This window comes from Nicrophorus vespilloides, unplaced genomic scaffold (assembly GCF_001412225.1).
Source record: "Nicrophorus vespilloides isolate i.1.1-1 unplaced genomic scaffold, Nicve_v1.0, whole genome shotgun sequence".
Classification (NCBI taxonomy): Eukaryota; Metazoa; Arthropoda; class Insecta; order Coleoptera; family Silphidae; genus Nicrophorus; species Nicrophorus vespilloides.
In genome coordinates, this window is record NW_017100088.1 from 716,706 (window position 1) to 849,126 (window position 132,421).

The window sequence follows — 132,421 nt, forward strand, 5'->3', positions numbered from 1 at the left end:
TAAACCAATCAAAATTAGTGCATGTTACGTTTACCTTAAAACGAGACACCTGTCCTCCAGTCAAACTCAACAACAAAGTTATTCCAGCATCTTTAAGGGTGAGATACTTGGTAATGCATCTGGATACGAGACTGACTTGGAAGGACCATATCCAGGCAAAGCGTGAACAACTAGAAATAAAATTTAGAAAGATGTATTGGTTGCTGCACACAAATTCACAGTTGACTTTGGAGAACAAGTTGCTGGTGTACAAAGTCATATTAAAACCAGCTTGGACATACAGTATCCAATTATGGGAAACTAATATTAAAAAAATCCAAGTATTTCAATATAAATGTATTAGAAGAATCGCGGGTGCACCATGGTACACCATGGTACAATAAGAGACTGCACCAGGACTTTGAAATGAAAACAGTAGAAGAGGTTGCCAAAGATTTCTCCAAAAATAACATGAACAGGTTTGATTCACATACGAACCAGTCAAGCTCTTGGATCTCCAATTTAGATATAAGTAAGGAATAAATAAATAAATATTATATACTAACGTTATGGAATGGTGCCACTAGGCACCTAATGTTAACAACGAAGAGATTTGATAAATGTTCTATACAATAGATTGTAAATAAAAACTGACTGACTTTTCATATATTCTTTTAAATAAATTTCAAAATATTTTGAACAACAAAATTGTTATTTTTTGTCCATGCATTTGTATTTATTATAATTGATCATCCATTCGCTGATTATATAAAGCCTTGCATCAGTTCATCAATTAAATGAGAAAATGTGTATGTTTTAAATCATTAATGACATACAGTTAAAAGTGCACGTCCTGTGTCGTGCAACTCGTATATGAATGAATTTGCATTATACAGAGTGAACCATGATGCACATACAACCTGAAACCTTCAATTCAAATCATCTCCCATTCATAAAACACGCACATTTCAACACATAACATCCAAATAAATTTATTTCATCAGATTAGTTTATGATACACGTATTTTCTTTATTCATACTCGACCTTGCAATTAAACATCAAAGTGTTCTACAATTCATTTTGAAATAATTACGACACGGTAGCAAACAATTCAATTAAATATTAATCACACGGAATTGCTTTCAAAACACACATAAAAAAAAACTAAATAAAGCAAAAGTGCTTAGTTTATATAATTGTTCCGTTCACCTAAAACATCGAAATGAAAGAGAAATGAAAACGGTACAAAAAAAAAAATTGGCAAATTTTTATGAATGCGCAACAGACAATTTCACTTTTGGCACCGGAAATGTCTGTTGCAAAAGTGTAGCATGCGCGCAAATGTTAATTTGTTCAAATTAATCTATTATGAGCCGTAATTCGCTTTCACATTTGCAACCAAATAATGTATTCACATAAGTTCTCATTTAATTTTTGAACTTAATTTTGCATGGAATTAAATGCTCATTATTAATGAGAATCGTCGATTTAATTGACGCGATTTCTAAACATTCTAACCTTTTTGTCCTAATTTACATAATTATTTTGATTTTATATTGCAAATATACATTTTTTTGCTTTAAAAATTAATACTTATTTTTAAAGTAATTTTAGTTTAATTTATACAGATTACGTTATTCTAATTCATTTTAGGTTAATTTAGATTGGAACAGGTTATGTTGACGTAATACACTTACCCTAATCTGATATGACATGAAAAATAGGTTAGACTACGATATGAATGATATGTTAAAAGCGGTTAGATTATATTTTTTTTTGCTATAATATCTTAACCTAACCTTACCTAACCTTATGTTAGTTTAAACAATATAAATTTAAGTTCCATAAAGAATAGATTTTTTAAAATCAACAGTTTATATTATATAAGTTAAGTTAAGATACAATAGCATTCGAATCATATCCTATTGTAACTTAACCTAACCGTAGCTTAATATATCTTATAGCGTAGGTTACATTAAAAATTTAAATGTAGTTTTGCAAATATACGGTGATTTGCTGGTATATCTTTTTAAGATATCTGAAGTTAGGCTATGACAGATTTAAGTTATTTGTATTAATTTTAGGTTAAGTTAGATTAGAACAGTATATGGTAACATAATCCACTAACGATAATCTGATTTTACCTGAGGTTATGGTATGACATGTAAATAGGTTAGAATAGATTTTTATAAAGCAATCGTTAAGATTAGGCTAAGATACAAATGAAATTACAATCCTACGATATTATATCTTAACCTAACCTTACCAAACTTTAGTTTAGACATCTTATACCTTAGGTTTGTTTACACACACAAATTTAAGATGCAAGAGTTAAGTCAAGATACAATACCAATACCATTGTATCTTAAATCAATCTAACTTTAGTTTAATTGAGCTTATACCTTAGATTAGATTAGAATATAAATTTAGTTGCACTAAGAATAGATTTTTAAAAGCAAGTGTTTATATTAGGTTAGATTAATAGGATTAAAACCATCTCCAATTTGATCTTAACCTAATCTTAATATATTAGATCTTATATTGTAGGTTATATTCATTAATCCTATGAAATATTATTCACAATTACTCAAGTTTTAATTGCAAGTTGATTAAGTACAATTTATTTATTTCAATTTTTAATTAAATTCTTAATATGACGATACTGTCTCAAAAAATAGTAGCGGCTCACAATGAACTAAAATTTGATGGCTGCGCCTCCACATGGCGTATGCACAAACATAGTTTTCCTGTATACAAAATGGGGCGGATATATCCGCCGCTCGTCCATTTTCATTTCTAAAGCAAAGTAAATTGGAATCACCCAGTATATCAGTTTCCTGCATAAAAAAAAGTTGAGCGGATATATTTGCCGCTCGTCCGTTTGTCCGCATATCTAAAGCAAAATAAATTGGAATCACCCAGTATATAAAAAGATATCAGTTTCCATTCGCGTTCTTCATGATATGAATGAATATAAATTACCCGTTTAGGGTACTTGTTAAAAGATAACTATTAGTGTTTCATTAGGTATTTCCTTGAGCTCTTGCATAATTAAGGAAGAAATGAATATGAACGTATGCACACAAACACGCGTACACATGCCAGTTAATTACGTCTCCGTTGCTTTTTTTGTAATCATTATTTTTCCTTCGACGTTATAGAAGCCTATTGTGCACCACGAAAGCATGTGTGCGTATAATTTTTTTTTACATAAAACGAATGTTCCTCTCTTTGTCTGCTTTATAGTCGAGACTGATAATACAAACTCTTAATTGTTTTAATTACCGTATGGATTACATTTTAATCTTTTTTAAGTAGATTACGTTGGTTTACACTTGGAATGGGGGGGAAAGACCTATTAACGTTAAATATTCATTTTATGGTTAAGTTAAGTTCATTAAAATTACATTTGATTTAAAGTTTTTAATTATTTTTCTGTTATAGTTTATATTTTTAATATAATCATATAAAATGTAAATTTAATTGAATTAATTAATTATTGGCTTTTCTCTGATTTTCTTTAGTTACGATGAATTTAATTTTGATTTTTTTTAACATAAAAACAGTAATTTTGATTTTATTATTCATAGAAAATAATTTCTTATTATATTTTCAGTTTAAAACTATGTTGAAATTTAAATTTTTGAATGAAACTGACAAAATCTGTAAAAATTAAAAAAAACATAATTCTATTGATAATTTTGATTCTCGTTGTACACTATTATTATATAATTAAGAGTTATAAACAAATATTTTTTTAAATAAATCTAAATATCAATGTACATAATCTAATGGTAATTATTTATAACTCTCTTGTTTATCTGATCAAACTGCAAATAAATAGGTTGTTGAACTTTTGTTGCATAACGCATTCTTCATCGAGAATGTTGAGCCTAACACTCATAATACAATTATTGAAGTGTCTTCGTTGCATCCGAAGACTAATTGCAATGCTTTCGTAATGGCCCGTAATGCAACAATAAATATTATTATAAAATTGAACGGGGATTGCGCAACTCAATCGTAGCATGTAAAAGAAAAGTTAAAATGTGATTATATAAATTGCCCACTTACGTTTCCATCATAAAGAGAGCGAGTGAGTCAAAGTGTATCATGAATCAGAGAGAGTGAATGAATGAGTGAAACAGAAATGTTTCCTCCATTCAGAAATGAATTCATTAAGAAGGCAAAAATAGCGTAATTGTCAATTTTATAAGAATTTAATTAAGCCGCATTATTTATGCTCTAATAAAAAAAGTAGTGAAAAAAGAACAGAAGTATGTACAAAATAGGAACAATTTTCATTTCTACTGAATGCATAGATACTTTCACTGCTCCTCATGTGGATGTGCGTAATGAGTGCATGCAGATGAACAATGAGCATAACTCTTCCTCGTCCGATAATTACTCTCCATTTCTCCGGATTGGAACAGCATTAGAATCGTGACGCAACGTGAAATAAAAGCAGATACGAATACAAAAAAAAATTGTATAAAGACGATGATTATGATTGCGTCGTTCTCGGCATTTAATAACGATCCGAGCTGCTTTCATTTAATACCATTATTTAATTGTGATGGTAATTATTATTCCACGAGCTACGGTTGCGCAACGCGCTATAAGGCAACGTTAAAATCTAATTGATTTTTATGGGAAATAACGAATTACCACATGCGCGATTTCTTTTTAACAACGGCCTTTTATGTAATTAAAATAAACATTGAGAAATATGTGAGGCGAAGAAATGCGTGTGTGCAGGAAGAGTTTAACAGTCTCGGATTCCGAACATTTTTTTTAGGCAATTGCAACAATTCCCATTACCGTTCACATAGCCAATTAAGTTCTTTGCAATTGGAGCAAATTAAAATTATATTCACTCATATTTTATTTATTATGAATTATTTTTTAGAACGTTTAGTAAATTTGTATATAAGTCTTACAGTTTGAAGAAATCTTCTATTTTGTAATTCTTCGTTTTTGGTGTATCTCAATTTAATATAAATTTCAAAGAAATTTAGTACAAAAGTATTGTACTCTAAAATGAAACAAAATCAAAAAGATAATTTGTCATTAAAAAAAAATTATAATGAAGACAAGTATACAAGCTTTAATTTTAACGTATTGTCTAATTTGTAGCGGTTACCGTTTTTGTTTAATAACACTTACGAATAAAGATGTTATAGTATCAAAAAAAACTTAATGAAGCCAAATGTACAAACTTTCCAATATATTAATTTCCAGATTTGCAACTGTCTTTGTTTTAGTATAATAAGACTTAAGAATAAAGTTTCAATAGTAATTACAAAAAACTATAATGAAGCCAAACGTACAAATTTTTCAATACATTAATTGCCAGACTTGTAACTCTTTCTGTTTTTATATAATAACACTTAAGAATAAAGTTGTAATAATAACTACAAAAAACTATCATGAAACCAAATAGACAAGCTTCAATTTTAATGAATTGTCAGATTTGTAACTGTTTCTGTTTTTGCATAATAATACTTAAGAATAAAGTTGTAATAGTAACTAGAAAGTACTATTATGAAACTAACTATACAAGCTTCAATTTTAATGAATTTACAGATTTGTAACTGTTTCTGTTTTTGTATAATGATACTTAAGAATAAAGTTGTAATATTAACTACAAAAAAACTATCATGAAACCAAATATACTAGCTTTAATTTTAATGAATTGCCAGATTTGTAACTGTTTCTGTTTTTGTATAATAATAATTAAGAATAAAGTTGTAATAGTAACTACAAAGTACTATTTTGAAACGTACTATACTAGCTTCAATTTTAATGAATTTCCAGATTTGTAACTGTCCCTGTTTTTGTATAATGACACTTAAGAATAAAGTTGTAATATTAACTACAAAAAAACTATTATAAAACCAAATAGACAAGCTTCAATTTTAATGAATTTTCAGATTTGTAACTGTTTCTGTTTTTGCATAATAATACTTAAGAATAAAGTTGTAATAGTAACTATAAACTACTATTATGAAACAAACTATACAAGCTTCAATTTTAATGAATGTACAGATTTGTAACTGTTTCTGTTGTTGTATAATGACACTTAAGAATAAAGTTGTAACATTAACTATAAAAAAAACTATCATAAAACCAAATAGACAAGCTTCAATTTTAATGAATTTTCAGATTTGTAACTGTTTCTGGTTTCGAATAATAACACTTAAGAATAAAGTTGTAATTGTAACTAAAAGAAACTATAATGAAAACAAGTACACAAGCTTAAATTTTAATGAATTACCAGATTTGTAACTGTTTCTGTTTTTGTCACTTAAGTTTCAAGTTGTTATTGTAACTAAAAAATCACTAATTGATTCCAAATATACATTTAATGTATTTCTAAATTTGTATGTGTATAATAGCAATTATAATTAGTGAAGAAATATATAAATGAAATAGAAATATATATAGAATTTTGATTAAATCTGAAAAGAAATAGTTATGTCCAGTTATTTCAGCAACAACGAATTACGGTATTAATAAACATCGGTTGCCATTAGAAATAATAATTCGAAAGACGTGATCACGCGATGGCGGCTGTTGCCATATACACGGTCCGACTAATCTATATAATTATAATTAATGATTATTCCATTTCGATCAATTTCAATCTGTAAGTGTTCGGAGGGATAATAATAAATAAGTAGAAGAAGAAGAAAAAAAATATATGCTCGACGAGGAAGATGGAGAAGAAGAGGAACGATTGGTGGGATGGATGGAATATGTATGATGGTGGTAGAGTGAGAGATCGATTCCAGATTCCATTACCTTTTGCTCCACTGGATTCTAATTAAACGAGAGTTCGCCGCGAACGACCTTTTCCGGTCCTCGTCGTCCGCATCGAAAACACTTCAGAATAATATCTCTTACATCATTAGTCATTAAGATTTTGATTCGGTATAGGTAATTAAATATTGTTTTTTTTTTCAAATAATCAAAAGCATTCATTACTTTAAAACGTGGAGAATTGGAAATGAGAATTAACTGAATCTATTGAACTTGAAAATATTTGATCATAGTTTATAATAATTAATAAATTATTAAATATTTTTCATATAGTAATACCAAAAATTTCATCAAAATTAGAAGTATTTGCAAACGATTTAACATAATAAAAATCAACGCTATAATTTGAAAAAAGTAAATTTTACCAGAATTAAACATTAAAAAAAATGTTAAATTTTAAAATTTTATCAAAACTTAATGATAAATCTTTAAATACTTTTTTTTCAAATAGTAAAACTATTAATTACTTCAAAACTTGTACCAATGAGATTTACATGCGATTTATATCTGATATGGGAATTGATTCAATCTAAGAATATTGTAAATTTTGTGTAAAATACGAGAAAAAATCTGTTTAATTTGATAATTTTGTAAATTTAATCAATTAGTAAATTTTTCTTGTCGTTTTCATTTATAATCTAATTCATTTGAAAATAAAAAAAATTGAAAATTTGATCAAAATTTACAGTAATTTTCTCTCATCATATTAAATCTAGTTATAAAATACGTATGACTTTCTGTTGTTTTATGAAACAGTTATAATGTTAACATAAAGGTGAATACACACTTTCCTTATCCATGTACAAGAGATAAAAATTCTCAATAAGTTAATACAATGTGAGCTTAATTTATTAAATAAATAATACAATAGACTATAACATTCAAATTAACATAAAGGTGCGTACACACTACTCGCGTAAAAGTAAACAAATAAATATTCTGAATATTTTATTGCAATGTTAGCTCAAGTTATTAAATAAATCATACAAAAGATTAGATCATTCAAATTGACGGAGAAGTACACAAATTGAAAGGAGAGTACACACTACTCGCAATAATATCCGAGTAAACACATAAATATTCAGAATATTTCAATGCAACGTGACCGCAATTTATTAAATAAACATTGCAATAGATTATCAAATTAATATAAAGGTGCATACACACTACTCACAATTATCCGAGTAAACACATAAATATTCTTAATATTTCAATACAATGTGAGCTCAATTTTTTAATTAATACAATAGACTAGATCCGCGATTCTCATAGTGGGGGCGCAGAAATATTGATGGAAGTCCCGTCTATCATCAATTGTTCTACGTTTTTTCTACACATACCCATTCTTCGGAGGGTTCTTTAAAAAATGTAAGTGCAAAATTGGGTCGCTTACCTAAAGGTTTGAGAAACACTGATCTATATCATTTAAATTAAGATACAGGTGCGCATACACTACTAGCTTTATTAAACCATTTCTTTTGTTATGTTATATAATATTTATTTTACAATCTATTCCTGTGAACATTAATTCAATCTAATGACAGTAAATTTTTCTTTTATTAAGTAAACTTTCCATTGGAAGTTTTTACCATTGTTTTCTTTTTTTTGATTTGTTGGTTAGCTGTCGTCTTGTAGGTTAACTTCAGTAGTATATTGATACTTTACGATTCCACTATTCGCTTTGTCTGTGTATCTGCTGCTATCCTTAACACTGTCATTGTCCATTGACTTGGCTGGTGGAGGTCCATATGCTGAACCTCACTGTCCATTCATGATGAACGCTGGCCCTATTGCTGCAAGCACCGAGAGAGCTCATAAAGGGCCTGGCTTGACCAGGATTCAAACCATCTACACTAGATTAGATCATTCAAGATGTAAATAATTTACGACAACTTAATGGTATTCACCTATTTATTAATCCAATTGCATTAATTTATGATGTATTAAAATGTTTAAGAAGTTATGTTGGTATTTGTGATGGAATTGAATTACTATGATTAGATGATCAGAGATATGAATGACTTCCGATACAATTTACAACATTCATGTTTGTTCTATAGAAAAATAATGAATTATATGTAATAAAATGCAGGTACTTGTTTACTGTTTTTTTTTTGTTACTCGTCGGAATGCTACGAGAGCAGATGATGGAATTATCACCGTAAAACGGATGAAATTTATTGCAATCTCGTTCATACATCGTCATACCAGCTCATTCCAACTATATCCGCCTCATGCCTACTCATATCTACTCATTCCACCTTATAATACCTCATGTCTACTAGGTGGTGATGCTTGGGACGAGTGCGAAAGAGTCCAACGGTATAAAGGATGTGACGATGTCGCTCTTTCACTCTAATTACGGTTGACCGGTGTGAGTGTGCGGTTATCCGTAATGATCTGACCGGAAACCGGGCAGCCGGAAGTGGTGAGAAAAACGCCATTTTGTACGCTAGTTGACTTTGGTTTCGTGCGAGCCGCTTAAACCATTATTGTAAATAAACTCTACACGCCACGTTTGCTCAGATGAGTGCCTCCCGCCGCCACCGCCGCCTCCGCTGAGGCCCTTCTGCATGCGTTATATATCTCTCTTTTTTTCCACCGATCCACCATGCTCAGTCTCCGAAACGCATGCAGATTTATTCCGCACCTTATCAGACCATCCAACTGGCTAACTGATCTTTAACACCATTAAACTCGGGCTCGTAAATTCCATGCAAACAATGCCCACATTGTTCGCAACCACCAACAGTTTTAACAATGTAATTCTGCACTCTCTGAATGTTGTTGAACGCCGTTGATTCCAAAAATGTTTTCCTGCTCATTGTGCAACAACCATTATCATTCAAATAACACAGTTCCATCAAATGTTTTCATCATCAATATAGACTTTATTTTATCCATTTTATTAACTCATCCAATTTTATACCTATTTTATACATATACTTATTATTTATATATTTTCATCATTATTTCATGATCATTAATATTATATTCCTCATTTCATCATAGATTTTTTTATATTTACAATCTATACAGTAGATTTGAAGTAAATAAAAAATTGAACTTTCTTATAACCTCATAATCAAATTAAAATACACATTTTAAACTGAAAATACATGGAGCACTTATAATTTTTTAGCAAATATGATGAATAAAACTTACTAAAAATCTGTAAATTTTATTAAACCAAATATGATAAAATTTTACATTACTTAAATTTTCTTTTCTAAAACTTTTCCTTAAACTAATTGAAATTACAAAAGAAGTTACTTCTTAAAAATTATCAAAATATTACCAAAGAAAAAGAACGTCATAAATATCTAAATTGTACGAATGAAATAAACGTAGTTTAATTAATAAATGCCATAAAGCATAATAACAATAAATTTGAGCGATAGCATCTACACAAAACGGACGAACATTTCCCCAAAAAACGCACCATGCGAAACGCAATTCATTACTGTATTCGAGCGCATGTGTTTTTAATATTTCAGCAAAGATAACGCAAAGCATTTTTTATTTGTAGTTTTATGTATGTTGTTGTAAATTTCATAACGTAATTTATTTCTTTATTTAATTTTTCCCCTTATGAAGAATGCGAACAATTTAACAGGAACCGATCGTATCTCGTCGGCGTTCCGTAATTAAAAACCACAGAATAGTAATTTGAGCGAGGGGACATTTTACGTGATCTAGATTTCCATCATCAAACCCATGAAATTGCCGCTGTTTTTTTATTGTTTTGTATATTATTATTTTTTTTATATATACATTTTGTTTCTAAACAATTGTCCAGGAAGTGCTGACTGTCGGATTTGTAATCGACAACTGCAGGAAATTAATTGACTGTGTGAATATGATGAATTATAATAGCAATTGCTTGAATTATTCAAAAATTGCTCAGATTGTGCTGAATCTATTAAACTCCTGCACAAAAAATATTTTAATTGTCATTCAGATTTTTATTTGAAAGAAACAGGTAAATTTTAATTGATGGGTCCAAAAACTGTTTTTATCTTAAAAGTGCTAATGATTAATTGTGTAAGTCCTAGGAATCTTTTTTATTTAGAACAATTAGGAAAATTTAAATCTGAATTTAAGAAAGCTTTTCTTTTAGTAAGTGTGAAAAGTTAATGTGCTCTTTGATAGAATTTGTGGGCCCCATGTACATTTTAATTTGGAATCAGTTACTTGTTTATATGGGATAACATCAAATATAAATTTGAGGACCCCGGAAAAAGGTTTTTCTTAGTATACAAGCAAATGCGACATTTGATTGATTAATTGTGGGCCCCAAGTAAATTTTATTTGAAAGATTTAGACAAAATAGGAATCAGATCTGATCAGATTTGAATTTGGAACCATCAATTACTCAAAAAAAAAATGCAGCATTTATCAAAATTTTCTACAAAAAAGTTCGAATTGTAATTCAAATTTGTATTTAAAAGACACAGGCAAATCTTAATTTGGGAACCCAGGAATTGTTTTTAACTTAGTGTGCGAGCATTGTTAATGGTTCCATTGATTGAATTTGTGTTCTTGGTATTTTTTTATCAAATTTGAGGTCTCGTGATTTTTTTGTTTTAGTATTCGTCTTTTGATAGAGTGTGTGGGCCCCAGATAAATTTTATTTGGAATACTTGGACAAATTTGAATTTGGGATCCCGGAAAATATTCGTGTCTTAATTTTTAAGTCGTTATTTACATTATTTTACCCTTGTAAACTTAAAGATTCATGGGTACCTCAACTGGTGCAGTCCCAATTCACAGTGGCGTTTAAACATTTAAATTATAAACTGTTCATAAATGAATTTCTCAATATAAAATAATAAATGTAGTATATTTATTTGTATATAAACAGTGTATAATTAGTGTTAGAATTTTGCATTGTTAAGGATGTATAAGGATATTTTAATGGAATTGCAAAAGTTAAAGCAAGATGTTAGCTTCATGTTCCACGGTGAAGGGAGAGGAACAATGAAGAGATCTTACAGTACATAAACCTCGAGACGTATCTCACACAAGTGCATTCAGTAATCACCGGCGTCTTGTGTTCACGATAATTTATGGCCACAACAATGATAACAATTAAACGGGAATCCTTTACTACCGCAAGAATGTTATGTGTATTATGTCTGCATTCTAGCAGCAAAGCGGTCGACAAAGACGATGATGCTATAAGAGGAGTGTGGAAGTAAAAGGAGAAGGAGGATGATGGAACGAGAGTGGCGAGAAGACGCGACCCCATTGTAGTAGTTTACCACTAATGTCGTAATTAAGTTAACTAATTAAGAATGTGTTATAATTCATTGGAAGTGTATGGTATTATGATGAGAAACGAGGAAGTCGAAGCGATTCTCTCCGCAAAATCCTCGACGCATCATTGTGCAACCTCAGACTAAATACCCACATTGTGCGATGCGAACGTTCCAAGACAAATATCAATTATTATTATCGAAAGAATCATGTAAATCTTTTTTTGTTGCAATTCCCCTCCAATTACGAGATTAAGACCGTTGCCCAACGTTCCCAATTATCCGATAATTTTATTGCTATTTTACGTGATCCATATCTGACTCTCTCGCTAATGACTTACAAAATCACTGCAAGAAACAATAATAAAAAAATATATATAAGAATACCGGAATTCTAGTGCTCATACTGTTAATAACAATAATCACTTTGCAAGAAGAAAAAAATCTCTATCTTCGATGGAGACTTCCGCATTTTATATATCATATTCATTCACATGCTCATTGTTTATACTGTTTTCCTTTTAATGCTTTCAGCGCTTATATTCTCTTTGTTCTCTTTGCAACTTAAATACGTATAACAATTATTTACGTAATACACATTCGTATGTAATAAAGCTAAGAAATTATTACAGAAAAACGACTCAATTAGATGTAATTATTTACTTGTTTTTGTATTACACAAGATTTTGATTTATATCAAAGTTTATTATATATTATAAAGTACGCAATTCAATACTTATCTTAACAAACTTTAATATAATTTCATATTATTTACCATTTTATTTCATTTGATTCATATAAATTTAATCCGTGTTCATTATTTCAATGTTATTCAAGTTATGAAACTGATAGTATTTAATGAATTTAATTAATCTATGTTACATTAGGATTAATTAAGTAAGTGAAAGAAAAGGCAAAAGTTTTGGTATTTTTTTGGATACTTTTGCATATGTGGATGAGCCGGGTACCTTAATGTCTGTAACATTTACATTATATTTCTTAAATAATTTCAAAATTCAATAGTTTATAATTACCTGTGAATTAAAGCTTGTATATTTAGCTATAATTAGAATATTTATACTTGTAACTGAGATGTGTGGTTTACGAGAAATTCGATAAAACGTGAAGGAAAAAAAAATCTAATTTTGAAATTTATTATATAAAAACCTTAATAGCTAAATTTGATACTATACTCAATTTGTAGCCTGTGTATTTAGCTTTAATTGGTGTATTCATACATATAACTGACTTGAGTAGTTGTCGAGTAATACAATTATAAGTAAAGTCATTGCATCTTTGGAACATTCTACAAATATTTAACAGCTTATAACATGGAAATAGCTTTAGGCACAAATCTGTCGGTATACTTATATTAAAGCATATATATTTGGCTTTAATTGGAGTTTTCATACATATAACTAAGAAGACTAGTTGTCGAATACACAATACAATAAGTGAAATCAATGTATTTTTGGAGCAAGGAAGAAATTTTTTCTCAATTTTGACAATGGTAAAAGCTTCAAATCTAGAATTACACCATGTTTATTTTACTTTATTTATAGTATTAATTCAACTAAGTAACATGCATAATTGTCGATTAATGCGATTAGGTAGCAAGTGCGGGGCCCAGAGCAAAAAAATAATTTTGTGGCTCCTAAAACATTTTTTTTTATAATTCAAAATCGCAACTCTAGTGAAAACTTTGTTTTGCCACGTGTCCTTTGATTCGATCCTTAAAAAACATAAAAACGGAGCGCAGCAGTGCAGGCTCAAGTTCGTGCCTGCCGGTTTGCATAAGGCTGCGGGACCCTCAGAGCGCGGGGCCCAGGGCCAGCCCCGTCTAAGGACGGCTCTGAATGCGATTAAACGTGACGATAAAGCATTAAAACATGTTTAGTCAACTTTGACAGCATATTACACACAAATGGTAAGAGCTACAAATCTGGAAGTGGATTCACTTCAAAACCTATATATTTTACTTTATCTTGAGTTATACAATAATACGTACATTTGATTAGTATTAAAACAATATTTGGAGATATTCTCATGTTAATCTTGAAAACAATGCATTAATATATGTTTAGTCAACTTTACAAAAACAGTAAAAGATTCTAATCTTGAAGTTAATTCATTTCAAAGCATGTATTCGTTCTTATAATAACCATAGGAGTTGATGAGTAATATTTAATTCATATATTTTAATTTAAATTCTTGTTATACAAAAACTGTAAGAGCTAAAAATCTGACAATAATCGTTGAAATAATATACATAAAAATTGCATGTTAGTTTTTTTGGCCTTGATGTATAAAAAAGACGTTTATTTTTTACTCAAATCGTTTCCGTTCACAATAATGATACCCTTATGTCATCGCAGTTGCAATTAACACGTATTAATAGATTCTCAGTAAATATTTTAACCCATATCAATAAAATATATATTAACAATATGCACATTTTAATTGCATTGCATTACTCGGAATCGTTTACCGGAATACAGAATGACCGGTACAATTACAAAACTTTATAGTCTATGATTATATATTAATACATGTGTACTTTGAATTAATGACATTTTAATGAGTTTAAAAGTTTGTATAATCTTGTAATTGTGAAATAAAATGAAACGAAATATGTTATTTTTTTAAAATAATTCTGGCTTGATCTTCGAAGTAATTTGTGTCTTTAATAATTATTAGGAAAATAATGTGTAAAAGCAACAAGTACTGATTTTACTATAATTAAAATGATTTGATCTTCAAAAATTGAACAAGTTTAAGCAATGTATGTTTTGGCTAATAATCTGTAAAAGTAACATGTTTTAATATTATTAACTCGTAAGTACGAGGGATGGGTCAGAGAGACCCACCTAATATTTTTTTCATTAGTATTATCTAGTGCACTTTTCAGTAGGATCAGCCGCGACAAGAGGTACTTATTTCATTGTAGAGTCTATTTCGTGTCAAATTGACCTGTGAGTAGCAAATACGTTCTTAAAATATCATCAATATTTGGATTTCAAAGTGGAAGAAATTGGTTTTCCATATACCAAAACGTATAGACCACACTATTACTGTGAATGAAAATTTATATTTAATAGTCCGATCTGCGTAGTAGTTACGGGTTAATATTATTTATGGTTGAAGGATGTCTTGAATCGAAGTCAATTGGAAGAGAAACTTATCAACAAAAATATATAATTCCGGTTATTACAATAGAATAAAGGTCAGAATTACCATAAGATGTCTGTTTCGCAATTAAGCTTTATAAATCGGTTAATATTAAAGGAAAGATAAAAAATGTAAGTGGATAAGCACACATGAGCATCGCATTAAAAAAAAACGGTGCGATTTGCATACGCATTATTTATTCGAATATTTGAGCACAAAAGGAAAACTTGTGTGTGCGTAAATAGTCGGTGGAGCTGTTTATGTGCCAGTGGAGATTGTTTAGATAATGGACGGAGAGAAACGTCTTGCTCATCGGAGTATAAAATGTCTGTATTTAACGTAGCCTGACTAGTCATTGTCTTAGTGCCTTGAGAACTTCTCCTTCGCACCAAATTAACATCTAAATGCCTCGGCCAAAACGGCTTTAGTTTAAGCTTTGCATCTCCAACTCCAAAACTAGTCAAGTTTCTCAACAAACTAAACTCATATACATACATGAACAGTAGCATTAAAAAAAAACAAATTAGAAACAAATTTCTTTGAAGCAATTAAGCTTCATAACTGCACGATTTCTCCCAAAACATCTTAAAGTTTTTTTTTTGAGAAAGAAGAAACAGGAGATTGAAAAACGACATGCCTTTCCTGCTTTTTCTTCTTCTGTTGTTGTTTTTTTTTTGTTTTCTTTTATTGTTGATGCGCGTCTTTTGGTAAGCCCAAAAGTCAAGAAGGCTATCATTATGCATCGCCCTCTGGCGTTCTGTTTGTGTATAATTTATAATTATTAATGTATTAAGCGCGGGGACATTTATTAAAAGTGCCATTCAAGGAAATTGCCTCGGGAAGAGAACCCAACACGAGTCAAATTAGATTTCGATTTCCAGGTCCTTGCAGAAAGAAACGTATACGTATTCAATTAAATACCAATTTAATACAAAAAATACGATGAATATAAACTTACAAACATAACAACTTACAATAATTATTTATAATTATATAAGTGTTATCGTTTCTGCAAATTTGGAGATACAATTATAAATGTAATCAATTACATTTTTTTTTAAATTAATTACCTTATGTTAGTTTATTTATTTAAAATATTTTAGTCTTAAGCCAATTAATATTAGAATATTAGCATTGTAAGGTAGAAAATATTGAATTGGAACTTATTTATTAATTATTATTAAGAAAAGTAGAAAATATAAACTTATAATTAGTTTCAAACTAAATATTAACTTTAAATTAGCAGAAATACCTAAGAAAAGATGAAAATATGCAATTGGAAATAAGTTTAAAGCTTGAAATGTAGATATAAATATTAAAATGTTTACTTAGGAAAGTAGAAAATATTAATTCAGAATTTGTTCAAAAAAATCATATTTTGATGTAAATATTAGAATGTTTCTTTAGGAAAGTTGAAAATATTATATCGAAATTAGCTTTGAACTTCAAAATTTAGTATTAGAATATTTCATTAACAATTATATTTAAACTTAAAATTATCAAATTTTGTATGGTGAAAAATATTGTATTAAAATTCATTCCAAAGTGAAATAAATGGAAAAATATATAATTTCATACAAATATTTAATTTATTTAAAAATTTCTTCAAATCAAATAGAAATTAATTATATGTATTATATTGAATTGTGAGAATTGTGAGAATGATTTATATAAACTTTTTAAATATTATTTAATTCTTAAGAAAAACTGATGTAATATTAATATGTTATGTATCTGTTTTGACACGTAACGAAGATTGTTGATGTGAAGAAGGTAACGAATTTTCCCAACGAAAGGAACATTTATCAAACACTGAACGATTATTGCTCCATACCACAAACTACATGTTGATTAATGACGAGTGTTGACTACGTAACAATAAAGCTAATTAGATCATGGGTTCCGTATGTAAATCATCGGAAGAAGCCTTTGTAGCAAAAATGTAGTTCATTCCTACTAGTCTTCACATAAGATTCTTCTCGTCTCGTTCTTTTAACTCCAGACAAAAGCCTTTTGTTTTGCATAAACACGGTGCTAAGAATGAGAAGCAGGAGGAGGAGGAGGTGAAGAAGAAGAATAAGAAGCGCAAAACGTTTTCGGGCCGTAATTAAAACCAGAAGGAAGAAACGAAAGTCACACCGAGACTGATTCATAGCCTAGCTACGACTATACCCATAGTCTTCTCCGTTTCGCGCTTCTGACTGAGCCCACTAATGGCATCCAACTTGGTGCTCTAGCATTTGTCATTGTTAAACGAACCCTTTAACCGGCCTCGAAGGCCCCTATTTTCTCTTCGGAAGCTCCTGGAAAATGCACTTAACCGTCCAAGGATCGAGCGCGTTTCCACAATTTGCATGCGCATTACAGTGATTACGTCCAATTAATTAAACTGTAATATATTTCGCTGCGGTTTCCTTTCCTGTCCGGCCTCCTTTTCCAACCCCGCTTCGTGTGTGTTTGAGCGCTCGCTCTGCATGTGTATGGGTATGCATAAATTTGATGTAAAATCGAGTGGAACGAATGGAAAGGCAAACTGTTGGCTAATGGCTAAATAGCAGGTAGATTGTGTGTAGTTATAAAACATGTGAAACAATTAGAAGTGCGGGGATATCGGGCTAAACGGGCACGACAGTTGTTCACTTCTGATGGTATCTTCGGTTTTCCCAGCACGCAACGCTCTGCCCATTGTGTGGGGTGCAATTTCACCATCCACATAGACACACCACCACCACCTACCTCCAAGCTCCAAGCGCTGGTCTATACTTACATACACAAAACATATCCAATGCATTAAAACCGTCAAAATTTAATTGCACACGCAACGTGTTCACCATTAAATACATATTTTTACCCTCATACATAACCAGATTTACCTTTTAGAAGAAGCCATCGCATGCAAACGCCGTACAGTTTAAAATTTAATTGCCACGCAAAAAAAAGAGAGCTCAAAAATCGATATTTATGCAATGCATTACATCATGAAAATAATTAAACGTTTTATAATAGTTTACAAATTTTCTTTAAACTTCTAAACAAGTTTCTTTTCAAAAAACACAAGATTATTTCAATCCCAAGAATCGAGATTTCCCGGGACACCATCTTAATTTTTCGTTACTCGCAGGGCACCTGTGAGACTCCAGTCGGTGTAATACCAACCATAACTTTTAAAACCTTTTTCATACTAACTGACGATTTATAAAAGTACATCATGCCCTTTACGAGTAAAGCTAATCCTCCAATGCAATATTCTTAGCAGAGTGTATCAGACGCCATGCGAGTAGAGCATTTATAATAGTTTACAAATGTCTTTTAAACTTCTAAATAAGTTTATTCTAAAAAAACACAAGATTTTTGTTGAAAAAATCCACCTTAACCCCTCGTTGCTCGCACGACGTCTGTAAGACTCCAGTGGGTGTAATACCAACCATAACTTCTTCATACAGACTGATGATTTGTAAAAATAGACAAATCAACAACAAAATATACTTAGCAGAGTCTATCAGACGCCACGCCAGTAATGGTTTTATAATATTTTACCATTTCTGAAAAAGTTTTAGTGATTTAAAGATATATATAATAATACCTCGTTTATAGATATATGGAAATAAGAACATCTAATCAATATAAATTAATTACTAACGTTATATTTAACGGAGTTTCTCAAACGCCACGCGAGTAACGATGCTATGAAAAGTCGCGGAAGTAACGAATGGTTACGAATTTCATTATTCTTAGTAGCTCATGGACGCCAAATTTCTTAAAATAACCCTGAATAAATAATTAAGAACTATTTTTTTATGAATATACTTCTTTTTCATTTGAATATATTTCATGCTGCAAGTACTTAAGATGAGATAAAAAGAGAAGCAACTTCACGGAGTAATGCGGTGATTATGCAACAGATATAATTAAACTAACGAACGCATGCTCGACGGCAATTAAGCCATATTATCAATATTAATTAACAAAAGTGAACTTTATATATATAATAATAAGAGAACGAAACAGCACGAATATAGTTAATGTCTGATGCAAGGTGCATATAAAGTGTACTAGATTTAATGGAGGCGCGTTGCGTTTATTTCCCTTCCAATTAGCTAAATGAAAATGGATTTATGAATACGGTAACTATCAAGTTAGTTAAACTCTTACATAAAAAAAGAAAATATACAAAGCGAAGAGGAAGAAATGAAGACGCACAGACATGCTGAGTGGAGCTATTGTGTAACAAGCAAATGGCGAATAATGATGGTGGAAGAAGCACTTCCAGCATTTAATCTAAATTAGTAGCCATAAAGGATTATGAGGAATTACAGTGGAAAGAAAAGGAGATGATCAAGGAGAAGGATCATCTTGCTCTTGCACCGAAAACAAAAACAACTGAAAAAAATATATATAAAGAAATAAATAAATAAAAATAGACAATGGGTTCTCCTTTTCTCCTGCGGCAATTAAAATAATTATTACGAGGAAGAGCGATTTAAATATATTACATCATTATGCGCGGCTCGAGGAGGAAAAGAATGAAAGAAAGAAAGAAAGAAGTTCGAAGTGGTGATAGAGTAAGGAGATATCCACACGGTGGGCATTGTTTCAAAGCGTGAACACTGTGGAACGTAGCCTAATTGCGTTATTATTTAAACGGAGAAAGTCCGTTATGAGAGTGTTCAAATTACAAACGAGTCAGTTAACAAATAACACGCCATTCTGCTGATATGCATATTTATAAGTTAAGGGGAAAATGATCATCGTGATGCGACCTTTACATCCGAAACCATCAGACTTAATTTTATTTAATCTTAACAATTACATTTCTTTCAAATTATCATTACGTAACTTATTCAAAAGAAATTGGTAATGTTACACCCCTTTTCCTATCTTCACCTGTCAAGAATTAAAAATAATGTTGAACTTAATCCATTAATTATCTTTCTAATTCTATCTTAGAATAAAACACAAAAATAATATATTTGATTTAACTTTATTACTTGAATTATTCTTTATTGTGAAATTTATTTCAACTTTTTATTATTCTATATTTTCAAATTATTTTGTCATTAGATCTTATTTAATAATATGTCAAATTTTAAATAAATTTCTTATATATTTATATAAGTAAAAATTATAAACTTTCTTATTTTACAATCATTTTATTGCGTATTTCATTTGTGTCACAAGATTAGAACTAATAATCTAAGTTGCACCAAATACTGTCTTTAAATGAAGTGTAAACAATTAAAAATTATATTAGTTTCATATTTTTGCTTGTTTCTACAGAAATTACAACCTGGTACTCATTATTTTCTATGAGTAATTTCAGTATAAATTTTAAGACTTAATCATTCTTCAATTTCTTTCCAAAATAAGATTTTAATTATTTTTTTTTAAATTTTACCCTTATTTTCTCATCTTTTTGTATTACAATCAGATTTTATTACTAATATTAGAGCAAAAAATTGAAATCTTTGAATAGTAAACAAAAAAACTTATACAAATATTTCAAACTTTCAATCAGAAATTATATCATTATTCGAATTTTAGTATTGGTCTAATTAGATTTTTAATAAATTAATAATAATAGACTTTTTAATTGATTTTCTAATTTAATTATATATTTGTTTCAACCATTCAAAACATAAAAAAAATATTGAATTATTTATTTCATTTATTAATTGTTAATTAAGTAAATAATATTTTTATAAATAATTATTAAACTAATTTAACTAATTGCTAAATACTTTAAATATATATTAAAATATAATCCAAGTTTTTTCTATTATAATTTGTTTTAACAAATGCAAACTCAATTTTCCATTGAATTGAATTCCTTATGCATTCTCCACTGATCTAGCAAATTGTCAGTGTCTTATTATGCATTTTCTGGAAAACAATTTCATCGTCTATGCGTGCGCATTAGCAACACCTGCAATCAGCAGATGCAATTACCTGATTGGTTGCATAAATTATATGCTTGATATTTTACACTACCTGCACCACATTCGAATGGCCTTCACTTAAGTTCCCTTACAAAAAAAATCCCTCAGTTTTGCAGAAAACTGTAAAATAATTAGAACACTAATTAAAACAACAACTCAAGAAAAAACATTAAATTATTATTAAATCAATGTTTAAAACTTGTAATCACAGTAAAATGTCCTTTACTTAATTCCTTTAAAAAAAAACCTTTGTTTTGAAGAAAATAGTAAAATAATTAGAGCAATAATTAAAACAACAATACCAGAAATAATTATGTTATTAGACTAATGCTAAGAGTACAATAACTAATAGTCTGAGGTTAATTAACATGAGAATCATGGGAATGCTTTGCAGCTTTCCAAATGTTATTGGATACAGAATTGTGGATTTGCAGAAGCAATTATATCTGTATCAGTTTCAAAATACTTCCTTGTCCCATGTAATTAATATAATGTAATTTTATCTTAATTTTATCTAATTGACTTAATTTATCATCAATCAAGCAGTCCTTCAATGTCAAAGTTAACAAATTATCTTCATTCTGTTGGATCAATCACATGTACAAAACAATCATAGCAAATTTGTGCAAATTACAAGTATAAAATATAAAAAAAGCTATTCTTGCAATTACAATTAAAAAATTGTCTAATGAGACAACATTAAGCATCTTTTTTTTGTATACAAATATTAAATTATAGGAAAGATTAGATTAGTCAACGACAAATAAAACTCTGTATCTAATGCATTTCACACATGCATATTAATGGTATTAACTTAATGGATACAGATTTGTGTTTAGTGGTGTAAACAGAAAGAAGTTGTGTGTATACTACACACATCAAGAGTCGTCTCAATTATATGCTGATGTAATGTACATATTATTATTGATATAATGAACTCATACGCAATTATCATTACAAACATGATGCTGATGACAGACCTAATCCATCCAAAGCTACATTTCGTTCCTTTATGTGTTTCGTTTTTATTATATAAAAAAGACTTGTAGTACATTCCATACGAAATTACCTATTAAAATACTTTTCATAATATCTATCCAGAGAAAGCTGCACTTTATTACACAGTTTTTTGTTGTTCTAATATATTTACACAATCACATTCACTAATATTAAAATTATTATGAAATTATATGTTTTTCTTATGAAAACTATACAAATTTATTTGTATTGATGCATTTTTTTCAAAGTTCAATTTTTATTACCTTTCACCTGTTAAGTTCTGTAAAAGTTGCATGTAAGAAGTAGTGAAGTTGTTTTATTCTAAATAGATAAAGAATGTTTCAATCTTACTGCAGTATTAAATGTTAATTATTTGCAACTGTCACTTGTCAAAGAATGTGTTTCATTAATAATTGACAATCAGTACTGTATCTGTGATCTGTCTATTTGATGAAATTTTTGTTAATAAGTGTCATTCCCTACAGCTGTCACTTGTCAAATAATATGAACATTGCATATTAAAATTAGTGAGAATGCATCATCATAATAATTATCATTCAGTAAATCTGTCACCTGCCAAATATTGTTTCATATTGAAATTTGTAAGGTTGCAACGTCAAATACTACGAATGTTTCATATTGGAAACAATAAGGTTGCAACCATTATAAATGCAAAATGTATGTTTTAATATTACTGCAAGCATGAAATATTTATCATTTGAATTTGATAATATTTTTAGTAGTAATTGTCAATCAATCCACCTGTCACCTGTCAAATACTGCCAATGTTTGATATTTGAAATAGTAAGGTTGCAACCTTTATTAATAGAAAAAGTATGTTTTAAACTTACTGCAAGCATAAAATATTTTTCATTGAAATTTGATGATATTTTCTTTAATAATTATCAATCACTACATCTATCATCTGTCAAATACTACGAATATTTCATATTGGAAGTAGTAAGGTTGCAAACTTTATAAATAGAAAAGTTTGATTAAGTCTTACTGCACTAGAAAAACTATATTTAAATCTTACTGCAATCATGAAATATTTATCCTTTGAATTGGATGATATTTTCATTAGTAATTGTCAATCAATACACCTGTCACTTATCAAATACTGCTAATGTTTGATATTGTAAATAGTAAGGTTTAACATTTGTTAGTAGAAAAAGTATGTTTTAAACTTACTACTGCAAGCATAAAATATTTTGAAGTTCGATGATATTTACATTAATAATTGTCAATCACTACACCTGTCATCTGTCAAATACTACGAATATTTCATATTGGAAGTAGTAAGGTTACAACCTTTATAAATAGAAAAAGTATGATTTAGTCTTACTGCAAGCATAAAATATTTGTTATTGAAATGTGATGATGTTTTTATTAATAATTGTCAATCAGTACACCTGTCAAATTTTGCTATTGTTTCATATTAAAATTTGTAAGGTACCAACCTTTAAAAAAGAAAAAGTATGTTTAAATCTTACTGCAAGCATGAAATATTTATCATTTGAATTTGATGATATTTTAATTATGAATTGTCAATCAATACACCTGTCACCTGTCAAATACTGCTAATGTTTCATATTGGAAACAGTAAGTTTGCAACCTTTACAAATACAAAATGTATGTTTTAATCTTACTGCAAGCGTGAAGTATTTATCATTTGAATTTGATGATATTTTCAGTAGTAATTGTCAATCAATACACCTGTCACCTGTCAAATACTGATATTGTTTGATATTGGAGGTAACCTCTATAAATAGAAAAAGTATGTTTTAATCTTACTGCAAGCGTGAAATATTTTTCATTTTATTTGATAATATTGTTTATTAATAATTTACAATCAGTTCAACTGTCACCTGTGAAATAATTCGAAAATTTCATATTGGAAGTAGTAAGATTTAAACCTTTATAAAAATATTAATTATTTGAATTATATGAATTATATGAACATAATTGTCAATCCGTACATCTGTGTCCTGTCAAATACTGTGTTTTATTAATAATTGACAATCAGTGCTGTATCTGTCACCTGTCATATACGATTCTGCTTGATATTTTTTTTATTAATAAATGTCATTTGGTATAGCTGTTACTTGTCAAATACTCCAAATGTTTCATATTAAAATTTTTAAGGTTGCAAACTTTATAAGTATATTTTAATATTACTGCAGTCATAAAATGTGTATCATTTGAATTTGTTGATATCAAACCTGTCAAATACTGTGATGTTTCATATTGAATGTAGTAAGTTTGCTAAAAGCATGTTTTAATCATATTATAAGCATAAAATATTGATCATTTAAATTTGATGACATTTTTATTAATAAATTATCAATCGGTACACTTGTCATATACTGTGTATTTCACATATTGAAAGTAGTTTGCACCATTATAAGAAGAAAAAGTATATTTCAAACTAATTGCAAGTATACAATATTTATGATTTGAATCAAATGATGTAACTGTCATTGCTGTCATCAGACTCCATAATTACCAACTGCATTCTTATCGTTTAGATCTTGTAGTGCGCAGTTTGTACACCTGTCATTTGTCAAATTCAACGAACTTTGCATATCTCAATCTCATTGCAACCATTTAAAAATAATGATAATATATTTTTTTTTATAAATAATTTATAAACTTTAAAGCTTAGTTGATCGAGTATTTCTAATAGCATTCTAATTATTGTCGTTAGCCGTGTGTTTGTAGAGATAATTGTGTGTGTGTGTTGTATGATTGGATGATGCGTGGGCGTTAATTCGAATAATTTAAAAGCAATCAAGAACAGTGGCGTACAACGACATAAAATAATATTAATTCAATGCGATTCGGGTTAAGTCCTTCTGCTACGACCACTTTCCTCATTCTTTTATTTGTTATTGTATGTTTTATTTTTTTTGCCTTCGTGTGTGTTGCTTCCTCCATATACGTGTGTTTGTGTTTAATATTAAACCGATATCAATTAAAATGACATTAGTTGGAAAAACGCGCTCTCTAATGGACATTAAATCCATTCCATTTTTTGATTAATGGACGACCAATTACGAATCCTCCATCCATTATTTACACAATTTTTATTAAATTGTTTGTTCTCGTACATGTGTATGTGCATGCATGTGTACATGTGTATGTGCATAGGAAATAGTAAAAGAAAGAGCGATGAAGTAGGAGGGAATGAGTGAAATGGAGATGGAAGTAAATGGCGAGCGGAGCAGCGCTTTTGTTATAAACAGGATACAGAAAACTATATGTTTATGAAACATTACTCTACGGGTGTTTTCCAACTAAAATACTTCCGTCCATTTAGTCACAGTCCGTGCCGGCAACAATTTTCGAAAAAATTATCATCTCTTATATCTTACCTTTCGGTTGAAATGGGAAAAAAGAAAAATACACAACTGGATTTATCTTCTCGATTATCTCGTTCCACGTTCCAGGTTTCCAATTGGAAAATGCTCGTGGTGAAGGATTCCAAGTAATCATAAAGCTATTTTTTATGTATATATGCTTTTCATATGCAAGAAAGTATTTGCAATTTGCGTATTAACATATTATTACGAGTGCCTTTCTTATTTATTAAGGATTTCCTATTTCTATTAAACTAATCACATTTAAAACAGGCGATGTTAGTCAAGCAAATCGATGTAATTGAGTATAATTTCTTTAAATACTGTTTTGAATCGGTGATAATTAGTCCAACAACCGAAATACCGCCAATCAAATTCCCGACAACCATAATCCCTATATCAAAATCCCGACTATATTAAAATCCCGACAACCATAATCCCGACTGTATCAAAATTCCGACTATATCGAATATGTATATACAATAACATTTTTAAATTATTCCGGAGCTAATTTTGATACAATCGGAATTATGTTTGTCGGGATTTTTAAAATGATGTGAGAAAATCGTTGAATTTTAGATTGACTTCAACACTTTATTTCAATATTCTATGCGCTAAATTATCTTTTGCAATAATAATAATAAAAAAACAAAAATGTTTTATTGATTGAAATTATTGTATAAATTTTCTTTTATTTAACTATAAGTTTTATATATAAGTTTCTATAATAAAATAGAAATTGTTTAAGTATTCGGTATCAATTTTTAAATTTAAAAATAAATATATTAATAACAATTCCAGCTTCGGAAAATTTTATTATTTTATGATAAGGAGGATTTACCTATTTGAAACCTTCGAATAAATCTAAATATGATTTTTTTTATATAATTTTCATAAATAAAAACTGAAAGCATATTTATATCAAATCAAATTTAGAGACGTTTTGTTGAAAAAAATATTTCAATGTTATCTTTGGACCATAAGACGCAATTCTAAGTGTGAGCAGAATGTTTTCATGTCTTTACTTAGCAGTTTTAATTGTTCCTCTTGTTTTATCCAATCTCGAATCATTTTCTCTGTTAGCGGTGGACCAAAATGTTTTTCTGCTGCTCTGTTTCCATATTGTTTTTTCATAATTGATCACATTTGTATGTTCATACCTCACGTTATATGAAAGTCTTTTTTGTTTTATTTTCAAATTTATAGACGATTTTGTTGTGTCCAACCATTAAGTTTGGGTACCGCTGAGGACTATTATAGGTCATTACCAGAATCAATATGCAGAATAGACAAATCCCACGGAGAACAGTAATCTGAAGCGGAGCGTCTTCTGAAAACCGTGCCTTACTCCACAAACTCCCACCCCGTCCGTATTAATAAAAATTAACTTTGTAAGTACAATAAGTATTTAGAAGTAGTCTCAGTAAAACCTTTAAAGATAAACATAGTCTTACAAGAATCTTAATATGATGAGCATAGTCTCAGATGAATCTTAAGTCTATCAAGTAACAAATAAAGTTATGTAAAACCAAACGAATTTCATTAAATTCCCAACAACTGAGGCTTCACACGGACAACACCAGACAATATACCATTATGTCCAGAATTCCATCCCTGGGACATAACAATTTATTGAAAAAAAATATTTTAATGTTACATTCGGACAATTTTGGGTACTTCCCAAAATTTTTGACAATGTTTCTAAGTGCGAACGGAATGTTTTCTTGCCTTTACATAGCAGTTATAATTATTCCGCTTGATTCCTCCATTCTCGAACCATTTTCTCTATTAGTGGTGGACCAAAATGTATTTCTGCTGCTCTGTTTCCAACTGAAAACATATTTATATCAAATCAAATTTAAAGACGTTTTATTGAAAAAAATATGTTAATGTATCGTTTGGACCATAAGACGCACCCAAAATTTGAGTCAATTTTTCCAATTACGGTAATCAAAATAAAACATGATCAACTGTTTTAAATGTATAATATTCATTATTAACTTTAATTAAATTAAGTATTTTAATTTAATGGATTAGTTTATTTACTTTTCAACATAAAAATAATTTCAAATACAAAAAAATGTCATTTAAATCTTTGAAACCTTAAAATCAATTTAATAAAAATTCGAACAATGAGGTTGAGTCCATCATCAGGTTCAATTTATTTAATAATTTTATATTATTTCAGAAATTTCAATTGTTGTTTCATAAATTTAAAAAACTAATACCATTAAAATATTGTATTATTTTTCAACATAGAAATTAAATTAATTTCAAATGGAAAAAATGGAATTTAAATCATTTAAATTGTAAAATTAATTTAATAAAAATTCGAACAATGAGTATACTTCTAATTTTCATCATCAAGTTTTTATATCATTTCAGAAATTTTAATTGATTTTTCATAAATTAAAAAAAAAAGATTTAGCATTGACAATTTTTATAATTTTATAGAATTTTTAAAACATTTAAATTAAATGCAGTGAAACCTCGCGTAACGAGCGAGTAAAAATCCAGAAATTTTGGAACGGATAAAACTCGTTAAACGAGGTTCCACTATATGTAGTAAAAAAAATAAGTTAAGCAAAAATTTGAATTATGAGTTTTTTTATACAATTTGCATCATTATGTATTATTATTGTGAATCATACATTAGTAATACATCCAATTAACGTTTCTTTTTTTTATATATATACATATAGATAAATATGAATAGTTTGCTTTGATAAGGACAGCAGTTTTCATAATGCTTCCCACCGGAAATGGCTCATGCCATGCGAATTCATTAGGATAAAAGGCCGCAAGGTTATAACGTTTTTTTTTCTTCTCTATACACATTTAAACATAATTTCCTAGGAAATTATCTTTCGGGTAGAAAAAAAATTCCTAGAGAAACGAACGTTCCCATTGATGACGGGGTTTTATCAATGAAACTAGATAATTGGTCCCTGACCGCACAATGTTTTTTTTTGTTAAAGAACCTTTAAAAAATGCTCGATTTGGGGTAAACACCCTCAGGCATTTACACCACAAAACCCATTCACTCGTTCCCTCGTCATTCTTCTCAATGCCAAAAGCATTGTCGGCTTATTAAACCCGTTAATGGAATGATTAACATTGTGTCTAATTGTCCCCTTTAATAAATTAAATTAATCCGTAATTACTGCGTACGAGCGAATCTGCCCTTCGGGAAACCGACAGGAAAGAATGTAATCGCTGTTTGATTTTATTCATTTAAACGTAATTAGCTGTGTAATTACACACGTAAACATGCAGTAATGGCTGTGGAAACCTGGACGAAGCAAAGGAAGACAAAAAAATATATATCTACAACAACGCTAATTAAATATCATAGAACGCTGTATGAGCAAGGCACAATGAAAAAAATTAAATAAATAAATAAATGAGCGCGGGTAGTAATAATAACGAAAGAATCGGAATATAATAAAAGGTAATCAGAAATGTGAGCTCGAGCAATGCGACGACGATGATGTGCTTTTAAATATGCTTTCAGTAACAACAATTGACGTTTATTTTATATGGTTACATTATTTAATTATGGAAACGCTAATGAGATTTTCCACCGATCGAAATTATCCATGGTCTCTCCTTCTCTCTCTTCATCTATGATTCTCCTGTACGACTGCGACGACGATGATGATGATCTCATGGCGCGCAATTAAAAGTCCATTAAGATCGATTCCCCGCAGTGATTACAGGTGTTAAAATGAAGAAATCATTTTCATTACGTTACGAATCGAACGCGGCCAACGTGAATTACGCTCGACGGAATAATCTTGCGGCGGTAATTGAAATGGAAATTGTTTTCATCTCATCTTCTTCGTAATCATTCGACTTTAGATGAATAAAAAAAGAATGTCTTTGGTGTACAAATTTCGAGAAGATGAAAAGAATCAATCAAATCTAGTTGTCTCTAATGATAAATTGAATTTTACTTACATCAGTAAAAAAAAGATTACCTAATACTGACAAAAAAAAACTTTGACTGACTTTTTACTCCAAAACATTATCAATCAAAAGTAGCTATTTCCAATGATACATTACATTTTATATACACTTAGTACTCTTTTTATGCAGTAGATACGTTCCACAGGAAAACGCATAAAAATAAATCGCACAAAAAAAGACTAGACACACGTATAAAAATAAAGGATACGTTCCATAATTTTTTAAAACCGCATAAAACTAAATCAATGAGTTACAATATACCGAAAATCGCATAAAAAATGGTTTATTAAATTTCAGAAAAATAATTAGTCTTACTATATTCTTTCTGAAATGTTTATTCATAATTTTATAAAAACGTTAACAATCATAGAAAAGTTTATTAAATTTCAGAAAAATATTACATATTCCTTCTAAATTTATACAGAAAAAGTGTTCGGCATAATTTGCGAACTGGTTCGAAATCACTTTCATCACTAGAAGAGATAGTCAGCATATCAGATCTATGTCCTATGTCTTCACAAGTAAAATTAGTCTCAACTTCGCATGTTGATTTTTTCCCTTTGAAAATATAATCAGTGATTAAACTTTGCGATTGCTTTGCACAATTTGTCAAAACGTGTCAAAATGGCCTAAAATAGTTATTCAAAAAAAATGCTTCTGGAAATAAAAACCGCATAACTTCAAAATCGCATAAAAAGAAGACCGAGTGTACATAAATAAACAGACAATCCAATACCATAAATTAACCAATTCCAAGTAAGCATTACGATTTATAGAAAAACCGGTTTTAGAATATCAAATTTTCTACAAAACCGGTTTTTGAATTTTCACACACAAAAAAAATGGGAAAATGGATTTTTACAACTAATTTTCTATTGCTCACACAGTTTCTGTTTTTTTTTTCAGAAATATAAGAAATTTACTTGCTACCAAGCTGGGTTTAAAGCATTAAATAATCAACTAAATTATTCGTTCTTCTCTTTGAACTCCCTAATACTAAAAGTTACTTTTCTTGTAGATTGAGGCAGACCAAAGTCACATATTCAGGTTCTTGAAGATATTTATGAATTGTTTTTTTTTCACAGCAAAGCTATGACATCTTTCTCTATTTTAATAATTTGGATAGAATTTTGATAATCTTGATATTTGTCCAAAAAACTTAATGATCTCACTTTTTGAAGCTAGTAAAAGAAATTGTCTAATTCTGTGGATTTTCTAAATTAACTAAAAACCTTACTAAACTCAAACTGTAGAACTAATTTCAGTTTTCATTTTTTTTCAATTCATGTAAGAAGAAATATGATATTGTGTCAACATTTTTATTTTTTGAAATAAATAATTAAAATAATTAAAATAATTCATTAATTTTTATTTTTTAAGTCTACTCTCAAAAACCGGTATTTTAGTCGGAAAACCCGGTTTTCCAATTACATAAATTATCCCAATTATCACAAGTTAAGTAGTAATCCATAAGTAATATACACTTTATTCATATAAATCAAAACTTATAATTTAACTCTTTCACTTTTTTTTATTATAAACTTTATCAAAGCTGAAAATATCGTATTTCAACTGTGACGTTTACATTAAATTACTTTAAAAATTAATAAATACAAATACAAATTATTTTGTAATTTAGTAAAACCTTAACTCGTTTTGTACAACTTTTAACAATATTCACTTATGTAATACTATTTTGAATATAGTTAATTCCAGAGTAAATACATATAAAGATATTGAAAAGTAATGGCTTTCACTATATTTTAGACATACTCATTCCCAATCTTCGAATAAGAAATGTTTCTACAATTAAATAATTTGTCATTATTACTATATATTATTTGCAATTAAATAATTTATCATACTTCTTACAAAGTGAATACAAACATTTTACATTCCGACGTTAAAAAAATATGGTAAAAATAAATCTTCAATACATTATTGACCTTAAAGATCAATAATTAAATGTAAATACTGATTAAAAAACTGTTTAAATTAAAAATGTATGACCTATGAACAATATCCCATTGTAGCATTTGACTTTTTGTATCATTATTAATATTAGAAGGAAATGTTATTTTTTTGTATTGTTGCAATATATTTGACTACTTTAGTTTCAATAACCAAGATATGTCAAATAAGTACATTTGTAAACATTTCTTGATAGTGGTGATAGTGATAGTTTTTTAGCATTATATAATTTTATACAAGAAACATTCCATAATTTACAATTTCTTTATTATTATCATCAATAGATTTTACGCATTTATAAAGAAATAAGTATATACAAATAATAAAAGTATATAATAATAATAAAAAAAAATCAAGAAATTTACTTGAACTAAATTAATTTATTATACAAAATACATAAGACAAAGTGAATAAATAAAACTTTTAAATTTATTTAATTTATTTGAACTTTAATAGTGGAATAGAGAGTGAATATTCGTTATTATAATGTTTTACAAAGCATTAATGCATGTAAGTAAGATGAATGATTAGTGGTAAGCACTAAAGTGTTCTCTCTATGTGCAGAAAAGCCGTTAAGGCGCGCGCATTTTTATTTTTGCTTGTTTGTTCGCCTGTTGCAGTTGTTGTATGTAATGAAGTAGATGATTAAGCAATGAATTGGTATTTTGCGTACATTTCTGTAATGATAGATTGCATAATGCAGTTTGCGGAATGGGCTGTGGTGGCATTAGTATGATAAGTAGTGTGGGTTTTATGTGGATGGGATTTGCGGAGAGGAAAGTAAATCGAGTTTGTTCAATTATCCGTAATAGAAGTCCTGATATTGCAATATAATGCGCCATGCGGATGGATGGATGGAAATGGAATGGAATGGATGGACAAGTAAAAAAGAGGCTGCAGGTAATTGCATTAAAATATCAATATATATAGTGGCGAGTAATGATAGAGCTGTGCGCCCATTGTGGAGGATGGGTCACCACTCTTGGAAACCATCTGCAAGAGGCCGATTCGATGCAAACTGCCGCCGCCGCCGCCACCTCCCGATATCCATCTCTGAAAATCGAATACAACAAATTGGCTTGAAATATCACGTAAAAGAATTAAACACAGCATTCATCTATCCTTTTACTTATCTTATTTCAACTATAACTTTAATGTTCGTCTTCGTACAGTTGACCAGAAGTGCTGTGATCCTTCGCGTCGGTCCCTTTCGACCATTCCGAAATTCGACTGCTGCGACATTCGAGCCACTCATTTTGTCATTATTAGTCTATGACTGGTATTATGTAGTCGGTGTGATTATCCTGTACGGCGCACACCGACATGGCGATCCGGATTGGACGCTCGCTCCGCATTGGCCACTCCAAATCCACTGATGATTACTAAGTCGCAGGAACGAAGAAACGAAGAAGTACAAGAGGCCAACAGAGAAATACTACACCATCCTCTCTTCCCTTCCATACCCATCTCTTTCAACCCATCCAATTATTCCATAAAACCGCCGACGCGGCTCTATGTTTAAAAAGGATATTATGTCGTATCGTGAAAATATCATTCGGTTTTAGTTAGTCCCTTTCTTCTTCGGCTACTCCTCCTTCCTTCCAACTGCTGTGGGAATAAAGGTTACCCCTTTAAATGACATTTTAATTTCCAACCTATAATTTGACTCCATCATCATCCTCTCAACGATCAATTGCTTCACTCGATATTTTCGCCTCCCGCAATTTGCATTCCCATTATTCTCTGCAAATGCACTTCAAATATATCTAGATGCCATCAAAACTGCATCAGTATCATTACTCGATATAAATATATGTAATCTATATTGCTATTTATTATTTAATCACAACCCATATTATTTTAATGCTCATCTTTAATTCATCTTTTCTTTACAAATCTATAGAAAAAGTATAATATTTCTTAAAACAAAGCAATTATACAATTAATGAATTACATATTTCTCAAGTATATTTAATTGTTTAAATAATTACATCGTGTCCATATAAACATTTGTCAAATTTGGATTTAATTTGCGCAAATAATTTGTCTAGTTCCACTTACAAACTAATCGATACTACTACTCGTTACTTACTAATTTGCGTAAAATAAGCATTTAAAAGCATTGATGTAATTCGAAATAAATCGTCTAGACTCGAAATGAAATTTAATACACATGTTTTTATATGTTTTTACTGCGTTTCATTCGTAGATTGTGTGCATTTCCAAGAAAAGTCTACGTTTTTTGCTGTATCCCTTTGCACTCGTCGAATATAGTATTTTTTATCAATGAATGCATTCTTTATTTTAAATTTCAAATACAGTGGAACCTTAAGCTTAACAACTTTAATCCTTTCCAAAATTTCCGGATTTTTACTCGTATAATGAAATACACAAGCTTTAAAAATGACGTACGTGCACAATCAGAGACTTCTCACTCGTTATGCAAAACGTCGCTCGTTAAGCGAGTCATTTTTCTTACAATTCATTTTTCTCGTTAAGCGAAATGCTAGTTATGCGAAGTGCTCGTTAAGCGAGGTTCCACTGTACTTACACTTAGGTTTATAAAGCTTACATTATTTTAATTGAATGTAATTAATAATATTATATTTTCGATTTCGAACATAATTCGTTCCTAATGACTGTTCGAAAACCGAAACTATGATGACAATAAAAAACAATGTAAAATTAACAAATCCTTTTAGCTATTCTAATATTTTTTTATTACACTTTTCAGTAGGAGTAAAGCAGTTTTGACGAGAAGTACTTATTTTATTGTAAGTATATGTCGGGTCAAAATGACCCAATTATAGCAAATATGTTCTTAAAATATCATTAAGATTTGGAAAATCAAAGTTATTCCAACTTTGGTGGTCCATGTATCAAAATTGGGAAAATCAGTAATTCTTATGTCCTTTATACACCACACTAATACTGTGAATGAAACAAAATTCTATAATAAGACAAAAGCAGGTGTGGATGCACCCGAAGAAAATGTGACAATGGTTTTATATTATTGTAGAGTTATATATGAATCCACACCAGTAGGAAAGATATTTCTAGGTATTCTTTGATAAAACAAATTGGGTGTGCAATTGGGTGTGCAAATGATTGAATGTGCAACCAAAAATTTCTCCAAAATCTTAGAATTCTGATTGAAAATATCATGCAAATTAAGATGGCTGTTGGAACGCAACCTAATCAACGGATTCTTACTTCCAAAAGAAAGACTTTTTTGTACAAGTAAGAGACAAAAAATCAGCAACGTTTTGTGATATATACAAAAGACCAATTTGTTGCACTTGCTCAAAAAATGGCCATACTGTTTTGAACACTAAAAGCAGATATAAATGATGTTAACTTCATTAAATAATAAGAATTTATCTGTGTTTGTTGTAAAAATTAATAATGTGCACCATTTTTTTAATATCTAAAAACAGGTCAATTTGACCCATAGGTATTACTTGTGTTTCTTTTACGTGTCCGTAGTAGTCACAGGCTAAATAAAATATATGAAAACAGAAATTTCATTTTATAATTTGAATTTGAATATGAATTAATTTTGATATTTATATGAAACTTACTGAATAAGTTAAAGAAACCAAATATGTTTATTATACAAAACGCATTTAAGTGAATGGATTTTTGATTTTGATAGGACTATATATCGAATTGCACTCAGGAAGTAAAAAATGAAACCTCTATAATTTCACATCTCTTATTTCATCCGTATATGATGAAAATGACCCAATTTTATTTTTTTTTTCTAGAATCACTACAAATGCACAGAGATGCAAAGTAATAAATAAAAATAAAGTAAACAATTTAACAGGTATTTTCAAGCTATAATGATCCATTACGAAATGTTGTTGCCAGTCCCATTGTTGTTAAGATCATTACATTGAGCATTCGTTGAACAGCATTTACAGCCTATGCAATTGGCACGCAACGAACATGACAATTTTTATTTTGTTTGTACGCTAACGCTAATCTGTTGACTCACACAGTATGTAAACAGGATGGAAATCGTCGTAAATGCTACACAGTAATTGCGATTCTGATTGGGCCCAGTTCTTCGCTCTGCCAGATCCTTAAATTGCGCCAATTCCAAATCCAAATATCTAAACGTTCTGCCAAGAAATACAATTGTTAAACTCGTAGTAAATACTAGTACTTCTCATAGTCATTTTATTAACTGATAGTACAAAAAAATAAAAATTTAGTTGGAATTTCTGCAAATGCCAAATTAATTGTTAAACATTATTCTCACAGCAAATACTATTGTTTACATTTTTTTTGTGTTCGAGAATGGACGGAAAATACATAACGTGCAGACGGAAATTGAACGTAGTTGGCTTCATTCAATATTTGTAATTGAACGACATGCACAATTACACCCACATCATCAATAGTCCAGATAATAATACTATTTACTCGATGTGCAGTTTAGACTTTACCATTTTAATTTTTGAATTTGACAACAAAGAAATATTTCCATTTAAATAATATATATTAATATTACATAAAATGAATTCGATTATTTGAATTAATCAATAAAATACAATTAATTTCAATTATTTTGTGCTAATCTCAAGAAATTGTCGATTTTTCAAATTATTTTTTTTATATTTCATATTATCATATTTATATTATATTAAATTAGTAATTTCTAATTTTCGTAATTTCGTCATTTATTTTACAATTTACATTTTTTTAAAACGAAAGAATACATTAAAATTAATTAAAAGAAAAAGTAAATTTAATTAAAGAAATTTCTTTATAATACAACAATTGTAATTAGAATTAATTAAGAAAAAAAAAACATTTTTTTTTCTAATTATTTTGCAAATCAAATATAATTTAACGGTTTTCTATGAATGAGAAAGTATAGATTTTATTTTAACATCGCAAAAAAACCTACTTTCTTCCATATTTTTGTTGTCACTATATTATGATTTGATGTTAAAGTGTTATAAAATAACAAATTAAAATCTTTTACTTTCGTCATTTCTTTTACAATTTACATTTTTTTTAAACGAAAAAAAAAACTTAAATGAATTTAGCAAATTTAATTTTCAAATTATAATCAATTAAAATAAAAAAATCCGTTAATTTCATCAATTATTTAACAATTTACAGTTTTATTTTAAACGTATAAAAATTTAATGAATTTAGTAAATTTTATTAAGGAAAATTTCTTTATAATACAACAATTTAAATTATAATTAATTGAGATAAAAATTTCTAATTTGATTTATTTTTCTAATTATTTTGCAAATGAAATATAATTAACGATTATCTATGAATGAGAAAGTATAGATTGTTTTTAAAATCACAAAAAAATCTATTTTCTTGTTGTTGAAATAAACTCAATTTAAATATTAAACATAATTACTTAAACGATTTATTTTTTCCTGTTGTTGTAAATAATTGAATGTACTTTATGAATCATTTTATTTGTTTTTGTCTAAAATCTACATAATTTTGATGTAACATCATCCATTTGAATGCTTTATATATATTTTTTTTTTTTTAAAGAGATTATTTTAATATGTCGCTTCCTGCGGTTATTTTTATTTACACATGGAAGATTAACTGTAAAAAATATCCAATAATGAAACCCCTTAATAACCATCAGACAGACAGGTGGATATTATATATCGGTTTCACGAGATTCATCGGATTTCATAATCCTCCGATAATCTTAAATTTCAGCGACGAAATCTGTTTGTTTTCGTTTTTAGTAGTTGGAAAGTGTGATAACAAGTAGAAGAGAGAACAAATTTAAGACGTTTCATAAAGGAATGCCATAAATTAAAAGCACCTCAGGTACAAAGAGAAGTGTAAGTGAGTGGAGTTGGTTACCTGAGGAGGTGTCGACCACCCCGACGCAGAAGTAGTAGTTGTATTTGAAACGAATGAATGAATGAGTGCGTAGCGTAATGTAAAACAAAACAAAAAAAAGAGAGAAAACTGGAAGAGAAGAAGCCCTACGGTGGTGAAGACGGTGTCGGTCCAAAGGGCCTAATTTGTGAGTGTGCGAGGGCGGCAGACAGACGAAGGGCGGCTCCGTGGCGACGGGACCCCTGCGGGAGACTACCTCTTCTCCTTTCCTCTCCACAACCAAATTATATATGCACTGCGAAATGATAGTGTTTAAGGTCCACTCAGTGGAGATCCTTTACTTCTCTCTCTTTCGCCCTCCGCTGCAGCATCTTCCTACCTTCATCACTATTTATATTTTTATTTTTTTTTGTTATTGGGCCGAACAAAAGGACGGCCGAAAACCAAGGCGAATGCAATTTAAAAATTGTGCCGTGTCACTGCGAATTTGCTGCGGTTTTCTAGCTTTACAAATCTAATTATGGGCCCGACCTGCAGTTTATTTACTTTTCGGGTACGATTTTGCCTGCGCACATTTACAAAACCGCAAAACAACAACAGTCTGCTTCTTCATCCTCTAAAACCATCAAAATTATTTCCATATTAACGAAGATTATTTTGAGTTTTTTAAGAATCTGCTATAAAATTCTTAAGATATCATATGAGTCTATAAACTAGAAATTCTTGACAATTGGAAGATGTAAATTAAGAAAATTAAGTTAATAATAATAAAATAAATAACTAATATTTCTTAAATACTTACCATTAATACCAAATATTCTTTAAATAATCATCATTACTCATTTTCTGATTTTGACATTCAAATATCATATGTCAAACATTTGTCTTTTGACAATCAAATGTCATATGTCAAACATTTGACTTTTGACAATCAAATGTCATATGTGACATATGACGTTTCTAATTCTTTTTAAACGTTATGGAAATGCTAATATATTTCTCACCATCCTGCAAATCGTTGCAGGAAAGGTTACTTTTGTTGCAGTTTTTGTTTCCAATCAAATGCATAAATCAAATCATAATTAAAATATCATATGTCAAACATTTGACTTTTGACAATCAAATGTCATATGTCAATCATGTGACATATGACGTTTCTAATTCTTTTTAAACGTTATAGGAATGCTAATATATTTCTCACCATCCTGCAAATCGTTGCAGGAAAGGTTACTTTTGTTGCAGTTTTTGTTTCCAATCAAATGCACAAATCACGTTCCAACAATTGAACTTACTGAACATTCCCATGAAATGCAAATGGATAACAACTGGTAACAACATGATCATAGCTTTATCTAAGCACGAAGATGATCATCTACCTCAGTTGCAAAAGCGGTTATCATCTTCACGATGCAACCATCAACCTCTTGAAGAGGCGTAATCAATAATCGATCAATCAAATCTATAATGAACGGTCTACAAGCAAACATTCCGAATCATCGTTCTACACAAAGCTAATGAAGAAACGGTAACCCCGCGGAAAGCGCTAATTATATCAGCCTTAATTGTTTTCAATTAAAACGTATTAGAGGCATTGTGTAAGCAATTAATTGATAATTACGAAAAATCTCCGATGGAAGCGGCAATTAGTGATCGCATTGAGATTAAGTTAATAATTGTGTTTGATATATTCAAGGAATATCTTGCACACGGAACAATAAGAAATAAAAATAATAATAAAAGAAAATAAAATGCGATTCAGATGATTCCACCCTTTATGTTGATTACGATTCACGATTGTAATGCGATATGAAATTTTGAATAATTAGTAATAATTTTTTATGCACGGTTCGATGCTCAAATTGCTATGTTAATATACCTTTTGTTTAATCTTACAATGCTTCCATAATCTATGGATTCATGAGCAAACAACACCTTGAGTTACAGCAAATTGGATTTTGAACTTCTCTTTTTTTAATATTTAATGAGATTTACAACTTAAAAAACTTAAGCAAATTAAGCAAATAATGTTATTAAGATGGGTGTTCTACCTTAACCAAATAGAAAAACAAACTGTATTTGCTTCATATTATTGATGTTTACAGCTTGAAAAAGTTAATTAAAGTGAAATTCAAATTGTATTTGAAAGGGTGACAGACTGTAGTCAAATAGGTATGACTTGATTTGCTAAAGATAATTGATGTTTAACAACTCACAAAAGTTAAGCAAGTTAATCTAAGCATGTTATCTAGATGGGTGATTTATTTTAACCAATTTAAAACCTGTGAATTTGGTTTCAATTATTGTTGTTTTTCAGATTACAAAAATAAGCATTATAAAACAATTGATTGCTAGAAATAATTGATGTTTCACAATTTACAAAAGTTAAGCAAATACAGCCACACATTTTATTTACATAGGTGATCTAACTTAGACAAATAGAAAGAACTGCATTTGCTAGTACTTATTGATGTATCGCATCTTGCAAAAGTTAATCTAAGTGAGTTACGTATTTCTTTTGTAAAGGTGATTGATTTGATGTTTGACAGCTTACAAATAATGTTTGAAACGACTCAAGACAAACCGGTTGGGACATTATTTTCTAAAGATAGTTACCGTTAATTACCGTTTAACATATTACAAAATTTAAGCAAAATGAGAAATTGATAATATTCGAATTGGTGATTGATTTAAGGACAAATATAAGAATTAGATTTTTTTAATAATTTATTTTTGTCAGCTTACAAAAGTTAAGCAAATTGAGAAACTGATAATATTTGAATTGGTGATTGATTCAACAAATATAAGAATACGATTTTCCAAATATAATTAATTTTTTACAGCTTGTAAAAGTTAAGAAAATTGGGAAACTGATAATATTCTTCTAAAATAATTGATTTTTGACTGCTCATAAAAGTTAAGCGAATTGAGAAACTGATAGTAGTTTTCTAGGAATAATTTATTTTATGACAGCTTATAAACATTAAGCAAATTAAAAAACTGACAGTATTTTTTGACAACTTATAAACGTTAAGTAAAATGTGTAACTTATAATATTTTGATTTGTTTGAGGACAAATGTTTTTTTTATGACTTGTAATTTTATTTACAATCTGTTCATCAATGTGAACATTGAGCAAATTTAAGATCGCGGTTGACATTAGGTAGGTAATCTTTCCCGGTGGATAGTTACCATTATGATGATTTGCTCTTGTAGGTTAACTTCAGTAGTATATTGATGCTCTGCGATTCCGCTATTTCCTTTGACTGTGAATCTGCTGCTATCCTTAACACTGTCATTGTTCATCGACTTGGCTAAAAGGTCCATATGCTGAACCTCATTCATTTGACTCTGTTGCTGCAAGCTCACAAAGGGCCTGACTTGACCTGGATTTGAACCTGTGGACACTGGCACGTGGGTAGGGCGTCTTAACCATTCTGCTATTAGTCGCCCAAGGACAAATATAAAAAAAAAGATTTTTTAGACATAATTGATTTTTGCAAAAGTTATGTAAAATTTAAAACTGATTGGATTTAGATAGCTGATCGACTCGAAAACAAGAAAGGACTCGATTTGTAAAATACAAAAATTTTATGGAAATATTTTTTATTAATATGGATGATTTTATTGTTTGTTTATTTATTTATATATAAAAAAAATGACACTCCGTTACACATGGCAACGTGTGAAAGAGTTGCGCATTTTGTTGCTGTTCGTGGAGCAGCAACAGAATTGTAAACAGAATCGTTTAAAAAAGTATTTCCGCTGTATAAAGAGCGTCCATTTATCTTAAGTGCGTTCAGTGAACAGCTAATGTATGCACCAGTTTAAAATACAAAATTGCCGTAATGAGAACAATTTACTGCTAATCGTCAGATGGATCTTAATCAAGAATTATTATTAAACTTAATGAGCTCTCGTAGCCTTTTTAATCTAATTTGCATTTATTTGAATATTTTTTAATGCGCTTTACATACACGTTTCGTTTCGTTTCGGAACGAAGCGGATCACGATTTCAAGAAACCCCAAGAAGCCAATCAACACACACACACATACATACACATGCATATTAATACACGCAAACATACACGCACACGCATACACAAACACAATAGCAGCGAACTTCCGGTGGCCTGCTTCATTTCACGCTCCAATTATGCATGCTTCATAAATCATACCGAATATTCGATTAATTAATTGTTTCAACTCTTCCTTAACATTTAAATTTATTCCGCTTCTTTATTATTACACAACTCGGCAAGAAAATTGCAACATAGTTGCTTTGCATACTAATATAATTCAATAACCATTATTTTCTATCTTTTTTTCTTTTTCGATTAAAAAATGTCTTGAATTTTGATTACAATATTTTAAGAAATGTATACATTAAGAAAACAACAAAATTGTAATTACATTAATAAATAAATTTGATTTTACTTTATAATAACTATTAATTATTTTTATTACTTAAGCAAATTTTAAACAATATTTGTTACAAATTATATAATCTTTTTCAATTAAACAATATTTACATTTTTTATAGTAAATTTGCAAAACTTTCACAGAGAAAACAATAATAAATGTATAAATTATTAGTATAAAAATACGAATAATAAGACTTAACTTAATGAAACAAATGATCGAAAATAGGTTACAAACAAAAGAAAATCAAAGAATAAAAAGAAAAGATGTAGTCAAAATCTCACAAATTATTTGCAAATAAAAGCATTTAGTAATATAGATGTTAGCCGAATTAAAAATATGTTTGCATTTTTACATAACAATGTAGATTTTGTAACAAGTAACATTATCACTATTATCCTAATAATTAGTTATAATAATAGTAAAGAAGTACAATAATTATATTACAAAAGTTCAAAAAAATAGATTAATTTATATTTAAATTAATTATCAACATAAAATCAATAAAAAGTATACATATTTTATAAATATATAATTGTTTCTCCAGAAAAAAGTTAATTTTTAATATTCTACAATTATAAAAATATTCTAATCGCACTACAAAAATTTGATAAATTCACATTTTATTTGTTAAATTAATATAGATCAATTAATATTGAATCATTAAAATGAATTTGTTGATATTTTTGAATGCCGAATTAAAAATATGTTTGCTATAAAAATAGAACAAGGTAGATTTTGTAACAACAAGTAACATTATCACTAATATTCTAATAATTAGTGATAATAATACTATAATAATATAATAATTGTATAACAAAATCTCAAAAAATAGATTAATTTATATTTAATTTAATTATCAACATAAAATCAATAAAAAGTATACATATTTTATAAATTTCAGTTAATATTGTATAATTGTTTCTCCAGAAAAAATTTAATTTTTAATTAATTTTAATATTTTACAATTATAAAATTTTTCTCATTGCACTACAAAAATTTAATAATTTCATATTTTATTTGATTTTTTGTTAAACTAATATAGATCAATTAATATTGAATCATTAAAATGAATTTGTTGATATTTTTGAATGCCGAATTAAAAATATGTTTGCATTTTTACAGAACAATGTAGATTTAGTAACAACAATTATTATCACTAATATCCTAATAATTAGTGATAATAATTGTATAACAAAAAAATAATTTTATAACAAAATCTCAAAAAATAGATTAATATTGAATCATTAAAATGAATTTGTTGAATGTCAAATTAATAACACATCTGCATTGAGAAAAAAATAACAGGAAGTAAACAGAAGATGAAAATATTAAGTTAATGAACAGTACGTCAATTAAATTGTTTTCATAGACATTTGCAATTAAAATATATGTATGAATGAAAAAAAAATATACCATTAAATTCATTGAAAGTGTAGAACAAAGGCCTTATTCATAGAATCGTTCTGATAAATTGGACACGAACGTATTATGAGGAGAGAGAGAAAAATATATATAATATTGTCGATGGTGGTGGAGGTCAGCTGCTGCTAATATGCGTAATTTTCTTTACGTCTGCGAAGAGACGGAAAGACCTTTTTTTTCCTCTTGAATGACTATCATTTCTCCACTTGGTAGTGCAGGTGAGAAAGACAAAATGAAATGACCATCCATCCCTTGAAAAGCGGTTGTATTTTATTTTTTTTTAATTCAACTTTTGGTTCATCCTTTGGATTGTCTCTGTGTTTCGTTTCACCTACAATTATTTTATTGTGTAATGGGGCCTCCCTAATGGACACTTAGTTGTTCTGATTGCCGAATAAATATCAACGAGGATCGTTATTAGGGTACCTTTTTTGCTTTCTCTGAAGGTCCTCTCCTTAAGCATGTGGCTCAAATTAAGTGACATTATCGACTCTCGATAGGACAAACGTGTCATTTGCCACGAATTTAACTGAATTGCATGGCTTTTACTTTGCGCAAGGACGTGACGAGGCGTTCGTTGCATGACGACGATCCGACGAGGGATGGAATTCCATCTCCCAATGATCTCCCACGATCAGGACAATTTACGCATTCCATTCTTCGTGCTATAATCTTTTGTCATAGAGAGTTTTATACCTAAAGAAATAACTAGTATTAATACCAATAACACTGTTTTGTTACTACAAATTTAATTTTTAATTACTGCTTATAAAATGTAATAACATAATTACTATTAAATTTGGCAAACAGATTATGGTGCTTGATCTTCAGTAGTTACTTATCAAGTACAATGTATACCTACCTTTAAAATATATAATATAAATAATTTATAAAAAATACAAACTACTCGGTACTTGGCAAGTAGATCTCAACCTTTTCTGTTTACTTGGTTCTGGCCAAGTTTGTAACCACTTTTACAAGTTAGTATACATTAAGACTATGTGCGATGTTTAATCTTCTCTTTTTACTTATCAAGTAGAAAGAATGTGTACCCACATTTATAATAGTTTTAAGATAATTTCATTATCAAACATTGTTATTAATGCTTATAAAATACAATGCCATCAATATTCATAAAGAAGATACAAACTACGCGGAACTTGACAAGTAGATTATGGATTTGTACCATCTTCAAGTGATTTCCAAACATTTTGTTACTACGCCTCCTTTTCAAAAATAAATTAATATGATATTGGCGCCTTCCTGTTATGAAAATTACATTACAGTTAAACTTTTTGCGCCTACTTTGCACTAGTCCGGGCTTCTCCGAGGAGACGAACGTCCAAGTTTGGAAATCGCTGATCTAGTGTGTATCCAATTTTAGGATGAAATTACAACATAATCTGTCTCAAAGTATAAAAAACTATTCTTAACTTGACAAGTAGACTAATTATAACATATTTGTCAAATGTAGAAAACAATAGTTTTTTTTTTAATAAATTACATAAGAATCAATAACAAAGTTATTTGAAAAACTTATCGAAAATAAATTTCAAAGAACTGAATTAAACTGTCGGTTTTCATATTAAAGATAAATGAATAAACATTTGAAAAAAATCTCAAAAATTCTTTTAAAATTTTAAAAATTAATAAAGTTTTCAAGATATAAAAAATATTATAGCATTGTGCATTCATTAGGTTCCAAAGTGAAGAACCTCAACAAACCTTCTAAAGACATATCTTAATATAAACTTTTGAGTTTTTGTATATTTCTACAGAAAAATGTAGATTTTTTGCAACAAGAACCTCAACAAAATTTACTTTATATATCTTACTGATAGGAATTTCTATGTTTAAGTGAAGATTTTTAAGACAGGGTTTTTGGTTCCTTGTATATTTCTACTGAAAAATGTAGATTTTTACAACAACTATTAACAAGTTAAAATATTGCAAATTTGCTTATAAAAAAAACTAATCTAAACATGGCAAGTAAACGAAACTTGGGAAGTACAATATTAAATATTTTATTTAAATAATTATCATATCAATTTGAATGAAATGATAATTGTAAAACAATAATTTATGAACACGTTCGTAGACTGATTTCGACGTCTTATCGAATCACCACAATAATACTCACAAGAGATTCCGAGTTGCACTTTCGAAATAATTAATTATACATTGAAACCAATCCCGACATTATCTTTTCGGATGATTAATGCCGACCCAGAACGGCCAGAAAGCGTTTGCATTGTGGGACACTTTACGAAACAACGGACAGAGCGAAAGAAAAGAGAGAGAACTCGATCAAATTCGTGTTATTCAAATTAAATTTCACATTTTGTTGGCGATTTTGCCATTACTCACTGTCCACGACTCTCAGATCTTCCATCATTTCATCCAAAAGGAAAGAAGTAAATTGATTTAGATGTGATTATTCGATTCAAGATTGAAAATTCAACAATAACTTTTACAACTAAATCATTTTTGCATAAAAATTTCAGTTTGTCTTTATATGTTTATGAATATGTACTCAATATTCAACTTCAATCATGTTTTTTTACATGAAATATATAAATACCTCGCATAGTCCGGATAATTGGTTTCAATAACTCGCACTATTTGAATCCATACTAATCCGCATAAAATGCACAAAAAAAGACATAAATGTATAGGCAAGAAAAACAATATTTTTTGGATACAAAACTAATTTTTTGTACTAATTATTTGTATTTTACTTAATTAAAATGAATTGAAATGAAGTTAAAAACTATTTCCTAAAAGAAATCGAAAATTCATATTGTACCAAGTAAGTCAATTGTTTTCGAAGAGAAAACTGGATTATTGCAATGAATTTGAAAATAAGTAATGAACTTTTTTCTAATAAAAATAAACTGTTTTCAATAATTCATATTGTATAAAGAAGTCAATTGTATTTGATGAGAAAACTGGATTACATCAAATACAATTGATTTCGAACGTGTTAAATTACATTTATTAGGAATACATTAATACCATTGTGGAAAGATGAGCTACCGTTTCGATTCTGAAGAGAACGAAACAATCACGGTGGGATGTAACATATTATAACGAGATTATGTTTGTTTAGCGGTTTGAACGCAAACGAACGTGATATAATCTTGCGGTTTCGCACAAGATTACCACCACGTTTTCCATTACATACCAATATCGAGCGTCTTCATTCTACCACCCACTAGAGGATGAAAAAAACACCATTGTTCTTGTTTAATGCAGTCAAAGCAATGTTTATATAATAATTAACATTAATGCACATTCATACTTTGCTTAACGTTACCTCTGATACTGAAGCTAATATATAATAAAGTCCACAATTGTTCCAAAGTATTCATAGTTCTTGCAAATAAATTACTAAGACATTTCTTTTTTATGTCCTATAACTTTATTTCAAATCTGTTCATCTGTGATGAACGATGGCCCTATTGCTCCTAGCACCGAGAGAGCTCACAAAAGGCCTGGCTTGACCAGGATTCGAACAGGCGCTCACGAAATCGTGGGTAGGGCCACCATTAGGCTATTAGTCGCCCCAGAAATTATATTTGAAGAAGTTTTTTTTTGAGAAATTAGGAATGAAGTTAATTAGATGCCTCAATCAATAAATTTAAAAAATGACGATGAAGAAATTGTTAGAAATTTATAGATTTCTGAAGATGATATTTTTTTTAGTAGAAGACTTAGATAACCTTATTAGCAACGACAACAAAGAAAATAATGACAAAATAAAAAAAAGTTAATGGCAAAAAGACTACTATTATATGTAATAACTGCACATTCAACTTTAGACTAACATTTTAAAATATGATTTCACTTTCTATGTAAGTTGACTGAAAATTTCCATTATTTTTAAAAAGCAATATATTTGCATTCTTGCCATAGTATTGCCTCTAAAAAGAAGTTTCGTTCAACAAAGTCATTTCCTGAATCTATTCGTTAATCGAGGTATAAATATAATTTATTTGTCCATTATATGAGTATGACTGTGAAACAACAAGCAAGTACTTTCCTTTTAATTAAACACTTTTTTCCATCTTATTTATGAAGGAATGTAATGATATTCTGGTCATACTATTTCTTATCTCTAAAAACAAAGTTTCACTCCACAAAGTAAATTCGTAAATTTATTTATTAACGGAGGTGTAACTATAATTTATTAATCTATTATATGATTATGTCTATAAAACAACAAAGTTTTAGCTAAACTTTGGCAATAGTATTCTTACCTCTGAAAACGAAGTTTCGCTCTACAAAGTAATTTCGTGAATCTATTCGTTAATCGAGGTATAAATGTAATTTATTTGTCTATTATATGACTATGATTGTGAAACAACAATCAAATACTTTCCTTTTAGTTAAACACATTTTTTCCATAGTCTTTTGGAAGGCACGTACTCTCACCTCTAAAAAAGAAGTTTCGGTCAACAAAGAAATTTCGTCAATCTGTTTGTTAATCGAGGTATAACTGCAATTTATTTGTCCATTATATGAGTATGACTGTTAAACAATAAGCAAGTACTTTCCTTTTAACTAAACACTTTTTTATCTTCTTTACAAAGAAATGTATGACATTCTGGCAATAGTATTCTTACCTCTAAAAACAAAGTTTCACTCCACAAAGTAAATTTGTGAATTTATTTGTTAATGGAGGTGTAATTGTAATTTATTAATCTTTTATATGAGTCTGTCTGTGAAACAACAAAGTTTTAGCTAAACTTTGGCAATAGTATTCTTACCTCTAAAAACGAAGAAATTTTGTGAATTTATTCGTTAATCGAGGTATAAATGTAATTTATTTGTCTATTATATGACTATAATTGTAAAACAACAAGTAAGTACTTTTCTTTTAGCTAAACATTTTTTTCTATCTTCTTTACAAAGGAATGTATGACATTCTGGCAATAGTATTCTTACCTCTGAAAACGAAGTTTCGCTCAACAAAGTATTTTCATTAAGCTATTCGTTAATCGCGGTATAACTGTAATTTATTTGTCTATTATATGACTATGACTGTGAAACAACAAGCAAGTACTTTCCTTCTGCTAAACACTTTTTTCCATCTTCTTTACGAATGAATATATCGACATTCTGGCTATAGTAATTTCGTAAATCTATATAGTATGAGTAAGAATATGACTATGAAACAACAAACATTTACTTTCCTTTTAGTTAAATACTACCTGCTTTTATTGTATTATTTTCTGTTGTTGTTTTGTGTTGTGGGTTTTAATGTAAACTGTTGGATTTGTAAAGTTTGTCGAAAATTAAGACCGAAAAGGGTGGTGCAACGTCTCGGTTATCTGTTGAAAAGCGTGAGGGTTCGCGTTAAGTGAATTAGTGTGTGCAGATGATAGCATCCAGCAGATAAAGGTCCCTAGTCCGAGGATGATGTCTTGTACTAATCGGGGACGCACCTTTCGTGTTAAAGACTCCTAATTGTCGGCGACAAGTCGGCTCGAATGTCATGTCGGAGAGCTCGGCTTATCTCTACGTGTTCGGGATACCTTAATTTAACCAACCCACAGATGACTTTTACACACAACAAATGAACGAAAACCTGTCCTGCCCGAGAGTAACCGTGACTCCGTCGTCGGAATTAATTTAATCATCATCATCATCCTGCGACTAATGGCTAGAAAGTAAACTACAGTTTTGCACAGTTTTACTCGCCATTGTCTTCTGCTCCATTCCTCCTTCTTATCTCCTCCTGCGTCTCTCTCGCTGCGATGTCTCAATGCTACAATACTACTACTACCACCATTATATTCAAATCCAGACTTTCGCATTCCGCCTTATTATATGCCATTTATATCTGAAGCGCATTGTTTCCGGGTAAAACGTTACGTAATCCGTTTTAAATTGCACGATCTCTTCCCTCGATCCACTATTTTCCATCCGCTTAAACAGAATGCAAAAAAAATATATACTGCATATTATACTAAAACATTGTATATATCATATTTTTGCACAATTGAATTTATATAATAAATATTTCTGTACAGCCTTGCATTCTCCGGATTCATTATGAGTTCGAATTAAAAATTTTAAAATATATATTAATTTTAATTAAGCATAATAGTACTGTTTATTGGCGTAATCTATTATCCGCACTATGCGAGGTATTATTGTATTTATTATATTGAGTTTTATTAAAAAATAATGAGATTTAACATCGAAGAAACACAATTATTTCTATACCACTACGACGTATCCGACGGTTAACTTCATTTTTAGCATAAAATGATCATCAAATATAAATATAGCAACATTCATGTATATAACAACATCTAGAAATGATGAAAAATTGACCTAAAAATCACAAGAAGTTCCAAAATCAAAATGCAAATAATACAAGAAAATAAATGAAGACTATTTGCATTTTAGATAAGTTTTCACCACATTATTTAAGAGAATAATATTAATAATAATCAGTAGATTGAAAATTGTTATTAACATCGGAAAAGAAAAAAATACTACTGTTAATTAGAAATTCAGTAAAAATATTAAAAGATTGTCAAAACACAAGAAAAGAACAAAAATTCTACACTTTATTATTTATACATTTTGGAATAATTTTTAATTAAATCTTTTTATCTTGTTGAAATATAGAAAAAATCAGATTTATTAGTTGTAAATGTACCAAGGTAAAATTAATTTTTGGGCAATTTAGTTTTAAAATTAAACACAAGAAATAAATAGATTGTATTATGCGTTTTACAGTAAGTTTTCAGTTTTAATCCAGCACAAATATTGGAAATGATTTTTTTCTTCATTATATTTAGTTTTAAAATTATAAATAAAAGCATGAGACAAATACACTCTATTATGTATACAATTATAAGTAAGTTTTAATTAGATCCTTTAATTCAGTACAAACATTAGTTATTTACTAATTTCATACATTCAAAATTTACCAGTTGAAATAACTATAAATTTGCAATATATTACTTGAATTTTCATTTGAAACATAACTAATAAAAATATTGCTATATTTTATAACTAAATATAAATAAATTTAAGGGAAATTGCAAATTAATTCTAGCCTCAATTATATCAGTTAAAGTGAAATCTAAATTTGAAATATTTCAATGATTCTTGTCGGAAACTTTATAATTTTTGTTCATAAATTTGCTAGATATTACTTTAATTTTCATCTTAAACTAAACTAATGCAAATATTAATATTTATAGCAAAATTTATAAAAAAAATATACAAATTGTAAAGCGAAATTAAATTTGAAATATTTCAATGATTCTTGTCGGAAACTTTATATTTTTTTGTTCACAAATTTGCAAAATATTACTTGAATTTTCATCGTAAACTAAACTAATGCAAATATAAATATTTATAGCTAAATTTATTAAAAAAATAGAGAAATTGTAAAGCGAAATCCAAATTTGAAATATTTCATTGATTCTTATAGTAGTAGTATGTAGCGTACGGAAGGTAGTTTAATTTTCTCCAAACTAATTTCAGCCTTGAACGGTTCATTTCCTGATGGAATGCCGTGCAAGTGATTCCATTGTGATTGAGGCAATGGACTAACTTATCGAATTAAATTCCCATCAGAGAGGTGTGCTTACCACATACATACACAAACATATCAAAAAGCGCATGGTATTGCGCGAACGAAACGAACGATTGCCCCATTAATAAATCAGGAACGTAAAACTGTTGGTTAGTGTGTGAATAATGGATAGACGGAGCCGAAGGAACGGATATTAAATGTGAATTATTTAAGGTACGCACGTTACGTGGACAGGTGAACCAGATATACACATGCATAACCGAAGACAATTTTCTTCTTATTATTCTTCTTCTTTTTTTTTTGTTGTTCACTTGTTTTATAATAGTTCTTCTTTCGATTGCGTGGAATCGGACGGCAATTCCGGAGTCGTGTGCCTGCCTACTGCCGTCCGCTGATCGCTTTTTAAATGCAACTTTACTTCTGTTGATGAAATTACCGACTGCAATGTTTAAACAAAACAGAAGCAAATCAAGAAAAAAAAAATATACATGAGGAGTGCTCAGTAATTCGAGAAAAGAAACGCAGAGATAATCATAATGGTACAAACATTTTCCTGCTCCTGTATTGCCGTATTCCAAGGCATCATTAACATTTTTGATAGTCCCAACATAATGTAAAATACATACGAAAAAAATTAAGACTCAGTGTTTTAAGGAGGACGCACGATTTGGGTGTATTATCCAATTTAATGGTACTTCTTGTAATGTCGAAATGATGGAAGTAAAGAATGTTAAGTGCTTTTGTCATTTTTTGTCTGCAGTATGTAATTATTATTACCTGCAGTCTTCTGACTTTAAAATATTTAATGTTTACTCAGCAGTTATCAACATTTTTTTTTAATCAAATATGTAAACACTAACAATGGAAACAGTTAAAGTTATATAAATTTAAGGCAAATTACAAAGGAATTCTGGCTTCACATTATAGATCAGTTAAAGTGAATTTTACACAACAGTTATCAACATTTATTTCTTAACACAACTAATAGCGGAATCTATGAAGCAAATGAATTGCATCAATTATGTAATTTTTATACAAAATTTGTTGTATGGAAATATGTAGTATGGAAATTGTAATACGTTTTATAACCAAATATGGGAGAAATTGCAAAGGAATTTCAATTTAAAATCAAGATTAAGCACGTTTCCTTGAGTTTTTGTCAATCTGTAATTATCATTATTGTTGTTACCAATTTTATTCTTCTTTCAAGTTACACCGATGAATTGCACCATACTTGAAAGCCTTTTAAATTGCTTCAATTTTATTATGATTTTTACATAAGCAATAATTAGTCTGGAATTGAAAAAGCTTTGATTCTAATCCATTTTTCTTAGCAAATATTTATAGATTAAATTTTTTTTTAAATAATTTTTTTTATCAATATTTTTAGTAATTCTATAAAATTTTCAAAATACAAAGAAATAAATGAATTTGAAGAGAGATGTTTGCGTTTTTGCGTAAGTTTTTACTAGTTCAATATAGGAAAATTATAATTTACTATTTTCTATTTTTAATGCATTTTAATTTATATTAAATTCATTAATTTTTCTGCAAAAATATAGAAATTATATTTTTTTCGAAAGAATATCTTCAAAAAAAAATATTTTGTCCGATTTTTTCTTTTTTAGTTTTAGAAATTATTATTAAAACAAGAGTAGAGAAAATCTACATTATTTTTTTTATATATATAAGGATTAAAATTCAGTTCTGTAATAAAATTTTAAGAAAATATAAAGAAATAAATGAATTTGAAGAAAAATAATATAGTTTAAAAGTTATAACACAGAAATAGAAAAATAATCTCTATTATGTATACACTTTAAGATATGTCTCATTTAAAATGTGAACTTAAAAAATTAAGTTACATTAAAATTTGTAAAAAAATGCTTATATTTGATTTTAATTTAGTTTTATATAAAAAAAAAGTACTGAAAGTTTGTCAATTTTGCTATTATAATCTAGAACTTTTGAATTTTTGGAATAATATTATTTTTAAGTTAGTTCAAGTTGAAGATAAAGCTTCGTAATTATAATGTAATTATTGTTGACACTTTGGGTTTTGTGCATCTGGAATGGAAGATAATGATAATCGTGATGGTGAAAAGTGAACGTCTGCAATTGTTATCAGAGGACACTTTGAGTGTCGAACGGTGTTGTGAGTTGGTCCTGGCGGAGTGATCGATCGCAGACGGCTTATCAGAACATGGCATTTTGTCGGCGTTGTCTGTTCCTTAAATGAGATACGTTAAGTTGACTTTAATTTGTTTACCTGCTCGGATGGTCGCCAATGGTTACCATGGGTAAATTTGCACCAGCAAGCGTCTATTTCCGGCCACCGAGCGTCTAATTTGCGAACGCCCGATGGATGCATTTAAGCTTTTCATCATCGTCTTCCCAAAAACGAAGAAAGAGAAAAAGATCACCCAGACGAACGATAATTACCCGGTGTTTAGCAGGTAGGTCATTAAAGCGATGCGGGAAGTAGGAAACATGTGGCGACGGCGTTTCTGTTTTCTTCGTGTCTTTCAATTCATTGGATGATGAAGACGATCTGATTTGCGCAAATTTTATATTCATACAAAAAAGGGGTCCTCGTTTGATCTTTTACTCGTAGAATGACGAGCAATCTGGATACATTCGTTATTCCGGAAGGTTGCGGTGTTTCGGAGGTGGCGCGCGTCTTGTAGAAAACTAATATCTGGCAGATTCCGACAAAGTGCGGGGAAATTGGTTCCCTCTCGAATTGTAGATATGTTGAGATACTCATTTTAGTATGTAAATTGGTGTCGCAAGGAAGGAGAGGAGGCCGATCGGTCCCAAGCCATGAATATCAATCAGCTGACGGTTGACTGGCTGTGCACACTTGATTGTTCGCCAATTGACAATTTTCTAGCAATCCGGCAGCGGTGCGCAGCGTCGCGACGCCCCTAACCATCGTCATAGCCTCCCACACCCTCACCGCACTCATAATTCCATATGGACGGGGGTGGTGTTCGAGGGGGTTTTGATGTTGGCTCTGCGCAAAATTATCCATTCGACTTTTATACTTGCACTGCAAACATGCAATCATATTTCCGATCATCCGCATTTGCATGCAAAAACAACAAACTATTTGATTCGCGTTCTGAATACGTGAAAGCAATACACTCACTCGGATTATAACACTGTTACAAATCCGTTGCCATCTTCAACGTTCTTCTTTCTCTCTCTCTCCCACATACACTCAATCTCAAGCAACGAATACATTACGTTCGGTTTTGCGAAAACAAGATGTTACATACTTTCATGAGTTGCAGAACAACAACAACTTCATGGTTCCATTACCGAAGCGAAGCGCGTCGATCTTTCCAAGAATTTATAAGCGTTTGCCAATTGTTCCAAGAATAATCACGCCGATAATGAATTATAGCTAATTCATGAATTTCTAAATATCACTTTTTTCTACTTAGATCATTAATTTATTATCAGATCCTTCATCCATTCATTATCATTATTTATAGACACAGAAATGCATCAATCTATAAGATCACTTTTCTTCCATCATGGCAAATCGCTAATTGGCAGTAATTATTGAAATCAATACTTTTCTAGAAAAAGTTAAATTATAAATCATATTGTTTTTTCATATCAAACTAGACAAGAACAACATTTTATATTAAGCTATATTTTTGTAAACTGTATATTATCTATACACCATATTTTAAAAATAATAAAAATATGTATTTTGTAGTAAATTTAATTAATAAATTAATTAATTAATAAATACCCGTATATTTTCAGTTTTAGTAAAAGAAGAAATACTTTATATAAATATTTAAAATCTGCTTACACAGAATATATTCAATTTTTACTAATGATTTTTTTTAATCAACATATGTAATGACAATTTCTTTAACAAGAAATTTGTATAATTAATAAAACATATACAATATTGATAAATTGTTGAAATATTCAAGAAATTTACGCTTAAAATAATAATTTTTTTCATATTTTGTTAAAGAAATTTATATATAATAAAAAATATTTTTACATCTATTTTTTAATTATTAACAACATATTTTAAATATTGATAAACTAAAAAGATTTGCACTTAAAATAAGACTTTTTTCATGTTTTGTCAAATAAAAAGACCTTATATTAATGTACAATCGAATATGAACTACTAATGTTATTATAATATTGTTAATTATATATTTATATATTTTATTAACAAAGCATTAAATAAAAAATGTAATTTTATACGTTTATTTAAATGTTTTGTAAAGTTCAATATTCATTTAATTTATACATAATATCAGTAATTTTTTACCCTCATAACAATTAAAATAACTGTAAATCGGATGTTTCAATAACGTAGTAATTTTAATACAAACGTATAGTTTCACAATCGATTTTTGTTTTAATAAAAAAATATGATTTCTTATTGTCTCAAATAATATCACTTTTGAATAATAATGTCAATGATTGGAATATAGTGAAACCTTGTTTAGCGCTTCCTCGATTAACGCTGATTTAATATAAAACGTATAATTGAATCATCAAAACATGTGACTTTGTTTAAAGCTGTTTCATTTTGATTAAAACTTTGTATAATTCTTTTCACTTTTTCTTCACACATCTGATGAACCGTTTATTTAATAGTTATTTAAAAAGAAACTGACTAGCTGAAAATCTTGTTTAGTTTTATTGAAAGTCAATAAGTAACACATATATTAAGTTTATTATGTTGTCCGTGGTCCAGGTATAAATTTCTTATCCGAAGGAAATGGAATACAACTAAATAAAAGAGAGAAATGGGTATTGTAATGTCAGGTGAGAAATAGAATTGGTATATTTGAATGGATTTTTGTGGTGATTTGGAGAATGAAATGAAGATCATCGAGAATAATAATAATAAAAATAAAAGAAAAGGAAAACGAAAAACATTTTGAAAAGGTAAACATCCCTAATGGTTTACAAAATCAAAGCACTTTAAAAGTGATGTCAGGTCGCCCACCTGGGTCGATCTGGTCCGGATAAGATGTGGGCATGTGATATGAAATTAGGCGCCAGTCCGATGCCGATGGGACGTGTTCTTTGGTCATTCACATGCAGTCGGCGCGGCGCGTCCATCGCGGTTTAATCATTCAGTTTTGGAAGAACCCTAAAAAAGAAAGAAAGAAACAGAACGAACGAAACATGATCACGAGATGGAAGAAAACTGGATGAGGATTTAGTTTGGTTGAGAGAAAGAGAGAGAGAGAGAAGAATGGATGAGAAATGCGTCGTCATGGAGCGGAACGGTAGCACGGTGAGACTGCACCGAAATTAACTGGCTCCCTTTCCCGATTAATCAGACTTTCAGATAATCGTAAAAACACACGGAAAGGTCTTCGGTCTAATGATAAATTAGGTGCGTGGCGTTTGGACAGTCTTTGCCCGTCAACGCGTAAAAGCATTGTCGAGTTTCCTATATAGAATTTCACTCACACACTTTTCCATCCTCACTAATTGACTGCCTTTTAAAGAGCAGCTCCTCTCTCTACCATCCTCCAGCATCCATCCATCCACCAACGTTCATCCTCCGCGACCCGATAAAATGATACATTACTAATTAATTTGATAACCGACTGTATAGTATATATTAGGTACTTATACACGATGAACTGGTTACATTTCCTTATTCCCCAGACCACTCCAACACCATATTAAGTCGATTTAATTGCTCACCAAAAAACATCAATTCAACATTCATAATATTCAAATTTGCTTTTTGCTTAAATAATCACAAAGTGTGATTTAGCTTGAAAAATGCTTAAATCCTTATTAAGCCGATTTCATTAATATAATTTTAAGCTGTATACAGTATAGAAATTATAAGTTTATAGAATTACACAACACTATTTGAATATATTCCATTCATTATTTCAATGATTTCATATAAATAATTGAAAATATACCAATACAAATATTATAATGATTGTAGATGTGGCAATAAATATTTGTTGTCTAATGATAGCTGTCACCTTGCGTCAAAAATGACAGCTGTCATTTTACTGCCCATATAGGTTGAGAGCCGCTGTTATACATTTAAGAAAATTGTTCAATGAAAAAATATTAAAAGAAATATTAAGATTCAATAGATTTTAACAGAAATTGTCTAAGAGAAAGTTGTGAAAATAAGCTAAAATTAAGATTTTAGACGTGGCATATTATAAATCAGCGTTTTTCAACCTATCAAGAATTGTTTTTAATATCAAAATATTGTTGTAGGGCGACTAATAGCTGAAGTTAACCTACAAGACGACAGTCAACCAACAAATTAAAACCAAAATCATCATAATGGTAACTATCCACCGGGAAAGATTATCCATTTAATGTCAACCGCGATCATATATTTACTCAACATTCACATTGTGAATAAAATTGTACTACATAAAAAAAATATTGTCGTAAAATGACAGCTGTCACCTTGCGTTAAACATGACAGTTGTCATTTCACTGTCCATATAGGTTGAGATCCGCTGTTATACATTTAAGAAAATTGTTCAATGAAAAAAATATTACAAGAAATATTAAGATACAATAAATTTTAAAAGACGTTGTATAATAAAAAGTTGTGCAAAGAATTACAAATCATAATATTAAATTAAAATTGTAGACTAATATTACATATCGGCAGTTCTAAACTTTACAACAATTGTTTTTAATATCAAATGTTTGACGTGAAATGACAGCTGTCGCATTGCGTCCAAGATGACAGCTGTCATTACACTGCCCATATAAGTAGATAACCGGTGGTATACATTAAAAAAAAGTTCAATGAAGATATTACAATAATCACCATATACAAAATATTAATATACAATCAATTTTCTAATAGAAAGTTGTGAAAAGAATTAAATGTAATAAACAAATAACTAAAATTAAGATTTTAGACGTGTTATTTTATAAATAAAAAACATTTTATTCAATGAATAAATTATCATAATATTCTCCAATAAATATTGAAAAAAATAGGCAACATATGAAATCAATTAAAAATTGACACAGATTACGTTTATTAATAAAAAAAAACTGTTATTAAATGAAGAATCTATATTCTCAAATAAATAAAATATTTAGATTTACAAACGGAAATTCTATAACAGCTAAAAACTATTGAAGACTAAAAAAATGTATGATTTATAAGTAAGTGTGATATGTAAAAAAATAATTAAATCAATAATAAATAAGTAAATTAGAACCCGATGTGAAATTATCGATGTTAATTGGAATTCCAACGGAAACGATTAACTGAACATTCAATTTAATTTGCACCTGATAATTAAATATAATTAAGCGTTTTGCATATCCTAAATCAAGGTAATGTCGAAAAGATTAAAAAAACGAAAACATGCGTACATTTACATGCGCGTATGCAATGAATTAGAAAGTTTGTGCATTTGAGCACGGAATTAAATGCACAAAAAAACGACACTTAATCTACTCCACATTTCGTTGTTTTATTTGAAATATTTGTTCATAGCTATTAATATTTCAACAAGAAAGATAGATTGGTTCAAATATTATTTTGATATCATTACGTAAATTGTTTAGCCGTAAATAATTTACATAATTATGTATTGACAACAAATATATTAATCCTGTAAATTCTCTGTCCTTTTTATAAATTACTTCAAATTTATTTAAATCTTAACTATTTTAAACATTATATATTCGATTTTACTTAGGGCAGAAAGACTTTGGTCAAAATGAAGTAAAAAAAAGATATATTTCATTAAATAATCCAGAGTGGAAGTAATTTTCCAATTTTGTTATTTTTTGACATTATTTATTTGACAGTTGATGTGTAAATCATCAGATTTCATTATATAATAATTAACATTTTAAAATCGTTATTAACACTATGGCCCTTCAAGGTCAAATTTTCAATTGTTTTATTACAATACTGCATTGTATTATTATGTTGTGGCGTAACACATAGCATTTACGTCTAGAACAAAGATTTGATGGCTGCATCAGCTTTGCATAAGCTGTGTATAAAATAGGGCGGATATATACGCCGCTCGTCTGTTTTAATTTGATATTTGTATAAAATGGATCATTTACTTTCATCTTACGATTTAATAACGTAAGAGAAACAAATAAAACCTTAATAGACCTTATAACTATTTTAGATTTATCGGTAATTTTAAGTAAAGGTTAAAAAAATATATTCGTAAATGTACATGTAACTTTTGATATTTTTTTCTTGTTTGTCGATTTGTATCTATTGAAAGTGTAAGGACACGAGGCCGAGTAGAGCATAAAACGTAAATGTCCTTTAAAAAAGTTGCGCTATTTCAGCCCCGTTTTCCTATGGGATTGTATATATATATGTAAGGAGTGGCGGGGCTGGGATGTGCCGGAGAAGTGGAAACAAAATCAATTTGGAAAACCGAACCTTCAGGAAAACACACCGTCCGTACGACGTATCAAAGCTTTGATCATTTCCTTCGCTCCCCCGCAACTCTCTGAACTTTTTTCTTCTTTTTATATAAGATTTTTTTTTGCACGACGCAGCAATCAGTAGAGGAGGGGTGAAGGCGGTGGTAAAAAGAAGCGAGCAACGCAGAGGGTTGGGGAAAAACGTCCTACCTCCCTCACCCCGATACACGCACAAACACATCTTGATACACGATTACATGACTAAAAAACTTTTTTTTTTATATTTAACAAATAAAGAACGTGATTTACGTCGTTTTAATGCGCGGTTTAATTATCCACAGCGGCAATATTTTATTAGGCCAGTTTATGCGCCAGTTTCGGATTGCATAAATGGCGGATGCGACGGGTCCCATTTACATTATAAAATATTTATTTGCCGCCGCCGCCACTACTGAATCTACATATTTATTTCATTTTCATCGAATAAAAAAAATCATTGTTCTCTTCCATTTTCAGAATTTGGCTTGTTTTAATGCGTTAACCTTTAACTACTCGCGCCGTTTTAAAAAGTACTCCAATTTTTTAAGAAATGATACCACATCTATATTGTCTTTTATTAAACGCTGATGTAGTATTTTCTTGACTGTGGTACAAATAAGTTGTTTTTGTGCAAGTTAATTCTTGTTCTGCAGATGTCACAAACACAGACATGCTAGCACTATTAGGCTTGTTATTGTTATCTGGGTATAAGAAGAAGAATCATACCTATTTTTTGGAACTATTTTTGCATATGCTACAAAAGATTATATATATATATAAAAAAAACGTTTTTTCTTGTCGTAATACAATCATTGCTGCACTCCGTCTGGCAGTAATACATGTGGTGTATAAAATACACCGCGCGAGTACTACATAGAAATTTCAGGGCGCGAGTAGTTAAAGGTTGATGCGTAGGATTGAATAGTACTTGATTTATTGTGGGAAGTAACTTTGTTGACAGAAATTTTAAGTTTAAGAAAATCTAGAAATCAATTAAAAGGTAATATAAAAAAATCTAATAATTTTCAGAATATTTTTCTTTAAATATTAAATATATTAGAATAAAAGCTAATTATAATGTTTTCTTAGTCATTATTGATTCAAATACTAAAGTAATTCCAATTAGATTGTAGTCAATTTTAATTAATATTAAAAAATATGTTAGCTCATCAATTTTATTTATGCTTTTACAAGGTGGCGCAAAAGTAATGTCATAATTTGAATTGGCTGCCATTTTTGCAGATGGCGCCAAATGCTTTGACATTGATGTGTTGTCAACAATCCATGGAGTGATGATACACACCTCAAGAACATGGATTTATTGTTACTGCTTATTTGACAAATTTTCAGTCTGTTGCTTTAACGCAACGTGAATTTCGTGGTCGAGTGATCTCCAGTTTTGGAGATTTGAACTGACCGTCCAGATCGCCAGATCTAACAGCACCAGACTTCTTCCTTTGGGGCTTTTTAAAATCTCGCGTTTATCACAACAAACCACAAACCTTCCAAGTCTTGAAACCTAACATTGAAGAAGAAATTGTCAGTTTGGGAGGTGGCCAATTGAGCAATATAATTTTTTCCAAGTAATGTCACCAATTTTACACTTTCAAATTAACTTTTGATAAAAAAGCCAATTCAAATTATGGCATTTGTTAGAAAATATTTCTTCTCTTTGTTCAAAGTTTTCAATTTCATTCAGTACAAAATTGTTGTTTTAATTTTTCATATTTCTTTAATTTAATTGCCTTTGTAATTACATAACTTGCTAATATTCAAATGCATTATAATCAGTTTGTTTATTTTTTCTAAAATCAAATGCAGATTAGTAAATAAAATTGTTAACAAACGTATAGCATTATGTTAGTTTTGAAGGACCTCTATCTTTTGTCATTTAAAAAATGTCTCTTTTAGCTTTTTGTAGAATCCAATATGTCATAAACTAATAGTTTAGGGTCAATTTCAACAGTAGTGCAAAACCGATCATTTTCCATATATTTTTCTTTTTTTAAGATACTTTAACAGAATGCAAGTGTCAGAAATGGTTTAAAATAATCTGTTGACAAAATCAAAGTCATAATTGAATTGGATAATAACTGAAAATCACTTAAATGTCTTGAACTCGTCAAGAATCACGATATTCCCATGAATTGTATAAATGACTCACGACCACAACAAATCAATTATTGTAATATACATCTTAAACGCAATGAAATCGTCACTTTTTTTAAACTAATCATGACTAGTAATATAAAATGGATCTTCTACAATAAAATCAATCGAAAACTAGCTCCAATTACATCGAAAGCTGAATTTCATAAAAAGGATCAATTTGAAGGGATTAGAAAGGTGTTGTGTATTTTCAGCTGCCTTCAAAGAACCAAATAATAAATTCAGATGTTTACTGTCAACAAGTAATGAAATCGGAGGAAGCAATCAAAGAAAAATGTCCAGAATTGGCAAATCGTGTTTCACCAAAACAATCGACATCCTCACACATATTTGGTAGCATGTCAACAATTATTAGAGCTTTGTTGGAAAGTGATGCATCCCGCATATAGCCCAAACCTTGTACCATTAGATTACTTATTACTATTTGGAAGTTTGTAATACTTTTTGAATGGTAAAAACTTTCACTAATTATGATAACTTAAAATAGCACTTGGTTTAGTTTTTTGCTGTTATGGACCAGAAGTTCTATGAGTACCGAATGATGAAATTGTTTGTATATAAAAAAAGGGTTTTATCTACTAAAAAATCTGTCGAATTTCACAATATTTGACAAAAATAAATAAAGAAAATTCTAAATTATTAATCAAATATTAAATTGTGGGAATAATTCCAATTATATTTTAGTGAATTATAATTAATTAACATGAAAAATATTTTAGCTCATCAATACTTATAGTTATATAAATAATATTATGTTTTAGATATTCCAAGTTTTCAATTCCTTTCACTATAAAATTGTTCTATTACTTCAAAAATTACGTAACTTATCAATATTTGATACAAATATCAATGATGAAATACTTTATAATCAGTCATTTTTAAATTAAATGAAAATTATTAAATAAAAGATTTAGTTTCATTAATTTTAATTAAAAGTTTAGTTTTTTCGATAAAATCATTCAATGTTAGTTGACGATATTTTAATTTAATTCTTTGCATCGTATTTCAAGCAAACTCTTTCTCACAGAAGAAATAAAATTAAATGAAATGAACGGCTTGTGTGTTAATTCAATTAAGAAAATTTAATTGTAAAGTATGTAAGTCTCTTATTGAAACCGCTTGATACGGTGTACGTAATAATACCGTTTAAAATGAGTTTCGTTTTCTGGTATTGTTCCTCCGTTCGACTACTCCACATCCTTTCTTCCATCACCAGCGATTACGTTCGGTAAGGCCACACCATGTGTGCAAAATCAATTGAATTATTACATCCTAAGCACCACGAGTGGTCATTAACTTATAACTTTAGTTTTTAGTTTCGCTTCGAACCCCTCTCGCGTCCGTTGCGGTTTTTCAATGGGGCGGAACGCATTCGGTGTGTATGCGAACGCATTCTAAACAATACAATTCATACGCTGGATAATGTACATTTTTGTAGCCGCACGGCAGTAATACGAAAGTTAAGTATCGGTGTATTATGAATGTTACATACATTGGGGGTGATTAGTAAGGGTGTTTAGTGGGCACAAAGCCTGCATGAAGTGGCGGCAGCCGACCGGCCGTCTGCACCGGCTCAATCATCTCTCTCTCTCTTTTTTTTTTCTATTCGCTTCTCTATCCTTCCCATACGCATACACACGACCCACCCCATTCACAAAATATCAGCCGTGAAGTGTATATTATACGTATTAGTCACTTTCGGTCCACACTTTATACTGATCACAGATAAAATGTTATATAGTATTTCTTTAGTATATTTCTGTTACAATAGGTATTAGTGAGGATTATTAAAACAAAAAAAAAACCTAATCTTCATTCATTTGCTTTGGACGCCTTTGAACATCTGCCAAATGGCCATATGAATACTCATCGAAGATACTTATCTAATCACTTTTGAATATACTCTTTGCATACTAGTTTTACAATACGTTACATATGTTACGATTAAAGTATGTAATAATATTGTGTATAAACTTTTAACTACTCAAGTAAAAAGATGTAATATTAAATTTTTAAGGTAAATACTTTTGGGCAATATGACTTTATTCATGAACATAGTCTCCTTCGAGAGTGACACATTCATACCAACATTCTCTAACATTTCGATACCTTTCTTGTAGAACAATTTATCTTTGGCCTCAAAATACGACTTTTTACTCAGCTGACGACCGATTTGACTCTTGAGTGTAGTGGTGGATCCATTGTTACATACAAAAAAATCCCTTTTATTTCGTTTGAACAGCTCCAAACAGCGCACGGAATCATCAACTCGTTGCTGTTTTTGGTCCACTTTGAGCTTGAACGCAGTACCCATTATGAAGAAAGCTTTCTCATGATCAAATGTTCATGCAAAATGGTGAATACACTACCTTCTGATATCTTCAGGATGTCAGCTATATCACGTAACATCAATTTACGATGGGGCAAAACCATTTTGTGGACTTTTTTTCTGTTTTCTACAATAATTTCCTAATTTGGGCGTTTAAAATCAGCAAATCACGTCTCAACCATTTCTCTCGACGGAGAAGTGTCGCCATAACTCTTATCAAGCCATTGCTTGAACGTTATTTTTCCCATCAAAAAGTAAGTAAAAAAATCAGATTTTTCCATTGTTTTGAAAATTACAAAAGTAGCGTCACTAAAACCACTGTAACTTGGGAAAAAAACGTCAGAGTGTCATACAATTTTGACAGGCGTCGTATGAAGGTTGGTACTTCAATACTTTATCAACAATAAACCAAAAGTTAACGTTCTAACGTTTTACTATATTACCTATGTTTACTAATTATTTCTAAACTAATCTAACAAATTGTGCTTTTTCCAGTTTTTTTAATTAATTTATAAAGAATATCAAAATACTGTGTATTTAATTCTAAAACTCAAACTAATCATTGATTGCATAGAAAAACTGGATTATTTGTAGACTTGATATATTTCTGCACAATTTATTTTCAAATTTTATACAAAAACTGTCTAACTTCATAAGATATTTTTTAACATTTCATTTTTTTTATAAAACAAATAAATTAATTATACAAATTCACTAATTTGTAACAAATTTTGATAAAATTAAGACAGAAATAAATTGTTGATTAAAAAGTATGAATTTTTAAAATTAAGAATTAAGAAATTTCTGTAACAAAAATTGAAAATTTTATTTTTTTTCTTTATGGATTTTCAATATTTTAATATTGTAAAAATATTGAAAACAATATATTTAAGAAAATAATCAATTAATAGACAAATGTTTAACAAAATTATAATTATTGGTTATTGATAAATATATTCTAATATAATATAATTGATAAAATGTGTTTCATTTGAATAAAATTGTAAAGATTATTATTTTATAATTGATGAAACAAATTCATTTCGAAATTGTATCATGATAATATGTAATAGTTAGATGAATGCATAGATTGTGAGTCGATGTGTTATTAGAAAGAAATGATTGCATTCGTTCTGATGCGAATTAAAGAAAAATTTGTTATAATTTCGTTTTCTCCTCAAAGAAATAAATCTGGCTGGAATTACGATGTTGTTTGTCATGTAAGATTATGCAAGTGCGCGTGGCATTAATTACATTAGTTATCTGTCCGTGATGGAGGGCAATTACGGTAATTTTAACGCCGCATAACGTACGTGGTATTATATTGGCGAAGAGGTGGAGGACGGCAGCGGCAGCAGCAGCACAGCATACTCATATATACATACATACATATACCAGAAGCCCCGTTCCGGGTAAAAAAGAGTGTGGTCACGCGAAGAGCAGATTAAACTCGGCCTTATGAAAGTGGCCGACCACTTCTCACCACTTTATCAACACGACCCCAATCTCGATTTTCCCCACGATCCCAAGATTCAGCCACAAAAACCCCAACCACCACCCCCCAAACACCGAGCATAATGCAGTACGCACACCCCACGACCGTCAATTAGATACGCGCATATTTCACACACTTGCAGACGCGTGGCTTCAACGTTTATACCCACGTCCTACAAGCACCACTTCAAACGACAGTTTTCCCAAAACAATCATCTATCTATGTTTCATTTTATCTGTCATCTATTGTATACAAGTGACTCTTAACCTAATGGTAAAACTGTAAATGATTCATAAAGCTGTACTATGCACAATTTGAAACATAATTATACCACTATTACCAACTTCTATTGATTTTCATATAAATACACACTGGATTCTTTTATGTATATAAAAGTTGCTACGTTTGACAAACTATTGTGTCTTCTGTCATTTATGAAATAGAAACAACCAAACTTTTCATTTTATCTGTCATCTGGTGTGTAGAAGTTACTCCTAACCTAATGGTAAAACTGTATAATAATTCTTAAAGCTGTACTCACACTATGCACAATTTGAAACATAATTGTAGCACAATCACCAACATCTATTGATTTTTATAAAATTAGTCACTTGACTTTCCTATATGTATAATATTTGGTACATCTGACAAAATATTATATTTTCTGTCATTTATGAAATGGAGACAACATAACTTATTATAAACAAATCAGAAGGAATGAATAACAAATTAAGTTACTCTTAACATGATGGTAAAACTGTCTAATAATTCATAAACCTGCATTCACACTATTCGCATTATGCAACATAATTGTACTACAATTATCAACTTCTCTTGATTTTCATATAATTATACACTGGACTTTTCATTTTATCTGTCATCTATTGTGTAGAAGTTACTCCTAACCTAATGGTAAAACTGTATAATAATTCATAAAGCTGCACTCACACTATGCACAATTTGAAAAATAATTGTACCACAATCACCAACTTCTATTGATTTTCATATAATTACACACTGTACTCTGTTATGTACATTACAGTTGATACGTCTGACAAATTGTTGTATTTTCCCTCATTTATGTCATGGAAACAACATAACTTATTAGTAAACAATCAAAAAGAATGAATTATAAGTTAATTGACTATCACCATCAAAAACTAATTCAAATCTTATGTAATGATGCTCTACTAGAAATATAATATAGAAATGAATTATGTAAGTTTTAAATCTTAGAGGGGCGGTCGTACGCGCAATTTATCACCTTTTGAACATGCCTAGTGGGGCGGTGCTACCACCTTTTTAATTGTATCTTAATTTTCTGGAAAATGTCCAAGAATTACCACCTTCTAATCAGTAAATTCTTTAAAACTATGCATATAAATTTTTTATTGTTATAAACACATTTTACAATTTTACTTGGGCCTTCAAAGAGTTCAATTCAAAATGATTTCATATGAAAGTGACTTAATTTGTTGCTATAAGCAAGAAAATTTTTGATTACACTTAAAATTAGTTTTTTTTTAAATTTATGAGTTATTATTTATTAACATCACGTAATAATTTTTATATCAAAACATATAAAGTAGTAATAGTAATAATTTGTAGTAGTAGTAATTTTTGTCACAATTTACAAATTTCAGCAATCTTATTTTTATAATCTATATTTCAGATTAGTTCAGTTAATACACTAATTGTATAAAATTCAATATCAAAAACTTTAGTTTTGTTACATTGTTTTCATATTACATGGATATTAAAAAAATGTTGCAAAATAATATTCCTATATTTATTTAACATTTTTTATTTTCTTACCAATATCAATATTTGTCAAAATTTGACAAACTTAAGATTTGTTAATTTCTGATTGATTTTAATTACGTTCGACCTAATAAATTTGAGATTTGAAAAAAAAAAATACGAAATTGATATTGAATATTCGTTTGTAAAATATCACTTCTCTCTATATATTTTTTTTTTTCAATATCTGCGTTTGTCAACAGATATCAAAAGGATGCGAGAGGCTGAAATCTGCATGATCAATGCATTGAATTTTTATGGGGGCGTCGGCCGTAACGAATTCGCGGTCCATCTGGATGAGGAGGAATCCTTGTAACCGGATATGTTTACCAGAAGCGTGTCCCTATCCCAATATCCCTGCCCATGAATAACAATGAATCGGATCCTTTCCTTATCTGAGAGCGGCGATCGCGTAAGCCATACGAGACGAGTGCAGCCACCTCACCTAACAAACTAACGGGTTTAAATAGAATATATTTAAATCCGTTATCTGCAAAGATCAGGATGAATATTTAAAGCCCTCGAAACGATACATACACATGTTATTCGCAACAGATGCGACGACGCTCTTTTTATTTGTTGATTTGTTTTGTTATATAAAAATTTCGCTTTTGAATAAAAAAAAAAGAGGGAACGATTTGATGCGGCCATTTGTGTCCATCGCTTTTTAGTTTCGGTTAATGGAAGATGCTCTGCGGAGGGATCTCCGTAATACATGTCAATTAGGTTTTGTTGCGAGGGTTTGGGGGTGGTTTTGTCCCGAAGGACGTCGCGACGCTTCATTGGACGCGCCGAGTCTCTAATACGGAATAAATTGGCGTCCATCGTCCCGTCACGGCGAATCACGTTATCCTTCAGCTAGCATTTTCTCCTTTGCTCGTTATATATTATACCCCCTGTTATCTCCATCATCCTGTCAATAGCTGTAACAGAACGGAGATGGAAGTGGGAAAAAGTGGTTGGAAAAGAAGAAGTAGCAGCGGCTGCAGGGAAAAAGAGAGAAAAGTATTTTCCTCCAATTTATTTATTTTCCCCGCTGCCAAACTGTTAATGGTAAATGTAACATGTAAGCAGAGAGAGCGAAAGAAAGAAAGAAAGAAAGGGAGTTGGCTTGATGAATGCAGCCCGGGATACATTTACTGCAGATTTGAGCAGAGAGTGTGCGGTCGTTAGCCTAAGTAACGCGGGAATTAGGAGGGTTTCTTTCAACGGCCAACCGGAAACAATACATATACGCATCCATCTTCCGGAACCGAAACCGCACACACACACACCGCACCGCACAACAATCCACCCTCTTTCAAGGGTGGAGGAGGAGGTAGGTTTTTACTGCCATACATCAACCGCCGTCGACTTATCTTCCCCACGGCGCTAACAAAAGAACTTAACTTTCACTCCTCTATTTTATATCCACCTCCACCCTCTAAAAGCGAACCTTAATCCTTTTTCTCCAAAACCACGGCAAACATTCAAATTCAAATGTAAATAATATAAAACCTTTTCAAATTTAGATCCTGCGTTTATTCCAGAATATAAACCAAACCTCTCACCATTTCGCACTTTATCTTTTTTTTTATTCCTTATAAATTATTTATATAAGACAACTCCAGTTTCCTACTTTTTTACAATTATGTAAGGAATATTATATTAATTTAGTTTTTATACCAATATTGCTTTGCTTTTAAATATTTGTTAATTATTTCTTTTCTAAAACAATATACAAATTTTTTGAAAACTCAATACGTTCTAAGTTTTCAATACTTTTTAATCTCAATATATTTATTAATTCTACTGTAAATAATAACAGATGTTAACCTAAAAATTGTTAATAATTAGCTTATAATACTACATTATTATGAAGTTAGTCAACTTTCGTATTTGGCTACAAAATATTTAATTGATGATAAATTAATTTTCTTAGGAAATTTTTCAACCTCTCATAAAATAAATTTGTTAATCATGTCTTTATTATTTTATCATCTGATTTAATACGAATATAATCAATACACACAAATCATGAAATGAAACGGTCCATATAACAAGAACTACAGAAACAGTAAAATCATTATTTAATGGAGAGTGAGCAAAACCAACAAAGATCGATCGACGGTGACGTTTTTGGGCTGAACCCGTAGCTTTCTGCATTTTTTATTCTCTTTTTTATCCTTTTCTTTTTTTTTTTTGGTACATTTCCGCAGATGCATGTTCGATTTGGTGATCGGTTCGTTAAATCCGAGCAACAAGAAAACCGAACTCTCCCCATACAAGAACCAGGGAAACTCTCTTTTCCGTATAGATGGAATGCAAACTGCATAATAAAGTATGAATGCGGACGTTTCGAAATGTTAGCCAAAAGCGCATTGGGGTGGACACGGAAACTGTCCCCGGCCGACGACGACGTTCGCAAAGAGGGCCCAATTTGTCCACATGAATAATGTCAAAGCGATTTGCTCGGCCACTAAAAGCCCTATCAGTGACGCATACATATACATACACACAAACAACGAATGCCTCATCTGAAACATACACAACACATACACTCAAATAAACAGCAATTTTTATCCGAATTACCCTCGGACTTTGATTCTTTTTTTTATTTTTTAGTGACTTTCATGGACATTTATTGCCGGAAAATCAAAAATGGTGCACACCATGTTCATTTATATATCATGACTATTTGTAGCTGGAATGTCTTTTAAAAACCAAAACTAATTATCTTTATCAATGATAGCATGTCACTTTCTGACACGTCACATGTAACAAACTGTCACGCATAGAAAACTACATACAAACGTTTCTATGATAACTTCATATAATTACTAACAATAACAGAACAAACAACTTTATAATTTATAAATTTAATTAACCTCAGAATATTATATAACAACTGCATAAATACTGCTGTCAATAGTTATTTTTGTATATATAGTGGAACCTCGCTTATTTAATTCGTTCCAAAATTTCCGGGTTTTTACTCGTATAGTGAAACATAATCAAAAATACACATAATATGTGTACAAAAGTTTAAAAATTGATGTAGCAGACGCACAATCCGGGACTTTTCTTCTCATCGTCACTCGTTATTCGAAACGTCGCTCGTTAAGCGAGTCATTTTTCTAACAATTCATTTTGCTCGTTAAGCGAGGTTCCACTGTATTTTAATTATGTATACAATAAATTAATGGGTCTATATCGCAAGCCCGACAACCGAAAGACCGTCTATTGAAATCCCGACTGTATTGAAATCTCGACTGCATTAAAGTCCCGACGCTTGAAATCCCGAATATTTCAAAAACCCGACTACCATAATCCCCACAATCAAAATCCCGACTATATCGAAATACCAACTACTATAAAAATGTTATTGTAGATATTATAATAATAAAAGACACTGTCGGGATTTCGATATAGTCGGGAATTCGAACGTCGGAATTTCGATGCACTCGGGATTTCGAACGTCGGGATTTCGATAGACAGGATTTCGGTTATCTGGCTTGCGATTGCCACCGTAAATTAATTAATTCTAATGGTAGTAAATATTTGTTTTTTGGTAAACTTGCCATTATATTCTTCTGTAATTTGTTGGTTGGCTGTCATTGTCCATCGACTTGGCTGAAGGTCCATATGCTGAACCTCATTCATTTGACTGTCCATTCATGATGAACAATGGCCCTATTGCTGCAAGCACCGAGAGGTCTCGCAAAGGGCCAGGATTCGAACCGACGTCCACGAAATCATAAGTAGGGCGACTTAACCATTCGGCTATTAGTCGCCTATTTATATAATTTAACAAAAAGAAATTTCTTTCTTAGAATAAATGCAAAAAAAAGTATTAATTAATATTGATTACAAAATAATTAATTATTAAATTCTGTATACTGACTGCCTATTGCAATATAAAAAAAGCAACACACACAAAGACAACTATTGAAATCAATCTTCAAGATTAATTAAATTCTTGATGACAAATCTATAAAAAAAAAATATATTTTTCGCATTAAAAAAATCATTACTTTTTTGATAAATCCTTCAATAATTGCTCTAATTTTCAACAATCTTAGTCTCATTGATATAATTATTAAAAACTATATTACTATATACTATATATTACTTTTATATTGTTATCACTTTCAGACTATTTTTTTTGTTCTCTAACCAAAATTCCTAATCTATTATTTCATCTTATATCGGTGATAATAAATCTCCTGCACGCAAAGTAATTCGCTTACACGTCACGTGAAACTATTTTGTATTACACGCAATGAAGTGTAGGGCACAAGAAACGTTATTAACAAATCGCTTTACAAAACCCTTTTAATAGCTGCTTCGAATCATTAACAATTTTCTAATATCTTGATAGACTAATAACAACAAACGAATTTAAATATGATTTAATCATAATTTTATTTACATATTATAACTTCTTAATTAGAATTTGTATATATACAGTGGAACCTCGCATAACGATCATTTCGCTTAACGAACAAAATGATTTGTTAGAAAAATGACTCGCTTAACAAACGACGTTTCGCATAACGAGTGACGATGAGAAGAGAAGTCTCGGATTGCGCGCCTGCTACATCATTTTTTAAACTTGTGTACACATTTTATGTGTATTTTTGAATATTTTTTACTATACGAGTAAAAATCCGGAAATTTTGGAACGAATTAAACTCGTTAAGCGAAGTTCTACTGTATATAAATGATTTGTGAGCACCTTTATTTTCAAAACTCGTTAATAAATCCATTTCTTATTGCATACAATAGAAATTTATCACCAATTCACGTTGATTAACTTTTGATTCAAAATAGTCTAGGGTCGCTATCTGTCGTTGATACTTTAAATTCAACTTAATAATATTATTTGAAAGCAATACAAATTTTAGTTTTTTAATAAATCTATTGTTTATATTTATATAATGTACATAATTGTGTAACCCGAAATTTGTAACTTGTTTATTTTTAATTTTTAGTGGAAATACTACTATAGAATTGAAATACGGCTGAATGCGAAAGGCGCCTTTAGAGAATCAGAGCCGTGAAAGGGACTTAAAGTAAATATCGCATTTGGTCGTGAAAGGAAGAGATGTATAAATTACATGCGTGTGCAGTCGACCTCCCCCTTTTTGCCCTGGCGCATACATTTTCTTCTTTTTCCGGTGATTCTTAATATATATGGGCTCCTTTTATTACCGACTCCGTCCTCTGTTCTGTATATGTATACATATACATATATACTTACTCTCTAGCTACAACACTTCCATCCTGGCACGAGGATTAAAAAGGAGCAACCGAAAACTGTGTGCACACTCCTCCTGCATGCACACTTAATGCCAACAATGGGCATAAATTGAGAATTATCATTTTCGTGCCAGGATTTTAAGCGAGGAAGGAGCATCAGCTCATTTAAATAACACACCCCCTTGCACTCTATAAACCTTCCTTAATCATTCTTATTGTACTTTATTATATACAATGTACTTCAAACAATACCCCTAACGTACATGAGTTATCTTTTTCATAAAATCTTTACTTTCATTTTACTCATCGGTTAAAACTTAATTTCAAAATGAAATCGACAGTTTCTTAGTTTCCCTCAAACTACATATTGATTCAAATTCAAAAGTATTATTAAATTGAAAATAATTTTGAGTCTAAATTTATATTTTACTTTTCTTTTCATTTTCTAAAAAAACATACCTATTTGTGATTTTACAATTATTAAATTTGTGATATAATCATTATGTTCAATAGAAAAACATGCAAAAACTGTACAAAAGACAAATAAGTTAGTACAGTAGTACGCATATTTTGGTTTCGATCAGTCCGGATTCACTATAGTCCGGTTTTAAAACTTAAAACAAACTAAATTTTAATTGAGCAAAATGAAAATAAATTCTAAAAAAAATACACAGAATTATTGTTTCAAATCTAAATGATTGTTGGTTTTTGTTCTTTATACCGTCAAGTCTCTATTTCTGCAGTTTAAAGATTTTCGTTTAGTTCAGTATTATACAGATATTAACGAAACTGTTTACTATTTTGTATTGAAACTTGAATATTTGTAAGATATTCTAGAAAATTTTACTATTTCTCTTTTCTAAAAAAACATTCGTATTTGTGATTTTACAATTATTACATTTGTGATATTATCATTAATAATATTTGATTAAAAAAAATTGTAATTTTTATTGAATTAATGTATTGTTCAATAGAAGAACATGCAAAAACTGAAGAAAAGACAAATCAATTAGTACAGTAGTACGCATATTTTGGTTTCGAGTAATCCGGATTCACTATAGTCCGGTTTTAAAACTTAAAACAAACTATATTTTAATTGAGCCAAATGAAAATAACTCACGTTTCTTTTTGTACAATTTTAATATCCTCGTTTAGTCCAGTTGTATACAGTTATTAACGAAATCTATTACCCGGACTATGCGAGGCGAGTATGCTAATATAGAAATGATGCAATAACAGATTCTTTCAATCTTATTATAGATTTTGATTATGTAATTGATGTTAGCTTAATTATATTAAAATAAATGTTTAAGTATACCGTTGAAAATAAAGAAATTATATTAATGGTGGATTGACATTAAATATGTTTCGTCGTATTGTTAGGCGTTTGTTGAGTATCGTAATAAATGTATTTATGTACATTCAACATGAATATTTCATGGGGTGCATTGTGTAGAGGTGAAACACAGAAAAGCGGGGGTCCTACTTTTTTTTATATATGTTGTATTATGTAACGATATACTGGTAATAAATCTGAAATCGCTGACCGGAGGCCGTGTATGTTTCTCTATTTATATGCCCATATAAATACATAAAGATATTATTGTTACGCGGTTTTCATCGCGTCGAACTGAGCAGGGAATGATCAATCACAACATTTATTAGTGTCCGGTGCGACCCTCGGTCAAATCAGCGAAGCAGACAGTAAAAATAAAATGGGATTTTTGGGGATGAGCGACGGAGACTCCGAAAACGGTGGAGGAGAGAAAAAAGAAGAGAATCAGATAAAAATAACAAGAGCAGACAAATTGGTAATAAAAGTGTCGTCCTGGCGTAGTGCGGAGTTTATCTATATATTAGATGAGGGTGAGTTTGTCTCTATCTTTCTCTCTCTTTCACCCCGTTTTAGTTGCTCGGATCCCAGCCACCCCAATCTCGTGGGGTGTGCTAATACACAGCTAATAATGCTATGTTAACACTTCCGGTCCAGTGAATCCGGCGAAAGGGGAATCCGCTGGAAATAACATCCATCGGGTGGTGGTGGTGGTGTGTTCATTTATTAAAGAATTATGGACTTATATTATGTGTTTTACGCTTATTAGCCCATCCACTATGTTAATGAATGCCGTTAAGTGCCTTTGATAATAAATTTTACTTTGTCTGCGAGCGCCATTCCGTGGCCGGCGTTCAAATCGCATTTACGGATCATTCCTCTTCGCAGTTTCTTTTCATTTATTCCGAGCCACATACTCCATACACTAATGGAAATAAATGATGGAATTCGAGGGAATATGGGACAATAACAAGAACCCAATATTTCTTCACTTCACATCTTTGTTTTCATGCATTATAGATATATACACCAGCATTACACTTAATGTACCGAATTATTCTATACTTGAAAATAAGTATCATGAATTATCAGCATTCAAACAAATAATTGAAGGAATTGGAAAAATCATAAGATAATAACAAAAATTAACTCCCTGTCTTAGAAACAAAATAATAAAAGTTCTAACTTGTTACAAGGAGATATATTGTGATAAAAAAAATTAACTGTCCAAACAAAAATTGATAATTTCTTTAATAAAATATAATATTATGTCTACATTGAAAAGTATTTGTAAGTATTTTGTTTATTTTAATCTATTTTTTCAAATTTATGCAGTGACGAATACGGAATTTAACATATATAAAAGTAAAAACCATGATATAGTGTGGTAAGATAAGTATATTTTGATTTTTTTTTTAATTCCCCCGACTTAAGTACAAATTCGACTTACGAACAATCCTTAGTGTACTTTAATTATTTACAATTTAAAAGTTATTTAAACAAATAATTAAAGAAATAATTATAAAATTGTATACATGACTAAATTTTATCTATTAATTTATTATTAAACATTTAATCCTTTATTTATTATAATTGTTCAGTATTCAGTAAATTAATTACGAAATATACCAACAAGGTTAAAATAAAGTGTTAATTTGCTATAATTAATTAATAGTAAATATGTAATATCTAACACTTCCTGATGTTCATAAGAACAATACAATTTCTGAAGGATAACAAAACAAATTTCAAATATTCTGTCTTTTAAATCAAGTTGTCCTTTGTATTTTATTTGTAACATAGACAGAAATATTACAATTAAAAAATAATTCATATATTTATAAAATATTTATGAAAAATTGTTACAATTTTACTAATTAAACAATGTTAAATATAATTATAACAAACCAAGCAAAAAGAACATTTTTAACTCTTTCGAACAGGAAAGGAAAGATGAATTATCCTATAATTTTGATGGTGTGTTAAAGATTAATCTTGATTCAGTGGACGTTGTTGTCTGATTAAGTTGTCTAGAAATTTGTTTTATTTAGGAATTTAGTTAAATAAACTAGGGAATTGAAATATTAAAATTACTAGTATAGGTATGCTCCGACTTACGAACTAGTTACGTTCCAGAGGGTTGTTCGCATACATTTGAAAAAATAGTTTAAAATAAAAAAAACTCTTACTTACATACAAATACTTTTCAATGTAGACATCACAATTATTTAATAAAAAACGACAAAAGAAACAAATGCTACAAACCAGAAATTATCAATTTTTGTTTGGACAGTTAATTTTTTATCACTATATACCTCCTTGTAACGAGTTAGAGCTTTTAGAATTTTGTTTGTAAGTCGGGGTATACCTGTATTTGGACAAAGTTCTTAAGATCAAACTTCTAAAAAAAACTTATTTCTTGCATTGGTGCCCCCTCTTTTGATGGTGGGTTAAATTAGAAATAAATCGAAAAAAAAATATTGAGTTATTAGTTACCAAAATGTTATTTGTTGCTATTATTTTTTTCAATTTAATTAAAGTAAATGATATATTTAAATATTATTAGGATATTTGTAAGTAATTTCTAAATTAAAATATTGTGCTTCACTTTTTTAATTAAATTAAGTTTAAACCTTATTTTTATTAGTAAAGTAATCTATTTTTTTATTACTGTAATTTATTAATGTAATAAATGAAAGCTATTATTAAATAAATTATAGATTTGTTTGTGTTTTGTGTGAAAATGCAACAAATATTGATCTATTCTTGAATATTCGCAACTATCTTCATTTCATTCATATTGTTTTCCAGAAGAAGTGTTTTTGTTTTGACAGATCTGAATATTTCCCGTAATAAATATATAAATATGGATAAATTTAGTATTTTCAGTGTAATTTTCTTAATATCCTTATTGGAATTCACCAATGGCCTTTATTTCCACATTGGCGAAACGGAGACGAAATGCTTCATCGAAGAAATACCGGATGATACAGACGTCATAGGTAAAGGATACACACGTTTACAGCGGAGCTGTTATTTAACATTTATTATTTTCAGTAATTTACAAGGCAGAGCTCTATAATCCACGAAGTGGTGGTTTTATGCCTTCATCTCCAGGAATTGGCATGCATATTGAAGTTAAGGATCCAGGTGACAAGCTTATCTTGTCGAGAGTGTACAGGTCAGAAGGAAAGATCTTTTTAACTTCTCATACACCTGGTGAACATGTCATTTGCATGTACGCCAACCATACTGTTTGGATCAATGGATCTCAGCTGCGTGTGCACTTGGACATTTTAGTTGGTGAACATACAATCAACTATGATGCTGTAGTACAAAAGGAGAAACTATCAGAAATGCAATTGAGGATCAGGCAACTTTTGAATCAAGTGGAGCAAATCACCAAGGAACAAAATTATCAGAGAGTAAATAATAATAATAATTTATTGGCCAGACCTCAATACAAAAGAAAAAAAAGTACATTTTATAAATAAATGATAATAATAAAAACTAAAAATTATAACATAAAATTAAAAAAAAAAATTAATAGGCTGGCCAAAGAGCAAAAATAATATATAATATCGTAAAATTTAAATGGAATACTTTATAAATAATAAATAATTTCAGTATCGTGAAGAGAGTTTCCGTCAGACCAGCGAAAGCACCAACTCTCGCATTCTTTGGTGGTCGGTCACCCAAATTGCTGTTCTCATTGTGATGGGAGCCTGGCAAATGTTGGAGACTCCAAAAACGGTGGAGGAGGGAAAAAAAGAAGAGAATCAGATAAAAATAACAGGTGAAGACAAATTGGTAATAAAAGGGTCGTACAAGCTTTCCCCGACTTACGAACTCCAGGACTTAGGAACATAATTCTAAAAGCTCTAACTTGTTACAAGGTGATATATTGTGATACAAAAATTGATAATTTCTTTAATAAAATATAATATTTTGGAAGATGCACTATCTGTTTTGTTGCATTTGTTTCTTTTGTCGTTTTTTTATTAAATAATTGTTATGTCTACACTGAAAATCATTTGTAATTAAGTATTTTGTTTATTTTAATCTATTTTTTCTAATTTATGTAGTCAGTATTACGGAATTTAACATATATAAAAGTAAAAACCATGATAAAGTGTGGTAAGATAAGTATATTTTGAAATTTTAAAAATTCCCACGACTTACGAACAAATTCGACTCACGAACCTTTAGAACGGAACTAGTTCGTAAGTCGGGTATTTTAATTATTTACAATTACCATCATTAAAAGATATTAAAACAAGTAATTAAAGAAATAATTACAAAATTGTATACTTCACTTTAAATTTTATCACCTAAAATAATTTAACATTTAATTGTTTATTTATTATAATTGTTTAGTAAAATTATGTAATTGAATATCAAATGTTATATTAATTATGAAATATACCAACAAGGTTAAATTAATTAATAGTAAATATGTAATAACTAACACTTCCTGATGTTCATAAGAACAATACAATTTCTGAAGGATAACAAAACAAATATCAAATATTCCATTTTCTAAATCAAGTTGTCCTTTGTATTTTATTTGTAACACGGACAGAAATATTAAAATTAAAAATAATTCATATATTTATAAAGACAAAATACGAAAAATGACTTATTTATATTACAAATTGTTACCATGTTACTAATTAAGCAATGTTAAATATAATTACAACAAAACAAACAAAAAAAATATTTTTTAATCTTTGAGGTGGTTCCTTTTGAACATTCCTGTTATTACAATTTTCTAGGTAATGTCAAGGAAAGAGGAATTATCCTTTAATTTGGTTGGTATGTTAAAGGATGAATCTTGTTACAGTTGTCAAGAAATTTGTTGGATCTAGACATTTAGGTATTTAGATAAATAAACTTGGGAATTGAAATATTAAAATTAATAGTACACGTAGCCCTCGACTTAATATAATAATAATATACTAGTTCCGTTCCAAAGGGTTGTTCGTAAGTAGAATTTGTTCGTAAGTCAGGGGAATTTTTAAAATTTCAAAATATACTTATCTTACCACACTTTATCAAGGTTTTTACTTTAATATATGTTAAATTCCGTATTAAAGACTGCCTAAATTTGAAAAAATAAATTAAAATAAACAAAATACTTACTTACAAATACTTTTAAATGTAGACATCACAATTATTTAGTAAAAAACGACAAAATAAACAAATGTTACAAAACAGAAATTATCAATTTTTATTTGGACAGTTAATTCGTAAGTCGGGGGATACCTGTATTTGGACATAGTTCTGAAGATCAAACTTCTAAAGAAAAACTTATTTCTTGCTTGGTGCTCTTTGGTTGGTGTGTCGAATTATAAATTAATAGAAAAAAAATAATGAGTTATTATTTATCAAAATTTTATTTGTTGCTATTATTTTTTCAATTTAATTAAAGTAAATAATTTATTTAAATATTATTAAGATATTTGTATGTAATTTCTAAATTGAAATATTGTACTTAATTTTTTTTAAATTAAATTAAGTTTAAAGCTTATTTTTTGTTATAATTATTAGTAAAATAATCTATTTTTTTTATTACTGTAATAAATAATAGCTATATTATTTAGTATTTAACAAATTTTATATTTTTTTGTAATTTGTGTAAAAAGGGTAACAAACATATATTGATCTAATTCTTGAATAATTCGCAGCAAACTTCATTCATATTGTTTGCCAAACGAAGTGTTTGTGACGTGTCGGATCTGAATATTTTCCGGAATAAATATAGAAATATGGATAAATTTAGTATTTTCAGTGTAATTTTCTTAATATCCTTATTGGAATTCACCAATGGTCTTTATTTCCACATTGGCGAAACGGAGAGGAAATGCTTCATCGAAGAAATACCGGATGAAACAAACGTCATAGGTAAAGGATACATACGTTTACAGCGAAGCTGTTATTTAACTCATACATTTATTGTTTTCAGTAAATTACAAGGTAGAGCTCTATGATCCACGAAGTGGTGGTTTCATGCCCTCATCTCCAGGAATTGGCATGCACGTTGAGGTTAGGGATCCAGATGACAAGATAATCTTGTCGAGAGTGTACAGCTCAGAAGGAAGGATCTCATTCACTTCTCATACACCTGGTGAACATGTCATTTGCATGTACTCCAACAGCACTGCTTGGTTCAGCGGATCTCAGCTGCGTGTGCACTTGGACATTCAAGTTGGTGAACATGCAGTAAACTATGGTGATGTAGTACAAAAGGAGAAGCTATCAGAATTGCAATTGAGGATCAGGCAACTTTTGGATCAAGTGGAGCAAATCACCAAGGAACAAAATTATCAGAGAGTAAATAATATATAATTTCGTAAAAATTAAATGGAATACATTATAAATTATATATAATTTCAGTATCGTGAAGAGAGGTTCCGTCAGACCAGCGAAAGCACCAACTCTCGCGTTCTTTGGTGGTCGGTCACCCAAACTGCTGTCCTCATTGTGATGGGAGCCTGGCAAATGAAGCATCTGAAGAGTTTCTTTGAAGCCAAGAAATTAGTTTAAACTTTCCATCAGTTCACCATCCTCAGTTGAAAACTATTTATAATTTTTTTTTAACTAAATCTACATGATTAAAATAAAGTGTTTGTTTTCATTTTTCCATAACTCGTTCTTATGCGAATCCCATGCATTTATTCAAGTAGTTGCTGAAGTTCTGTTTGTTCGGCTTCGGGTACTTCCTTAAAGATTTGAGATTCTTGTCGAGAGTTTCAACTAGTTCGTTGCACGTGCAGAAGTAAAGGTACTCGTCTGACTGCAGTTGCTCTGCTAGTTCTGATTGATGATTGTCCATTAGATCTTCGTTAATGACGACGATTAATGGTTTTCCTGTATGCAAGACCTCCAGGCAAGTTCCAGCTCCTGCATGGCTTATAACCAAATCGCTTTTGGTTACTTCGCCGAGGAAATCATCAAAGAACGGTGTGTATTTTAGTTTCAACACTTGATGCTCTTTCTGCTCATATTTTCCAGTTCCTACTTGGAATTGGATTTCCTTAAAACCCATGCTAGAGAGCTTGTAGAGAATTTCATCTTGTTGTATCGTTTCTATCAATTTACTGAACTGCGTCGTGCCTACTGTGACGAAGAGACGTTTCTGAAATGTTAATAAGTATAAGTAAAGTAATTCTGTTTCTTCCACTCTGAGAAGAGTGGAAATATATAGGGACCTATCAGCTCTTATCACAGTTTGGAGGGTCTCTGATAGGTATATAAGTTATGATAGTTTGTTATATAGAACCACAGTAACATAAATAACAATAAAAATTAAAATCTGGATAAAAATAAACAAACAAATTATAAAATTTAAACAACAAAAGCCCAATCTTTTAATAAAATTTAATATAAGTCTATATATGCTGACGTCCTTCGTACACAACAGAACCAAGTAAAGAAGTAAAATATTTCATTTAAAATTAGTTATAACATTTACAAGCATCTACTTTTTGACACACTGTGTATATATTTACGGAAATGCAAGTGTACATTTGGTTGCAGATGAATGAAACCACCCCAAAAGTAAATAAATGCGTTTATCATTAATATATAGAATAAATCTTATTAGCAATATTTTATTCTGAACTAAATAAATCACATGCTCTAATTGATTGCATTCCAAATAATAATACCATGCTATGTTACATTTGCAAAAGTTGGTGGATGAAAGAGTTTTTTGTAATTGTGGCGAACCTGAGATGTGCAGAGTTTAACAATTAACCTTTAAATTTATCTAAAACCGTGAGAGTTTGCATGCTGCTGAGTAGGTGTTTAGGTGTTCTAATAGGTGGGTGTTTGTAATAGGTGTACAGGTGAATAAATACCTCTTTGAAGTCCATTCTCCTGAGAGTTCGGGGGAAAGGTCCAGTCCAGAATCGGCAACAGTGTTACAATCTGCGTAGCTCAAATCGTTGGAATTCCAAAATGGCGTCCGGTTAGGGCTTTGACGCAACAACGCAAGACATTTGAAGACAGTTCGTTAATCTGTTCAGTGTAAATAATAAATAAAAAAAAATTGATAAAGACAAGATGGGTTCGTCGAGGCATAGGGACAGAAGCAAAGACAGGGATCGGGACAAGGATAAGTATAGGGATAAAGACCGGGATAGGCGAGAGAAGAGAAGGAGCAGGGAACGAGATCGCGATAGGGATAGGGAACGAGACAGGGATCGCGGTCGTGAGAGACACCGGGAGAAGGATAGGGAGGCCGAGAACACAAGGAGGGAACGAGAGAAGCGTAGCAGGAGCAGGAGTCGCGGCAGGGCCCAGACCAGCAAGGAGAAGACTCCTCCGAAGCCGGATGGAGAAAAATTGTTGGCCGAGACCCTAGCCACGATTGCTGCAACGAGGAATTTTGCATCCCTCGTCACTCAGAAGAGCGAAGAACCTATTTGCACAGAAGGTATAGTACAAACCTACATTTCAAGTGATTTGAAATTCATTCATTATTGATCAAGAAACTACGTTTCAAGCTGCATACATGAGCATACTTTCTGCTGACTGTTGCACATTTCTTAATCACCTCTTAGATATTTGTAGGCGTCTTGCGAAAATGTGCTAATGGCGAGAAAACGCAAATATTGCTTTTACATATCACAAAATTAATAATATCTAAAGTAATTTTTTATTGAAATGTGGCTATAGTTTCGAATTATTTATATCAAAGCTAGCATGTTAAAGTCATAATAAATTTCATGGTACATAAACAACTATTACAAAGTAATTATGGGAAATTTATCCATTATTCACCAAGAAACTTTGATTTGAATCACATGCTTTATATATTCAAAGTAACATACTTTTTACCAGCTGTTGCATTTCCGTTATTGATGCTAATTAGGTTGTAGGTGTATTGCAATGTGCTAATACATATATTTAATTTACACATTTAAAGTGCTAATTGTTCAGTTAATGATTTCTATAGTAATCTTCTATTGTGTATATTTTTTGTCCTGATACAACAATGAACCCTTTCTGTTTCTTGTTAAGTAAACAACGAACTTTAATAATAGGAAATTCATTCAATTTTCAATAGACATGCTTTTTGATATTTAGATGCGCAACTTACTTTCTCCTAAATCAGCGGTTCTCAGATGTTGCTCTTTACTAAATTTGTTTATTCTTTAATCATTTATAAAATAATACTAGTAAGTTTATAAAGTGCAAATAATTGTATATTAACGATTTATAACATATTTTAACTTAATTGCGTAAACTGGTTTAAATTATTATTTATTTTTGCACATTTATTAAGAGTGAAACACTTACCTTCATTAACAAATCATGTTAAACTAACGATATATAAAAATATTTTTGTATCATTATGCACTTATATGTAGTTATTTCTTATTTATCATAATTGTTTATGGTAAGCAAATATTGAAAGCTTAAAGTGCAGGAGATAATACACATTTTACAGTGCTCATTGATGAAAATGTATTCACGCCTACTAAATAAAGTTAACTTATTTTACAGTTCGTAAACATAATAAATTATACAACTGTTGGCCAAGAAATGTACATATCCAATTTTTGGACGTTTATTGACATTATCAAGCTTCCTGTTGTTGTTTTTATACTGTTATTGTTGATGTAAGTCTTATCATTTATATGTGTTTTGCAGAATATGTACTAAAGTACATGGAAATACATTGGAACATCGCTTAACCAGTTTAATCCGTTTCAAAATTTCCGGATTTTTACTCGTATAGTGAAATATATTAAAAAATACACTTAATATGTTTACACAAGTTTTAAAAATGATGTAGCAGATGAGCAATCCGTGACTTCACTTTTCATCGTCACTCGTTATGCGAAACGTTGCTCGAGACATTTTTCTTACAATTACACACAATTTCTACAAGACAATTATTTCTTAAGTGGATTATAATAAAAAATAAATAAATTGTTGTGTTAATTGTAATATAATTTGTAATTTTGTTTTATAGAACAAGAAGATGCAAGGCAGAGACGTAGGAAATCCAGATGGGGAGGAAGCGAACACGAGAAGATTTTCATCCCCGGAATGCCAACAATCCTTCCCAGCAATCTCAACAAAGATCAGGAGGCCGCATATCTACGTAAGTAGCTATCACTATTTTTTGCTCTCCCACATTGTTTACACGTACATAATAAAAGTTATTTTCAAATTTTGTGTGGGTAAGTAATTGTTACGAAATTAAAACTATAAGTTTCACGGATTGTACGTTTCGCGTTGTAAGTATGCGCCAATGAATGTTTACTAATGGAGATGATTTTATTTTTAGAAAAGTGGAAACCAAAGTAAACAAATACCGCAAACAATTACAAAAAAAGTAAACACGCATCGCAGGTTTTCAAAAGTTATCTATTATTTTGTTTTCGATCATAAACTGAGGTCATTTGAGGTTTATTTGTATACATAATTTTGCTATTGCGAGACAATTTCTAACTGTTGGGCTTTTGCCCTTCTCTAACCCGCTTCATTACAGTTCAACTGCAGATTGAAGAAGTCAGTCGTAAACTACGCTCAGGAGATCTAGGAATTCCGGCCAATCCCGAAGAAAGGTGCAACTTCTACTACTACTACTACTTCCTCTACATGCGCTCAATCCTTCCAGCCAGCCACGAGTGCAGCCCCCCCTCAGAGAGCTACTACAGTGGTTTGGCATCGACACTGATCAAAAAACAGTCTAATATACCCTATTTATTTATTTTTCATAATTTTTATTACACTCTTTAATTTTCGATATGGATAGAAAAAGATCAGAAAGAAATTTCAATTACAAAAGAAAAGAATAAGTACAAATCCATATTTAAGAATGTATCTGACGACAGTTGCGTATTGCATATTCTTAAATATTGAATGAATCGAACGCAATATTTGGCCAAGGAATATAATCCATTGAAAAGTGCATTATATCCTTGTTTGCACCTTCCATATGTAACTTCCTTGTTCTTGGCTAATATATAAGACGTGCATATCTGAATGCGTCGTTGCTGTGTTATATGTAAGCCTAGGCAAAAAAAAAGACAACTTGTTTACTGTATCACTAAATCTAATTCTATTCTCTTTTTAGCTTTTGGATAATATGACACAAATTAATGAACACATTTTTTGCAGCAAATTAATAATCGATTAAAACAAATTTCTTTTTGTAGCGACATAATCAATTTTTTTTACCATCATTTAAGAGATAATATGATTATTTTCTTCCCATATATATAATTAGCTTATTTTCATTATGCAGGGTTTATCGACATATAATACACAAGAAACAATACGTTTTTTATATTTACCGCTTACTGTTTATATAATATTGTTTCTCTATAATTCTAATTCAGACAATTTCTCCTAATATTTATTTAATTTTTTTTGTTTGATTTTTTTAGAGTGAGTTGTACGAATGAGATGATGCGCGAATGTTGAACAAATGTACAATTATTAGTTATTGGACTGAGCATTCACGTATTCCTACAAATTTCGCAGCATTTTATCGTCTTGTTTAAAATGATGCAAAGGCCGTAGGAAGGCGGATGTCGGTTCAGCTTTGTAATTTTGGTATGTTGCTTTTCTGTTGCACAGATCCCCATCACCTGAGCCCATCTACAGCAGCGATGGTAAGAGGCTGAATACTAGGGAGTTTAGGACGCGCCGTCGCCTGGAAGAGGATCGTCACAATCTGGTCATCAAAATGCAGTCTATAAACCCGGATTTTAAGCCGCCCGTTGACTACAAGTATTTTGCATCTTAACTAAAACTTGTTTCTGGATCTAAACTAATATTTTATTGCAGACCTCCAGTTATTAGAGTAAGCGATAAAGTGATGATTCCGCAAGAGGAACATCCTGAAATTAATTTCGTTGGTTTACTGATTGGTCCGAGAGGCAATACTTTGAAGAGTAAGTTGCTATTTAGTTCATATAAATATCTGTGGTAACTTTGATTATTTTTGTAGCCATGGAGAAGGAAACTGGTGCCAAAATAATAATTCGTGGTAAAGGTAGTGTGAAAGAAGGTAAAGTTGGTCGTAAGGACGGTCAACCATTACCTGGTGAAGATGAGCCATTGCACGCGTACATTACTGCTACAAATCCTGAGCATGTGAAAAAAGCTGTTGAGAGGGTAAGTTTACACAATTACTTTGTGTTAACTCTTATAACCTATTGATTGATTGCAGATTAAGGAAATAATTCGACAAGGCGTAGAAGTTCCAGAAAACCAAAACGATTTGAGGCGAATGCAGCTGAGGGAATTGGCTCAATTGAATGGAACGTTGAGAGAGAACGATGGGATGCGCTGCAACAATTGCGGTGCCAGTGATCACAAGTCCTGGCTGGTACATTTATACACAACTCTTTTTACCATATATAAACAATGCATTTTAGTGTCCGGATAAACCGAATGTTACGAATAACATAGTGTGCTCCAGTTGTGGAGCCGCTGGACATATTGCTAGGGATTGTAGACAGAAGAGACCCGGCTTGGGTGGACCGCAAGCAGCTGGCGATAAAGCTAAGATTGACGAAGAGTACATGTCTTTGATGGCGGAATTGGGCGAAGGCCCACCTCCGGACTTTGTTCGAAATGGAGGAGGATCAAATTCGTCCGGATCATCCAACAGTCGGAAGAATACTGTGAATATGTTTGATCCACAAACGGCGCCGCGGCAACTGATGCCGCCTCCACTGGCGAATCCTCCGATGATGGCTGCAATGCCTGGTAAATTAAATGATAGTTATTACACAGCTTCACTTAATGCACCGCCTTCAATTCCAACAATGCCTTGTTCGTATTAATACCGTCTTCAGATTGATTAATTCAATCTCGGATGTTGATCTACTTACTAAGTATGCATATTTTTTTCTTATTTAGGTATGCCACCACCTTGGCAAAATTCCAATATGGGTTGGCAACCAGGACCACCGGGTGTTATGCCACCACCTCCGCCGCCCGGCGCATCGAGTCCTCCGCAGATGATGCCATGGATGAACAATGCACAACCACCACCTCCTGGAGCTGGCTCGAACGGTGGTAATCTCATGGCGCCAACTACAATGGGTTGGCCGGCGCCGTTCCCGTGGCCACCAGGTTCGTGCCCACCTCCTCCGCCTCCGGGCATCGACATGACGAGCCTCCTGAGTGCACCGCCGCCGCCGCCACCATCGTCAACTTAGTTAAATACATTTTCATTGAAAAGTTAGAATATTAAGTCAACAGCATGTTTAATTTACGTAAGTTATTAAGATTATGTATAAGTATGGCAAATAAAATGTATGTTACAGTTGTGTACTCTTATCGCTTGCATTTGTATGAAGACAGTAATATCTGTATGTAAATAATATTGATACTACAAGAAATTTTGATAAGCAAAATATAAACGGAAAATAGTCTGATGTTATTTTTTAACATTTCTTATCTTTGCGTTGATGCTGCATACATCATTACATTAATGATGGACAGTATTTATTTTATATTTATAGCTTTGTAGTGTAGGACTAATATGTAGAAAATACTTTTTAACTAAGTGTACTTTTTACTCGGAACTTCTTAAACTTTATATCGAAATAGAACAAACGTGGATGATTCTACGAAATAAAACAAAATTGTCCAAAACAATATTATCCTGTCTTTTTTAATATACTTACCTTTTATTCTGAAATTGCAATATCTTAATTATCAAAAAAATTGCTATATTATTTCAATTTAAGTTCAATAAAGAACAGCTTGTAAGTGAATACGGCTAATTTTTAATATTGTACTTTACAATTAAAATGAAACCACGCTTAACGAGTTTAATCCGTTCCAAAATTTCGGGATTTTTACTCGTATAGTGTTATGAAAGATACACATAACACAAGTTTTAAAAATGATGTAGCAGCGCAATCCGGGACTTCTTTTCTCATCGTCGCTCGTTAAGCAAATCATTTTTAAAAAATAATTTGACATTTAAAAGTAATTTGATCAATTACCAACTTATAAATTAGGATTATGGAAGCAATAAAATGGGTTGTGTGGGAAAACTAAAGAAAATCAACAAATTTCATAGATTTGCAAGTTTTTAAATTTCATAAATAATAAACAATATATCTTTTTTTTAATATATATATAAATAACAGTATTATCAATGCAAACAAATAAATATTTAATATAAATACAAGACACGAGACAATATTTACAAAAGTTTTAATTTTGTAGTTAAAAAAAAACGAACAAAATCGAAAGGGCGGGTAGTTCTAAACTAGTACGAAAATCACAAATATACCGATTTGTTTTTCCGTTATTTCTTATATTTTTTTTTGTAATTTTTTTCATATTTTTCCTGAAATGTGGGGGCTGGCGCGTCGCAATTGAAACAATAAATAAATGAATGAATGAAACGTGGACATAAATTAAAACTTTTGCATAATAAGTAATGATGAAAAAATTTAAGCTAAAATCACCGGCGAAATTTTACATTACATGAGCGTCGTGTTTACAAAACAAAACAAAAATAATGATAGAAAGTAAATGAAGAATTTAGAATTATTTTTTTTTCGATTATAAGTTAATTTAAAAAGAATGAAAGAAAGAAAGCTATAATAAATAAATAAATGCAGCGTTTGAAATTTGGGGTAAACCGAAAGATCCACAAAGACAGATTAATAAAAAATTGTAAATGTAGAAAATAATCTCGTGGGAGGGGGGCGTTTCGGCAGCGGCTAATTAAAATTTATAAAAACTTGCGGCCGTCCCCAACTTTTTATAACAGATTAAGAGCGCCTCCCTCGGCCCCGCCCCTTTCCTTCAATTGTTTGTTTTTAACGTGGACTAGTTTTAAAGAGATCAAATAGACAAGAGTGCTATGGTCGACTGATGTGAAATGTGTACAAAAATAAATAAATAAATAAATACAGTGTACGAATCTTGTTGCATAAAATGTTCGATTTAGGTAAATATATAAATTAATCGAACGAGAAACAAAAAAAATTGTAATAAATAAATTAATAAATAAGAAATAAATACAACGATTCGCTCATGGGACAGTTTAAATTTCAACTTTAACTTAAACTAATTAACAATTATATTTTTTTCAAGCTACAGAAAAAAATGTGCTTTTTAATTAAATGTAAATTAAATATATCTATATAGCGCGCCAAATACATTATTTTTGCTTTTTTTTTAAATATTTTTATGTGTATAAATTTCATCGAAATTTACATTTTTTTTCGTAATATTTTTTTTTTATTTCTGAAAATTTTACTTGTTCAGCAAATGCTATTCCAATGGTTTTTATTTTTCGCAATTGAAACGATTGTCAATGTTAGCTATTATATCATATGTTCTTTTAAGTTATCCTCATTGAAATGTCTTTCGCGCGCCAAAACTTAAATTGCCCAACCAGCGAACACGACGAAAACAAACAGATTAACAACGATTATTACCTTATTCTAAATTTAACGAATAACACTTATATTTGGGGGGGAGAGAAAGATTATGTGTGACACAGACGGATGCGGGTATACGACGTAATTCGAAGACGTTCACGAATTGCGTATTGAAAATGGTTTATAGTTTACCATTTTTCCCTGAAAGGGCTCATCGTAGAGCTGGATGAGGAGGAGCTCTTGCGTTCGGCACCGGGAGCCGCAGAGAATGGATTGGCTCGTTTGTTCAATTCTGCGAAAAAAGATATAAATGTTGGTCAAATCATATAAGATATTAGTAAAAAGTAACTGTCGATATAACTGAACTCTAATGTGACTTAAATACTTAATATAGTAATTATTGAGATTAGTATTACCTGAGATGGCGAGGAGCATTTTACGTCTGGCGCCGAACGCTGTGACGCCGATCTCGATCAGATCCTTGTCGCTGATGGACGAGAAAGTGGTCAGGTCGATCTCGTGCGACGTGAAGAGCCCAATGTATTTCTCCAGCGCCAACGACGTGAGCAGTGTCTCCAGGTCCGGCCACTTTGTCGTCGTGATACGGCTGATCACGTTGGCAGGAGTTTGGTCGAGGAAGTTGCTCGTGTTGAGGTTGGTGCCGGAGGTTGAAGGCATCGAGAAGTCCTTCGAGTTCGGCGATTTCCACACATCGTCGTCTTTGTTGTTCTGATCTTGCTTCTCCGGTAGCAAAGCGGGACTGGTGTGACTGATTCCGTAGCCGGCCCAGGCGCCCGTAGGATAACGAAAGTTTTGACCGGTCGGTTGCGATTGCATCGCCTTGTAACCGGCCAAACGCTTCTGCTCATACCCATCGAACTCGCACTTGTCCATCGGCGAATCCGGATAGGATCTTATGTTGGAGTTTCTTGGACTGGATAGTGGACTGCCGATGGGGCTGGCGCTCGAGATGGATGAATACGTGCTGTACTCGCGCGACTGCTCCAAGCTGCTGGTGGATAGTTGACCGAGCGATTGATAACCGCTGCTGCTCATTGACTGTTGCAGAGAGTTCCCATTGTACATGAACTGAGGCTGTTGATTGACCATGGTCACGAACGGAGGTTGAGGCTTCGCAAAAGAAGTTGATGGATAATGCCAGGTGGGCGATATCAGAGGGGACAGCATAGGTGAGAGAACGTTCGGATTCATCGGAGTTGGGGTCGGAAGGTCTTGAGGCGTGTTGCTTGGCTGAGAAGGAATTTGATAATTGGTCGGGATATCTGCAACTATGGATCTTTCGTTGACTCCTAATATATCGTTCCTAGCCTTGTAGATGTTACCTAATCACGAGAAACAAAACGATAATTAATTACCACATCGATGATGCTTTTTATTTACTATATTTACTTGCAGAACGCTCGGTGCCCTTAATGATGCAAGCCATTGTATTTTGCTTAACCTTAAGTCGAATGTTGATAACCACATCGTAGGTGTTTTGCAACTCGGTGATTTCTTCCGGTCTCAACGGTGTTTTATTTTCGGGCAAATCAAACATCAACAAAAGCGGTAAGGATCCCTAAAATTCAACACGTAAATTGAACTGGTTTAAAAGATATTTACTAATTTGCATACAATGAGCATCTGCCTGGCAGCGTACACGCTGTGAATGTTACCAGTGATGGTCACGTTGCTTTTCTTCAAGCAAGGAATGTTCGGATCTTCGGCATCGGGAAACATTATTTGAGCGCCTGTAGCCCTGATGATTTCCTTCACGTTACCATGGTTTTTGCCGCTGACCATTTGATGGTGCTGCGGTGATATCTCCATGGACATCTGTATGGGTATCTGATTCGAAAGGTTCTCGCACAGGTACTCCACCAAGGTCATGGTGGCCTTCTTCACCTGTTTGATCTCCCATTCGACGCCCTTGACCAGAACTAGGGTTGCGTGCAGTTTCGGTCTAGTACGGAACATCACCTGAACGTTGTACTGTTCCTGCAATTTCACGATGTACGGACACGTAGCATCCACATTCTGAGACATGATGGGAAGCTCGAAACCGAAGAGCACCGGAGTCTTCTGACGGACGCGACTTCGAGCCAACTCCACGCCTTGGATGTCACCGGCGATAGAAACTTGGTTGGATTTCTCGATAGGATTCGAGCGATTCGAGTCCGGAAAATGTACGTGGCAATGGGTCTCATCCATCACGCGCTTAATACTCATCCCGGCTTTCCCAATGATATGGGAATGGTCGGTGTAACTTACGTCCATCTTCATCGTTACGCGATTGCTCTACAATAAACAACAATCAGTCAATCACAAGATTTCCATCGAGAAGATAAAACCTACTCTGGTATCTAATACAGTCATAATACGTTCCCTTGCGGCTTGCACGTTTTCCGGTCGTCCAGCGATTCTTACGTGAGGATCTGAAACTCAATGAAATTAGCATCTCCATAAACAGGAGAAACCAAGCGTTTAACCTTTCTTGGATTTGGCCCCAACTTTAAGTTTACTCGGCCACGTAATGAAAGTGTTTGTATCGTTCATAATCTGAAAGCAACATCTTGATTTTACAAATAATTCAAACATAACTGTTTATTCTATTAGATCCCAGAGCATAACATGAAGATCATTCCAAACATTATCCATTAATTAATAAGATCTTGATGTTATCAAAGCAGTTAAATTCTTTATCTATTAAAAAGTAAATGCATTTTGAAAATTTTCAAGATTTGAATGTATCTTTAAATCGCATTGTATTTTATGTATTTTAATCTTCGTTACCTGCTCAAAAAAAATATCAGCCGGTAGAGGGGCCTCATTGTCGCCTGAAACAGAAAAAAAAACATCAAGTCGAATGTCAGAGACGAAGAAAGCGTTTTTTTACCGCTCAGCATTTGCTCCAGTTTCTTCCTGTCTACCCGGAAGCGGTCCTGATGCAAATCAGCAATGTCCTTGAGGCCGATCTTCGTGACGAAGTCCCTCAGGTCCTCGCGAGAGTCCCATCCGGAAGTCCAACCGGAATTGGTGGTGCCCGACTCGGAAATTTCCGACAGCGTGTCGGACTTCAAGTCTGCGGCACGCGCTTGCATAAAGTTACAAGACATCGTTTCTTTGTCCCCTTTTTTTTTCTTTGTTTTCACAAAAATATATCAATATATATCTCTGCTCAGAATCTATGTAATAATCAATATGAAGTCACAGGAATTGCTGCGCGTTCCACACTTTTGTTATGCTTTGTTTTTCCTTCTTAATTCGTCTACGGAATTACTTCAATTAGTCACAAATTCGTCCGATCTCCTCTTTTCGTTCAACAAAAAAAAAACAAATAAATAAATAATTTTTCTGGATTGCGTTCTCTTGTTACGCTCTGCGAAAGCCGGTGACTTTGTTCTTTCCTCTTCTTTGGTGGAGACGCAACTGCAAACGGACAGAAATCGAGTACAATTTGATGGGTATCTTCTCAATTGCAATTCCGGAAAAAAATTCTGTAAATTCTAAAATTGAAAAAGTCTGGATCAGTCTTTTTTCCCCATAAAATTCTTCGCTTTTGCTCATAGCTTTTTGATAGTTTCGATTCCAAATACTTTTGCCAAATACAGCACATTCATAAATGTAAACTAAACTATTAGTACGAATTAAAACAATTAATGACTTCTATAATTACTGAAAATACATCAACTATCTAAAATTTCTTTAATAATTATTAAGAAAAATCTATGTTCTAATCATGTTGTAATTTCTATATATTTGTTTAGTAATATTTACAAATAGAAAAGTTATCACATTTGCCCTAAATGATAATTTCTAGTTTTCATCATTTTTTGACCATTTTTTTTCTTGGAACAAATCCTAAGTTGGGTTTGCAATTTTCTTATCTGAACACATTGTTAAACATCTTAATGCTTTCGTAGGTACAGAATATTCCTTCTAAGAAAGACAGTCCAGGTAAATTTTAAGATTTTTTTTCAGATTTTTTCAATGTTTATAGATTTAAAGATTTCTTAGGTAACTGAAATTTTTAAGAAAAAATGTCCAAAACCTGCCGAAAAAGACATTTATATTCAGATATTTTTTAATTTATTAGGGATTTAAAGAAAAACATAATTATTATATAAACAATAATCTTTATTACAATTAAAATCAAATAGTAGAAAGAATAAATATGTTGATTAACCTGTAAAATTATATTAATTAAGAAGTTTTCATTTCGGAGAGGATAGGTTTAGGTTTGTGTTAAACAAAACTGTTAATTAAACAATTACTGGACAAAAAGAAACAAGTAATTTTCATTTTTGTATGGATTTATTAAAGTTATTTTAAAATTACCTTACTTAAAGTAAACTTACCTTCATTCTGCACGTGTTTTATTTTGAATAAAAGTTAAAAAAGAGTGAGAAAAATTAAATGTATAGCGAATTAGGAAATCACGTTGTATAAAGCAAGTGGTGAGAAAGAGTGCAATTAAACAAATACAAATCTACGCTCATGCCTGAAATGTCTCACATTTTTTTTAGTGTGCGATTGAAAGCTTGAAACCCTCCAATGAACGTACATAAACAAGAGAAAAAAAAACACGTAAATAAATAAGAGTATGTTACACAATGTTTATTACATTTATTATGTCTTAATATTATTTATAAATCATCTTAAAATGTAAGTAATATGTTTATTTGATAAATGTTTGCAACTAACTAAAGAATTAAACCTTCTAGCACTGACACACTATAAAATATTAATATGACACATATATGTATGTATTTAAATTTATATAATTATAAAGCATATTTATCAAAAAAAAACTAGATTTTTTTTAGCAAAGAAATTATTATGGTTCGTGCATCACTAACAGTTATAGTAAGTACAAAAAAAACAAAAACAAAAACAAAAGAAGAGATATAGAGGTGTGATAAGAGCGCTTCCCTTATTAATCGTAATTAATCGCTTTATTAATTAAATATACAATGATAAATCTCTCCAATTAAACTATTAAATATCTTCCATACGCCAAACATTTTTTTTTATTTCCTCTCTTTTGTTTAATTAACGAAAAAATATATATAATAATAATATTATAGTAAAACAAAACAATTTATCGTTTTCATTGCACGCTACTTACTTTTCGTTCGATCGTGTAATTAACCCTCTCGAACAAAAACAAAATTAAACCAATCAAGAAAAAAAATAATTATATGTAATTAAACGTTTTCTTTCATCATGCAGTTCGAAGGGTTAACAACGTGAAATAATCAAAACAAAAGAAAAACTCGCCTCTATTATTGCACTAAAAAAATATTTGAGTATTAGATCGTTACACCTTTTCTTTTCTTTTTTAATATTTTCTTTCATTCGAGGCGGGACGGACAGCAGTAGTAGTTATAATAATTATAATAGTAGTAATAGTAAAAAGAGTTTGCAAAATAAATTAATAACCATTCTTGAAAACAAACAAAAAATCGCACTCCAATTATAAATTGAAAATAATTACGAAACTCTTGATAAATACATATGTATATAATATATTTATATATATAATATTCTATTTATTGGTAAATATATATATTTTTTTTTTCGTTTTTTTTTTCCTTTCTTAAGAACCTTAAAATTTAATAAAAAATAAATCTAACTGAGATAAATCGAGAAAATTACACTAAAAAATAATAACGATACTTATTATTGCCTTCTTCAATTTACACGCGATAATAACCACTAATAAAACTATATATCAAATATAAAACATTAAATATAATATTTATACAATCATATATATTTTTTTTTCTTCTTCGATGAAATTAGCTCTTTAAATATATCTATATATTTATATAATCGAGAAGCTAAACTGATTTTTTTCTCTTCATTTTTGTCGTTTCCAATTATTAATAATTATTTTGTTTAATTGATTCTCAAAAAGTTAACAAGTAATATCATATACAGACCTAAATTAAAGTTTTTTTTTTTAAATATTTAAGCACAACAAACTTAGATTAAGTCACCTTTGATTATTTTTAATTCTCCTCTGTACCTACCTCAAAGTTTCCGATGCTCAAGCGAGACGAACGCAAAGATGTTTACACAAAAAAAATATTTACAAAAGTTCTCGCAAAATCAAGTTACGTTTTAAGTTTTTTTTTTGTTTTTGTGTAAGTGTTGTTTTGTTTGAAGTGGATTTTTTCTTTCTTTCTTTGATCTCGCTCGAGCAAAGGAAACGCGTCTCATCGAAACCAAACTCTCTACTTGCCAAGTGACTTGCGTAAGTATTTTGTGCGGTAATCAACGCAGTTGCAGGTCACTTGGCGAGCATCGCGCGGCTTTACATTAAGTTCAGAAAACAAATGAGTCAGATCTTCCGATTGCTTTGATATATAATCTCCTAGTAAAAAAGTTAATAAAAAAAAATAGAAATAATAATAATAATAAATTGGCACTTGCTTCGAAACTCGAAATTTGTACTTTGGCAGAGAGTTTCTCATGATATATAAAAAAAAATAATATTAATCGTCCGAAAGCTGTTAAGGCTTTTGAGACCTTTTAAAACGACTTTAATTGTAATTGCTGCTGATTTCCATCGTTGCCGCTCTTCAGGCGCACGCAAACACACACGCACCACAACATAATATGTAGAATACATGAAGAGACAATAGTTACGTTGATCAACATATCGTAATTAAGGAAAAAATTTAAACTTTGATAAGTTTACTAATTGATTTTGGCTTGCCAATTATTGTTTTTTTTTAAATGCTTTCATCGTCAATGTTATGTTAACAAACATATCTTAATTAGTTAAGGAAAACAAATAAAGTTTTCGAATAATTGACTGGTTTGTTAAATGTTTTCCTCATTTCTTTGTTTCAGTTAGTGTTGTAACGTACGTGTTTGTGTGTAAAAAGTAATAATAGAAACGTACATAATAATAAGTAGTAATAATAATAAAATAATAATTAAAAATAATAATAATAATGGTGATCCTTAGTACAGAGTGCAGGGTTAGTGATGTTTGTTAGACGTACCACTACCGTAGATGGTCCGCTTCCTGTTAGTCGAGTGGCGCAGGTGACAAGTTAGCACGCCTACAGGCCGGGCAACCGGGGGTGTTAACAAGAAAAGAAAAGAAAAAAACAGAATGTTAGTATTTTTGTCGATTAATAAATAAAATAATTCATTCTTAATAGTATATAAAAATAAATAAATAAATAAAATCAATAAATATTATATATCAATTAAATAAATTAAATAGATAAATTGCACTGATTGCTTCGTTCGGTAATCGAGAGAAAAAAACAATAATGAAAGACGACAACAGACAACAACGAAAATAATAAAAAGGACAACAACAATGACATGTACACGCCCAGTGTCTCGAGAGTGAACTATATAATAATAGTAAGAGAAGCTTTGATGTTTTGTTAGTCGATCACAAAAGCATGTGTTGTATATATAAATGTGTGATAAATAGAAAGATTCCTTAAGGACAAATCGAGTATTTACAGATTAAAAGAGATCACATGCAAACTTTCAATTGTTTATGATCCGTGTATATATATATATATAATAAGAAAAGTAGTGAGACGCGACACTGGGCACAAATTAGTAAAGCTTTTGTTTTTTTCTTGACTCGTCCGAACCAATTTTTTTTTAAATACCTCTCCATTTTTTTTTCGCCGCACGAAAATATCGCTAAAATATTTTGTTTTACACGATATTTTCGCGCATCCAAATCAGTGAATTAATCATTAAAAAAAAACAACTTGGCCAAGTGGAATTAGTGGAAATTAAAGACTACTAAATGTTAATCGTATTAAGATAAATAACAACGTGTTCGGGTACCAGAGTCAATTTTCAAGTGTGAAAGTTAAACAAAAATCAAAAATAAAAAAAGATCAATTTTTCTTTATATAAATATATTTTTCCACATTGGCGCAAGTCAAATAACATACAAAAAAAATCATAATATAAGAGTATAATATAATAATATTGTATTTGCCATATGTGAAATATATAGAAACAAAATAAAAATATAGAAACAATAATTTCATAAATATATATATAATATGTGTGTATATAATACGCCGTTTGCCCTATAAAACAATTGAGATAAACAAATAAAAAGTTGTGGAAATGAGAGTTTTCGATCCTCGATTAAAAGAGGAAATGCAGCTTTGCTTGCTTTTCAAGTTGTTCGCCCTCGCAATAATACAATTAAGTAGATAATAATAATACAAAAAAAAATATTAAGTATAAAATAAATCGTAGAAGTATAGATTAATTTATGTTATTCGGGTTTCCCAACCCGAAACGAAGTACAAATCTATTCGTAAGTGGATCTAATGGAATGAAACTGAGAGATGTTTGTTAATTGAATTAATTTAGTCTCGACGCAGTCTTTCGGGTTTTTTTTGTATATTGTGGGGGCTCGTGTCGTAAATTTGATTGCATTTTCAAAAAAAAAACTCGATCGAAAATATTTAATAGAAAATAATAATAATCGTGAGATTATTTGGGGGGCGGCGGCTAGAAACGACGTCTGAAGGAGAATTGACTGATGAGGGCGGATAATAGTAATACACAATGTACACAATAATAGTAATAATAAAAAACAAGTAACATAAATATTTAAATATATATATCTGTGCATATATATCTATGTAGTAAATGTAATAACGCAACTAACCTTGTCTAAAAAGATTTAAGACAGAGCGCCTGCTCTTTGGTAAGGATGTTCCCTGACCTGGCCTAGGTGTCTGCGCTGTTTAGCAGCTACAGCAGCTGCACCTGCTACAATTACAATTATGTTCATTATTCGTACATCTTAGAAAACACAAAATTTTGATTTAAACAAAAACAAATTAAGTAAAATACGCGTGGAAAAATATCAAACTACATAACATAATAGAGACGTCCACTAGTTGAAGCGCCGCATATATCTATCTATATATATATACCATACATAAATAAAAAAAAAAAACAAAAAGTACAAATATATAAATATATATGTCTATGTGTGAACAAATAAAGCCTTAATATAATAACTTCTTTTGATGGAAAACTCGGTCATAAACAACAACAAAATAATAATAAAAAAAAAACTATTGCACGAAACTAATGATTTGTTCTATATTCGTGATATCCGTTAACGCGCAATCCGGATCTTCAATTCCTAAGTCTCAGACTAAAATGGTAGCACTCAAGCCCGGACTGCGTGTTATAGGATATCACTTGATTTTCGTCCATGCTGTTCCACATGAATTCACCATAAAGTTGTAATATCAAAAATATTAGTTTTCACTAATTCGTTGATGTAAGAAGAATGAACGAAAATCTGAAAGCTTTGTGTGCGCAATTTGTAAACAAATACAAATTCCTTCTGAGGTAACAAATAGAACTTAATAATAAATGCATCTATATAAGCGCTTACTATATACAAATATATATATATACTTCCAATAGAATTAATACCTTATACTTTCTTCATATATATATTTTTTTTTGTTCTCTATTATATAGATTTTGGAAATTGTGAAACTCGAATAGAGTGAATACCGGGGACGAGCCTCGAAGGCGTCGATCAGCACTTGGAATAACTTTCGTCCGTTTCTTACTAAGTACAGGCTAGTGATGCTTTTTTTCTTCTTCTTTCAGAATAATTACAAATTATCACAGTTTGATTGAATAAGTTTTTTTTTTGCTAATTTAAAAAAAAATCTTTGTTCGAAACTAATTTTGGTCTTGCGAGAACTACAGAACAAGAAATACTTCCGACGCCCGACGATGGCGCGTCCCAGTGGGTAATTTATATATTTTAAAAAAAATCTAGCTAAGTGAACTAACAGTAATAATAATAATAATAATTATATAAATAAAATCTATGACTTGCACACACTAATATATAGATAAATAAAAACTCTGCTAAAAATACTCTCTACGTACGTCCGGGATATAAAATGAAATATATAATATAGTACGTATTTTCATCCACTTTCTTATGCCTTCCGTGTAAAATAATAATTTAAATGAAAAAAAAACAAAACAAAATTAATTAAAAAAAAATAATAAAAAAATAACCCTTGTTAGCGGTTTCGTATCACAGAAAATATTGTAATATATTAGAAGAAAAATAAAATAATAAACGAAAAAAAAAAATGTAGAATAATAGAACGGAAATTCTGACTAAAAGTTTGTTTGATAGAAAAGTGTAGCGGAATTTACGGTTTTGTTCGTGATGTGAGATAGAAATCGTGTTATATATACCACCAATTAAAGAAATCAGAGCTGCGCAATTATGGCACTACATTTGGCTAAAAACCCGTTTCAAAAATATTAAAAACAAAATAAAAACCAAACAAAAATAAAATAATAATATAAAAAAAATAAAACAAACAAATAATAATTCCTACGCATCCCACAATCCAAATATTTGCGAATACACAAAAAAAAAATAAAAGTATTAAAACTTCGATAATGATGATAATAATAGTAATAGATCTAATAAGTGTTCGCCCAATTGTAGTAGAATTGGGGATGGTAAAAGAGTCAACGAGCAAATAACCCACCAGAGTGATCAGCTGTTGCGTATTCGGTGAGCAGCGGGGAGGCGGCGAGGGCGGCGTAGTTGTAGTCCGGGTATGAGGCGTAGATGAGACCATGTGCGTCGCCGGGGGAGAGGAGGGAGCCGGGCGGTGCCGAGCCGTTCAGGATGGAGGCGGCCGTCGTCGGGACGGACATGCGCGGCGACAGGATCAACGGTGCTCCCAGTGGGGTGGCGGGCGTCCTCATGGGCGTCGCGATGCCTGGCATACCGGGGGAGAGGAGCCGTTGCGTCTCGGCGGCCATCGCGACGCGCTTCCACTCGTCATCGCAAGCTGGCATGAAAAATCCTCCAATTAATACGATAATCAAATCCGATCCAACATTATTTTAGACATACCTGAGGTTGCCTTCGAGCTGGAGTCTCTGTACGTGCCGTTTATGATCGCCAACTCCATCAGCTGCCTTTTCTTAAGCTCATCTTCACCATCGGCTTGCTGCAAACACACAAAACAAAAACACAATTCCGATTAGAGACAAGCCCATTACACTCTTAAAATTAACTTAAATTTACAAATATTATTTATCAATGATCAGGTCAATTTTGAAGATTCTCTTGAGAAATAAAACTCGTTATTAACACTCTTTTAATATAGGATTCCCATTTCTTCTTCTTCATTAATACGAAATCAAACAATGGAAATAGTTTAAATATACAGTGGAACCTCGAGTTTAATTCGTTCCAAAATTTCCAGATTTTTACTCGTATAGTGAAACATATTCAAAAATACACGTAAAATGTGTACAAAAGTTTTAAAAATGATGTAGAAGGCGCACAATCCGGGACTTCTCTTCACATCGTCACTCGTTATGCGAAACGTTTACAGATGTTTACAGATTCTTAGTCATCTTCCACTTAATATTTCGTATATATTTATCAAAGTTAAATACTTGTCACACGTACAAGTTGCAAAAGGTATACTTTTGTAATGTTATTTAACGTTTAGTTGTAAACAAACGCACTACAACCTATTATTAAATCATTGCTGCTTTTATTGTGCTCTGATTAATTAATCTATAAATTACGTTATCAATAATTATTACTTGCCATTAAGACCGACGATCAATTAGAATAGAAACCTAACATATACAGTTACAACCAACAACGCAATAAACAAATTCTCGTACCATAATGAATATTAATATTTTCAACAATTTATCTCTTTAAATAATTACTTCCTATTTCAAATAACCCATTTTCTTCGCTATAAACTATTGCTTGATCATTTTCTCAATTATATAGCCATATTCAAAGATAATTATTTATGTTAATGAATCGTGTTAACAAAACTGTTCTCACAATAAATTGAAAATTGTAATTTCAGTTGTCGATTCGCATTACCGAATTGTTTAACAGTGATTGATTCTTGCAATGGAAACCGGTGTATACACTAATGAAATCTGATTGTATAAAGTTTCACTTTTATGAACGTATCATTTTTCAATTAGTGCAGCAGAAGCAACAGGCGGAAAAAAAAATAAATATCTATGCAAATTGCACGTGCATTTTTTTTTTATTATTTCCTACTCAAGTCGGCATTTTGAAAGCATATTGAAAGATGAATTCTTTATTTGTGTTCAAGTCAAATCAATTTGAATTATTGAAATGAAAATAATTATATGTTTATTATATCAATTTAAATTCTTTAGGATTTTAATTAGTTGCAATTTATAGGTAAACTTGAGAAGTGAGTTATTGCTTATGAGTATTAAGCAAAACAAAATGTAAATCTATGTGAAGATTTATTCAACTACAATAATCGAATCGATCAATCAAGAATGCGAGATAATAATGAGAGACACATTATTGCCTGTAGTAATTGCAAAAGTTTCATGTGATAGAGAATAACAAAACAAGGCTACAATCGATTGATAATATGAATCGTTATGGGACTTATCTAAATTCATCTCGGTCTTGACCTCATGGATCATGGTAAAAAATAGGATGAAATCAACCCAATTAGCATTTGCTTTATGGCTTCTGTTTATCAGATTCGAAAATCAGCCGGAGTTTAAGAAATTTTACAGGGCTCAATTATTTACTCGTATATAATTGAGGGCAACTCGGAGAAATGGTTATTATTTATTGTACGTGACCACTTTAGTACTGAAACCCAAAAATGCAGCCGGTATTGAGGTTGTATAGTTAGCATATTCGTGTTGGGAAACCATGGCTACAAGTAGTTGTAATTTGAAGAGTTTTTCAGCGGCAGAACTAAATGGTTTTACCGGAGAGGCTGCAAATGAAATTCACGCTTCTGTCAAAAGCATTAGCACACAAACATGCTTTAGTAATTGAAGTGAAACCATACAAAATCTCGTCTCAAAGGCGCGCGCGTGTACGCATTGCATGCCATTAACATTCATTACTTATTCCTTCTGCTGAAATCCGCGGAAAGAAGCATAGTGAGTGAGCGAGAGGAGAGGCGCGGACCGAGAAAAGCGCGCCTTTTATCTGACCTGATTCATTGTGCGCTCGGATTTTTCACTTTCACATTTTCACTACCCGCAGGAAAGAGACGCAAGTTTCGAACACTTACAGGTACGAGTAACTTCTTGACTTCTTCGACTGCCCTGGCCAGCTTAACTTGAGCCCTGTTTTCTGTATCCTCGACGGTCAACAGGACGTGCAGCTCATCAGCCAAATGCTCCCAGTTCGGTTTTCCCCTGTTCTGATCTTCCTGCAATGTCAAAACAATTTTTTTTTTACTAATTCCATTCCAAACACTCGAGAAGTCAAGGACTTCGTTCGCAACATCCGCTGCTCCCATCCCACGAAACGCACCTTCTTTTTGTCCCTCATCGAGCCCTTCCCTCGCACCATAATCTTGCATCCAGTTTCTTGTTCCAGCTGCTTGGCCGTCATGCCGCGTGGTCCCAAAATCCTTCCAACGAAGTTGAACTGCAACGAAACGATGCACAGTTTAAATAAAAAAACAGTAATTAGCGAAAAAAAAAACATCTTTGCATTAACTGTCTGCCAATGTTAATGCAATTAGAAAGTGGTGAAATCGCGTTAAAATTGCAATTTGTAACGTTATAATTGTAGATAATAGAAAACCTTGCTTTTTTATATATTTGCAACTATTAGTATTGATATATTTCATTATCGCGTGCAAAAATGACGATTACAATTTAATAATTAGTAAATAAATTATGAAAATCACGTTTTCATTTTGTACAAATTAGAGTTTACGAAAGTATAAATAAATTTTTAACAAATGATAAAGACTAAATGAATTACTTCGTTGTCAATTCTAAATAAGTTAATTAACATTGGATAAGTACATAAATTATAGACGTTACAAAGTAGCAAGATCCCCCTGAATTACAGTGATTAACTATAATAGACTATTTTTACGAGATGAATTAATAGATCCTTACATCTGGATGTTCCTTAACCGGCACGTATACTTTTTCTGTAAGCGTTGTGACTGTTCCTTCGGCTTCTGGCAGAACGAGCGGTTCCTTCTTGACTCCATTTATTTGGAAGAGGCTGGCTCGAACCTTAGCGATTTCTGAAACAAAGCGAAAACTCGTGTTAAAAAAAAACATTCCTTTCGACAAGCTGGATTCTTTTAAAGAGAGGATAATGTAAATAACGCAGGGAATAGCGCGATCTAATTCTGTAAAAGAAAACAAATACTTTTCACGGCGAACTGAAATAACAAAACACGGAAAGAAGGCAATTTGTTTCACGGGACGGGCGAATTTACAAGAAAGCAATGTTTTCCTTTTCCTTAAAGTATACATGAAAATGTATTTTAAGATTTGTTGTATATTTTTTTAATTTTTTTTGAACATTTCACGGCCCTATTTCTGCCTCCCTTTTCGTTGTTTGTTAAATCAAGTTTGTTGAGGTATTCATGGGTTATGCAACAGTTACAACTGCTTTGAGAAACGCGTTGCTCGTTGTTCAAGAAGGTCCAAGATATTGTCATCACGGGTATATTTAGTCGCCAATTATAAATCACGCAACCTTGGGATTTCGCGAATGGCTAATGAATGAGAATGAATCATAGGTCGATCAATGATATTTAGCAAAGAAACGAGCAAATGTTTATGATCGTCCAAAACCGATTTTTAGGTAGGAGCGTTGAATTCGAGTGTACATTTTATCGTGTCGCTCCTTAGCGTTTTATCACGAAATGGCGGGTGGTTTTCGAAAGAGTGCTTCTATTTTTGTGCTGTACCGATGCCAATGAGTCAGTCAAGCCCGAGTTTTAGCAAAATTTATATATACACACCTAGATTTATACGTGTGCACCTGAGAATTCTGGATCGTTTTTCGATCAATCACGGTGCAATAAATCTCTAGTAGCCAAAACAGCAATAAGAAGCTAACGACGAATTACTGTTTCTAAGAATCGTATACGAAGTTATGACCATACATTTATTACCTTCGAGGCATTTTGTATATGTATTATATTTTTAATTTCTCGAGATCATTGATCTCTAGAGTCTGCGTTTAAAAATACATGACGCGACCGGACCTCGAGAACTCCTCCATCATCAAACAGCTTCTTCCACGCAAGGACCACCATCGCCCTTATCATTACTAAAATCTTAATAAAGCGTTTATTTTTAATATGAATTAGTCCAAATGGGCACAGCTACGAGCAACCACATAAATACGTATTAGATAATTGGGTTATTAAAGTGCTGAGTAAGAAATTAACATTTAATGTTACTTATTTGAGCGGCGTTGCGCTGCGCACTAGAATTACGGACAGGAATGTAGATTGTAACCTTTAAGTTGCATTTAATTTAAATTTTATAAAACACGATGCGAAAGCTCCATTCAGATGAAAATTTCGTGGAAAAACCGAATGAAGCGGATAATGGTATTGGAAACTACAGTCTGAAAGGATGGAAGAATTGCTCGTTATTATCGTGTTAGCTTTAATTGTTTAAACTGCGTTCGTTTCGCTTTACGTTTTCTCATACATTTATAAATTCCATTTGGAAATGCGAACGAAGCACCTGAGGGCGCGCGCTTATTCTTGTGTGTGTGTATGTGTATCTCTGAGCGAGTAAAACGTGTAGCACAAGTTAAGGTCAGTGGCCGGCACAGATTGCGCGTCTGCCCCTGTTACTACTCTTGCTTGCTGCTGTATTCTCTTAAAGCCCGATCAAGTGCCCCCTTTTCGAGTGGCTCTCTGAAGAAGTCAAGATTGCCCCGAACACTTAAAAAAAACTCTCAATTGGTGCGCAGGATTTTCAGCAATTCCACAATGACCATATGGTTTTGATATTGCCATCGTTTAAGTCTGAGAAGTCAACGAAGCATAAATTGATTATAATCAATTGTCCGTTATAATTAACGATTGACTAAGTAATGGGAAGTCAAGATTGGCTCAGTTATCTGCAAGATTTTCAGCAATTTTCAGAGTAACCATATGGTATAATTGGCAGCTTATAGTAAATGAGAATTCTAAATAAATCTCTGAAATTGCTGGACGATCACATGTTTTGCTATTTTCATGGTTCAAATGCGAGGAATTAACTAAAAATAATTGATTATTATCAATTGCCAGTTATAATTAACGATTTGCGAAGTGAATGGCTGTTTGTTTAGGTAACGGGCGGATGAGAGAAGGCTTGTGCAACTTCCAAAAACAAATTTAACTTTGTTGGGAGGGAAGGCAAACAAACCGACGACACTCGCAAGAAAATTGTTTATATTTAGCGTTTCGCAAAATCATCGTCCTTTTCGCGCATCTCGTCCGATATGCCAAGACTTTGGGGATTTGCACGATAATTTTAGACTTATTAAAATTACTCGATCGACCGTACCCAAAACTCATTCATTTTATTTATTTTTTCCTGATCTTATCTGACAAAATGTATCATCATCGAAGCAGCTATTTTCGAATGAGTTCCAACTGCAATTAAAGTAGTCTAATTAGATGAAATTATTAGGTACGGAGATGTTGTGTGACACACTTTCTTCGCTCGTTTCTTTCTTCTCGGAAACAATTGAGGGCCTCGTAATTACGCAACAACAACGCCCGTTCCCTATCCGTCGGCCCACGCTGAGCGTCCTCGGAGACAATGGACAATGGTGCGACAAAATGACATCGCTCATGTCCAAAACCGAAGCACTCTATTCGAAACGTTTCCACACGAGCTAAAAGCGCAATGCATTTGAACTAAAAACGTAGCATCTGTATGATATCAATCTTCAAATGCAGCATTCGATGAAACGTAAATTGATACGTCGCAAAACGCTGAATGAAGAGAAGAGCTAATTGGAGGAAGTGGGAATGGCTAATTGTTCTTGTATCTGGGCTGGAACTGAATGGATTTCGGGAAATGAGGGTTGCGATATGATTAATGGCGCATGGAAATTCGCGCTGGCTGCGGGCCAAAGGATTGGGTGTGTTCCTCACCGACGACGGGCGTGCATAAATTTAGATCGGACTTCGACGACGACGAAAAAAATAAATAAATTCATTCGAATTGCGTAACACGAATGTATCTCCTCCTCCAAACCCGACTGCAGACATTCGCGCTTACGAAATCTCGTCTCACCGGAAGCCGATTTCGGACAATCCTTCTGCTCCATCTTAAGACATATCATACTTGTTGCATGCAACAAAGAATTAATTTGAGACTCTTTCTCACGCTTTTCGTAATGCAATTAATAAGCGGCGGATGAAGATATCTGCGCATTTCACGATCATTTACTAAGATTTTAAGTTAAAATACGTGTTAAATAACTACTTTCTAAAACGCGATGGCAATAATTAAGTCGACGACAATCCCCTGACAAGCGTTTGGCCGATTCGTCCAAGCAATAATACCTTTAGAGCATTTCTATTTTCGCGCCTATAAATATATTTGTTTTGCCAAAGCTCCTCCATCCATTTGCTGTGTAACACAGTTATATTACTTTGTTTGCACGCAATTTCGACATCTCACCGAACATCTGTTCAACATATTAATTTTACTATATATATTTTTTTTGTTGGATGCACGTGCAATTGCTGCTGCTCAAAGTTTGACCATCAATTTGAATGCCTCTTGAGTAACACATTTTATTTCCATCCATTCGGTTATTACCGATTTGTTGCGAGTGCAACAACCATGTGCAAATAAATACGTTAATGCCACATTGCAGAAACTAAATAAAACACACACACGCAGCAAATTACAAACTCAAACAGTTCGTAGAAACGTATTTTGTAATCATAAATATATACGACAAGATGAAATTTTAGTGATTTTACTGAAATAACAAAATACTAACCACATGACTGGTTTTTATTACAAACTCGTTTGTCTGTAATTATTTATGTTATTGTTGCAATAAATATTATTTATTAATAAATATAATAGTAATTCAATAAAATTGATATAGAAGGGCGGAAAGACAACGATTTAATATTTCTTAAGATCTTTGTTGGAAATAATATCACTTTATAAATTATATCGTTCGGTAGTTTATGTATCACTCAATGGTAGATTAATGATGTTATGTAAAATAGTTTAGCTGCTTTCTTGTGTTGCCAAGATGTTTATGAATTAATATATTCAAAGATTGTGCCATATGGTCGGAGGTATGTCGCGCAACAGAAGAAACCCACTCAAGATTTTATGCGGAGTCAGGGTTGGTAAGAAAAAAAGAGAAGTAGATTTGAAATGAAAATGCATTTCAATCGATGCATAATGAGATATATTCACAGTTCCTGGAAAAACGTGCTTTCAATTTTATGCAGCGAGTGAATTGAGGCATTTAGAATCGAAAAATAAAAAAAACTGAATGGATCCATTCTTCTCCCGTGACCCATCCGTTTGAAGGTGTTCAAAATTCAAGTTTATGTTTTGTTTCCAGTTAGGTGCGGTCCGTCCGGTTCATCCTCCTACCCACACATACTTTAACACACACACATACACACAGAGAGAAGTAGTGAACAGAACGACTCCACACGGCGGCAAATGCCTTGAAATGGTGGACGTCTGGACGTCGCAGATGAATCGTATTCCCGGACACGCTTGGTTCACGGGTGAAATGGATGGACCATGGGGTTGAGATGTTGAGGGATGTCTTGGGTTCGCCCAAAAAGCATCGATTTGGACGCAGATGGGCAGCAGCTACGCAACGGGGTTACGTGACGAGAAAGTTGTGTAACGGTGCCGCCGCCGCTGCCGCCGTTGTTGTTGTTGTTCGCGAGAGCACGGCTTTCGAAGAAATGCAATTACCTCGACGCAGTTTAATAATTGACCCCTGGATCTCTGGATCAATACCTAAGAGATATCGCAAGCATCCATCATCGTTCGTTCCTCTTGTACCAAAAAAAAAGAAGACGCTCACAATGGATGTTATTTACCTATGCAAATTCTCCATTTCGTTAAGCTTTATCAACGTCCTACTTGTCACCGGCCGGATGACATCACTGCTTAGAATTCGAACCTCATCATTCGTACTGCTGCTATTATTTTTTTTTTATTTCTTTCTATCTCTCTCTTAACATTGAAATACATATTCATACATCGAATATTCCTCCTAATCACGCGAAACTCTCTTCAAACCAATTGTGGTTTCCATCGTCATCCGCCTCTTGTTGTTCTTCGCCGTTTGAGCAACAATAAAATCGCACGACAGCCTTGATGAGTTGAGAACAGAGGAAAACTATGCACCGCGACAATTTGAGCCAATGCCAAACGGACAAAACAAAAGATCTATAAATACAATCACTGCGGGCATCGCTGGAATAGCAACTACACATTATCGTCTATCTATAATTAACGAAAGCATTTACAGCATATACTTTCATTAACGCAAATTTTACATTCAACTTTATCCTGCCACTATCTCTATAAGCTAACCGTATACCAATTTGGAAACATTTCAAACAATATTGAAAACTTTTGATTCAAAAAAAGACTACATTTTACAACAAATTATTAATTGTTTTCTTGATTTGTTAATCAGAAATGCATTGCAGCTGGAAATAATGTGAAACGTCAGCAAGGAATGCAGTCAGCAGCTTTGCTTGAATATTTTAAACCAGGTGTAAAAATATCGATTATTAACTTGTGAATTGGCAAGTTCCAGTCGAGTAAACAAAGATGAAACTGCGTGCGCTATAAACGAGAGACTGCTATAAATTAATCTCCTCTGATCGATGATAAAGATGGAGTTCTACCTGTCCAGGTCACACCTTACTTATTTTAGATCAATATTTACATAGCGACTGTATCTCGAAAGTCCCGCCAATCAAAACGCGGCCTCAACTATCTCTACAATTCATTGAATGGTGGAAACGATCGATCTGATCTTAGTAACAAAAATACTGATGATGGAGGAGCAAGCAACAAGCATTGGCGAGCGGTCAGAGAAGTTGTATCACCGATTGCTCAAAGCCTAAACATAAACTTTGGTCAATGGCTATAAATACGGACCGGGTGTCACGGGTAAAAATAATGATGCGAAAGGTATCGCTCTATGAATGACTTCCGAATTGGTCATTCCACCATACAAAAAAAACACACAGTTTCCTACTTATATGATAGGGTGCGTCCTGGCATTAGCCAGATCCGCACGCAGTAAATTAGTTTAGAAAGTTCGGATGCATTAATAATGCGCCAACCTTAATATTATTGTTGTTGTTGTTAACATTTTAATCACCGCACGATTCGTATCGGTTTCCACCCAATTAAAAAGCATTTTCTGCGTTTATTAATTTGCGCGAATTTTGTGGACTCCGTGGAACAAAGATAAAAAAAAATGTGTTACGTAACATCGGTCGTGGGCGATCCTAGGTGCGGCAGTCGAAAAAAAAAAACAAAGAGTCAAGAGGCGCCATCGAAAACCTAATGCAATTGAGCATAAATGTCGGGACAAAGATATATTTCAGAAAAAAATTGCAGGAATGTTAATTTGTTTTCAGAGAACGTTATATATAGTCACGAAGATAAAGATCTCCGTCGGCAAAAATCCTTGCTATACGAGAGCAGATGAATGGTTCATATATTCTAAAAAGTGAATTGTTCTCTCGCCGCGGCTCAGATCATAATTTAATTAAAGTGGCCTTGCCTTCGGTTGACATTAAGGCAAGTGGATGGTTATAGGAACGAACGTACTGCAGATAATTCGAAGAGAAGAAAGAAAAAATATGTGTTTGGAGGATAATGGCGAGGAAAGGCCGAAGGAATTATCAAATTTAAGCGTAATCCTGCGGTTTCGTCATGCTTACACATCGCCTTCCTTTCAATCGCATTATCCATTACATACCGATAGACGAGTCATACGAATTCGGGATGGTTGGATGTGAATTAATATTCAAATTCACGTTTGCGTGTCACCCGCAAGCGCCATGACTGCTTCTCTTCAAATCAAAATCATTAATTTTTGTTGACACATACAGTTACTCATCGCATTCGTTATTTTGAACACTTACTTCACATTTCTATACTGAATCTAATACTCGACAATTAACTTGAAAAGTCTACAGAAACAAAACCAGTAGTATTGCAAAAGTTACACTTTTCATTGACATCTGTCAAAGAAAAACTCCAATAATTGTTTAAAAAGAACCAGATTATTTGTACTTTATTAACATTTTTTGAGATTTTGCTACATTTTCTCACTAAAAAATTCTGTGAAATACTGAACATTGAAAGTTTTCCAATAATGTATTATGAAATTGACATTTCAGTTTGTTAAATTACCAAATTAACACAATTATAAATATTAATAATCGTAGTAATATAATGGTTTTGTATAAATGAATGAAAACAAGTTTATCTAAAACGAAGAGATATCAATGCACTTTAATGTTGTTATTATATGATAATAAATATCGTTTTCGATAAGAACTGACAAAGCCAATATAGGTTAACATCTGGATGACGTTTCGAATTGAATGGATGATTCGAAAGATCTCCTTAATTATTCCTATCGACTTGAAAACTAAATTAAGTCTTAAATAAAGAATGAAACTTACATGGACACTTAAGACAATTGCAGACGCAGATGCGAGACTCATCGCATCTGCAAATCCTATTCAATCTACTTTCATTTTCTTTTTAACCTTTAACTCCGAAGCACATTCAAAATAAACGTACAATTATAGTTTTTCTGTTAATACCAAATAGTTACATAATGTAAGTGCAACATTTGTTGCCTATCGAAATATATTCATTATGACGCATCTCTATTACGAAATTGAATTTATGTTATGTTTAATTAGAAAAATAGTTTAAAAAAATGTAAAAGTCTGATTAAGTATATATTCATCTCTAATTCTACAAAACCGTGCAAGTTCTAGATGCATAAAGGTTACACGCTTTTGTATAACCCTGAAACTGTCATCAGTTTAATCAACGATCCTTCAAATGCAGCTGTTTATTAGTTGAAAAAAATAATACAATTTGTATTTTAATTAAAGTTATTTAAATTAAGCGTTAACTAAGTCTGAAAACTTCATTTAAAAAAAGTAAAATTTACTTTAAATAGAAGTATTGTGTAAGAAGAATTAATGTTTTTTCTGTATGTTGATAATTATAAGTTATTTCCACTTTGTAAACAAAACAACACTTGATTCCCATGTAGTTAGCAAAAGAAAAAACATAGGTGCAATTATTAAGATTTTGTAATAGTAAAAAAAAGTATCGAATTGCGTAATTCCGAGAGATTAACAACTAAAAACCGGATAAATGTCAATTAATTTAAATGATGGGCCGAAGCACTGTAATTATGATCTCGGCTGATTTATTTCCGATGCAAGATCAACAAAATTATACAAAAAAAAAACACATGAATCTATTAGCAATAATAATAGCAGTGTGATCGTACGCCCACGATGCGATTTGATTGATTGATCAAGTTTTAATTCTGTAATTATAAGAGAGACCTTGGCTAAAATGTCATTTTCTATATGGTTTTCGATTCTTTGGTTTGGTGTTCTCAACAGCGTTACGCTTCTGTCCTCCACCTACATAAGTGCCAAGTGATTTATTATTCTTCTCTTTACTTGGAAGGAACAAATAATGCGAGAGGCTCCGCTCCAGGGGACCTTCGGTTTTAGGAAACCCAACAAAAAAAGAGGAGGAAGGTCTATGAACCTTTCGACTAAAAATACCGAAAACACTCCGGTTTCCTCGCTGTGTTTTTTTTTTAAATGCACTTGATTTGATCTCTGCAATGTATTGGAATAAAAAAAAATCAGTATGGTTGCGTTTACAACGGAAGCGCGAACTGGAATTAAGTTGGTTGTTTGCAAGGTTGTGGTTGTAGCACAACTAAATCGAGTTAATTGGTGTGCAATAAAGCAAGGTTGATTTCGCTGGAAATATTTGCGTAAAACCTTAGATTTGAGGGGCGGAAACTGGAGGAGAGAGAGAGAGAGAAGGAACAGATTGGTGTCCGATGAAATGTGGGTCATGCAGAGCAAGCGAATCATCATCATATACTCGCAAATAGGGAGAGAAAGAGAGAGATTTTCTGCGTCGGCGGGTTGGGCGCTCTTCCACGTGCAATCCCGTGTATCGGATCCCGTTTCCCCATCATCCACGATCATCGCTCCGTCTCTCTTCCATTCTCCATTGGTGGGTTTGGTGCGATGGATAGTAGCGGGTCTGCATTCCTGAGCGGTCGCGCCTGCGCACACCTGATCGCCCGAAGAACTACGGCGAGGCGGCGCGCGGATGTGAACGTACAAGAAACGCGAGAGTAAACAACGTGTCTTGTTTGACCAACTACTTTCAACCCAAAAAGTATGAAGGAAAAAACATAACACTTCCTTTCCATCCCAAAAACGCTTCAAAAACCAACCAATCCTACAGTTACTTAAGATTTAGTTCTTAACAATTTTATTATCCCGACTTCTCACACGACTGCCCATCCAGAACAAACTCAATTAAGGGCAAGGATCGTCGTGGGAATGAAGCGAGTTAAACGCTGTAATTAGTATTACAATATTCAAGACCTTATTTGCATCAATATTTGCTTTGAAACGTGATAATTTATTAAATATTTGTAATTTCAATAATTTAAGTATTATCAGTGAACATAGGGAAACACAATGGTTACTTGGTTAATAACTAAAAAAAATAATCATTTCATGAATGAAAAGATGATAATATCCAAAATTAAGCAATACACAAATATAACTATTATATATTAAAATATTCAAACTTTATCCAATATATTAAGTTTTTAAAACCTTTAAAGTCGTCACGTTTATCACGACTTTATTAATCTTTTCGTTAAATATCATATTTCTATTAACATATAGATTTTCATTGAATATTCATCAAGTCTATTAAATTATGTCTCTTTTCGTGACAAAATGTGTAACAGTTTATAAAGATAATTACAAATATGTTTCATGCTCTTAAAAACGTTTTAGTTGAAAACGTATTTGCTACAAAACCTTTTGAAATATAATCTTTTCTTCCACATTAGACCACGCCCAATGTGCCCCAAGTGTTTTTTGTTTGTAAATTCCTTTGGTACGATACCAATGGTATCGTTTATGATACGGACAGTGCATCATCATTCACGAGAATTTGACGTTTCTTCAATATAATACTGATGTCTGTCTTTGGTTACCACTAGAAGAGGCAACGTCCATTCTAAACGGTTGCGTTTATCCAGCTGTTTTTTTTTTCGTCACTTCTATTTTGGAATTTAAGTAGAACAGTGTAAACACACTTGAATCATGTATTTATCCAAGTGCACAAAGGCCCATCCAGTAATTGAGCTCGAGTGGACTCAGATGTAATAACTCAGAGAGTTTTAATTCGCTTATAACAACAACAACAATATTAACAAAACAAGTGCCTTAATTGAAGATGTTTTTTTTTTGGATAATCTTAAATTGTTTTCTTTTAACTGTAAATATGTTGTAATATGTTTTATGGAAACATTAATTAAAATTTGTTAATTTTGCAACCGCGAAACCAATATCTTATCAGTCGAATTGGTGTAATGATAGCGAGTTTCTGTAATTAAACATATTATAATTTTTTTTTATTTTAATTACTTTTTTTTTAAAGTAGTAGGAATGTTTGCTTCTTGGCTCCGTTCGAGTCGATTAATTGCAATAAATTATGGGACGCGGTTACGTAACGGCCGTGAGTCACGTATCGGTTTTGACGGGATGGAGATGGAGAGAAGAAGGAACAGAGATAAAAAAAAGGAGAGAAGAAGAGAGGATCGGGCGGAATGAACGCGTGTCAAAAGTGTGAAAATGATTCGCTCTCGAAAATAAACTTGAAGTGTATAAACATTTCGGCATTTCGGTTTTCCCGGCATGCGCCAGTATTTTTAGAGCCGGATTGGAAATGGTCGTTCGTCCGAAGTCCGATGAAACAACGATGGGAAACCGTTAAACGTTCTGGTGTTTGTGTGTGTCCCATGGTTATAATGTATTTGCAGCAACTATTTCCTATGCAAATGAAGCTACACTAACTGTACCCGAAACAACTGCATATGGAATCCTTAATACGCTCTATGACTTTCGCAAAGCTATATTAATGCGAAACCCGTTTCGGCCTTTTTCTTTTCATGTTGTTTCGATTTATTATTTATTTACGTTATTCCCTCCTCCTCTGATGAACGTGTGCATGTGTGTGTATATGCATGCGACGTGGGTGGAAGTAATTTAATTATTTGATCGAACCCACGCGGACTTCTTTTTTTTCCCTTCTGGTTTACGCCCGATTATCTTTGGAAGCATCGCTTGGATGTATAGAGTAGGCTGGATGCCTCGTGTTCCTTATAGAAAACATATGCACTCCGAACAGCATGTTACAAAATGTGAGGGAGACGGGAGCAAGACGTAAAATCGTATGGTATTACGAGCTAGATAGATGTGGGAGGGAAAAACATGTGCGTGCGATGAGCGACGGAGGAGGAGAGTATTGGACCGTGCCTCGTGGAACAATTAAAATATTTAAGAAATCCCCGTCCATTATCCTTGGCCGACGGCCCGTTAAAACGGAAAACGCCGCACGAATCGATCATAATATCTTCCCAATGATGGAATGCATCTCCGCTGTTCTCATTCTTTTTTTTTTGCACAACTCCTCCTCTCATTATTCTCCATTGTTGGTCGAAGAACCTTTCGCTCGCTGCAACGCTGTGTCATCTGCTAATCGATGCTAACGCCATAATTAGCACTGGATCCAAGCAAACGCGACAAACTACAGAAACGTCTTCTACTTCATCTTTATTTTCTTTCGACTCTGGCCTCCTACTTTTTAAATGCGTCCGAAAGTACACATGGATCCTGTTCGTCCCGAAAAACAGGCGCCCGAAATAGCATCCATCCACTCTCGTGCAGGCACACCATCGAAATTCTAAGAATAGCTCTCTGTTTATCCAGCATCCACGTCCGGTATAACTGTGCGTCTCCACCGCTTTTCCCTCATCCATTTTCCACCGATTCTGTAACGTCACCTCGCTGCTCGTTTCCATAACTTTTATGCACATTGATTTATAATAAACGGTTTCTCCATGGAAATGTCTTTAGAATGTCATTGCCAACCATCGCAGCATAACAACATTTATTTATTATTCCTCTTTTTTTTTCTTCATATTCATGTATGTATGCCGAGCAGTTTCTTGCGGTTCAATTCTTCCAAGAAATACCATACAAAACGAACTACCCACATCCATATACTTCTCTTCGCAACTAACTCAATAACTATCAAAATAAATGTTTCAAACTTGATACAGAATCAACATGCTAGATCTTTTTTTAAAATGTATATTAAATCAATTTCAGAAATGCATAATTAAAATGAATAAACTAAATTATATTCAAAACATTTGCAGTAGAAAAATGGAAAACGGTAGCATAGATTACAATATTTTGTAGCAATTGTTAAATAAATACAATGTATTTTACTGTAGCTTGTCAATAGTTTGTAGGAAAAAAACGAGGTTTATAGTGGGCAATACCAGGTCAATATTTACATTTCAGCTACATATATTCTTGATGTTCGTTTTTTATATTATTGCTTCTTCTCCTTCCGTTCCTTGCTTCTTGCGATATTGACACAAAAACCAGACTTATTTATTTACTTAACTTTGAATGAAATGTACACCGAGACATCGTTTTATTTTTCCATTGCCGAGCATTGATTCATAGCGATAGAATGAATGTAGTCAATCGAGACACGTCAGTTTATTGCAACACAATTATACTTCTTTTCATTCAATCTTCATACAAAGGACCATTAAAACATATCCAGCCGAAGACGTATATCAGAACAGGAGTTAATTAGCATATTTTTTTAAAAGGAATCTAATAACTTTGATCTAACAGCTCGGATTAAAATATCGTGTACATATGAAAAATAAAATAAAACTGAGCGAATGACATCATTTTGCCTCGTAAAATATCAGCTTCTCTCACGCATGTGATAATTAAACGGCGCAATGGCAATAACATTATCTATTAATATTCAGAAGGAAGAAAAACGGAGAAGCAAAAGTGCTCAGATTAAAGGCAAAAGAAAATGGTAATTTGCTTGATTCTAATTTCACACTTTATTCGCAATATTTATGTTCTATTACGATATTGGATTGAAGGATGATCGGGATTGAAGAAACCGTTATTCAGCGCGAATCTAAATAACGAAACGTTAAATTGGTGGAACGGAAACCATAGTAGTAAACGCATACGGTAATTCGTATTTTTAGATATGATGATGTAAACCTAATTCATGCAATTTGATAACGTAAATTTCTGTGGATTGAATAGTTAATTTAAGATATTTGCATCATGTAATCACTAACATTTCTTTAAAATAAAATTTAAAGCTAATTTAGTGTAATGGACAGATTGTTATCAAAACTAATTATTTTTAAAGTTGTCAGTACGCACTTTAATCAGAACTTAATTTTTTAATTACATGTATGTATCGGGGAGAGATTTGAATAACTGGTTTTGCTTGAAAGGGGAAAACAATAATCGGCTTTACTGGGAAACGAAGGAAGTGTTTAGTGAAAGTTTGGTTTACCAAATCTCGTTCTCAGTATATACCCTAAAATTGTTTAAAGATCACGTTTAGGATTTATCTGTATTTAAGTATCTTCTAATAACGTTTTGTTTATTCTTCGGTTAATTGTTTTGTGTAGAATTGTACGGATATTTAAATAAGTAGATTTGCAAACAAGGTATTTGTATTAAGTAAATCTGTATAGTATCAATACTATCTTGTGACCCAGATTTCAAATTCTTCTGGTCGAATGAATGCATGGATGGAGGTGAGCACCTTTGCTAAGCACGTTTTTGTTTTGTTTTAGGGGAAATCTACTGTAAACTAGAGGCAAACAATGCTATCAGCGAATTAGCATTCGGTAAACATGGAAAGGGTATTTGCTTCTCGGAGCTGCGATAATAGAAACAAGCATACATGACATACTCCGGGCAGTGACAATTGAATGCGGCGCGTCGAAGGAAACGCTGGTATTTCGGATTTTACGTAACAATAGAGGGAACAAACGGCAATCACGCTCCGCGGCGTCTCTTCCCCTCGGTTCGACTTCTCTTTTTTTTTTTCTTCTGTCTCTCTCAGTTGTTTTGTTCGAAGCACCCACGCGGCAACAGGTTACCAACGCAACAGGTTGTTGTTACTCGTCCCTTTGACACGGGGGTTGCGCACAGGTAGAATTCTATACGGACAACCAGTCCACTCGAAGCACCGAAAAAAAGCTTGCGGTAAAAATCATTTACAGGGTGAACTATAATTGTTGCTTCCTGCTCTCGATTTACATCAATCGAGTGGAAAGTCAAGAGCAACGAGAAATTCGTGTTTAGGGAGAATGTAGCTGTATTTTTTTTCAATGATTGTCGATTTATCAATCAAGCTTTGTTGGGTCGGGCGATTCGAGTTGATATTATTGGAACTGAGATAAGACGTCTAGACGGGAATGTATGTGGTGCTGGCTAATACATCCGATACAGAGTTTATTGTTGTGCTGCGAGAAACGATTAGTTTGCAAATAATTCAATTATCCTTTTGTAATGGGCGATATTCGTGCGGTAGCTGCGTTTGATTGGTTGCTATTGAATGCTATCATCATTCGGCGATAACGAAAATAAACAGAATTGATTGGACCTGCTGCCATGACGAATCACAATAACATTGACACAAGTGTGATGGGAGGTATTAAAGGTCAGAAAGTGAAGAATTTCGAAGGGCATGATGCTTCTTTTTTTTTGTCTGCGAGTTTTCGATACGAGGGAGAACTTAGGGTTGGTCATTATGTCCGTTGTGGTGCAGGTAGATGATGATGGATTGGGATGCTTACAGTGGTGAGAAGAAGGTTTTATTTTTTTAATTTTCGCGACGGACAGCTCGAAGTCGGCGAGTTCAGAAAGGTCGCGTTGTCTCGCTAAGTGCGTCACCGTGGTCACATGTTCCGACATGTATCTATAGAATGTGTTGTTGTGCAGAATGCGTGATGTAGGTGCAGAGGATGATGCGTGGGGTTCATTTATCTTGTCTTACCTTCGTCCAGGAGTCGCTCAACGTGGAGGAAGACGTTCGGGAAGGCGGCTAGCTGCTTCCTATCTTTCAGCAACTGCGCCAGATAGTCCGCTATACTCTGGGTCGAGGCAATGTTCGGATCGCTCATCTTTGTGTAAATTGGTCAACTTTAAAACTCAAACAACCAAATAAACACCACCCAACGGGAACGACGACGGTTCGCGAATTTAACTACTGCTGGCTCTGCTGATTGCGTCCTTGCTCGAACGAACTGTGGATGTGTTGTGGTAGTAATGTAGTGGTAGCAGCAGTACTTCTTCTGTCTACGCTTTTAGCTACGAGTCCGTAGTTTGTGTGTGTATGTATGTCTGTTGTATTTGCTAGCTAATCTAGGAATAGTGTTTGGTTCCAACTTGGCATGGATGGTCCGTCAAATCGGCCGCGCACTATAAAACTGAGCTTAGGAACGCCGTCACTGAGCCTACCGGACAACCATCTTGCGCGTATCTAACCTGGTCATGCGCACCATCACCAACAGACTTGTATTTTCCTTATAAGGTCGCCAACAAAATACACCTTTTTTCTTCTTCTTTCGCCACTAAACCAAATAAAAATAAATATATATATTACAATACCATATCGTCCGCTAATCACCAGACGGACACCTCACCTCTAAGCTCGGATAGGCAACGGAAAAAACACGCATCGAAACCCACCAAGAAAAATTATCCGCCATTTATGTTTTTACATATATACCGGGTGATTGCCTACTCTCAAAGAAAACGCTAATTCCCCAACTGCTGCAATAATATCAATATAAATTACTAACAATACCAACATCAAACAAAATAGTTTAACACTTTTTCAGGAATACTAGAAAACTTCAGACCAACAACAAGAAAAATCTGCTGAAACAATGTTAACTACAAACAAATAGTTTATATAACATTGTAAAATTTATTTACTACAAACAAGAAAACGCCAAACATTTGAAACAAATTCCATATAGATTACTAATACATTTTTTTGTATTTGTCAGGGTTTAAGATGAAAAGCGTTTCTTCTTTGGCCCACTTCACTTCAGCCAGTACAAAAATCGTACACGCATATGGTTTCAATTAATTCATCCTTTACCCACGCTCTGGCTATAAACCACAGATTTAAATCTTTCACTCACTAAATACACGTTACTACACACCCCTAATCCCAGCCGCATGTTATTTAATACCAATACCGAAAGAATATTTATTACTTGTAACCCAAATACTAATATCCTCAATATTGTACAGTTCTGAAACAATAAATTTATTAGATAAACTTAAATGTTATTTCTTTATTATTAATTAAAATATAAAACTTCTAACTATCAAAATAAGTTAATTAATTGAAACTTACATTCATTTCCTGTAATTTATTTAATAATTGTACGCAGTCTATTTAATAACTACATAAACCATATTTTAACATCTCTCACAAAATACGTAATAGAGTAGTGAGTAATTCCTGCATATTACATAATTAATTGTTATAATAAAGTATTACTTGCAAATGAATATTAATTATTTCCTGAACGGAAAACGCTTTTATTTATAGTTTAAATATTTAATTTAATCTTAAACAACATTTAACAAATAAAAAAAAATATAAAATATTTTTATTACATAAATATCAATAAGACAACTTAAGCAAAAACTTAACAACTTCTAAAAGCTGAATTAATTATTCTTAAGTATATTTTTTAAACAAAGTAAAGTATTTTCATAAAATTATATTTTTTATTTGCATATATTTGTATGGAATTAAAGTAGCTAAAGTACTTAAATATTGGAAAATGGTTTCTCCTAACTGTTATTCCAAATTAATAGCTTCGAGAATGGTTTTGTAAACAAGCAGTTTGTTATTCAACGATGGTCTTTTCTTATTATCACACAGTTTCAACAACTTTTTGTTTTGTCTTCTTTTTTTCTTCCTTTTCAAGTTAGCCGCCTATTTATATTACATTACACGCCTTTCGTAATTCTTTGTTTCGTTGATGTTACTTAGCAACACGTCATTTTCCTCATCGTAAAGACGACATGAGTAATTTCAATGCTCGGAAATGTAGTTACTACTGTTTGGTTGGACACATAAATTCAGATTAAAAAAAGAGCTCGAAGTAGACAAACACAGATATAATTGGAATTAGATACAAAATGAATACAATATTAATAATATACTTCAACAAAAAAAATGCTATTTATGATGACACGAGGGTTTCTATTTTAATTATTTGTATCTTATTAGCACAGAGTAACGTATGATGCAATAAACATATGCACTTTTTAGTATCACTTGTAAATAAAACATTTTAACAAGTTCCCACTTTGTGTCTAATTAAAAATGTACACATGCGAACGAGTTGAGAATACATTCTAATAAATAAAAAGTAGTGTCAATAACCGTTTTAACGTGTTACGTAACAATTTTATAATTGTATTAAATTTTGACAATTGAGGAAATTTTTGTGTATACACAAATGTCTTTCTTTTACATTCTTCTAAAGGCAATCTGCTGTGGAAAAGAACGTTTCCTAAGGGTGTAAGTTTATTTTTAGGTGCAACGTCCTTGAAACTATTTGAGGGCGTTTCACTATGCTTAGAATTTTTGTTTATTACAGATAGAAAAGTTCGTGTTTTCTTTATTTAACTAAACTAAATTGATATTTCTTAAGTTTAATTAATTCGTCTTTTAAGTGGTTTGTTTATTGGTTCTTCGAAAATTACTTCCGTTTTATTATATTTACAAAAAAAAACTTTCAGTTTGTCTTGAAAGCATTGGAATATTAATTTTAATTAAGATGATGATAATGTTTAATTAATGTTTTAATTTTCGCTTTTTCATGAACGCAAAGAAGTGAATGGAACGATCAGTGTAATAAAAGGAAAACAGTTTACAGTTAAATATAATAAAATTAAGAAGTGTACAATTGCATTTGCTGCCGAGTGGTGAACGTCGATCGCTTCTCGAGAGGCCTAATTACAATCTACTTGAAATTATTTACTCAACTCAGAATACAGAACGAGTACGAAACTGACATAATTTCTAAACCGCTGGATGTCATTGAAGTTTAATTCGATTTTCTCCACGCTCGACGTCGTAAAAATCCACACAAATGGATACAGCATGCATACTTCAATTATTCAATCCATATAGCACATGTACAGAGCGTTCCTGTTTCATAACAAGTTGCGTAACAAATCTCTTGTTTTTTGTTTTTTTTTTTGTTTATCGTTGATTTCTACTTCCTAAGATCGTTTCATCTCTTTTCTCTTTTGCCAATAAATTGCTTAATTCTTGCTAAAAATTATTAAATTTTGAATAATTTATCATTACCGGCAAATAAATAAGGTGCTTTTATTAAAATTAAATACAGTGGAACTTCGCTTAACGAGTTTCATCCGTTCCAAAATTTCCGGATTTTTACTCGTAAATTGAAACATATTCAAAAATACACATAATATGTGTACACAAGTTTTAAAAATTATGTATGTCGCGCAATCCGCGACTTCTCTTCTCATTGTCACTCGTTATGCGAAACGTCGCTTGTTAAGCGAGTCATTTTTCTTACAATTCATTTTGCTCGTTATGCGAGGTGCTTGTTATGCGACAAGTAACAAGTACAAGTAATTTGAACTATAATCATTAATCAATATATTTCTTTTGACTGTATATTCAATTGCATGTAGGAGTTAATGTAATGAATATACTTTTTTTTATGCAGAAGTTAAAGCCACTATAATGATTTTTTGGCATAACGTTTGTACCATCATAGGGGTGAGTGCTTAATTGTACGGATGCTTACTCCCCTAACCCTCATATTGTCGCATATGCTTCTATTTTCATTGACTCAATTAACAGCCCCGTTAAATTAATTTTTATTCCTCTTATTGATTTTTCGAGATCATGTGAATATTCTTTGTACCGAAATTTCCTTGTAATATTCTCATGAATTCACAGAGAATTGAATTAATCATACATTATTTATGTAATATGCAGCAAACAATCAATTAAAGACACAATGCAAGAAAAACTCAATCAAAACAAGAATTTTAAATGAAAATGTTTTTACATCATAGATTGTTGATGTAACGTCAAAACGATAAATAACTTAAGTATTTGCATATTATTAATTATGTAAAAATTCACGTTATTTAAATTAATCGACAGTTGACTAAAGTGGACAATATTAAAATTTAAAATATTTTCGATATTTGCTTTAATACATTTCAATCATTATGTAATAATTTATTTACTTTTTAAGACAATACATGTATAATTGGTTGCCTACAAATTTACAATCCCTTTGTTCCAAGTAACTGATACTCCAGTTAATTACACAATTTTTTAGTTGAATATCTTTATTAGCTCTTTGAGAGTCGATGGTACACACAATTTATTACCTTTTGAACAGGCCTAGTGGGGCGACGATACGCGAATTGTACCACCTTTTTAATTATATCTTTTTTTCTTCATTTGGCTTCCGCACTGCGCCAACAAGCAAACCACTGTCTGTTCAATAAAAATAAAAACAAACTAAAACTTTCTTCTTCAACTCAAATAAATAAAATAATCTGCTTCTTCTAACTTAACTAAACCTATATCTTAACTTTCTTAAACTACTAGACCAAACTTAAAATAACTTCAATAAAATACATACATAAGAGAGTTACTGGGAAGACATGTAAAAACAAGTAAGGGTACGATTTGAACGCAAATATTAAACGTATTTCGAACCGGAGCCCCAGCGGTTCAGTATATAGGTTCTTGAAGAAACCTCGTAATGGTATAAATTATATATGATAACATGTTAAAATTCTATCTTAATTTTCTAGAGAATAACCAGCAAAATCATTAAAACTATGCATTGATTTTTGTATGCATATCAATTTTTATTGTTATAAATACATTTTTCAATATTTTTTTTGTGTCTCCACTTTGGACTAGAAATTTAGGAATTTCTGGCCCTTCAAAGACTTAAGTAATCTTTATAAATTATGCTTAAAGTTTGTCAGTTTAATTGTCTTTTAATATATTCACATGATTTTATTGTTGATATTTAAGGAAAATAAAAGAAACTGGTGAAATTGTGCGCTAAATGAGAAGGGTGGTAGAAGACAGAAGAAGAAGGAAAATAAATTAGTAAAATTTGTGATTATTTTAAAGATTTTGGTTTCAAATTATATAAAACTTCTTCAATTCTTAAAAAATTCAAAGATCATTTGAATTGTTTTTTTCGAACTGAAATTCATGTTTATAAAAAAAACTCGTAGAGTTAATTTTCTTTTTTTTAACAAGTGTGGTGGATCTGTGCGAAATTGGATGGTGTTTGTGTGAAAAGCGAAGTGACGAAAAGCGCGGTTATTTCTAATGTAGGTTTCACTTTCAAATTTTGCTTACACACATATATATATTTAAAAAAATACAAGAATACATGTATTTTCATAGCTACCTATTCTTAGCAAATAAATAAAAATAATGTTGGCACACAGCATGGTCAGCAGCTTATCATATTTCTAATAATAACAAATGTAATGCAAATCTATTTATTTTCACATGCACATAACAACAAATAGTATATGAAGCTTTTTTTACATGATATAAAGAGATTATTTTTATCACGTATTATTTTTCCAACTTTTATATATTGATAAATTTAAAGAACAGCAACGTCTCGCATAGTCCGGTCAATCGGTTCCGGACTATTTAAAACCGGACTAATTGATGACTGTAAAAATGCAAAACAATAAACCGCACAATAAGAGACTAATAATTGTTATAAATACATTTTTTTGGGTCTATAAATTTAGGAATTACTTTTATATATTGAATATTTATATTGTTTTAAAGAACAGCAACGTCTCGCATAGTCCGGTCAATCGGTTTCGGACTATTTGAAACCGGACTAATTGATGACTGTAAAAATGCATAACAATAAACCGCACAATAAGAGACTTGACAATCCGATTATTTATGTATAAATGAATAATTTGTGTACTCATTTTTTAGACTATTTTTTTCAATTAAAATTTAGTTTTTTTTTTAATTTTTCAAACTGGACTATAGTAAATCCGGACTATTCGATTTATAGTATTTTTGGTACTTAACACAAATTATTGTTTTACGAATTCTCGATTTACGAACTAATGATATGTGTTTGTATAATTGTTATAAATACATTTTTTTTTGGTCTAGACATTTAGAAATTATTTTTATATATTAAATATTTATATTATTTTAAAGAACAACAACGTCTTGCATAGTCCGGTCAATCGGTTTCGGACTATTTGATGACTGTAAAAATGCATAACAATAAACCGCACAATAAGAGACTTGACAATCCGATTATTTATATATAAATGAATAATTTGTGTACTCATTTTTTAGACTATTTTTTTCTTACACAATACTTAACACAAATACACAAACACAAATATTGATCAAAAAAATGTGTTTACTGTGTATTTTACAAAGATTTTCAAATAATTGGAACAAAACAAAAACCATGGTGTTTCTTGCAACGCAAGGATTCTTATATTGCATTCAACTTAAAATACCGAGAGTGAAAGTTGAATAAGTTTTCCGTCCTCAGAAAGCCTGTTTTCTTTCTACATACATATAAATAATACGAGAAAGAGCATTGAGGAAGTAATTAACAAATTGAGATTGTGCAAATTGCGTTTGGTAGCACAGGCCGCGCAGTTTGAATACTTTTCATTTTAAACTTAGATAATAAAACAGTCTGTTGTTGGAATCATTCAATTATAAAAAAAACAATGCGTTGCATAGTAGGATCAGTTTCGTTGTTATCACTGTTTGAATCCGGATTAATCGAGGTCTTCAAAATGGCATACATATAAACAGAATCCCGATTTATCGAAGCGATTCTACAATTATTATTTCTCATAAAGACATCTTCTTTTGATATTTACGACTAAACGCATCTGCGTCGTTCCGCTAATCCGACGGTGTCTCTAATCCCGAAACTTAGAGGTTCTCAAGTTCCAAACTTGACTTGAGTTAATACCGCAAATGTGATTTATGTTGGGGGCTGTTCGTTAGGAAGGCGATGGACCGTGGCTGCGTTTGTGCCATTCGAGAAAAATTATGATACATTTTTTTTTGGTATCTGCGTGTGTGTAGCAGTAGCTAAATTTAAGCGCGTATGCTGAACGGATATATAGATGTATAGCTTTAATTAAAGACCCCGAATTTTGGAAAGCCATTAAAAAGGCCTGCAGCCGGTGTAAACACGACGTGCCTATTCTTAGACACGCAAACTGTAAACACTCCTCCACTCGGATATTGGACGTGTATTATTCCACTCGTTCACTTGAAAATGAGTAATAATATATCATTTTACAGTTACTTTATTGTATATAGTAACTACTTATTATTGATTAGAAATTACATATTTTACCTGATTGAGATTTTGTAAGAAAATATCAAAGAAAAATAAGTTCAAGATTAACAATAATTCAATTAGTTTCTTGTCTACAACATTTCTTTAAACATCACTAATTATATTTTGCAGTATTTTCAAAGAACACAAGTATTTTTTTATACTATAACAAAATTACTAATAAATTCATTCGTTATTATAAAAAAAATACATTTTGTAAGCTAAAATCATTAAAGAAAACTAAGTTTAAAATTAACTATAATTTCATTAATTTATTCTGAACTACTATTATAACCATCAGTTAATTGTAGCTTAATATGTTATCATCAAACTCAAATATTTGTTAATACTATACAAATTAATGTAAAGAGATTAATTAATTAGTAATTAGAAGATTATGCTTTTATAAGTGATTCAAAATTAACAATAATTTCTTGTCAACAAAATATATATAATCAAAAATTAATTAAAACTTATTAAACACAAAAATATTTATAATAATATATAATAATTACAAACAAATTATTTATTTAGATATTATAAAACAGTGAATTAATTTTCACTTATTATAAATCTCGAAATATTTGTTTATAATAAATACAGTCTTGTATACACATTTAGCAAGTCATATTTTCTGATTTATTTTGATACATTTTTATTATTGAGGACATATTCAATTAAACACGAAACTTTTACATCCGAGAAACATCTCATTCAATTCAATTATGTTTTCTTTCGCAAGGTCTTCCTTCGTTTTACATCAGTTCATTAAGAAATATAAGAAATTCAAGTCACGATTCATTCATCGTTTTATAATAATTACAAAAAATCTGTTTTATTAATTACGACAGAATAATAATTACATGTTTACTAAGATTTTAATTCATTTCTAATACAGATTCATTCATTAATGAAAAATTTGAGTTTCCTATATATAATTTAGTTATCTTTGCAAGAACTGTTACCAATTTCATGATTTATACTTAGCACAGTATAATAGGATTCAAGAATATTTTTAAAAGCGCGCAGTTTGACTCGATATAAAAATATACAGTGTTTTGAAGATAAAATCCACCTTGTCTGTGTGTTTCTACTTGTACAAACATATGTATTTATACAACTTCACTTGGATTGATTTAACGCCTTGTCAATTTCTCAAGAAATTTTCATTTATTTTTTTCAAATTAAAGTGAATTAAAAAAATAATATTAAAAAATTAAAATTTTCAAAGAATACTAATAATTCTTTCAAATGTATTTCTATAGATTATCCAGGTTATAATTATATAAATGTACATTAGAACCTGTTTTTGTGCGGTCCTTTTTTATGCGATTTTTTTTATGCGGTATATACAATCCAAGCAATTCCAACGGCGTTGGCACCATTGTAATGTTTTCTATCAGTGTTCATATTAACTTTTGTAACTTCACATAATATTTTATAGATTTATATTACAATTTTAATGAAATTAATATTAGTACAATTACACTATTCATTAATTCACGAGAAAAAAAAGTAGTCGCATAGTTACGACATAATTGATATAACAAAAATGACACTTGTAAATGCTGTCCAAATGAGTAATTTTAGTGAAATCCATAAAGAGTTTGTTTTCTACAATACTATTGAATATTATCTGTAAGTTCATATTTAAATTATATTATTATTAAAAAAAAAAAAATTATGTCGGGTAGTTGTCAATATTTTTTACTTTCAAATATTAATTTTGATTTCAATAAAAAAATAATTAGTAGTACAATTTATTGAGTCTTGACGCGTATCTTCACTGTTTGATATTAAACTTTAAGTTGGTAATTTATATGAGACAAGCATTATATATATGTTTATTCGTACTACTAACATTTAATATTTTTTCTTGGAAAATTACTAGTTTTTTTTTCTATAAAATCATTCATACATACAAATAGTTGAAACATTAAGTTATTAATTCAATTTATTTAGTATTCGCAAGGACCGTTGTGGTTCACTACTCACAGAGTATAAATTAATTATTAATACTAAATATGGATACAAGCTTTAACACTGAACCTAGACACTTCATGTATACCTATTCCTACCGTGAATGGTCAAATGAACAAAAAAACATATATCTTAATGTATTTTAGCCAATTGGATAGTCAACAAAATGATTTCTTTTATTTAGAAAAGTTTTATGTACATTTTAAGCGTATTCAGCAATTTTTTTTACAAAATACATGATTTTATAGTAACATTGTAAACAGGAAATTCTAAACGATATTTAAAAAAAACTGTAATTTGACCGCGCGTTTAAAATCAATTTTGATTATTTGAATAACTTTAATTTTCATCCTTTTGTAATTTCTCTACATAATTTCCATTTATTTCAATACATTTCTTAAGTCAGTAGAGTCACCTTTCAAAAAATTCCTCAAAATCGGCTTTCTGGAGCTTTTCAACTTTTAATTAATTAGCTCTTCATTGGAACTGAAGACTATTTACTTATTTTTTTTTTAATTTTCGGAAATAGCCAGAAATCACAAGGTGCTGGGAAAATTTCATTGATTCCAGAGACCGCAAGAAAGTTGCTTATTTAAGTAGTGTGAGTGGACGCATGATCGTGATGTAAAAAGTTGCGACGAAGTTTCCTTTTTTTCTAGTTTCCCAACAAATTTATGAAAACTTGTAGTAAGCAAGTTTCTGTGTACTACTTAGCAGTTACCCTCTGACCAGTTTCGAGTGAGATAGCAGTTACCACTTTTACCCTGGTAGAGTAAATCGACATCATCACTTTTGTTGCTGATTTCTGTTGGCTTGCTTTAACTGGGGGATTTGCACCTTCTGCGCTCCATACTATGGAATACTGCTTGGTTTCCAGGTCATACTTATAGAATCAAGATTCATCACCTGTTACGATTTTACTAAAAGTACTAGAATCTTCATTTTGCCCAATTTAAGGTCAAAACGAACACGTGCCTATAATATTTGCGACAAAGCCATGACATTCAAGCCCAGTTCATCAACTACCATTTCCTGTGTCAATTTTTGCCTTCACCATTTGTATCAAAGATTGAAGATTTCGGACAACCTTCAAAGAAAAAATGTCCGGTCTGAAATCTTTGAAACCACATGGAAATAGTCACATTTACAATACACAATAGTCAGATTTTAGCATTCCTGGAAATTTTTCATAGGCTTGACGTCGAAATCCATAGAGAATGGCAAAACAATTTTTTGCTGTGGTGGTGGAATTTCTACCAACGTTACATCACTAATCTTGCATTTATCCTATCCATTCTTAACGATCTACTTGAAATTTGACATGAAATATCGTTAGAATTTAACAAATTGATAAACAGCTTTTGTTTTTTCAGAAAAAAATGAATTAATGACAACTTAACGAACTTTTGTTAAACCCCTCGTATATGCCTAGTATTTATATTATTCTTAAAGCAAGTTTAAAAGCAATAATCTTAAGCATGTTCAGTTGCAAATCAAAAACATGGTGTTCTTGAAACGCGAATAGCAATTAGAAAAAAATAAGTACTGAATAGTAATAGGACGAAGTTGTATACAGCGATAAATTACGGCTCCGACTATACAACATGACTGAAGATGATTGGTAAACAGGTCCGAGTAAATCATCCAGAGCGGATATGTTCATATTACGAAAATATACAGGCAACTTCCAGGAATCGCGCTTCTATTTTCCGCCCATCCCATACGAGTGCCATCGAATGCTCCGCACCGACTTCTGATTCGAAAATCCATCATCTCGTTACATCCTCCATCCAGCAAAACTTTTTACGATCGCCGTGCAGTCTAAATGCAATCATTTTATTGCGGTTCCTGTTTTTCCCCTCACGGTTCAATAATTGGGAATTCGGTGAGCGGCATGAGAACTCCCAACAATTATAAATAGGAACTTTGTAATTAAATTTTCTTCTGCGGAAGTGGCGTCTATTTTGGCGTCGTGGCGCCGTCGGTCTGTAGTTTTAATGCGATGCAGGTGCGATCATTATTAAACGTAACAGAATTCGTTACAATGGTAGAGGGAGATGAGATCCGGGAAAGTAGATCGAAAGCTCTTGGAACCGCAGATAAGTTTCATTAGTTACGCTAATTTTAGACTTGAGTTGGACACTTTTTTTTAATATTTTCTTGCATGTTTTACAACAACGTTTGAAGTCTTTCAGGTATATTTGCTTGTTTTGTATTTTGTTGAGTGTAATCACATACTAATGGGGCAATTCAATTGAAATACTTCATCATTTAGATTCTAGTAAACCCTTTTTCTCAAATGAATAGAAATTTTCAAGTAGAAATACATTTTTCCGAAAAATATTAAAACATCATTATTTTTGTAAATACAATGAAAATACTTAATATTTTGAGGAAATTTCTGGAAAATAATGAATCAATATTTATTCAAAATAAAATCAAGAAAATTATAAAAAAAAAATCTTACAAATATGAGTAGTTAGAACTTACTAAGTGTGCATGAAATACTCGAGGCAATTGATGTTGTGACTCATTTGAAACCAGTCATATTTAAAATACTTGGAACTATTGATAGGATAATTAAAACAACAATAACAATCTTCTATTCAAAGTATTTTCTAATGTAACTATAATATGTAATTTCATTACTAATTATTTGTTTGAATGGTCCTAAAATATGAATAATTCGTGCAGAATGTGATAAAAGATTGCCGATAGGAGGACGAATGTGTTCATCGCATAAATATTTATTCAATTGTGAATTAGGTGAATCAGAAGTTTGAAGAAATGTTTTAAGTTGTGCATTTGTGTAATAACTCTTTTTTTCTGGTTTAGCAACATTAGTAATTTGAAAATTTATGGAATGTTAATATATATATCTGAAATTTTTGTGTTCATTTTATATAAACTAAACTCTTTACAATTTTTATGACATTTTCAAATAAATTTTAATGCAAAGTAAAGTAATAAAACTATTTTCAAATTCGATATGTTTTTCTTAAAGTTAGAACTCCTTGAGTTAATGTAGAATTGTGAATTAGGTGAATCAGAAGTTTGAAGAAATGTTTTAAGTTGTTCATTTGTGTAATAACTCTTTTTTTCTGGTTTAGCAACATTAGTAATTTGAAAATTTATGGAATGTTAATATATAAATCTGAAATTCTTGTGTTCATTTTATATAAACTAAACTCTTTACAATTTGTATGACATTTTCAAATAAATTTTAATACAAATTAAAGTAATAAAACATTTTTCAAATTTGATATTTTTTCTTAAAGTTGGAACTCCTTGAGTTAATGTAGAATGAAAGAATAGAGAAAATTTTTATAAACAAATCAATTTTAAATATTGATACTTTGCTTATGTTGGTTAGAATCATCAGAATTACAGTTGTAGAATGAAAAATTCTACATAAAAAGGTAAATCATTATCTCGTCTAGAAGAACATAACGAAAGTTCCAAATACGGGGTTGACCCAACAACAATGAAAGCGCATCGTCGAGCGCGCACGTGTGTGGGTTCTCTCTTGGTCGTTCCTTATTTCCATATAAAGGAACGGGAAAAGAGGCAAAGAAATGCGGCGCTTAATTAGGTTACGCGCTTGTTGTACACGCGGTTGGGAAATCCTAATTTATGATTTTATGATGATTTTTTTTTTTCATTCGTGCGAGTTTCTGCTTCGTCGTTTGGACGGATTAGAGCCCGGTATGGTCTCGAGATCGGACAGCGAGCGGCTTTTGCCATGTACAGAAACGTGGGCAAAAGGCAAACGGCGTCGCGTTCTTGCTGCTGCTGCTGTCTCCAACTCCTCCTCCTCCTACTTCGTCTTCTCTTCCTTTTTTTGCTTTGTTCCTATTACTTCTAAGTGTTCGTTTTTCTTTGTTCCATGCTCACCGTGTCCGTAATTGGTGCTGTGACATGCAGCATGGCCTGGGAAACGGAACGCCGAAGAGGAAGAATAAAAATCACCGGAATCACATGAGAAGGTTAACATTTGCTACTGATCATGTACTATTTTGTTTGTAGTATGTAGTTAACCAACTGATGCAATTAGCTAGAACCAAAATATTGAAAGATGTTACATGTTACCGATAATACTGGAAGCTACAAAATACTATTTCTTTTATGAATCGGTAAGACTTCATTAACAACTCGTTATAAGGTAACATATCCATATTGTCTTTAGTTACAATTTGTTTATAAGAATTCAACTGTTATAACTTTAACTCTTGAGTCACACGAAAATAAAAAGAACTGCAACTTTTCGATGCTAAGCAAAAGGTGAGACAGTTTTTAATGCATCCATTCAAAGTACCAATTTTTGAGTTTCATTGAATAATATTAATATAATTTGTTTAAGTAATTCAATTCTTAAATTTACAAATTTTAATTATTCCTTTAGTTTGTTAAAACCTCATTTGTGTCTGTACTAAAAGAAGACCATCATCAACTTGAAACTATCTTGAGAATCTTGTTGTTTGCTTGTTCTTTGACTGACTGTGCGTTAGCTTTCTAAATATTGAATGTGCATTCGATCTAATTAATGCCTTTGTATGGCGAAACCCGGCTGACATTTACCAATTGCTCGATGGAAGTAAAACGCGAACGCACAGGAGGCGACACGCGTTACGTCTATTCGAAGAATGCCCCCATACCATTCCATACCATCGGTGGGCATGGGATAAGGATGACGTCATGACGGTGTGTCCGGTGGGCGCCCTCGTCCTTTCCAAAACCTAAGCCCACGGCTTAGAACCATGTGGCCTTAAGTAGAATAAAAAGGCAATAATAATAAGAAGAAAGGTGGCGGCGTGAAATCGGGTCCCCCCGTTTATCTGTGTGGGATTTTTGATCAGACTTCTCTATTATTGCTGTTTATATAACTTTTATATTTTACTTATTCAACATTTTTAATCATCAGTTGCATTTTCTTTTGAAAATTATAATTTTCATTGGAAATTATAAATTCATTGGAAATTTCTAATATCATCATTTTCTTATTAATGAAAATTTTCCTCTGAAAATTCAAGTAGCACTTCTATTATGTTTATGTT

General features: G+C 31.2%; 6 protein-coding genes across 10 annotated transcripts; 3 read left to right on the forward strand and 3 right to left on the reverse strand.

Annotated features, from left to right (window-relative positions):
- The first annotated feature begins 76,364 nt into the window (after positions 1-76,364).
- LOC108567430 (transmembrane emp24 domain-containing protein eca-like) lies at positions 76,365-77,429 on the forward strand. The gene is made up of 3 exons (XM_017927895.1): positions 76,365-76,525; positions 76,581-76,948; positions 77,151-77,429. The coding sequence occupies exons 1-3, from the start codon at positions 76,390-76,392 to the stop codon at positions 77,391-77,393; spliced, it is 747 nt and encodes a 248-aa protein (XP_017783384.1). The 5' UTR covers positions 76,365-76,389; the 3' UTR covers positions 77,394-77,429.
- Positions 77,430-79,220: 1,791 nt separating this feature from the next.
- LOC108567431 (transmembrane emp24 domain-containing protein eca-like) lies at positions 79,221-80,164 on the forward strand. Its single transcript, XM_017927897.1, has 3 exons — positions 79,221-79,427; positions 79,489-79,856; positions 79,920-80,164. The coding sequence occupies exons 1-3, from the start codon at positions 79,292-79,294 to the stop codon at positions 80,067-80,069; spliced, it is 654 nt and encodes a 217-aa protein (XP_017783386.1). The 5' UTR covers positions 79,221-79,291; the 3' UTR covers positions 80,070-80,164.
- Positions 80,082-81,470, reverse strand: LOC108567432 (UDP-N-acetylglucosamine transferase subunit ALG13 homolog). Its single transcript, XM_017927898.1, has 2 exons — positions 81,386-81,470; positions 80,082-80,661 (listed from the first exon to the last, which is right to left on the reverse strand). Exons 1-2 carry the CDS (start codon positions 81,398-81,400, stop codon positions 80,179-80,181), a joined length of 498 nt encoding a protein of 165 aa, XP_017783387.1. The 5' UTR covers positions 81,401-81,470; the 3' UTR covers positions 80,082-80,178.
- Positions 81,471-81,539: 69 nt separating this feature from the next.
- Positions 81,540-86,942, forward strand: LOC108567429 (splicing factor 1). 2 transcript variants are annotated; one of them, XM_017927893.1, is made up of 9 exons: positions 81,540-81,963; positions 83,509-83,640; positions 84,031-84,106; positions 85,125-85,277; positions 85,335-85,441; positions 85,498-85,664; positions 85,720-85,878; positions 85,928-86,327; positions 86,415-86,942. In XM_017927893.1, exons 1-9 carry the CDS (start codon positions 81,591-81,593, stop codon positions 86,714-86,716), a joined length of 1,869 nt encoding a protein of 622 aa, XP_017783382.1. In that variant the 5' UTR covers positions 81,540-81,590; the 3' UTR covers positions 86,717-86,942. The 2 variants fall into 2 exon arrangements, with proteins under 2 accessions (XP_017783382.1, XP_017783383.1); XM_017927894.1 differs by having other exon boundaries at positions 85,928-86,261; positions 86,415-86,940.
- Positions 86,943-88,713: 1,771 nt separating this feature from the next.
- On the reverse strand, positions 88,714-92,342 carry LOC108567467 (protein bicaudal C). Its single transcript, XM_017927958.1, has 8 exons — positions 91,803-92,342; positions 91,700-91,743; positions 91,396-91,465; positions 91,262-91,341; positions 90,542-91,204; positions 90,317-90,485; positions 89,323-90,249; positions 88,714-89,198 (listed from the first exon to the last, which is right to left on the reverse strand). The coding sequence occupies exons 1-8, from the start codon at positions 92,020-92,022 to the stop codon at positions 89,095-89,097; spliced, it is 2,277 nt and encodes a 758-aa protein (XP_017783447.1). The 5' UTR covers positions 92,023-92,342; the 3' UTR covers positions 88,714-89,094.
- Positions 92,343-95,060: 2,718 nt separating this feature from the next.
- Positions 95,061-118,422, reverse strand: LOC108567425 (protein held out wings). 4 transcript variants are annotated; one of them, XM_017927887.1, is made up of 8 exons: positions 117,971-118,422; positions 102,881-103,014; positions 102,282-102,398; positions 102,037-102,177; positions 99,837-99,933; positions 99,463-99,786; positions 97,584-97,687; positions 95,061-95,982 (listed from the first exon to the last, which is right to left on the reverse strand). In XM_017927887.1, the coding sequence occupies exons 1-7, from the start codon at positions 118,095-118,097 to the stop codon at positions 97,599-97,601; spliced, it is 1,029 nt and encodes a 342-aa protein (XP_017783376.1). In that variant the 5' UTR covers positions 118,098-118,422; the 3' UTR covers positions 95,061-95,982; positions 97,584-97,598. The 4 variants fall into 4 exon arrangements, with proteins under 4 accessions (XP_017783376.1, XP_017783375.1, XP_017783377.1 ...); XM_017927886.1 differs by lacking the exon at positions 95,061-95,982 and having other exon boundaries at positions 97,148-97,687; XM_017927888.1 differs by lacking the exon at positions 95,061-95,982 and having other exon boundaries at positions 97,148-97,687; positions 99,463-99,771; positions 117,971-118,421.
- Positions 118,423-132,421: the final 13,999 nt, after the last annotated feature.

Excerpts from the sequence above, each read along its gene's own strand:
- LOC108567429 (XM_017927893.1), top strand. The coding sequence starts at position 81,591 with ATGGGTTCGTCGAGGCATAGGGACAGAAGCAAAGACAGGGATCGGGAC. Across the intron at positions 83,641-84,030 it reads TCAGGAGGCCGCATATCTAC|TTCAACTGCAGATTGAAGAA; the intron begins GTAAGTAGCTAT and ends GCTTCATTACAG. Across the intron at positions 85,665-85,719 it reads TGAAAAAAGCTGTTGAGAGG|ATTAAGGAAATAATTCGACA; the intron begins GTAAGTTTACAC and ends GATTGATTGCAG.
- LOC108567425 (XM_017927887.1), bottom strand. The coding sequence starts at position 118,097 with ATGAGCGATCCGAACATTGCCTCGACCCAGAGTATAGCGGACTATCTG. Across the intron at positions 103,015-117,970 it reads TGAGCGACTCCTGGACGAAG|AAATCGCTAAGGTTCGAGCC; the intron begins GTAAGACAAGAT and ends GCTTTGTTTCAG. Across the intron at positions 99,934-102,036 it reads TCAAGAAGTTACTCGTACCT|CAAGCCGATGGTGAAGATGA; the intron begins GTAAGTGTTCGA and ends GTGTGTTTGCAG.
- LOC108567430 (XM_017927895.1), top strand. The coding sequence starts at position 76,390 with ATGGATAAATTTAGTATTTTCAGTGTAATTTTCTTAATATCCTTATTG. Across the intron at positions 76,526-76,580 it reads GGATGATACAGACGTCATAG|TAATTTACAAGGCAGAGCTC; the intron begins GTAAAGGATACA and ends TATTATTTTCAG. Across the intron at positions 76,949-77,150 it reads AGGAACAAAATTATCAGAGA|TATCGTGAAGAGAGTTTCCG; the intron begins GTAAATAATAAT and ends AAATAATTTCAG.
- LOC108567431 (XM_017927897.1), top strand. The coding sequence starts at position 79,292 with ATGGATAAATTTAGTATTTTCAGTGTAATTTTCTTAATATCCTTATTG. Across the intron at positions 79,428-79,488 it reads GGATGAAACAAACGTCATAG|TAAATTACAAGGTAGAGCTC; the intron begins GTAAAGGATACA and ends TATTGTTTTCAG. Across the intron at positions 79,857-79,919 it reads AGGAACAAAATTATCAGAGA|TATCGTGAAGAGAGGTTCCG; the intron begins GTAAATAATATA and ends ATATAATTTCAG.
- LOC108567467 (XM_017927958.1), bottom strand. The coding sequence starts at position 92,022 with ATGTCTTGTAACTTTATGCAAGCGCGTGCCGCAGACTTGAAGTCCGAC. Across the intron at positions 91,744-91,802 it reads ACTGGAGCAAATGCTGAGCG|GCGACAATGAGGCCCCTCTA; the intron begins GTAAAAAAACGC and ends TTTCTGTTTCAG. Across the intron at positions 89,199-89,322 it reads AATGCTCCTCGCCATCTCAG|AATTGAACAAACGAGCCAAT; the intron begins GTAATACTAATC and ends CTTTTTTCGCAG.